Source organism: Prunus avium, chromosome 6, assembly GCF_965620075.1.
Source record: "Prunus avium chromosome 6, drPruAviu1.hap1.1, whole genome shotgun sequence".
Lineage (NCBI taxonomy): Eukaryota > Viridiplantae > Streptophyta > Magnoliopsida > Rosales > Rosaceae > Prunus > Prunus avium.
In genome coordinates this window covers 37,795,187-37,909,077 of record NC_142289.1, presented here as the reverse complement: position 1 = coordinate 37,909,077, position 113,891 = coordinate 37,795,187, and the positions used below count along the sequence as shown (strand labels likewise).

The 113,891-nt window shown below is 36.6% G+C and overlaps 11 protein-coding genes, 1 long non-coding RNA gene and 3 pseudogenes across 15 annotated transcripts; 2 read left to right on the top strand and 13 right to left on the bottom strand.

The window, feature by feature from the left end:
- Positions 1-2,204: 2,204 nt before the first annotated feature.
- LOC110765553 (beta-glucosidase 12-like) lies at positions 2,205-6,918 on the bottom strand. Of its 2 annotated transcripts, XM_088254981.1 has the most exons (13): positions 6,731-6,918; positions 6,569-6,638; positions 5,048-5,106; positions 4,859-4,934; positions 4,568-4,645; positions 4,346-4,433; positions 3,999-4,254; positions 3,723-3,838; positions 3,406-3,623; positions 3,287-3,318; positions 3,076-3,178; positions 2,652-2,760; positions 2,205-2,535 (listed from the first exon to the last, which is right to left on the bottom strand). In XM_088254981.1, exons 1-13 carry the CDS (start codon positions 6,896-6,898, stop codon positions 2,364-2,366), a joined length of 1,545 nt encoding a protein of 514 aa, XP_088111107.1. In that variant the 5' UTR covers positions 6,899-6,918; the 3' UTR covers positions 2,205-2,363. The 2 variants fall into 2 exon arrangements, with proteins under 2 accessions (XP_088111107.1, XP_088111106.1); XM_088254980.1 differs by lacking the exons at positions 6,569-6,638; positions 6,731-6,918 and adding an exon at positions 5,192-5,351.
- A 2,537-nt stretch (positions 6,919-9,455) lies between these two features.
- On the bottom strand, positions 9,456-13,066 carry LOC148294160 (beta-glucosidase 12-like). The gene is made up of 13 exons (XM_088255257.1): positions 12,887-13,066; positions 12,657-12,726; positions 12,060-12,118; positions 11,865-11,940; positions 11,619-11,696; positions 11,426-11,513; positions 11,078-11,333; positions 10,819-10,934; positions 10,472-10,689; positions 10,351-10,382; positions 10,142-10,244; positions 9,949-10,057; positions 9,456-9,835 (listed from the first exon to the last, which is right to left on the bottom strand). The coding sequence occupies exons 1-13, from the start codon at positions 13,049-13,051 to the stop codon at positions 9,673-9,675; spliced, it is 1,533 nt and encodes a 510-aa protein (XP_088111383.1). The 5' UTR covers positions 13,052-13,066; the 3' UTR covers positions 9,456-9,672.
- A 7,838-nt stretch (positions 13,067-20,904) lies between these two features.
- LOC110771116 (beta-glucosidase 12-like) lies at positions 20,905-24,193 on the bottom strand. Its single transcript, XM_088254849.1, has 13 exons — positions 24,000-24,193; positions 23,778-23,847; positions 23,464-23,522; positions 23,280-23,355; positions 23,060-23,137; positions 22,863-22,950; positions 22,515-22,770; positions 22,200-22,315; positions 21,897-22,114; positions 21,770-21,801; positions 21,546-21,648; positions 21,355-21,463; positions 20,905-21,246 (listed from the first exon to the last, which is right to left on the bottom strand). The coding sequence occupies exons 1-13, from the start codon at positions 24,162-24,164 to the stop codon at positions 21,078-21,080; spliced, it is 1,539 nt and encodes a 512-aa protein (XP_088110975.1). The 5' UTR covers positions 24,165-24,193; the 3' UTR covers positions 20,905-21,077.
- Positions 24,194-27,122: 2,929 nt separating this feature from the next.
- LOC148294159 (beta-glucosidase 12-like) lies at positions 27,123-30,995 on the bottom strand (annotated as a pseudogene).
- Positions 30,996-32,644: 1,649 nt separating this feature from the next.
- Positions 32,645-36,045, bottom strand: LOC110771120 (uncharacterized). The gene is made up of 6 exons (XR_002528838.2): positions 35,840-36,045; positions 35,077-35,187; positions 34,538-34,965; positions 33,793-34,109; positions 33,054-33,169; positions 32,645-32,936 (listed from the first exon to the last, which is right to left on the bottom strand). It is a non-coding gene; the product is annotated as an uncharacterized LOC110771120 (long non-coding RNA).
- Positions 36,046-44,998: 8,953 nt separating this feature from the next.
- Positions 44,999-49,054, bottom strand: LOC110764648 (beta-glucosidase 12-like). Its single transcript, XM_021967656.2, has 13 exons — positions 48,860-49,054; positions 48,631-48,700; positions 47,946-48,004; positions 47,742-47,817; positions 47,529-47,606; positions 47,332-47,419; positions 46,978-47,233; positions 46,697-46,812; positions 46,350-46,573; positions 46,231-46,262; positions 46,005-46,107; positions 45,721-45,829; positions 44,999-45,603 (listed from the first exon to the last, which is right to left on the bottom strand). The coding sequence occupies exons 1-13, from the start codon at positions 49,037-49,039 to the stop codon at positions 45,360-45,362; spliced, it is 1,635 nt and encodes a 544-aa protein (XP_021823348.2). The 5' UTR covers positions 49,040-49,054; the 3' UTR covers positions 44,999-45,359.
- A 2,284-nt stretch (positions 49,055-51,338) lies between these two features.
- On the bottom strand, positions 51,339-69,466 carry LOC148294158 (cyanogenic beta-glucosidase-like; annotated as a pseudogene).
- A 4,762-nt stretch (positions 69,467-74,228) lies between these two features.
- Positions 74,229-76,652, bottom strand: LOC110771119 (uncharacterized). Its single transcript, XM_021975366.2, has 2 exons — positions 76,285-76,652; positions 74,229-74,917 (listed from the first exon to the last, which is right to left on the bottom strand). Exon 2 carries the CDS (start codon positions 74,870-74,872, stop codon positions 74,459-74,461), a length of 414 nt encoding a protein of 137 aa, XP_021831058.1. The 5' UTR covers positions 74,873-74,917; positions 76,285-76,652; the 3' UTR covers positions 74,229-74,458.
- Positions 76,653-79,080: 2,428 nt separating this feature from the next.
- Positions 79,081-81,791, bottom strand: LOC110771115 (pentatricopeptide repeat-containing protein At5g59600 pseudogene; annotated as a pseudogene). The gene is made up of 2 exons (XR_015836556.1): positions 79,710-81,791; positions 79,081-79,431 (listed from the first exon to the last, which is right to left on the bottom strand). The product of XR_015836556.1 is annotated as a pentatricopeptide repeat-containing protein At5g59600 pseudogene (transcript).
- A 125-nt stretch (positions 81,792-81,916) lies between these two features.
- On the bottom strand, positions 81,917-89,457 carry LOC110771114 (G-type lectin S-receptor-like serine/threonine-protein kinase LECRK3). Its single transcript, XM_088254932.1, has 2 exons — positions 89,296-89,457; positions 81,917-84,357 (listed from the first exon to the last, which is right to left on the bottom strand). Exons 1-2 carry the CDS (start codon positions 89,402-89,404, stop codon positions 82,070-82,072), a joined length of 2,397 nt encoding a protein of 798 aa, XP_088111058.1. The 5' UTR covers positions 89,405-89,457; the 3' UTR covers positions 81,917-82,069.
- A 1,304-nt stretch (positions 89,458-90,761) lies between these two features.
- On the bottom strand, positions 90,762-93,564 carry LOC110747570 (G-type lectin S-receptor-like serine/threonine-protein kinase LECRK3). The gene has a single exon (XM_021947721.2). The coding sequence runs from the start codon at positions 93,368-93,370 to the stop codon at positions 90,983-90,985; it is 2,388 nt and encodes a 795-aa protein (XP_021803413.2). The 5' UTR covers positions 93,371-93,564; the 3' UTR covers positions 90,762-90,982.
- A 6,466-nt stretch (positions 93,565-100,030) lies between these two features.
- Positions 100,031-100,666, bottom strand: LOC148294157 (G-type lectin S-receptor-like serine/threonine-protein kinase LECRK1). The gene has a single exon (XM_088254741.1). The coding sequence runs from the start codon at positions 100,664-100,666 to the stop codon at positions 100,031-100,033; it is 636 nt and encodes a 211-aa protein (XP_088110867.1).
- A 1,219-nt stretch (positions 100,667-101,885) lies between these two features.
- On the top strand, positions 101,886-104,510 carry LOC110767932 (G-type lectin S-receptor-like serine/threonine-protein kinase LECRK3). Its single transcript, XM_088254295.1, has one exon. It carries the CDS (start codon positions 101,893-101,895, stop codon positions 104,293-104,295), a length of 2,403 nt encoding a protein of 800 aa, XP_088110421.1. The 5' UTR covers positions 101,886-101,892; the 3' UTR covers positions 104,296-104,510.
- Positions 104,511-106,446: 1,936 nt separating this feature from the next.
- LOC110747165 (G-type lectin S-receptor-like serine/threonine-protein kinase LECRK3) lies at positions 106,447-112,714 on the bottom strand. The gene is made up of 2 exons (XM_088255476.1): positions 110,661-112,714; positions 106,447-106,887 (listed from the first exon to the last, which is right to left on the bottom strand). Exons 1-2 carry the CDS (start codon positions 112,391-112,393, stop codon positions 106,521-106,523), a joined length of 2,100 nt encoding a protein of 699 aa, XP_088111602.1. The 5' UTR covers positions 112,394-112,714; the 3' UTR covers positions 106,447-106,520.
- LOC148294156 (uncharacterized) lies at positions 106,882-112,929 on the top strand. Of its 2 annotated transcripts, none has more exons than XM_088255475.1 (2): positions 106,882-108,674; positions 109,670-112,929. In XM_088255475.1, exons 1-2 carry the CDS (start codon positions 107,337-107,339, stop codon positions 110,246-110,248), a joined length of 1,917 nt encoding a protein of 638 aa, XP_088111601.1. In that variant the 5' UTR covers positions 106,882-107,336; the 3' UTR covers positions 110,249-112,929. The 2 variants fall into 2 exon arrangements, with proteins under 2 accessions (XP_088111601.1, XP_088111600.1); XM_088255474.1 differs by having other exon boundaries at positions 109,658-112,929.
- Positions 112,930-113,891: the final 962 nt, after the last annotated feature.

Here is a 113,891-nt window from a genome sequence, read left to right as displayed (position 1 = left end):
CCCACTTTTACCAGAAAGGCTGGGGCTGGTCTGGACTCACCAACTCTCTCATTTTACATTTTTCATATGGGTTTTTATAGAGAGAGAGGGAGAGAGAGGGTTTTTATAGAGAGAGAGAGAGAGAGAGAGAGAGAGAGAGAGAGAGAGAGTTCTAGTGGGAGAGTGCGTAAATTAGGTTTTGCCTTTTGGGAGAAGAGTTCATGGTTTCTTGAATTCCTTTGGGGCTTTCATAGAAATTTAATTTCCCAAACTTATGCTTAGTGATACAAAGTTTTCATCTCTCATCACTTTCATTTTCACAATTTTGGAAAACTTGGTTTTCTCTTTGGTTTGTATGAGAGTGTTCATGGCATAGAAATGAGTTTTCAAGATTTCATTTTGAAAGCTACTTCTTTTTCAGAATATCTGACCATAGCTTTGCATATCAAAGTTTTAATCTCTCATCTTTTTCATTTACACAATTTTGAAAAACTTGGTTTTCTCTTTAGTTTGTTTGAGATTGTTCATGGCTTTTGAAATGAGGTTTTCAAATCTGATTCTATCTTTGAAACCAAATTCACCCATTCAGAAGTTTTGAGAGTAAAACTTCTACTTTGTATTCTCTATTTGGTGAGGTCTGAGTTTTCATTATGAGATTTTGAAAATTATTCTTTGAAATTTGCTGTGTTTTTTATAATCTGCATATGGGTTTAGTCATGACTATTCATCTTCTTCAGTATGCATCTAGGTTCATTATGACAAGTCTAGATTAGATTAGATTAGATTCTTGGTTGATTTCTTTAGGAGGATGGTTTCTTGAAGGAATTGACCCATTTTCATCTCAGAATCTACATTTCATGGTTCTGTTCGATCCAGAGCTTTTTTGCTGTGCCATGGGGTGAAGAAATTGATGGACTAGCTACCATTTCCATGAAGAACAAGCTACTAGCTCAACTAAGTTTGGAGAAGAAGGTTGCACATTGAGGTAGTGTTTATTTCCTAAATAGACCTAGGATTGTTTGAGCGCTCGTGATTTCTTTTCTGTAAGAATCTTCTTGACTTAGTGGATTCCTTAGTCAGAAGATGACTCCCAGTTTTTTCCAATGGTGGGTTTCTGAGTGAACAATTTTATGATGTTTGGTTGTGTATGTTTGACTAGTCGTACTGTGTTTGATATACTTTTGATTTATCAATGACTGTTCACACACTGTGCACCTTGGTTGTTGCTAGCACAGGTAATGCCTAGATTGACGGGTCCTTCTAAGTGCTTAGGTTGTTACTTAGTCATCTTATAGGTTTGCAGGGTCTTGGGAATTAATTGATGAATGGATGTGTATTTTGCCTGTTATTAGGTTTATGACTAGTTGTTAACTAGTCATATTTCTGCTAGGTTCATTTGATCATTGTCATTGTCAGATTTGTTTGATTAGGGGATTTGAATTTGTGTATCTGGTGTCTGTTCGTAGGTCTTTGACTAGTCAACTAGTCATATTGTTACTAGGAACAATTAATCATTGTTGCCTTACATCTATCTATTGGGGTTTTAATTTGCCCCATTCACCTAAGTACCAATTTTATACTAGTCTTTTGACGTGAGACTTATATAAGCAATGTCTTTTTATACTTATATAAATAAATGTCAGGTAACCTAAGAAGTCAAGATATACATGTACGCTCTACATGCAACAGTTATATCGTTTCAAATTAATAGCCTTCCCTCTCTAGTGTTGACTCAACACCTTGCTCACTTGAGACGTCCATTGCTTCTAACAGGTTACAATTCTTATTAGGTGACTTTGGAGTAGGCGGTATTGTTATATCCGCCATGTGGATAACCTAATTCTTTTACCATGTTAGAACGTGAGTATCCAACTCAAAACTAATTAGTAATGTGGGAAGAACAAAAATATTTTAAGTTCTTTATGTTAAATTTCCATATGCAATGTGAGATACTCTTAACATGCCCTTTAATGTGTGCATTCTTTGCCTATAATGCGTGGACAATTCTTATGGGATCGTTGCACTTACCACATGGATAACTTGGATCTAATACCATATTAGAATGAGAGCATCCAACCCAAAATTATTAATTGGCAGTGAATGAAGAGGTGCAAGATATTTTAAACTCTTTATGTTAGCTAGACTTCCATCTCTAGTGTGAGGCAATTGACCAAAAAAGACATGTGGGACAAAAGTCCGAATCTAAATATTTACGTACATATAAGTTCATCCAATTGATTATGTATATATTCATAAGGAACGATCTGGGTTACAACTGGAATTTATTTTTGTTGATGTGCACAAATAACATTCACATTATTGAAGTAATACAAATATGGAATGAGTTATCATCTGTTACGTACAATAACTATAATTTGATTTGTTCAATATTTTTTTAGGAAACTTTTGAACCAATGTGCTGAAACTTTCGGGTATCTTTTCTGTCCATCATTGTAATCCACATAGTTGATACCAAACCGAACAGTGTATCCAGAACTCCACTCAAAGTTGTCTAGTAATGACCATACAAAATATCCCTTCACATTGACACCATCCCTACACCAAAGGATAGGAAATTTCAAATGCACTTAATTCAATGTAATGATTAATTAACTTAAATGTAAGAAGGGTAGAACATATAACTAACATATTATTTGTTAATAAGAACTTACTTGATTGCTCTTTGAAGGTACGAGAGGTGACTGTAGTAGTACTCCACTCTCTGGGTATCATTAAGGGCTTCCTCAAGTGATAATTTGGGATCATTATACTCATCAATGCCTACAAGGTGAAATTTGGTATCATTTAGTTTTACCAGTCCTGATCTCTTGGACTATAGGGGTCCAAGAGATTTGTGGTCACTCACTGTTTGATATAAATTCAACGGTTCATTCACTATTGCACTCCTTTTAAGAAACTTTTTTGAACCATTGGATTAATATCCAACGGTGGGTGACCACAATCTCTTGGACTCATGTGGCCCAAGAGATCGGGACTGTTAGTTTTACATGTACACTTTAGAGCATTTAATTGTATTTTACAACTATACATGGGAAACATGGATGAAGAAATTACCGAAGGCTTAAAAATAATTACCATTCTCAGTAACGTAAATTAGTGGATCATCATACTTTTTCTTTGTATATAGTAAAAGATCTTGAATTCCTCTTGGATAAACATATAGCCAGTCTGAAGCAGCCTGCAACTCGATTTGAAGATAATTGAGATTTTCATGAGTTAAATTTGTATGTCGAAAACAATTAATCAACCAAATGCTAGTACCTTAAGCTATTAATTTGAGAAGTACCTTTGGACCAATTGGGACTCCGTTACGCTCAACTGCCACAATATATATGAATATCAAAATCTAATTAATATAAGAAACTTACATTGCTCAAAATGTTTAATTTTTCAATTTGTACTCACATGATGGATTAGCACGAGCATCTGTCAAGTAGCTTGCGTTTACAGAATTATGTTGGGGTGCATAGGTTGCATAATAAGCAGTGTAGTAATTTAATCCAAGAAAATCAAATGACCCCATTACCGCCTTGGATTGTTCTTTTGTAAACTTTGGTAATCTGTTTCCAACAAGAGATCGCATGCTGTGCGGGTAGTCACCACTTGTCAATGGCTCCATAAACCTAGAAATTAAGACATAGAAATTCCAAACGAACTTAAGATTACTTAAAGTATTTTTAGCCAAAAAGTGTTATATTCAGTAACTGAGTTTATATACTTGCCATCCGAGCGTAAAATCCAAAGATCGTAATGCAGCATTTTTATGGTGCTTTGCCTTAGAAATCGGCACAAACCAATGTGACACTAGTGTTATCCCTATCACGCCTTTTTGAGATGCCTGCACATTTTTAACATTGATTTGGTTGATTGGACCACGCAAAAGGTACTATATTTGTTTATCCCATTGTACAACTTAATATTAGTGAATTAAACACATTTAATCTTAATTAGGGCTGAATCTTGTCACCAAAAAAAAAAAAAAAAGAGTTAAAGAGGACCTGATATTTATCTTTGTACACTTTTACAGCAGCTGCATGAGAAAGTAAGGAGTGGTGTGCCACCAAATATGGTTCAGTAGCCGAATCTCCACCAGTGCAGTTTAAGTTCTGCCAATCAGAACATCGTCCTGGTGCGAAACCTGCTCCTGCATAACCACCAATACTATAGGTCCATGGCTCATTTAATGTGATCCAGTGCTTTACCCGATCTCCGAATTCCTTATAACAAAGTTCTGCATAGTCTTGAAAATGATTGCTGGAGGAAAAATTAAAATTCAATATTGCATGTGGATTTGAATTTCATACATCGTAGTAGTGTACACTGAACTTGATGGTCGTTCACTTACATAATATGAGGGCTTAAGAAACCACCATATTTGTCTTCTAAAGCTTGAGGAAGATCCCAGTGAAAGAGTGTCACAAACGGCTTTAAACCTATATACATACATGATCAATATAAAAGCAAATTAAGGTTTTGATCAAATGTGTCTTATGAGTGCACATAACTCTTATTATATATTTGCTGTAATTAGGGTGAGATGATATACGAGATTAGGCAGTTGTATTACCATTACGTAGGAGTTCATTGATGAGATTGTTGTAGTATTTGATTCCTTCTTTGTTAACGCCCCCAGTTAGTTTTCCATCTAATAATTAGAAAAAAACAAGCAAATAAGGAAAACCTGTCTACAATAGAAATTGAAGTAAAACAGGGTTAAACTATATTATTGGTTTCACAATAGAGCCACATTACTTCAACCAAAACATAAGGAGACTAGTGTATTGTAGAAAGCAAAAAAGAATTAAGTTCAAATTTGAGAATTGGTTCCAAATTTGCAACCAAATATGAATCAACTTACTCGGTAACAATCTGGACCATGAGATAGAGAACCTATAAGCATCCAATCCCATATTCTTCATAATCCCCACATCTTCCTATATATAATAACACAAGATATTTTAAGAAAGAAGTTAAAAGTTATGGATCTCATATTTTCAATGTCATGTGTTTTCTTAAGTCCCATAAAGTTCGTGTGATCTTTGAACACCTTATAGCGGTGATATTCATCATTCGCCACATCTCCATTGCTGCCATCCTTTATTTTTTCTGCAAATATAACCACATAAAGTTTTAATTATAGATATTTGTGTTTGTGTTATGAAGAAAAGTAAGAGGCTTCATTCTAACTAACCCGACTAAGAAGTGGTATTAGAATCGGTCAAAGAAAATTCTTTGATCCTAGACTTGGTGTAGTGGACTCAATAAAACTGTGGCTGGATTCAATTCGCACACCAAATCATTCTGAGATGAAACTCCATATATTCTGCCTCTTTAGCTAGTCATATAAAATAAATATGTTTTTATAAGTAAGTCCATTTTAGCATGATATATTATATAAAAATTCATATAGAGTCTATTTGGAGAAAAAAAACTCAAAATTAACAACTTATCATTTTCTAATTGAAAAAATGATATATCATGTTAGAATAAACCTATTTGTGAAAAGCCTTAAAATAAAATCGAAAAACGAATGAAAACCTTAATGATACAAACACTCATTTTCACAATACCATTTAATTAAAAAATTATAACGGAAAAAAAAGACAGTATTAGACGATTTTGGATAATACAAATCACATTCCATTTTTTTATAAGCGAAAAAAATATTTATTTGATATATAAGTATTAGAAGATTGGTGCACCAAACTGAGAAAACTATTTTAGGGCCTTGACTTGGGGTGCTGAAAAATATTTTTAGGGAATTTTGTCATATAATATAATGAATAACAAAAGAAAAGAAAAACAGATTTAAGAACAAATATTTTAAAGAGGGTATGATTATTATAAAATATAATGTTATTATTTTTTAATAAAACTTCCACTTGGTTTCTGGTTTCATTCACATGTATTCCCCTTTGATACCTATTAATTATTTTTTCCCCCTACTATAATTTTTTATTATAGCCGGGAAAGACCAGTATTATGAAGGTCTTGAAACTAATTAACAAATTAATACTTTACTTAATTGCATCCTGTTGTAATGAAGTCAAAAATACGTAATTTCCATGAAGTAAGGCCACCACTTTGGCTTGTTTAGACATTGGAAAACGTATATATAATTTTTTTTTGTGGTGAAAACCAAGGTATCCCCCGCGCGATTGCGGGGACTAACCCTCGAGGTACTGTCGGGCGCAAAGCGGGGACCTCTCCCAACAAAGTCTGCTCTATTCGCAAGCGCCTGGGATCGAACCCAGGACCTCTTGTTTAAAGGATCCAAGCCCCTTCCACTTGGACCAACTCCTGTTGGTACGTATATATAATTAATTATATGTAGTCTCGGAAAAGGTTATGTTGACTTAATTATGAAAGCAAAACGCAAAAAGACCGCAGTTGAATCCATAAACTAAAGTTTAACAGAAACCAATAGAGGGAAAGCATTGCCAGATATAAAAAGAAAACGTGAATTTTTATTTTTTTTTATTTTTTTTAAAAGAAAGTGATGCAAAAGAAAACGTTAATTAAAAAAGAAAGAACGAATTAGCTAGTTATTATTTTATTAAACATGCACCTGGATATTTGTGGGTGTAGGTGTCCCATATGCTTGGTCCTCTCCCATCTTCTTTTGCAGCACCTTCATACTGAAATTAATCCACACATAATGATGATGTCAGTGTTCATGCATGGATGCTTAACTGGTTTAACATTGAAATATAGACCCAGAAGCACTAACCTGGTAAGATGAAGAAGCTGTGCCAAATATGAAACCAGCTGGAAAACTGCTTCTGTTGAGGAAAGCAGTGTCATAGTGACTTGGTACAAAAGCAGCTTTACTACTTGTCAATGCAAAGCCAGTTAGAAGCAGCACACCTAACACTAAAGACCCAAATTGCATTGCCATAACTGGGAGTTTTGGTGATTTAGATAGTTTGGCTCTGCCTGGCATGGTGTTTATATATAGAGGATGAAAAATTAGAGGATTTATCAAAAATAGCCAAAACTTGATCCTTAATTTCAAAAATGTCATTTTTTGTAAAATATTTCAAATATAACAAAAAACTCACCTAAATAGACACAAATTCCCTCAAATTTAAAACCCGTATAAACCTAAAAAATAAACCTTATTAAATAAAAATTTGGAATATTTTTAACCCACGTTTGTATAGAAGAACAGAAGTTGAAATATATCATCCTATTTATTGATATTAGTCAATTTAAACTTAGTCCCAATCCAAGCATCACCAAACACCGGATGAGTGTTATTCAACTTAAGCCAATTCAAGCCAAGACAATTTCTGAGCATAGTTCATGCCAAGACAATCTTCCGAAACAAACGAGGTTGAAAGGACCAACTTGGCAAATGACTGAAAGACTCGTTGCCGGATCAATTGCGCAAGTCTGTCCGAATGACACCATTATTTTGTCTTCTCTGATGGACCAATCCGCCGAGTGTTCCCCACACGTATAAACGCTGCACTGGCTTCTCAAAGAAGTAAGTTTCAAAATTAGCAGCCCATCCCACACGTCACGTTGCCTTTTAAAAGACACACAAACATATTTGTTCAATTTGAGTGACAAAGTCAAAAGAATTTTCCATAGAAAAGAATTGATTTGTAGGCCAAAGAAAAATCTGAGTGACAAAGTCAAAAGAACTTTCCACATCTTGATTTGAAATGGTCTTGATGAGCCCCTTGAAATTTCAAAGAAATTAACAACAACGTAAAAAAAGCTTTGAGAATTTTCTGTAGATTGACCCCAAAAAAATAAAAAATTAATCACTACATGTTTATCTTATATTTGTTGTGGAAGGCATATGATTACTAGCGTCAGACCAATTTTTGAAAATTTTGGTGCGGTCACCCTTCTAGAACAATTATTGCAGGAAACAAAAAAAAAACAAAAAAAAATCTTGAAAACAATTGGGTCAGAGAATTAAAAAAGGAGATTTACTATTACACCCAATATAAGAGCCCAAATTATATAAAAACCCTATATAAAATAGACTTTAGAAACACACCCAAAGCCCATTTACAACATAACAAAGAGGCTTCTAATTTTTTATAAACTACAAAACTGCCATCGATTTCTTAAAACAAGCTCAACCCCAAAACCTCATTAAAAAAAACCTAAAACACTCAATAGGGCATCAAAGTAATTTAATAATCAAAATAAAATTCATTAGGGCCAGCGGCTATTTTTTGGGTTTTTTGTTGTTGTTTATTTTTAGATATTAAATGGTGTAGAGTTGATATATATCATTTGTGCTAAGAATAGGTATATGACTAAATATCTCAATTAAAAATGTTTGTGCCAGCAGATAAGCTTCGTATCTACGTAATTTGGATTTGGGATCTGTGTCTCTTCATATAAAATCACCACTAGATTTTGAAAATTCGAAACTTTGAATCTTCACAACCTCAAATTTAAAAACTTCCACAACTTAGACAAAATTAAAAAAAAAAATTAAAATATAACCATGCCACGTCATGATACTTGGAAATATGATAAACAACTAAAAAAAAATGTAAGATGTATTAAGATTAAAAATTGTCCCTGTGAAGTTTTTCTCGAAGCTAGAGATTATTATAAGATCATTAAGGAGGAGGTTTGATTTGCAAGAAAACGCGTTTCTTTCCCATACTTGGTAAGTTCAAGATTGGAACGATTTCATGCCCTCTAGAAAAATGAGGGGAAAAAAAATAAAACCCTCTATCAAGTTTGGGTTTCCTTTTGATTTTCCTCGCAATAATTAATTGCATTTTTTTTTGGTACTGTATTCCCCCATTAACAATTATAAAATGCGATGGGAAATCTAACCAAGCATAATTTAGGGTGTAATTGGAAATGAAGTAGAATGATAGTTTCTAGTTACTTTCCCTGCATTACCGAATATGAGAAAGAGAAATGAAAATTGATTTTAACATGAATCCTCTGTGTGATCCAAACACCTCCTGAGGGTAAACACACAGTCAATAAAACAATCAATTTCATTTTTATAATTTTAAGAGTAACTTGTGTGTCTAGTTGTTCTTAATTTTCCAGTAATTATGAGTTAATAAAATATATAATGGGACAAATAATCTTTGAATTTTCCTGACCTCAATTGCACGGAGAAAATGTTTATAAAATCTGAATTCGTGGCCGTTGAATAAATAAATAAAAATATATATAACAAGACCTGTACATGTCCGTTTGAAGTTGATAAGCTATATACCGACAAATAGAATCTTTTTTCTTTTTGAGATGGACAAACAAATTAAAACGTATTTAATTATTTGTTGTATGTTCATTTTTATTTACTATAATGATCCACTTGTCGTCATGTTTGTCTTGGTAGGCAGACTTGTATAGTCCACACGCGTTTTGCTGAGTAAAGTGGTTCCATGAGAGAGAGAGAGAGAGAGAGAAGAGGAGAAGAGGAGAAGAATTGAAAACCAAGGCGAGGAAATCAAAGTTTTCAAGCCAATATTATTGAATGATTTTGCTTCATCGGAAATAAGCTGCTTATACAATGAACTTATGTTCGATAAAATTTATTATAATTTTGGGATTCAAATTTTGTATAAACAAATTTGACATCCCTCACATTATTGTCCATAATAGCATCTGCATTATTGAAGGAAATACAAATATATAACCAAGAGCAACAATAACTCTAATCCGATTTCTTCACTTCTAGAGCCAACCTTTGAACCATAGTGCCGACTTTTTTGGGTACCTTTTTAGTCCATCGTTATAATCAACATAATAGAGGCCGAATCGAACAGTGAATCCAGAATTCCATTCAAAATTGTCTAGCAATGACCACGCAAAGTATCCCTTCACATTAGTACCCTCTCTGTAGACAAAGTTCCAAAGACAAATAAAACCAAATGTGTTAATGTCAATGGAAGGATTGACATAACCCGAACATAGTCTTCATTAAAATAAATTTTTAATAAAAAAACTTACTTGATTGCTGCTTGAACATAACAGAGGTGGTCATGGTAGTAGTCAATTCTAACGGTATCATTAAGGGCTTGCTCAAGTGATAGTGTGGGATCATTCAACTCATCAACGCCTAGAATATAATATGTTTTAAGTAGTCTTAAAATGTGTTTTGAAACATTGATGATGTAATAAATAAAGGCTAAAAAATAATTACCATTCTCTGTAATGTAAATGAGTGGACTGTCATACTTTTTCCTTATGTAGAGTAAAAGTTTGTAAATTCCTTTAGGATAAATATATAACCAGTCTGAACCAGCCTACAGCGCCATTTGAAGAAAAGTAAGATTTTTAGAAGTTACATTTGCATGTGGAAAATCGTAATTTCCATATTATGCTACCTAAAAAATTTAATTTGATACGTACTTGTGGACCAATTGGAACCCCATTAAGCTCCGCTGCCACACCAAATATATGAATATCATAATCTAATTTTTTAAGAAACTTAAATTGTTTAAAGTAATTACGTTTTTCAATTTGTACTCACGTGATTGATTAACGCGAGCATCTGTTAAGTAGCTTGCGTTTACAGAATTGTTGTGACCTGCATAACTTGCATAGTAAGTAGTATAATAATTTAGTCCAAGAAAATCAAATGACCCAGCTAGCAACTTGGATTGTTCTTCCGTAAATCTTGGTAATCGACGACCAACAAGAACTTGCATGCTGTGCGGATAGTGGCCACTTGTAATTGGGTCCATGAACCTTAAAAAACATGGAATTGCCAACCATTAACAAACTATTATACAAGTTATACTAGCTAGTAAATTTTATATTCATAAATAAGCATTTAAATACATGAGTTGGTATATAAATTAATATTAATATACTTGCCATCCAAACATAAAATCCAAAGCTCGTGATTGCGCATTTGTATTGTGCGTTGCATTAGAAGTTGGCACAAACCAATGTGACACTAGTGTTATCCCTATCACGCCACTTTGAAGTTCCTACACGGGAATTCGAACATTAGCTTTTAGTTGATTTAGAGCCAAAAATATAAGGTATAATATTTGTATATCTCAATATACAAAGTATTAATTTCCTTAGTTAAGACCCAATATTCTAACCAAAATGTAATATTTAACCGGACCTGATATGTAGTCTTGTACAAGTCTACAGCAGTTGCATGAGCAAGGAGAAGGTTGTGTGTCACCAAATATGGTTCAATAGCGGAATTTCCGCCAGTGCAATTTAATTGCTGCCAATCAGAGCATCGTCCTGGTGCGAAGGTTCCGATTGCATAACCCATGTTACTATAGGCATATGGCTCATTCAATGTAATCCAGTGCTTTACTCGATCACCAAATCTCTCAAAACAAAGGTTTGCGTATTCCTTAAAATGCTCGCTGTATATACACATTTCAAAATGTATATGTTATGGTAATATTTATTTAATGAAATAATGAATATTATACTGATAATAGAATTTTTCACTTACACAATTCGAAAACTTAAGAAACCACCGTATTCTTCTTCCAAAGCTTGTGGAAGATCCCAATGGAAGATGGTCACAAATGGCTTTAGACCTATATATGTATATGTATACAAAATCAATCAAAGCAAATTAAATTGATTAAATGATATTTTACGAGGCATATCAATCATTGTTCCTTTAAGGATAGATGATTCACCTTTGTCTAGGGTATCATTGATGAGTTTGTTGTAATATTCAATTCCAGCCTCGTTCACGCCCCCACTTAGTGTACCATCTAATAATTAGAAATAAAAGACAATAATAAAAAAACAACTCGATCTACCAGTAGAAATTAAAGTTAAAAAAATAGCCCTTGAAATTTGACTATAATATATATAATTTGGTTCAATTCTTTTAATTAATTCTTTTCATAATGTTGGTTACATTGTACTGAAAAACTTACTTGGTAACACTCTGGACCATGAGATAGAGAACCTATAAGCATCCAATCCCGTATCATTCAGGATCTCTACATCTTCCTATACATAATAATAACACACAAGATATATATAACTATGAGAAAGAAAATAATAATTGAGGATCTCATCTTTGATCCCCTATGTTTTCTTAAGGCTCACAAATTATGTGATTTTGAAACCTTATAGCGGTGATATTGATCAACTGTGACATCCGCATTGCTCCCATCCTTAATTCTCTCTGCAATTAACCATAGAAAATTTTGACTATTTAGAACGGGGAAATCATATCATGCACTCTATTATGGGCATCACCTCTATATTAAAAGCTTGCCGTGTGTGGGTTGTCCATGGTAAATTATTATTATAATAAATACATGAAGTAATATTATGATACGAGAGAAAAATAATATAAGAATTAAAATTGGTTTCCTTCGAGATTTACTCATTAAAACTTTCTATAAACTTGTAATCCGTGCATCCAAATCATTAAGGCATCTAGTGTTCCATTGGTGTTCATCAGGAAGGGTTAAGCATCCAGGCCGAACCCGGTTTAGGGAATTTTGTATCCTCATGTTGTGTTTCCTTCATCTGAATTCTGAACCTAGCTAGCTAGCTAGGAATGGTGATGAATTTTTCTATTATATACATATCCACAGTGTTTCTGTCTTAATGATTTGGATGCCCCAAAGCAAACAGAAAAAAGAATGACGCCTGCAGATTGAGTTAGTTCAATTTTCATATTTTAACTCTAATGGATTGTTTGATGAGGGACATACCTGGATATTGGTGGGTGTAGTTATCCCATATGCTTGGTCCTCTACCATCTTCTTGGACAGCACCTTCATACTGAAACGTACACACAAATATACGTAAGAGTATGTACACAGTAAAGATGTCAAAATATTCATGCATGGATGCTAATTGTTCTGGCATTGGAAGAAAATTAAACTTACTTAATCATACGAACCGCAAAGTAAATGGTAATTAAGCTCTTTAAGAAACTGACCTGGTAAGATGCTGAAGCCGCGCCGAATATGAACCCTGTTTCAAAATTGGTCCTGTTGATAGTGTCACAAACAACTGGTGGATCTGTAGCAGCTTCGCTACTTTGCAATGAAAAGCCAATTACTAGCACCAGACCGAAGAGCAAAGACCCTAATTGCATTGCCATAACTAATTAAGGGGCTTTTGGATAAGTTGGCTCTTCCTTGCATATTGCATGTCCTTTATATACAGGAAGCTATGCGTACTGCACCCGGGAATATATAATAAACATTTCAATAATGTATTTGTAAACACAACTAGAATTCAAAAGGGTGTGCTGATCAGGTCCTTCCAAATCTAAGAAATTCTTCTGTGATGGTTATTAAGACTCGTGATAAACAAGTAATATTGATTATTAAGATTCGTGATAAGATGCCTCTGCAATATATTTTTATTTTGTTAGATGTACGATAAAATGATCATTTAAAGCTAAAAAAGTGACTTGAATCGGACTCTCTTGTTAGTCCATGACATGTGTGATACTCTTTTCTCCTTTGGGGTTTGTCCCATGAGGTTGTCCTAGGAATGTTTTAATGTGGACACTATATCGTGTCGCTCTTTGTATATCTTTGGTTCTACGAATGAATTCTCTTTCTTAAAATAAAAAGCTAAAACGTTTGTCATCTAAGCAAATTGCTAAAGATAATTTTCTTTTAGTAAGATCGTATGAGATATTATTTTGTTGAAACACAGCCATCGAACCAGAATGGGGTCAATGAGGAGGGACAAAACTTTGTTATCAACAACGGGAAAAGGGGTGCAGAATATGTGAAGGTCCATTAGTTTGTGACGCCATAAAGTATTTGATCTCATCTTCATTTGAAGCAGTCGTGAGCTCCTTCATTTTTCAAAGAATAGAAAATGGCTATCAGAATTGTCTCTGGCGTTGAAAACAAAAAGTCAAAACTCCATGCTTATCATGCGTATATATATTTATTACTGTTTATTATGGAAGCCATAACTTTGAGCTAAATTTATACGCTAGCTATTGTAGACTTGTTCAAGCAGCAGTATCATCGATGTGAAAATTTTCACACAAGTCTTGTTGTTATCTGTTAGCGAGATATCCTATTCTATTAGGATATTATTTTATTTATTTCTTTTTGTATAAATATTATGTAATTAGGATTCCACTTATTTTCCTAGTTTAACCCTATTAGGGTTTGTAATCTTGTATTATAAATACCTCATTTTGGAGAATGAAAGATATCTGAAAATATTCTACCATATTGTTTGACTTGGTATCAGAGCCTAGTTTCTGGTGACCTGTGTGTGTTGTGCCCACCCTTGTTCTACTGTGTGCCCTAATTTCTTTTAGGGTTCTTGTGCCCGTGCCCGTGCCTGTGCTGTGTTTGTCGTATCTGCTTCGTGTTGTGTTTGTTTCCGCTGCTATCATGGGTGATGATTCCAAGGTTGTGATTGGTACTAGTGCGTCTACACGGAAGGAGGAACGTCCCTCGCATGATTACTCTACCCCGATTACTTCTGACAAATTGGATGGTTCCAATTATGCATCTTGGTCTCGTGGTGCGCGTATTACGATTACTAGTTGTCGTATGGCAAGTTGGATCAATGGGAAGAAGCTTGCTCCGTCTCTAGATTCCATTGCCTATGCCGAATGGGAAGAAGATAATTGCCTGGTGCAGTCATGGCTTCTCAATTCCATGACTAAACCAGTTCGTGCCTTGTTTGAACATGGTGATACTGCTTTTGATATATGGGAGGTTGCTCGGAAGACCTATATTGTGACTCAGAATAGTTCTCGTTTGTTTCAACTCCGACGGCAGTCCATACTTACAGGTCAGAATGGTGAATCTGTGAAAGTATTCTATGAAAAACTCCATGCTATTTGGCAAGAGATTGATTGTCTGCGTCCACATGAGTTTAGTTGTTCTACTGATGGGGCTCGTCGTCTGAAAGAAATTGAAGCCGATCGAGTTTATGATTTTCTTCGCGGACTTGATCCACCGTATGATGGTGTCCGTAGCCGTATTCTTGCTCTTAGTCCTGTTCCCCCCCTCTCGAAGCCTATGCCATGGTCATTGAGGAAGACACCCATCAGTCCGCTATGCTTGGAGGAGGATCGTTGGCTCTCAAAGTTGACCCACCTCGTCAACGACCGGTCGCCCAGCGCGACATGACCGGTCGCTCCCCGTCCAGAAAATTTGGATCTTCTGCTGGGTCTCGTCCTTCTGGCTCTACCCCTAGCTCTCTTGAAGGTCTGCCTAAATGTCGCCATTATAATGGGAATCATTATTCTGAGAAGTGTTTTAAGGAGCATTGTTATCCTGATTGGTTTGCTAACTACAAAGCTCGTATGTACGGCCCCAAGGCCACCTGCACTATGACTCAAGATGAGGCCCGTCCTCCGGCTCTGTCTGCAAATCTGTGTGCTTCTGATACTATGCCAGGTATTGGTTCTACTACTTGGTTAATTGACACTGGTGCTTCTGATCATATGACTTATAATGATAATATGTTTGATGAGTTGTCGCATAACCCTTGTAACCCCTATATTACTAGTGCTAATGGTTTACCTTCTCCAGTTACCGGTGAAGGTACCATCCACCTCACTCCTTCTTTACCTATGTCTCGTGCACTCTTGGTTCCCAATATTCATTGCAATTTGTTATCTGTTGGGCGTTTGCTTGATACACTTAACGTGTCTGCTACTTTCTATTCTACCCATTGTTTTTTTCAGGATCTCAGGACTCACGAGAAGATTGGGCATGGTAAACGGATAGGGGGGGTTGTATTACTTACAGTTGCCGGCTGCAGTAGTTCGTGGTTGTGACGCTAATAAAGTTCCGAGTGGCAGTGTCAAAGACAAGCAAAAACTTTGGCTATGGCATCGTTGCTTAGGGCATCCGTCATTTGGTTATCTTAGACATTTGTTTCCTTCATTATTTAGTTCGTGTGATGAGTCTAGCTTCAAATGTGAGACTTGTGTAATGGCCAAGAGCCACCGTATTGTTTTTCCTTTAAGTAATAATAAAGCTGCTTTGCCTTTTGAGTTAGTACACTCTGATGTATGGGGTCCTGCTCGTGTGACTTCTCATGATTTCCGTTGGTTTGTTACGTTTATTGATGACTGCACTCGCTTAACATGGGTGTATTTGATGAAGAATAAACATGATGTTGCCTCTATTCTCCCTGATTTTTGTGCCATGGTGTCTACTCAGTTTCATGCTCATGTTAAAGTATTTCGGACTGATAATGGCAGTGAATATGTGAATCATACCTTGGCCCCGTTCTTTCGTGATCATGGTATCATTCACCAAACTACCACTCCATTCACTCCTCAACAGAATGGCGTGTCTGAACGGAAGAATCGTTAGTTACTTGAAGTTGCCCGCTCTCTTATGTTGGATATGTCTGTTCCCCATCATTTTTGGGGACATGATGTCTTAGCCGCGGCCTACTCGATTAACTGTACTCCTAGTCCGGTTCTTGATTTCAAGACTCCGCTTGATGTGTTGTGTGCCCATACTCCTCCGGTTTCGGTCTCTAAGTTACCTCCGAAGGTGTTTGGGTATATTGCTTATGTTCATGTCTATTCCCATCAACGGAGTAAACTTGATCTTTGTGCTCTCCGTTGCGTCTTCATTGGTTATTCTACTACTCAGAAGGGTTATAAGTGCTATCACCCACCTACTCAGAAGGTACATGTTACTTTGGATGTCACCTTTCATGAAAAAGTTCCATATTATGTTTCCCCCTCCTCTTCAATTCAGGGGGAGAGAGGGAGTGAATTGAAGAGTTTCGGAGTGGAAAATGTGGAAAAGCTTGGACTTGAAGAAGGAATTTCTGGCGAACAGAAAGGGACCGGTCGCATGGAAGAAGCGACCGGTCACGAACGAACCTGCTTGAAAACGACCGGTCGCATAGAAGTGAGCGACTAGTCGCATGTCTCGATGAGCGACGACAATGACGATGCAAGTGAAGCGACCGGTCGCCCGGGGTGCCATGACCGGTCGCCGGGTGATAATTTGGAATTTTTGGAGTCTTCATCAGAAGGACGTAACCGTGATACTAGCAACTCTCGTACAGATGAAATTGATACAAGACCCCCCTCTGCCCTACCACTGCCCCAATCAACTCGTGATAATGAGGTACTTTCTAGTTATGTGTATACTTATTCTTTGCCTCCACGCACTACCCATGGGAAACCTAAAGTATAATATTCTCCTGATATACATGCCAAGTCCAAATATCCCATTAACCATTATATGTCAACTCATCGTTTGTCTAAGTCATATGCATCATATTTGTGTCAATTATCTAGTGTATGTGTGCCAACGAAGTTGCAGGATGCTCTATCTGATCCAAATTGGGTAGATGCAATGCATATTGAGATGGAAGCCTTGAACAAGAATGCCACTTGGGAGTTAGTTCCTTTACCAAAAGGAAAAAGCGGTTGGGTGCAGATGGGTGTTTACTTTGAAGCACAAGGCTGATGGGTCTATTGACCGTTACAAGGCAAGATTGGTAGCAAAAGGGTATACTCAGACCTATGGAGTAGATTACACGGAGACTTTTACTCCAGTAGCAAAGCTCAATACTGTGCGCGTACTCTTGTCCTTAGCTGCTAACCATGATTGGTCGCTGTTACAATTTGATGTCAAAAATGCATTCCTCCATGGTGACCTCAAGGAAGAAATATACATGGATCCTCCACCGGGTATTCCTATGACCTCTAAGGAGGGTGTGGTGTGCAAGCTACGGAAATCCTTGTATGGATTAAAGCAGTCTCCAAGAGCTTGGTTCGGGAGGTTTGCTGCATCTATGAGGAAGTCTGAGTATGTACAAAGCAACTCGGATCATACTTTGTTTCTGAAACGTCGCAGAGGTAAATTGACAGCTTTAATAATTTATGTTGATGATATGATTGTAATTGGAGATGATCAGGTAGAAATACAGAGTCTTCAGAAATATCTTGCGTCTAAGTTTGAGATGAAATCATTAGGTGACTTGAAATACTTTCTTTGAATTGAAGTTGCTAGATCTAAGCATGATATTTTTTTATCCCAAAGAAAGTATGTTTTGGACTTACTTGCAGAAACCGGAATGTTAGATTGTAAACCCATTGATACTCTTAGAGAACAGAATCATAAGTTGGGGTTGTATCCTGATCAAGCTCCTACTGATACGGAGCGCTATCAACGGCTTATGGGAAAATTAATTAATTTGGCTCATACACGTCCTGACATTGCATATGCAGTGGGTGTAGTGAGTCAGTTTATGCACTCACCTAGTGAAGACCATATGGGTGTCGTGACACGTATTTTGAGATACCTCAAAGGCACTCCTGGCAAGGGGTTAATGTTTTCCAAGTATGGTCATACAGATGTGGAAGGGTACACAGATGCTGATTGGGCAGGTTCAGCTACAGATAGGCGTTCGACATCTGGGTATTTTATGTTTGTTGGTGGCAATCTTGTTACGTGGAGGAGCAAGAAACAAAAGGTGGTGTCTCAATCTAGTGCTGAGGCCGAGTATCAGGGGATGGCCCATGGTGTATCTGAGTTACTATGGTTGAGGAGATTGTTGAGAGACCTTGGTTTTGGGCCTAAGAAACCCATGGATTTACATGGATTTATATTGTGACAATACGGCTGCGATTGCAATAGCTCATAACCCTGTACAACATGACCGTACAAAGCATGTGGAGGTTGATCGAAATTTCATTAAAGAAAAGTTGGATGCGGAGATTGTGTCATTCCCCTTCATCCGTTCTGAGTATCAGTTAGCTGATGTTCTTACGAAAGCTGTTTCTACAAGTATCTTTCTCAACTCGCTTGACAAGTTGGGCATGCGTGACGTCTTTGCTCCAACTTAAATGGGAGTGTTAGTGAGATATCTTATTCTATTAGGATATTATTTTATTTATTTCCTTTTGTATAGATATTACGTAATTAGGATTCCACTTATTTTCCTACTTTAACCCTACTAGGGTTTGTAACCTTGTATTATAAATACCTCCTTTCGGAGAATGAAAGATATCTGAAAATATTCTACCATATTGTTTGACTTTATCTAGCTAATATATTGAATTGAATCACTGCTATATAAAAATGCATATCTAGCTAACAAGTTAAGAAATTCTGTATATTTACATATTAAGCATTGGCTGTAGCCTGTATGAAGGTGTTATGTTATACAAAAGATCTTGGATTCTCGGGTTTAATTGGGTCCAGTAAATCATCCCGCATTGATACCTTGAAAAGACAAAGAAGGACTAATAACTCACAACTACTAAGACCTATAATGTCCTCAACTTAATCACCTGTATAGTTCGGCATGTGTGAGGTTTTATACAAAATATCTCGATGTTATTAGTAGTAGAACCAGTTATTATATTTGTATTTTATTTTTCCAAGTTCTTGATGTTGGAGTTTACATTCTTCAGCAGTTGATTATAGTATTGACTTATGTAAGCTTGATTAGATGATACGCAAAAATAAATTGATTATTATCTTCTAGGGAGTGGCTTGGAGAGAATTCAAGTATAGCTTACATCTGCATGTGAAATTTTTTTAAATGATAAATTAGAAGAGTTAATTATAGTACATTAAATATAAATCCCTTTCTCGAGAGCAGTTCTTTTTCAGATAAGGACTGCGAGGAAATTGAAATAATCTAAATTATTCAGCTCGATTTGCATTATTCAGCAGCAATGACAAAAAATAAATAATCTAAAATTACTCAGCTCGATTAAAGGGACAATTGTTTCCAATATCAAACAACATAAACAAACAAGTGTCATTCCAACTTTATAAAATAAAAAAAATAAAAAAAACTATTTTCCTCATATTCCAACTATTAAAAAAACTATTTTCCAGACATCGCACCATATGTGAAAATTACAAAAATTTAATATATATATATATATATGCAGAAGCACTATTATACATGAGATAACTGTCGTCAATTCTCCATGTTCTGAAAATTATTATTAATTCTCCATCGAAGCATTTAATGTCTGAATTTGTTTTTTCTCTTGCTGTTTTCTCCTAATCCTTTCGACTAGCTAACAAGATTAGAAATTATAAATATTATCATACAAAAAAATAAAATAAAAATTAAGCATTGGTTTGTGGAAACTAGATGTATGAAGATAAAATGCCATGAGGAGCGTGAGGAACGTATATACAATTGCAAAATATATTTGATGAAATATTATAAAAAAAAAACAACTGGGTTTGTACGTAGAGCCATGCACCTAAAAGTGAATCATTCCGGTAAACTTGGCCGTTTAAAAAAGAGTTGACATTTTTATAAGTGTTTTGGTTCACGACAGAGTCAGAAGTCCCATGCTATGTTTTCAGATACGATTCAAATTATGGCATGTTTACTAATCCGTAATTGAATTAGGGGGAATTGAATTAAGGATGAATTGAATTGAGGAGGAATTTGATTGAGGATAATTAGATTCCGGATTCCTATTGAAGTTGTTTACTAAACCATATGTATTGAGGGGAGTTAGATTCCATATTAATTCCTATTGAAGTTGTTTACTAAACCATATGGAATTGGGGTAGGAGTAGTACTAATTACTCAAAAGTCCTCGTTGTTGGGTTAAAGTAGATAACAAATTTGAAATTTTGAATATTGTGTGAGGATATAATGGGTGAAAAAAATGAATTCCTAATGGATTCATTCTTCAGGAATTAGAATAACACTTCCCACCAAGGAATTGAATTCCTTTAAAAACAGGAATTCAATTCCTTATTTTGTGTGGGTCCCACTTACTTTTCAATTCCTTGATGTGAAGTAAACGCAGGAATCCTCCTTATGCGGAATTCAATTCATGATGAGAATTCCAAATGCTTAAAAAAAGGGGAGAGAGAGAGAGAGAGAGAGAGAGAGAGAGAGAGAGAGAGAGAGAGGCCATCTCAAAATTTTGAGATTTTGTTTCAATCCAAAATATAAAAGATAAAAGAGATGCCTTGGGAAAAAAACTAACCAATTCAAGTGCTTTTTATTGCTGAATATTTCGGAGGTACATTCGCATTATTAAAGGAAATACAAAGATGGAACCAAGGGATTCAAATTTGACATCCCTCTCACATTATTGTACGGAGGTGCATTTGCATTATTGAAGGAAATACAAAGATGGAACCAAGACCAACAATAACTATAGCTTGATTTCTTCACTTCTTGAGCAAATTTTTGAACCACTGCGCCGAGCGTTTTTCATACCTTTTTAGCCCATCTTTAAAATCCACATAGTTGAGACCGAATCGAACAGTGTATCCAGAAGCCCATTCAAAATTGTCTAGCAATGACCATGCAAAGAATCCCTTCACTTTGACACCATCCCTATACACACAAAACAAAAAAACAAAAAAAATAAAATTCGTATGTAAGGATTCAAATTCAATATCCCAAACATAGTCTTAATTAAATAATTTGTTAATAAACACTTACTTTATTGCTGCTTGAACATAACAAATGTGGCGATGATAGTAGTAAATTCTATCGGTATCATTAAGGGCTTCCACAAGTGATAGATTGGGATCATCCAACTCATCAACGCCTACAATATAATGTGTTTTATGTAGTCTATAAATATATGTTGAAACATTGATGATGCAATTAAATAAGGCTGAAAAAATTACCATTCTCAGTAATGTAAATGATTGGATCATTATATTTTTCCTTTACGTACACTAAAAGATCGTGAATTCCTTTTGGATAGACATATAACCAATCTGAGCCGGCCTAAAACACCATTGGAAGATATGTGAGATTTTTAGGAGTCAGATTTGCATGTGGAAAATAATATTTAATCATTCGTACTATACTAATGGCTTAATTAGTTAACACTTGATTTGATGTGTACCTGTGGACCAATGAGGACCCCGTTAAGCTCCGCTGCCACACCATATATGAATGTCAGAATCTAATTTTTCTATGAAACTTACAATTTCTCCAACTCCAAGCAATTAAGTTTTTCATTTTGTACTCACGTGATTGATTAACGCGAGGATCTGTTACATAGCTTGCCTTTACAGAATTGTTGTGACCTGCATAGCTTGCATAGTAAGTAGTATAATAATTTAGTCCAAGAAAATCAAATGACCCGGCTAGCAACTTGGAGTCTTCTTCCTTGAATTTTGGTAATCGACGTCCAACAAGAAGTCGCATGCTGTGCGGATAATGGCCACTTGTAATTGGCTCCATGAACCTACAAAAACATGGAAGTGCCAACCATTAACAGAGCATCATACAAGTTATACTAGCTAGTAAATTTTATATTCATAAATACTTGCCATCCAAACATAAAATCCAAAGACCGTGTTGCTGCATTTCTATGGTGCGGTGCCTCAGAAATTGGCTCAAACCAATGCGACACTAGTGTTATCCCTATCAGGCCTTTTTGAGATGCCTGCACAACAACATTAGTGTTTGGTCAATTTAGAGCCAAAAATACATGGTACAATCTTTGTATATCTTGATGCACAAAGTATTAATTCTGTGAAGAAGAAAAAAAACAGTATTAATTCCATTTTGTATTGCTACTTTATACAACCGACTAACATAGAATTCTCAATTAGAGGGCCCAATATTAAAGATAATACTCGGACCTGATATGTACTCCTGTACACTTGGACAGCAGCTGCATGAGAAAGGAGGAGGTGGTGTGTTACCAAATATGGTTCACGTGCTGAATCTCCACCGGTGCAATTTAGTTGTTGCCAGCTAGAGCATCGTCCCGGTGCGAATGTCCCGATTGCATAACCCATGTTACTAACGGTATATGGCTCATTCAACGTAATCCAATGCTTTACTCTATCACCAAATTCACTAAAACAAAGGTCTGCATAGTCCCTAAAATAATTGCTGTATATACACATTTCAAAAAATATATGTTATGGTACTATTTATTTGATCAAATAATGAATTTTATACTCACGATAGAATTTGTCACTTACACAATCTGATGGCTTAACAAACCACCAAATTCTTCTTCTAATGCTTGGGGAAGATCCCAATGGAAGATTGTTGCAAATGGCTTTAAACCTATATATACATGTATACATCAGCAGTAAAAGCAAATTAAATTGATTATATGATGTTTTAAGAGTTTTACATATCGATCATTAATCTTTTAAGGTGAGATATGCTTTACCTTGGCGAATGGTTTCATTGATGAGCTTGTTGTAATATTCAATTCCAGCCTGGTTTACTCCCCCACTTAGTGTTCCATCTAATAATTAAAAACAAAACACAACAAATAAGGAAATAACTCGATCTAACTCGAGCAAGGAAAGTGTTTTCTAGCAAACAAAAAAGGAAAAAGAAAAACAAACAGAATTGCCATGTGTACATATTGAGGATTATCAACTTACTTGGTAACAATCTGGACCATGAGATAGAGAACCTATAAGCATCCAACCCTATATTCTTCGCAATTGCCAAATCTTCCTATATATAGTAAGGCACAAGTACATATAATCATAAGAAAGAAATAAAAATTGAGGAGCTCATCTTCGATGCCCCTATGTTTTCTTACAAATTATGAGATTTTTGAACCTTATAGCGGTGATATTGATTAATAGTAACATCTCCGTTGGTCCCATCCGCGATTTTTTCTGCAATTAACCATAGAAAATTTTGACTATATATTTATTAATAATAGATAAATTAAGTATTATTATATATCCATAGACCAGTGTTTCGGTCTTAATGATTTGGATGCCCCAAAACCTCTTACGAAGTCAAAAGGCATGGGATTTGGAGAAAACAATTCAGGGAAAGAATGACACCTGCAGAGATACTGAGATATAGAAAGCTTTAATTAAGAAACAAATTAAAAGATTAAGTGATTATTTTTTTTAGAGGCAGACCTGGATATTGGTGAGTGAAGTTATCCCATATGCTTGGTCCTCTACCATCTTCAAAGGCAGCACCTTCATACTGATATGTACACACACACATATACAAATATATGTAAGAGTACGTAGACAATGAATGCTTATTATTGGTCTGGAATTGAAAGTAAATTAAACCTAATTAATCATATGACCACAAAGTAAAGAGTAATTTAATTAGCCCCGCAATGGACTGACCTGGTAAGATGCTGAAGCCGCACCAAATACGAACCCTGTTTCGAAACTGCTCCTGTTGAGAAAGTCACAAACAACTGGTGGATCTGTAGCAGCTTCGCTACTTTGCAATGAAAAGCCAATGACTAGCACCAGACCCAACAGCAAAGACCCTAAATGCATTGCCATAGCTAACTTGAGGCTTTTGGTGATCTAGGTAAGTTGGCTCTTCCTTGCATATTGCATGTCCTTTATATAGAGGAAGGTGTACGTACTTCACCCGATAATAGATATAATAAACAATTCAATAATAATGTTTTTGTAAACACGATTGGAATTCAAAGGGTGTGCTGATCAGGTTCTGCCAAATCGTACGAAATTCTTTTTGTAAATGATTATTAAGTCTCGTGATATATATAAGATACATTTGCAAATTGCAATATGTTTTTGTTTCTTATTATAAGCAAGATAAAATGACCATTAAAACTAAGCATTGGTTTGGAAGAGTCTTGAGCTCCTTGATTTGTAAATACCTGTATATTTACAAAACTAAGCATTGGCTTTTGGGAAATATATATTTGAAGTTTTATTTATTTATTTGAAACCACATATACGAGGGTGTTGTTGATTGTATTCACTTCTATAGCTAGATTAGATGATATGCAAAAATAAATTGATTATCTTTTAGGGAGTGGGTTGGAGTGAGTTCATGTTATAGCTTCTACCTGCATCTGCATGCAGAATATATTTCTTTTGTGCATGGGAAAATCGATCTTTTAAATTTTAAATTAGAAGAGTTCCCGATAGGGTATCTTCTCGAGAAAAGAACTGGAAAAAAAATAATATTCTCAAACTATATTGCTCGCCTCATTTCCTGAAAGGATACTTCCCCTTCTTGCAAATCACGGTTTTGACATATGTGCAAAAATAATTCATTAAAAACACAAAAATAAAAACTTCTACACACATGTCAAACTGCTAGTGGCAAGAATGTAGGAGTTCCTATTTACCGGGGAATGAATGAAGTATTTTCCTAATAAAAAAATAAATAATTTGGTATAAGTCCAATTCTTATGATAGAATTTGGGTGCAATTCCACACACATATTGTTAGTAATCCAAGTCCTCTGACTTCAATGCCACATAGGATTACATTCCTTTTCTAATTTTATGATGTAATCATATATATTTTTTCTTTTAAAATTTATTTTCATGTTCCAATTATGCCCTTATGATTTAAATCGGGAAAGACTAATTTATATCAAAATAATTAGCTAATTAATGCAACTATTGATTCTGAATGCAATTCATAAAATATTTTCTATATTTGACCTTTTAGTTAATTATGATTTGAATTTATAAAATATTTTCTTGTCTATCCATTTTAATTTTGAAAATCCCATAAACATGTGTTGATACAAAAAAAATAAATATAATCTTTCTTCTTCCTTCTTTTTCTTCTTACAATCCTATGGACTAGGAATATACATGAATGTTAATTAGGTATGGATAGGTAAATTACCTATGGAGGAGGTATACATATGAATGCTATTTATCGAGGAGGTATACATATGAATGTTAATTAACTATGGAGGAGATATATGATATGAAATTACCTATGAAGGAGGTATACACAAACATGCAAAGCAGGTAAATCAAACCACCCAAAGACATATATACCTCACCATAAGGTATTCACTGGTTGAAAGCGTTTGATAAATTGAGATTAATTGTAAAAATATGATATTAATTTATTGATTGCAGTTATTATAAAATTTAGAGGAGTGACTGTACAATGGCAATATGCGTAAATGTTTTAAAAACAGTGGCCAAGGCTTTGCATACTTGGCTGGCCTGTTGAGTCGCTGGACCTAATTCTACGTCAAAAGAGAGGTGGACTGCATTCATAGTGCAAACTCAAAATTGGACCTATATCGAAAGATCCCATAAAATAAAAACCAAGTGTGATCAAATCTTAAACCATTTTATTGCAATCCAACTAAAAAAACTATTTTCCTGACATCACAGCTGGCAGTAGGGATCCTTTGAGCCTGGGTTTGGCTGGTTAATTAGCCATAGAATTGTGAGAATGTGAAGAAATATCACACATCTACTTCTTTCATTGTCAATTAATTTTAGGGTTAAACCTCGACTTCCTTCAAGAATACCCTTTGCATAAGGGCCAACATATAATCCAAGTGTATTATACATTACAGATTCGCTTGTTATCCATTCTCCATGTTCCAGCAGTACGTAGCATCTGAAAATTATTATGAATTTTTTTTCTTGCTGTTATATCTCCCAATGCTGACAAGATAAGAAATTCTCTACACATATTATATACATTAATTGAGCATTGGTTTGTGGGAACTATGTATTTGAAGGTGTTGATTATTATTAAATGGGCGATTTGAGTATCGCATGTGATTTTGGGAATTCTTTCAGAATCTCCTGTATGTATATAAAATTCCATGAGGAGCACGAGGAACATATATATAATTACAACATGTATATATGATAAAAACTTGCACAAGCAAGGTGTGTACGTACAGGTCAGCACCTACAGATTAACCATTCCGATAAACTTGGCCGGTTTCGAAAAGAGTTGAGATTTCAAAAGTTTTTTGGTTCAAGAAATATACTCATAGCACGTTACCTATGTTCAAGAAAGCTGTCCGCACTGTTTAAGAAATCAGAAGTACCGGATATATACTGTCAGATATGATTCAAATTGATGCTTTAGTTTTGTAAGAGTGGCTATATAGTATTCCCTTAAGCAGAGAAACTGTAATGAGGGTAGAGGTGTTCTTGATTATGATATATATGTGATATATTTGAAGGCAGTTGAGGTCCCTCTAAAACCAATTGGCAATAGGTGGAGTAATTCAACTTCTTATAAATCCAGGCTAAATTACTTAACTTTTCAATATGGGACAATTACTCTCAATAATATTTGCATATCGCATGTGATTTATTATAATATAGTTCATAGTCTTGGGATTCAAATTTGGTATATACAAATTTGACACCCCTCACTCACATTATTGTACACTAACAACTTCCACGTTATTGAAGGAAATACAAATATGGAAGCAATACGAACAATAACTATAATCAGATTTCTTCACTTCTTGAGCAACCTTTTGAACTAGTGTGCCGAAGATTTTAAGTACCTTTTAAGTCCATTGTTGTAATCCACATAGTTGATACCAAATCGAACAGTGTATCCAGAATTCCATTCAACGTTGTCTAGTAATGACCATGCAAAGTATCCCTTCACTTCGGTACCCTTTCTGCCCGCAGAAAAACAAAAGTAGAAAGAAAAAAAGAAACAATGCGTTGATGTCAATGTGCGGATGCAACACCCAGTCTTAATCAAATCATATGCTAATAAACACTTACTTGATTGCTGCTTTAACATAATAGATGTGGTTATGGTAGTAGTCAATTCTATTTGTATCGTTAAGGGATTGCGCAAGTGAAAGTAATGGATCATTCAACTCATCAACGTCTACAATTAATATATTGTATACTTTATGCATTCTAAAAATTTATTCTGAAACATTGTTGATGCAATTAATTAAGGCTATAAAATAATTACCATTCTCAGTAATGTAAATAAGTGGATTATTATACTTTTCCTTTATGTAGAGTAAAAGATCATGAATTCCTTTTGGATAACCAAGTGATTGATTAACGCGAGCACCTGTTAAGTAGCTTGCGTTTATGGAATTGTTGCGACCGGCATATAGCTTGCATAGAAAGTAGTATAATAATTTAGTCTAAAAAACATCAAATGATCCAGCGAGCAATTTGGATTGTTCTGTCGTGAATCTTGGTAATCGTCTTCCAACAAGAGCGCACATGCTACGCGCGGATAGTTGACACTAGTAATTGGGTCCATGAACCTTAAAAAAACATAGAAATTCCAACCATTAACTTGTACTAGATATTATATTTAGAACTAGCATTTAATTAATTGAGTTGGTATGCAATTTTACTTGCCATCCAAACATAAAATCCAAAGATTGTAATACAGCATTTTGATGGCGTGTTGCATTAGAAACTGGCACAAACCAATGTGACACTAGTGTTATTCCTATCACGCCTCTTTGTAATGCCTGCACAAGAACATTATTTTATGGTTGATGATTTGTAGCCAAAAGTAATAAGGGACAATCTTTATATATCTCCATATTCAAAGTATTAATTCCCGTTTCTATTGCAACTTAATACTACTAGTGACTAGTATAGAATTCTCAATAAGGACCATATATTCTGACCAAAAGTTAATAATTAAGCATGCCTGATATTTTTCCTTGTACAAGTTGACCGCAGCTGCATGAGAAAGGAGGAGGTGGTGTGTCACCACATATGGTTCAATGGAAGAATCTCCACCAGTACAGTTTAATTGTTGCCAACTAGAGCATTAGTCAGGTGCAAAGGTCCCAATTGCATAACCCATGTTACTAACAGAATATGGCTCATTCAACGTGATCCAATCCTTCACTTGATCACCAAATTCCTTAAAACAAAGGTCTACATAGTCTCTAAAATGCTTGCTTACACACATTTCAAATTGTATATGTTATGGTAATATGTATTTAATTATATACAATATTAGATGGACGCTAGAATTTGCTTACTTACACAATATAAGGGCTTAAGAAACCACCATATTCCTCTTCTAAAGCTTGGGGAAGATCCCAATGGAAGATTGTCACAAATGACTTTATTCCTTATATAAATACATAATCCGTAAAAGCAAATTAAAGTGATTAAATGATGTTTTAAGAGCTTTACATATCAATCATTGAACATGTACGGTGAGATGATTCACCGTTTCGAAGTTCATTGATGAGATTGTTGTAATATTTGATTCCAGCCTTGTTAACTCCCCCACTCAGCTTTCTATCTAATAATTAGAAAGAAAATACAACAAATATGGAAATAAGTTAATCTAAAAAAAGAAATTAAAGTGCAAAAAAATTGTTATATATTTTTGGCCTTGAAATTCTACTATGATTTAATTTTTTTCACTTCTTTCAATTTACTGTTTTAATTGAAAAAGAATATATGTTGGTTACAGTTGACAAACTTTTGCTTCAGTTAAAAATATAAATATTGTAGCAAGAACAAAAAAGGACTGTTATGTACAGTATTTAGGATGATTATCTTACTTGTTAATAGTCTGGTTGAAAATGGTACTTAGGTGACGAGGAGTAAATTTAACTAAACAAACAAGACACAACAACACAACAATCAAGAGAACACACATAGCATGCCACAAGGTACCTGCAGCCCTAGAAGATTACTAGTGACAACTTAGGCACTCAGAAGGACCCATCAATCTAGGCATCCCCTGTGCTAGCAACAACTATGGTGAAAGTGTGTGAAGTCATCAATATCAAGTAAACAGCAAACAGCAGATATAGATGACTAGTCAAACACCAAGAACATAAACCCAGAAAAATTTACAGATATGCAAAACAGATTTTGTTTACCCAGAAACCCACTATTGGGAAAAACTGGGAGTCATCAACCGACTAGGCAATCCACTAAGTAGAAAAAGATTCTTACAAAGGAATACAAGCAAGCTCAAGCAAAACCTAGATCTATTTAGGAAGATGAGCTATACCTCCTTTATGCAATCTTCTTCTCCAACTTAGCAAAGCTTGAAGCTAAGTTCTTCATGGCAATGGCAGCTCCTTCTTCAGCTCGTTCATCCCATGGCACTAGCTTACAAGCTCCAACTCAAACAGAAACCAAATTTGGATTCAAAGGAGAATGACCAATTTCTTCAAGAAACCATAGTCTTGAAGAAATCAATCTTGAATCTGACCTAGATATATATATGAGAGAGTGTTTGATCTAGCAAGATGAGGTTTTCATATTTCAAATGCAGTTTTCGAAAAATCAATTTGGAAAACTCAAAGATGAAAAATATGAAGGTTTGCTCTTGAGGAAGAAGCGATAGTTTCCAAGGAAACTTTCCAAAACTTGCCTACAAAAGTGACGGCAACCAAATGAAGAATTGTTTGGCTTTTACACACAAAAATTCCCTAGGTTAGAATCGTACAATGACAGCTGGGAATTTTGCAGAATAGGACAAAAACATTTGGGTAGGATCCAGCTGGAACAGTGAGCTGGAATTCCTACTGAGGCAGAGGTTGACTAGTCATAATCTTCAGAAGTTGGAAAATGCAATGCAAAATTTACCTTTGTCAATTTGCTTGAACCTCCATAGGATAGTTGATAGTTAAGAACACCTAGAGAAGCTATTCTTAATCTAAACTTGAGCTTGATAAAAACAATAAAAATCCTATTACAAAATTGTCAAGGGAAGCCAAAAGAAATTCTCAAAATTCATACATTAACACTGGGTCATGAGATAGAGAGCCTATAGAGAGCCTACATCCAATTCTTCATAATCCCCACATCTTCCTGCATATGGTAACAGACAAATATATATCATTGTAAGGAAGAAAATAAAAATTGGGGATCTCATCTTCAATATGCCCTCTGTTTTCTTGAGGCTCCCAAATTATGTCATTATTGAACCTTGTCACGGTGATATTGATCAATAGCGACATCTCCATTGCTCCTATCCTTTATTCTTTATGCATATAACCATAGAAAATATTGTAAGTAGAAAGATCGGGGAAATCATATGACGCAATATAACATGCATATACATTTTGGGTAATTGAAGTGTGGTACTGGAGTAATATATATATAATAAACAATTCAATAATGTAAGGGAGTAGCCATCACGTGGTGCACGTTTGGCTTCGTCCACCCCAAAACCAATTAATAATGAGTGGAGTAGCCCAACTCCTTATAAGTCCATGTAAATGGGGAGTACTAGCCCAACTCCTTCTATAAGCCTATGTAAGGTTCTTTTAACTTTCTAAGACATTTCTTCACATCCTCACAGTAATTAGAAACCTTTGCAATAGCCAATGGGATGTAGCACAATGAAAAAGGGCATTGACATACCAGCGATCTTATGTTCGAACATCCACGGCACCTTGACAATGTGTGTGAGAAACCACCCTTCCTTTTCTTAAATTTGGCAATGAAAGAAACCTTTGCAATATATTTTATATACTTTTAAGGAATTAAAAATGATCATTTAAAGCTAAAATTTTTGCCATCTATTAAAATTGTTAAAGATAATCTTCTTTTACTAAATTAGTTGAGATATAACTTCGTTGAACAGCCGCCTGAGCAAAATGGGTTCAAAGAGGGAGAAAAACTTTGTTCTTAACAAGGGGAAAAGGGGCGGAGAGTATGTGAAAGTCCATTAGTTGAGAGTCCATAAAAGATTTGACCGCATCTCCATTTGAACCAGTCTTGAGCTGCTTGATTTTTCAAAGCAAAGATTGCAAATAGATTTGTATGTGGATTCGCAAACAAAGTCATTAGTGCATGCTTATCATTCATATATTAATTTATTGTGGAAGGTATAACTTCGACGCCAAAGTATGTACAGTACTGTGGCAATTGGACAAGCAGTCATCGATCTGAAAAATCATCATTACTTCTGCACGTAATTTCTTGCTGTTATCTCCTAATGCGTGTGCAGCATATATACAATTTAATTAAGCATTATATATATATATATTTGAGGGACGACCTTTCGGGTAACTGTACGATTTTTTTTTTAATGATCCAAACCATCTATTTATTAGGTCTTCATTTATGGATCATCCTTACAAAAAATTGGAAACCATTTAGACATCTAATTGCATCCTACAAAATCAATGAATACGGTACTTCAAAAAAGTACTAAAATTTGAATAATTTAATTGAGTGGTCAAATGATATCAGATCCAAGTGTTTTTTTTTTTTTATAGATATAATCTTTGAATGAATATCTACAAAATAGACAATTTGGATTAATGAAATACAATACAGAGTAGGCCCTACAAGGGTATCCCTCAAAGCGTCTATTTTTCAAGTCTTTGGGGTTTGGATTATTTGAGGAACACACTTTAGGGTATCCTACGAATATTTTTTAACAATCCAAACCGTCTATTTTTCAAGTTTTCATTCACCCTAAACTAATAAAAGGTACCTACAAATTAACCATTCGGATAATTTTGGCCGGTTTCAAAAAGAGTTGACATTCTAAAAGTTTATTAAACTCGGTTTGGTGGTTGTTAGATTGTTAAGCTTCTGTTAAGGTAAGCAAAGCTATACACGAGAACAGATTAAGATTTTCTCTCTTGTCTGATTCTGCTTGTTCTAAACTGCTATCAGTATTGTGCATGTGAATAATGTTAAATGTTAAATTAGAAGATTTGGCAGTGTGTTTGGAGTGAATTCGAAGCTTTAGTTTTGACATGTATATATCTGCAGGCAATTGAATGAAGCTTTGATACAATTTTGTGAATGCATATGTTGATTATCTGGATGATGAATTTTTTTTTAAAAGCGTCCAATCTGGCGACTCCAACGAAACCTCTACCAACCAAAAAGTCGTTTGCTTGGATGCTCAAGAAACCAGTTATCATCCTCTTGTCTCAATTTCCCGTTCCTCATGAAAAGGCAGGTCTAGTAATTTGTATGTGCAAAACCATTCATCGTGAAATAATAATAGCTTAAACTAGTAATTTGATGTGTACCTTTAGACCAATGGGGATCCCATTATGCTCAGCTGCCACAATATAAATGAATGTCATAATCTAATTAGTCTAAATTTGGATTAAGTTTTCAGTAACTCACATGAAAGTGTAACGCGAGAGTCTGTTGTATAACTTGGATAACTACTCTTATGTGCATCGCTTGCATAGTAACTAGCATCGTAACTAGCATAGTAATTTATTCCAAAAAAATCCAAGGACCCAGCTAGCAACTTGGATTGAGCTCTAGTAAATTTCGATAACCGTCTACTGAGAATGGCTAGCATGCGGCGAGGATATTCACCACTTGTGAGTGGCTCCGCTGCTCCGCAAACCTAAAAAATGAAATTCCAAGTATGAAGTTATTACTAGTACAAGGCATTGCTAGTTAATAAATTATTCACAAAGAAAAAATTAAAATCAGTTGATATTGTAATTAACAGTATACTTACCATCCATACATAAAATCTAAAACCCGTAAGGCAGCTTCTTTATTTTTCTTTGACTCCGAAAGAGGCACAAACCAGTGTGTCACAATTGTTATCCCTATCATCCCTTTTTGAGATGTCTGCACAAAGACATGAATTTTGGTTTATTTAGAATGAAAACAGATGGTAAAACCTTTGTTTATTTCGGTATAGAAATAATATTATTGATTCGTATAGAATTCTCAATGAATACCCAATATTGCACAAAATAAAAGAGAAACAATTTAGCAAGACATGATATTTAGTCTTGTACAATTTTACAGTACTTGCATGAGCAAGTAGGAGGTGGTGTGTCACCAAATATGGTTCAGTATCCGAATTGCCGCCGGTGCGAAGGCCCCGGTTGCATAACCATTGTTACTATTGTTGTGTGAAAACACACTAAGACCTTGTCGTTGATGGACTATGTGACGGCACACACACATTGAAGAGAGAAAGTAAACACACTCAAGAACACAAAGATTTATAGAGGTTCGGTCTCGTGCCTACATCCCTCTTGGTAATCCACCCGAGAAATTCACTAGTATATAAAGAAAACTTTGGTTACAATCAAGAACCCCCTAGCAATGTGAGTCCCACCTTAGAATTCAAAGTAAACATGCCAGAATGTATAGCAAACATTCATAACAATAGAGTCAACTGAAGAAGTGAATAAGTAATTGTCCATTTGAATGAATTTTGAAACAAGACAGAACTACAATACCGCTGTACAGCTTTCTCATACGGTTCTTCATTTTTCCAATCAAAAGAAAGGAAAACTGAAATGTCAAGCTCAGCAACGTCAGATTTTGAAGAATCATCCCAAGGTTCAGTAGCTGCACCATCTTGCCCTGGCGTCTGGAAAAGCTGTTGAAACACTACTGCTACCAACAATGTCATCAACTTTTGACTCAGTATCACTATCAATCTCACGTAGTCTCTTGATCCACCGTCACCATCAGGTGCCTGCAGCAATCCAGTGTCCAAGGAGCTCGATATAGACTTAACACTCTAAGCACTTACTGCAGTCAGAAGACCTAACTGGGAGCGCAACGAAGAAAAATTCAGATCATGTATTGTAGAAGCCTCACCATCAGTAGCACAAGAGACTACATCTTCTACCTAGAGAAACTAGAAAAGTGGAGCCATCTTTGCATGCAACTGAGACATATAAGAACACCTATAATATTTACCTTCAGAAAGTAAGATGTCAGCAATTTCATATTAACTGATTCTGTACTATCATCTTCAAATATCAGCATCTATTTCTATCATTTGGAATAATGAGGTCATCAAATTTTGTTTGACCTGGGTGATCATTATAGTTTATAAATAAACTACCATTTTCTTATAGGTTAAACTACCTTTGCAATCCAGTGATCTATAACGAATATCCAAAAAGCAATTCATGCACAAGAACCAATTGATCATCATATGAATTCCCAGAGAAGAAAAAGCTTGTAACTCACAGGTTAAGTAGCTTAGATGGTGAGGACGTAATACAGTTAATGCCTCCTTCCACTGCCACTGGCGTTCAGATAACGGAAGAAGACGCTGCAAAATTGACAACTGCCATTCCCACTCGTCAATGAAATGTTTGGCAATTGACGCTCTCCACTCCAATGCTTGTCTTCCACCCCTACTTATGCCATCGCTTAGAGCATGATCTAGTTCAGTTATAAACTTATAGTTGAAGGAAGACAGTGATGTAATATATCAAGTAGTTCCTCGTGAAAGATACAACTAATTTGTTTCCCTCTTCACGTGTCAGATCAGTTTGCTCCGAAGCACATGTGTAATGTGATTCAGAATAGCTCCAAGGTGAGGCACAATGAGCCAAATTGAGAGAAAGATCATCCATATTTAAAAGCGAACTTATGACATTCACCATCATGATCTGCATCATTACAGAAGCATTATAAAATCATTACAATGAAGAACAGGAAAAAAGATGCAGCAAACTAATAAAACTGATGATATATATCGCAAACAAATTGAGAGCATTTACATTTCAAAGGAAAACATGAAACTTCACCAGTCATAGTCCTTCATCACTCCAACCGCAAGAACAGCTAAATCCAGAGCATACCACATGTGCATAAGTTCAATATGCTGCATCCTACCATATAATAAAATAGAACAGAGAAACGCGAAACCATCAACATGTGAAGAAAAGCATGTCAAATCCCAAACGGACAAAATATGAAATACATTGAGTGCAAAATTCATTTGCAGATGTAATTTAAGGGTTGGAGAAATCCATTTCTGGGATTGGGGCATAATTCTCCCTTGGATGCATAATGCATTGGCCTTCTTCCATTTCATTCCCCTCCACCTCCCCGCCCCCCGCACACGCACACACACAACAAAAAAGACTCCCACAAACTTGCGAGTTACAACACAATATGATAGTATTATTATATTAACGTATCAAAACTAACAGAAATATTATATTAGCTTCTCTTGGGGCGTGTTTGTTAAAGCATTTCAAGACTACTTTGGTGTAACTCATGTTGATTGGGCAAAGTTTTGGGCTGAATGTAATTTGATTTAATATGTCATGTCATGATTGTTGGTCTGATTTTGATGGTTTTCTACAAGATATCTTTGAATACGAAAAGAACAAAGAAACAGTTTTCCTTTCTCTGTTTTCTTTCTAGCTCGTCTTTGTAGGTTTTCTTCCTCTGTTTTGAATAAGATACAGTTTTCCATGTAAAAAGAACAAAAAAATAGACCAGAACAAGATTATTTTGAGGATTTTGAGGACTTACCCGAAGTGGACTTTGATTTCCAGTACGAAATTCTCAACAAAAGGGTCTAGCAGGTGATCTTCGCATGCTATTTGTTCTTTAGCAGACAACATCAACGATAATTTTCAATTCCATGCTTGACCAGAATTGACGCCGGCAACATAAGAGGCAAGATCAAGCCGATAAGATAAAGAATCACAAGGAAATTTTCGACAAATCGAGCTAGGCGGCCTGGGCGGCTCTGTGGAATATAAAATTAGTTTCTTTATGTTTTTTTATTTTCTTTTTTGTAATTAAACAATATCTTTGCTTTATTTTAATTAATTTTATTAGTAAGTATGTTTTAATTATTATTTCTTTAGTGAACAATTAGTATTAAATATTTTAATTCAATTCATAAATTATATTACTTAATAAATAGTAATTATTATGTTTTAATATTTTTCGGACTTTAATTTTCATAGGGATAATTTTTTTTTTTTTGGAATAGCTAATTAATTAATATTTTAATTGAAAAATATCTTAGTCTTATTTAATCAATATAATTACTAATTAGCTTTTAGTTATTATTCGTTTCATAAATTACTTATCAAATAGTAATTAATTTTTATGAATTATTTTGTGCTCTTAAAAACCAAGAAAGTGGTTGCAACATAGTAAGTATATATCACAAAAGAACCAATACATACATATAGTATACTTGATTTGCTAATGAACTTAGTTCTTGATTGACTGGTTTGTAGTGGTTACATGTCCTTAGAATACGCAATTGATGGGTTCTACTCGATAAAATCCGATGTCTATAGTTTTGGTGGGTTGGTGGTAGAGATAGTGAGCGGGAAGAGAAACATAGGATTTACTAATTGCTTTTTTTTGTTTTTGTTTTTTTTTTGGTTTCTTCTTTTAAGTAAGCACAATGATTTTGAACTTTTGATAAATTCTTTTAGGCATGGATGCTATACACAGAAGGCTGGTCCATTGAAGTGCTTGATACATCAATAGGGGACTTAGGTGATATCCTCAAGAAGTTGTGAGATTATTTCATGCATGTAGGTCTTTTTTGTGTGCAGCGTAACCCGGGAGATAGGCTGAGCATGCAAGTTACAGTTCTAATGCTAAGTGGTGAAGGGTCATTGCCTCAACCTCAAAAACCTTGTTCTTATAGTGAAATGGATCTCAATGAATCAACGTCAGTCATTCTTTTAAAGCATTTTCAACAAATGAATGCAAGTGCTTCAAATTTGGGGCAAAGATTCATGAAGTTCCAAATTGTGTGAGGATGGATCTCCTAAAATGCCACTACAATGTGCACGTGTTATAAGGTATGCAATTACAGTCACTTCAATCATATGCACTTTCCGAGTTAGTAATATGGGAAACCAGTCTAGAATTTTCATATTCGTTAGAGAGCATGTGTTTTTTGTCGTTTTTTACCATTGTCTGATATTTACCATGTGTAGTCTAAGATGGCTATTTCGACTTTAAAGACTATTTTGAATCTCTATGTGATGCTGTGGACTGTAGTAAAGACTTCTATTTGCTTTGAAAGCTATTTAGAGGCTCAGGTAATTATTTCTTTTTACTTGGCGGTCCCAACCCAAAGCATATATATACAGTTTGAGTTTGGTGTTGTATAACTTACTGAGAAGACTTGGGGAACTGAACCATGCATATTCCCTTCTAATGGCTAGCTCACCCTTACCCTAACCCTTATCCACAGACTAGTAGTAACATTTTACATATTGAATAAATGGCCAATAAGCTCTCCAATAACATATTTGTTCTAGCTAAGCAGCTGTGGCAATGAGAGGGTACTAAAGAGACAGATACTACTACTTGTATATATATATATATATATGGAAGTGGATCTGCGGCACCATATTTTTGACAAAAGTTTTGATGCAAGTTCTTGACGCCCAATCAAAATGGTATAGCCGCCCGGCTATACCATTTTTTATAATAAAATAACCGTAGCATAGCCGTGCGGCTATACTATTTATTAAAAAAAATAAATTAAAAAAAGACCCTTCTATTTGCATTAGTTTATACTTTATAGATATTAATTTTCTAGTTTCGATATATATACTTTATAGATTTAAATTTTTCAATATATATTATTTTTATTCAAAATTTTGTAAAAAATCAAGTGTATTAGACATGAAAACTACATACGTACGTGTAAAATACGAGTATTAAATATGAAAATGCTAAATTTTTTATACGGCTAATAACTCTAAAAAAGTAAAAACTCAGAAGGGTACAATACAGGCTCGTGTGAAGGCCTAATAGTAATGGAAAATGCTCTAAACTATCGATTAACAAAAATTGGGGAAAAAAGATAATAGTATACATGTAAAGAGTATAGCGCGGCTATACGATTTATAAAAAAAAATTAAAAAAAAGACCCAAGTATAGCCGCACGTCTATATGTTTTATTTTTATAAAAAAATCCCTATTATATCCGCTCGGCTATACTATTTTCAGTAGAAGAGTTCAAATTTGGCTCAAAACTAAGCACCACAAGATGCTAGAGGAAAAGACCATGAGGTTCTAGAGGTACATATCATCTTAATGATAAAATAGGATGCTTATTTATATTTGAAGTATCAGTGTGACCTCAAATGACATTGTTTTAGACTATTAGTTAACAATATCTTCACATAAAACATAAAACAAAGAATCTGAACTCCATAAGTATGCCAGGAAACTTAGTAAAGGCTTTTACTGTCACTTAACATCAACTGTAGGAGACTTAATGGAGCCAAAAGGATACATATCTCCAAGGACACCCAGACTGCTGCTGCCCATTGTATTCATACTCACAGCAGATATTGCCGGGTTAGGGAAAACTTTGAAAGGGTGCTATAGTGTCACTTAACCTCAACTGTAGGAGTATCCTTGAAGTCAGAAGGATCTACATATCTCCAAAAGAGTGCCAGACTGCTTCCCATTATATTCATAATCATAGCAGACAATGTTGCGGGTAATGCAACCATTGGCGAGGTGAAATGAAAAGTGGCCAAAACCACACCTAAAGAAGAATTTTGCATACCAACCTGCTAGTGTCAAACATGTAAATGAAGGATTAGTGTTGCATCCCCACCAAAATTTATGAAAGTTTCGACATTTCAATCTGAGCATAAAACAATGAAGATCTTCTATGGACTTACAATAAAGTTTAAGAAGAGAATTTTTATATCTTTATTACCAATTTGACCAAAGCCAAAACAAAATTGGAACACAAGGATTCACAGAAAGCCAGATCATGTCTTAAGGTTTACATTCTATTTGATTAATACCTGGATTGATATTGCTCGTCTTTGTGCTTCTCTAAACCCGCAAACAGCTGCTGATATATACCTGCAAATTAAGACTCTCCTTGATAAAAAAAGGACTCCTCAAGTTGCACATTTGCACCGCAAAAACTCCCAAACAAACTAAACAAACAGGCCAGCACCACAACCTTAAAGAATATTTGTATGAGTGCAAACTCTACCAACAATGCTCGTATACAAAACTAGCTTCTATCTTCATATGTCAAATTAAAATCCACATAGACAAAGAAGATTGAATATATACTTTCTTACTACAATAGCTTTTATGGCTATGAACTCATAATGATAGCAAACTATAGTTTCTCAACTGTTGCTTACAAATTATGAGTACTTTGTTTTTTCAAAGTATAGTTAACTTCACTCTATGATTTATATATCAAACTTGACAGAAGCTAAATCAAACAGCAATAATACACTAATACAAGGCTACAACGTAATTTTTTTAGAATTTTTGAGCTAAAATTAGAGTGAATCTTTACATACTGAAAAAAATGTATACATTACCTTGAGCTTTTTCCACAACAACACACTTAACAATTAAAGTCACCAACAGTGAAAGTAGCATTAGATAATGACGTTTTGGAAAACCCACAAAATTACCAAAATTCCAAAGGAATTATTCACTATGAAAATTAATGGAAATTCACACCAATAATTTATACCACAATATCAATTTACAATTAGAATTCAATGCATGTACACTACAAAAATTTTCACAATAAAAAAATTGTGTTTATCTTGTTCCATAACTTCATCGCTCTACATAATGGTCACAAAACTTGCTCACTCATGCCTAACTTCATCCATCTGCTCGTGTGTTGGCAAACTTGCTCCCAACAAGCCTTCAAGGATTTTAGGACTCAAGCTGCTTGAGAATAGATAGGTTGTAGCAGAAGAGAAAACCATTAATGGATTATTAGAATAGATATATATTATGAAGCCAATGAGTGGCTGGCAGCTGGGGGAATTTAGAGTAGATTTCTTTTTGGGTAAAAAGGGAGGCTACAACACTGTAGCCGTCACTTTGACAGAAAGAGAGAATTTTGTGAGCCTTTCTTCGCTGCTTTTCTTCCTTCTCAGTGAAGTATGGGTTTTCATTATGAGATTTTGAAAAAATGGTTTTTAAAATCTGTTTTGATATTTGAAATCATCTTCACTCATTCATTCATCATTTTTGAGAGAGAGAGAGAGAGAGAGAGAGAAAGGGAGTCATCTTCTTCTTCTCCTTTGCAAATGATGAGATGAGTGAGATATGAGGTTTCCAAAATGAGATTTTCAAATTGTTTTTGAAATCTGCTTTGTTATTCAAAATCTGCATCCAGGATAGTTAAACATATTCTCATTCATATCTAGATCAAATTCTTGGATTATTTTCTTCCATAATGGTTTCTTGAAGAAATCGATCTTTTATTCATTGAATCTACATATTCATCGATCTATCAATCTGGAGCTGAGTTGCAGTGCCATGGGGTGAAGGAGCTGATGGACTAGCTGCTATTTCTATGAAGGACAAGCTACTAGCTCAACTAAGTTTGGAGAAGAAGGTTGCACATGGAGGTAGTGCTCATTTTCCTAAATAGACTTAGGATTGCTTGAGCTTGTGATTACTTTTTTTGTAAGAACCTTCTTAACTTAGTGGATTACCTGGTCAGAGTGATGACCCCCAGTTTTCCCAATGGTGGGTTTCTGCGTAAACATTTCTGGTGTGATTCTCTAATATATATGCTTAGTTATATTGTTTGTGTTATATCTGAAATGTTGATGAATGTTCACACACCTATCATTCTAATTGTTGCTAGCACAGGAGATGCCTAGATTGATGGGTCCTTCTGAGTGCATAGATTGTCACGTAGTTATCTTCTAGGCTTGCAGGGATTTGAATATTTGATATGTTGTGCATCTGTGTTATTCGTATATGTTTATAGTGTCATTTCCCGGATCGCCGTAGCACGATATTGTCCGCTTTGGGCCCCCCTGCCCTCACAGTTTTGTTTCTGGGAACTCACGAGCAACCTTCCAGTGGGTCACCCATCCTGGGATTGCTCTAGCCCAAACTCGCTTAACTTCGGAGTTCCCATGGAATCCGAACTCCGAAGCCAGTGAGCTCCCAAAAAGCCTCGTGCTAGATGGAGGTGGGCATTTACATATAAGGCACATCACCCCCTCTCCGTTGGTCGATGTGAGATGTTACTGTCAAACAAAGTAGGGTAAATATTTAGTTATGCTCATATTCGCTCATATTATTATTCTTCTCCAATATGGAGGTATTTATACAAGTACAAAGATGTGTTAACCCTAAATAAAATAGGAAATATATCTAAATTACAATAGGAAGTAAATCTCTATTACAATAGGACTAAATAATAATTGGTAAGTAACCAAAATTCTAATGAAATAAGGAACTAAAATCCTAACTAAGTAAGGACTCGCCAACACTCCCCCTCAAGTTGGGCAAAGATATTTCGCATGCCCAACTTGACAAGCGAGTCACAGAACACCATACTTGAGAAGCACCAATTGTAGAGAAGGTCTTTTGGTCAACCACAAGTGAAATAAGTGACAAACTAAAGTACAGTTCGCAGCGGAAACACAAGAGCAAACCCTAAAAAATAGGGCACATAGCAGAACACAGAAACCCTATGAGCACGACAGCAGATAAGGCAGAACACAGAAGCCCTGTGAGCACGACAATAGATAAGGCAGAACACAGAAGCCCTGTGAGCACGGCAGAAGATAAGGCAGATAGCAAAACACAGAAACCCTGTGAGCACGGTAGTAGATAAGGCAGAACACAGAAGCCCTGTGAGCACGGCAGTAGATAAGGCAGAACACAGAAGCCCTATGAGCACGGCAGTAGATAAAGCAGCAGCAACAATAGCAAGGTAGGCAGCGACGACGGTAGCAAGGTAGGCGGCGGCGGCGGCGAACTAGGATTATAGGCTAAATGTATAGTTCAGCGGAAATAGGTAGTGTCTAGGGTTAGGGTAGAGACAGATCAAATCACAGTAACATCATCAGCAATGACCATAGCACATCATCGGCAATGACTATAACAACGGCAACATCAATGGCAATAATAGCGGCAACGGTAACATCAACGACAATAGTAGAGGTAACGGCAACGACAACAGCAACAACAACAGTTCTTCCATATCAACTTTAGCTAATTCACACAGACAACTTCTCTTCACTCCTTCTCTCCCCCTGAAGAGAAGAGGTCGTCGGAGTTAAGAAATAAGCAACATCTTCATGGGAATATGTCAAGCTAATGGGGATACGTCAATAAACATATCCTTTTCACTCCCCCTCCCCCCCTTCAAGAGGAGGGGAGGAGAGCACTTAAATTGCAAGGAGAACGCAACCACAGGTCACAAGAAAACCTAGGCTCTTATACCATGTCAAACAAAGTAGGGTAAATATTTAGTTATGCTCAGATTCGCTCATATTATTATTCTTCTCCAATATGGAGGTATTTATACAAGTACAAAGATGTGTTAACCCTAAATAAAATAGGAAATATATCTAAATTACAATAGGAAGTAAATCTCTATTACAATAGGACTAAATAATAATTGGTAAGTAACCAAAATTCTAATGAAATAAGGAACTAAAATCCTAACTAAGTAAGGACTCGCCAACAGTTACACATAGGTTTATGACTAGTTATTGACTAGTCATATTGTCTCCATGTTTATTTGATCATTATTGTCATACATCTGTCCATTGGGGTTTTAATTTACACCCTTCTCCTAAGTACCAATGTGAGAGAGAGAGAGACTGATGGAGACAAGACAGACAAAGAGCTCGAGTGGTTGGCATGTGTGTTTTTAAAATTTTGTCGAGCATAACTTGCATGTTGGCATGCCCAAGCCCGACAAAAGCCAAAAGTTTTTATTTATTTTTAATTATTTGCACAATATATTTACATATTATTTTTTTAATACCACCGGTCCTGTTTGGTTAACAAGTGGTTTTGAATATTGCAAACCGTACACCGAACCATATACCCAAAATCCCAAAATCTATAGAAATATAAAAAATAAGACTGTCCACGCTGCAAACAATTGTCATCAGAAGTCCAAAATTGCAGTCATCAGGAATAGCCATGAACACAGGCCAACAGTTCCTTTGTCCCAAGGCCCAAGCAGTTTGGTTTGGTTCACCTCTAAATCATAAAGTGGTGTCCAAAGATTTACCACAATTGCGGACTGGTTGTCTAGTTTAATGGTTATGCTCAGTGTGGTGAAGAAGTTGGGAAAGGCTCGTTGCTCCTTTGTGTTCAATGGTTATGTGATTGATCCCCCACCGTGTAATCCAAAATGGGGTGTCAGCTGCTATGAATTATACCCAGGCTAATTCTCCTATAAGTGATCGGGAAGCGGTGGCTTTGGTTGATGAGGGAGAGGCTTCTTCTTGGTGCGATGATAAGAAATGAGATGGGCATTCTATGCGGTTAGGTGAGTGCTCCTGCATCTGCAAGCTCTGCCCTCATTACGGAACCTGAAGCTACAATTTGTGGTTTGCAACTTGCTAGTCAGCTCTATACATAGGTGTCGATCCAAGGGTGACACTAGGAGCTTTAACAGGGTAGTTTAACATGGGTCATGATGCATGAGGTGAGTCCCTCTAGAATATAACAAGAACAAAATCGATTGAACAATTTTGACGTTTGAATGCTGGTTGGTATAAAACTTAACTATTAATTCATATGTCTACAAGAGGAAATTGGGATTTGGTGCAAGTGAGATCAAATTGGATGGTATTGTGCAGGAAGAAATATTGTAGAGGTAAATATAATTACAGAGAAAAAAAGTCTCTCATGGTGGGCGATCACAATGGCTGGATTTCTTTTGGAAAAATAAATTATCATCTCGTTTAGAAAGAAAGCTAAAGTTTATGTGACGTAAGGAGCTAAAGCTAGTGGAGCTAAAGTTTATCTGCTATAATATCATAATTCAGTGGGCCACTCACTGTTTGTTCTGGATATACACATCAAATGTATATAAGAATTTCTTATTAAAAATTTGACAAGTTTATTAGTTAGGTGTGCTCCTACTCAGCACAATGTCCTTAACGTTAGGAGAGGACAAAAGAAAAGGTGATGGGTACCAAACAAACAAAAGCCTTAGTGATATTTGTTTCAGAGTTTCACTCAACTGATAGGACCAAGGCCATAAGAGTTGGAACTTCTTTTTCTTGGGAGAGAGACAGAATGAGTAATTTTGCATGTGAAATCCTTAACTCCTCCTTGTCCTGGGCTTTCCTTCGTGCAACCCCTATCTTTTGTGAAAGCGAAACGTGCCATGAAAATGAACATCCAACACTCTCTCTCACAAAAACTAAAAACTAAAAACTAAAAACCGAAAACCTTCTTGATTCGTCTAAAAGGAAAATGTTGACGTAATGGTTTGTTTTTTGAATTAACATGGGCCTTTAAAAAGTGGGGGCTATTTCCATTTCCATTTCCATTACAAACTAGTGGAGCTTCCTCAGCAGTATAATACAATTTCGATTTCGATTACTAAGATGATAATTTATTGAAATTAAAACATATATAAGCTAAAGTATATGTATAATAATTTGTACACATGAAATTAATTATGCAAACTACATTAGTTTTCTTTTGAAGAAAAGTATTGTCTTTTTAGCCGACTCGACATTTTCTCAAATAAGCACGTGATCAAGCATTTTCTTTTGAATTTTTAATAGATCCATAATGAATTTATAGACTAGTATCTTGTTCTAAGTTCATTTCAACTTAAAACAAACTAGATGTCCTAAGTAGCAAATATTTCGGTCAAGGCTCAACATCCATTTATTTTAGTTTTTATTTTTATTTATAACGTTTTTATTTAGAAGAAATTACATTCATAATTTAGCCGTAAAGGGCACTAGCCACAAGGACTAATACAAACACATGAAGGATACATCAACAACATCTAGACAATAAGGTATTCCTCCAACCACATCAGCAAACGGCCAAAGCACCCCCATCGCATAAAGCCAACAAACTTGGATAAACAAGGCACATCAACAACATAAAGTAAAATTAAAACTAAACACTCACAAGGAAAGGCAACTAACTCATAATGAGTAGTTGCGACTTATTCCGACTCAGAAAGAGTCAAACAAAAAGTTAAAACATGAAAAACAACTCGCACAACGACTATGGAGGAGCCATTGTGTACTTTATCCATCCTTGGGATTCAAATTTGATACACAAATTTGGTAGCCCTACCATTATTGTCCCCACATCTTCGGATTTTCTTCTTACTAATTGAGGATCTCTTGAGAAAACTTTTGAACCAGTGCGTCGAGAGTTTTGAGTGTCTTTCCAGTCCATTGTCGTAATCAATATAGTTGATACCAAATCGAACAGTATATCCTTCGCTCCATTCAAAGTTGTCTAGCAAAGACCATGCAAAGTATCCCTGCACATTAGCACCCTCCCTACAAACACCGGAAAAAAAAAAAGAACATAATTGGTTCAATGTAGTGATTAAATAACCAAAATGTAAGAAGGCCAAAACATATATAGCCTTAATTATTTTGTTGACAAAAACTTACTTAATTGCTGCTTGGAGGTAACAAAGGTGGCGATAGTAGTAGTCAATTCTATTAGCATCATCAAGGGCTTGCTCAAGTGATAATTTGGGATTATTGAACTCATCCATGCCTGCAATATAATGTAGTATCACATTCATACATTTTTCTTTATCCAAAGAAAAAATGAGCTCTTAATTTTAAATTAGAGTTTACAACACATAACAATTTTTTACACTGTTATACTATTGGACATATATGTGAAACATTGATGATGCATTTCATTAATGTTTAAAAGTATTAATTACCATTCTCAGTAATGTACATAATTGGATCATTATACTTTTCCTTTGTGTAGAGTACAAGATCGTAAAGTCCTTTTGGGTAAACATATAACCAGTCTGAAGCAGCCTGCAATCCCATTTGAAGATTAGTGAGACGTTTATGACTTTATATGTATATGGAAAACAAAATATATGCATAGGTATTAATATTCAAAATGCCAATAACTTAAGCTAATAATTTGTTGCGTACCCGTGGACCAATAGGGACCCCATTAAGATCAGCTGCCATAACATATATGAATATGAATATTAGGATCTAATTATTGTAATAACTTCATTAATTACTTGAAATATTCAATTTTTACTCACTTGAAACATTAACATAAACATCTGTCGCGTAGCTAGGAGGTGTAGATACAGAATAACCCTTAGGATAAGCGCTTGCATATCTCGCAGAATAGTAGTTTACTCCAATGTAGTCATATGACCCACTCAGTGACTTGGATTGTTCTTCTGTGAAATTCGGTAATCGTGTGCCAACTAAAGATCGCATGGTTTGCGGGTAGTCACCTCTTGTCAATGGGTCCATAAACCTATGTAAATTCCAAGCATGAACTTATAATATTATATAAAGTACTACTAGCTAGCTAGCGGAAGATAAAATTCATAAATAAAGGATTTAAATGAGTTGATATATAAATTAATAATATACTTACCATCCATACATAAAATCCAAAGCTCGAAATGCAGCGTCTTTATCTTCTTGTGACTCCGAAGCGGGCTCAAACCAATGTGATACAATTGTTATTCCTATGAAACCATTTTGACTTGCCTGCTCCAAAATGATCAATATTTTTTTGTTGATTTAGAGCTAACAATAAATAAAATTACAACCATTGTTTATCTCAATATAAAGTATTCCCACTTATGGTGTTACATAATACTAGTTACTCGTAGGACGCCAATGTTAAGAAACTAATAATAATAATTAAAGTACCTGATATTTTTCTCGGTACAATTGTACAGCAGCTGCATGACACAGGAGTAAGTGGTGTGTCACCAAATATGGTTCAGTACCCGAATCTCCACCAAGGCATTTTGGGTTATACCAATCAGAGCATCGTCCAGGTGCGTGGATCCCGATTGTGTAACCATGGTTACTAACGGTATATGGCTCATTAAGTGTGGTCCAATGCTTTACTCGATCACCAAATTCCTTGTAACAAAGGTTTGCGTATGCTTTAAAGTCATCGCTGTGTGTGTACAAATTTAAAATGCATTTATTTTATATAGTATTCTTTATATACTTAAGTGATCAATATTATACAAGGGATGGAATTTGTTCACTTACACAATGCGAGGGCTTAACAAACCACCATATTCGTCTACTAAGGCTTGGGGAACATCCCAATGGAAGAGTGTCACTAATGGCTCTATACCTATATATAGCATGACCAGTACAAGAAAATTAAAAGTTCGATGGTTAAATAACTGCATGCATTGTTATTATATATTAGGAGGATTTTATGAGATTGGTAGCTGTATCACCATTGCGTAGGAGTTCATTGGTGAGATTATTGTAGTATTCGATTCCTTTCTTGTTAATTCCACCACTTAGTGTGCCATCTATAATTAAAACAAAACAAGAAAAATATAAGCCAATACCTATCTTGAAATAGAAATTAAATTGAATAAAAGATGTTAAATGATAAAGCGATTGGTCGCAATAATAATATATGTCGATGCGGATGATCAACTTACTTGGTAACAATCTGGACCATGAGATGGAGAACCTATAAGCATCCAACCCCATATCCTTCATAATTGCCACATCTTCCTATAATGACACAAAAGATGTACATAATTATAAAAAAGAAGCTAAAAATTAAGGATATCATCTTTAATGTCGTGTGTTCAAATTCAAATATAGAAGGTCTACATAATACAATTATGTGATTTTCAAACCTTATAACGGTGATATTGATCAATAGCAACATCTCCATTGCTACCATCAGTTATCTTTTCTGCAATTAATCAAATGTAATTTTAGTTATAAATAAAGATACATAGTAACTTAGCTATCTAGATATTTAAATAAAGGAATTCTAGCAACCTTCACCCTAACCATCTTGCTTGGAACTTCTCACTTCTTCTCATGCGATGTATTATTTCCTCTTACATTTTTGAATGATACATTAATACATTAAAAAATTTGAGTTTTATTTTCCATGATTACCCTTATTAAATGTCATAGCCTTATTCAATTTTTTACAACTTTCTAACTATCTTCTTTGATTTAGGGGAGTTGTCAGATCTTTGCTGGGTAAGGTCATAGTTTCTACGCAGTTCCCACTGAGCACTTTGTAAGTGAAGAATAACTAATTTCCATGAAGCATTGGCTTGTTTATACATTGGCAAACGTATATTTGATTGCCGTAATCCTCTTAAGAAGAGGCATTTCAGCAGAGTTGGAGAAAAAAAAACTACGTAGCGGGGTAGAGAATGACACCGGAGATACTGACGTAGAAAGCTTTAATTAAAAAAGGCAACGAATGAAGATTAGCTTTTGAAATGAAGTAACTGATCATCAATTTAGTCACCTAAAAAAATAGAAGATTTGTTAACTAATTGATTGTTTGATTCAACAGACCTGGATGCTCATGGGTGAAGTTGTCCCATACGCTTGGTCCTCTCCCGTCTATGTTTGCAGCACCTTCTAACTGAAATGTACATACAGATATAAAACACGATATACATAATGAAGATGCCAATATTCATGCAAGATATGGGACATGCTAGATGAATCTGACGTTCAAATCAAATTCAAGATTAAAACAAATTCAAGAGTAATATTAATGAAGTCCCTAGAAGACGCTGACTTGGTAAGCTGCTGTAGCTGCGCCAAATGTGAACCCTGGAAAAAGAGTATCGAAATGGGTCCTGTTGAGAGTTGCACAAACAACGGGTGGATCTGTCCTGGCAGCATTGGTATTTGCCAATGCAAAGCCAAAGAGAAGCAGCACCACACACAAGAGCAAAGAGCGGAATTGCAAGGCCATAACTGAGTGGAGGGTTTTTGATGATCGGGCTAGGTGTGCTCTTCCTGCTATATTGCATGGGGTTTATATAGAGGGAGTACGTAACTTCTACACGTGAAAATAATAAATCAAAAACATTTTTATTTCTACTTTGCTTTCTTTTTCGTAAAGCCAAGCTGGCTTTAAAGCTAAAGTATGGGGACAGACAGAGAAAAGTTGGGTCCTGCGCATTGCATGCATTTAGTTAAAAATGTTGGTGGGTTGTTTGGGAAATATATCCAGGAATAGGATTGTCCTAGGAAAAGCAGATAAAAAAGGAATTGGGCAGATCACGATATTATTAGATATGTATATGGGACCTTCTTTTTTTTCCTTCTTTATATACTGCTGTGCAGAAAAGCAATCCAAAGATTCCATTGGGACCACCTTCAGAGTCTGGTTTTGCTCCCGTGCCCTAACCCTGGTTTTGGAAAGATGATCTAATTACACCCTTCTCCATTAATGTTTTCTCTCCTATCTCCATCAATTGGCGTTAATTGATAATAACAAATTTCTCTCTCATGGAAACTTTTGCTCATTTTTAGAGCATCCACAATGGTGAGGGTCATCTCAAGTTTATTTCAATAAATTAAACTTTTGATTTGAAGATATCAGTATTTCATTTCAAGAATTAATACTTCATCGTCAATAAAATGAATTCTGAAATGAAATTCATTTCAATAAGCTGATGCACCATTATAACTCTACATGGAGAACATTACTTTTACTTTTTAATTTTTAATTTTTCCATTAAATTTAATTTAAACTAGCCGTTAAGTTTTTTTATGGCTTTCAACACCAAGATCTAGAGAGGGGGTTTAAAAAAAAAATTCTTTCTCAAAAGTCCATTTATGCTGCACAATCTTTATCTACTCAGTATTTTCTTTTATACCGATGATTTGACAAATTGAAAAAACTAGTATGTTGAAGAAAGCGTTTAACGCTCATGTTTACATGTACTTCAAATATTTAGGTCTGTAAGAGTGGCTATAGATGAGAAAAGAAAAGAAAAGGGATTACTTTTCAGATACATTATAAAGATGAAGATAGAATTAAAACATGTACTAATTTTAATTAATTGCGGAATGCCATGGCGAGAGACTTTTTGCATAATTTTTTGCATATGATAAAGTTTTTTTTTTCTTTCTGTAGATATTGTAATATATATTATTTTATACAGAAATAATTATACAGATAAAGTCACCTTCTAATTGAGTCATGTGCAGGTAATAGAAATAAGATTTAGCATCTTATCACCGCCAGCCACAGCCACAGCCACAGCAACACCTCCTCTCATATGCACCCTAACTAACCGCCCTGCTATCCAGCCGCACACCCACACGTCTTCTCACGGGTACCCCCAAAGTCATCACACGACCCAAAAAAGTTGTGTTTTGCTCTGTGATGCCAGCTTTGGGGGAGGGGGTTTAAAGGGAAAAAGAGGGTAGGTTCAGATTCGTTTCATGGCTTTCGAACCCAACATCAAGAGAGGGGGTTAAAAAACATTTTCTAAAGTTCATTTATGCTGCACCAATCACCAAGGGTCAAGAACTTTCACATGAAAACTGATTAGGTGTCAATCACCAAGAACTTTCAAGAGATGGGGTTAATGAAAACTGATTACTTTCTAGATATCTTGAAGTTTATTAGAATTCGGAGCTTATATCATATCTTGGTGCTATATCTATATAGCATGTCATTCTATCTCACCTTGTCCATATTGCTTGTTGTTGGCACTGGGGACTTCTAACTTGATGGATCCTTCCGAGTGTCTAGGTTGTCATTTAGCTCTCTTCTAGGTGTGCATGTTGTTTAGATTTTTTGATTGTGAATTTGGATGTTGATTGTGTGTTCATATGTTTGTGACTAGTTGTTGACTAATCATATTGTACTAGGTTCATTTAATCATTACTTCCATAGACATGTTGAGTTTGTTTTAAATTTACCCCTCCCACCTAAATATCAATTTCACCAGGTCAACCTCAACACATAAACCCCTTAAATAAAATTTATACTGTACCTGAATAGCATAAAGGACTAATACAAATATAGGAGGGATACATCAACCTCTACTGCATAAAGCCATCAAGCTTGGATAAACCAAGTATCAACAAACATAAAGCAAAATTAAAACTAAAATCTCACAAGGAGAAACAACAAACTCGTAATGAGTTGTTGCAACTTATTCTGACTCAGAACCGAACATAAAAACTGAAGACTTTGAAAACAACTTGCACAACAACTACGGAGTAGCCGTTGTACTTTATTCATCATATGGGATTTAAATTTCACCTCTAACTTTGGTGTCCCTAGCATTATCGTCCACATATACTCGAATTTCTTTCTTAGTATACTTGAGTACTTCTTGAGGAAACTTTTCAACCAGTGCGACGAGAGTTTTAAGTGCCGTTTCAATCCATTCTCTGTAATGTAAATAAGTGGATTATTATACTTTTCCTTTATGTAGAGTAAAAGCTTGTAGATTCCTTTTGGGTAAACATATAACCAGTCTGAAGCAGCTTGCAATACCATTTGAAGATTAGTGAGATTTTTTGGAGTTATATTTGTATGAGTAAAACAATATATATATATAGGAGTCATATTTGTAAGTATGTGTATAAAATATAAATATATATATATATATATATATATATATATATATATGTATTAATTGTCCAAACGCAAATAGCTTAAACTAATAATTTGATGTGTACTTGTGAACCAATGGGCACCCCATTAAGCTCAGCTGCCACAACGTAGATAAATATGAATATTAGAATCTAATTATTCTTAGAACTTAATTAATTAGAAGGATTAAGTTTTCAATTTTTCCTCACTTGTAATATTAACGCGATGATCTGCTACGTAGCTTGGAAGTGCAATATAATCCTTAGAGACATCACTTGCATATCTAGCTGAATAATAATTTAATCCAAGAAAATCAAATGACCCACTTAGCAGCTTGGATTGTTCTTCCGTGAATACCGGTAATCGTTCTCCAACAAGTTACCTCATGTTCTGCGGATAGTCACCACTTGTCAATGGGTCTATAAACCTACAAAAATATGGAAATTCCAAGCATGAGCGTATAGTATTATATAAAGTATTGCTAGCCAATATTACAATTCAGAAATAAACATTTATTAATTGAGTTTATATATAAATTAATACTATACTTACCATCCAAACATAAAATCCAAATATCGAGATGCAGAATCGATATCTTCCTTTGACCCAAGCGGGCTCAATCCAGTGTGACACTACTGTTATTCTTGTCACACCATTTTGAGATGCCTACACACGAAAATTCAATAATAATAATATTTGTTAATTTAAAGCAAAAAAAACAGTCAACTTTTATTTATCTCAATAATAAAATAAAAAAAGTATTCCCTATTTTATTGTTATTAAATACTCTAGACTATTTTGGAATTCTTAATTATGACCTCAATATGCAAAAAGAAAAAAATAATTAAAATGACTTGATATTTATCCTTGTATACTTTTACAGCAACTGCATGAGCAAGGAGTTGGTTGTGTGTCACCAAATATGGTTCAGTAGCCGATTCTCCACCGAGGCAGCTTGGAGTTTGCCAATCAGAGCATCGTCCAGGTGCGTGGATCCCGACTGCATAACCATGGTGACTAACGGCGTATGGCTCATTCAATGTGATCCAATGCTTTATTCGATCATCAAATTCCTTAAAACAAAGTTATGTATATTCTTTGAAGTGATCACTGTGTGACACATTTTCAAAACATATTATTATATACATTAGTATTTATTTCAGTAAATCATGAATATTATACAAAGGGTAAAATTTATCACTTCCATAATATGAGGGCTTAAGAAACCAACATATTCATCTACTAAGGCTTGGGGAACATCCCAATGGAAGACTGTCACAAATGGCGTTATGCCTGTATATATATAGCATGAAAGAAAATTAAAAGTTTGATTAAATGATGAGTGCATATAACTCTTATTAGATGTTGATGTATAATGGGATGATATATGAGATTAGACCCATGTATCACCATTGCGTAGGAGTTCATTGGTTAGATTGTTGTAGTATTCAATTCCTTCCTTGTTAACGCCCCCGCTTAGCTTTCCATCTATAATAATTAGAACAAAACAATCAAGTAAGCAAATACGTACCTATCTACAAATAGAAATTAAATTAAGTCAAACCTATAGATGCGGATCATGAACTTACTTGGTAACAATCTGGACCATGAGATAGACAACCTATAAGCATCCAACCCCATATTCTTCATAATCCCCACATCTTCCTATAATGACACAAAATATATACATAATTATAAGAATGAAGCTAACAATTAAGCATTTCATCTTCAATGTATAATGTTTTCTTAAGGATCTACAATTGAGTTATGCACAAATTGTGCCCTTCAACTTCAAGCACTAAAGGTCTAGAGAATAAAATTATGTGATTTTAGTACCTTATAACGATCATATCATGTACACTAGTGTGTGCGTGTGTCTGTAAACCAAATATACATATTACATGACTATTGGTAATTAAAAGCACAAAGTAATTTAGCTATTTAGATATTAAATTGGAGAATGCAAGTAACATTTTCTCAAACTTTCTCGGAAACTTTTCACCTCATTATGTGCCACTGATGTCAGAGCGAATTAGTATTTAGTTATGTTATCTTGTAGTGGTATTAGTGTAGAATTGTATCCTTGTAAGAATGCCTTGGTTAGACATTGAAAACCATATGTTTAATTACTGTAGTCCACATTAGAAAAAGCAATGTATGTTGACTTAATTGTGAGAGCAAAGGGCACTGACTAGTTGAAACCTTAATTGTGCGAGCAAAGGGCACTGACTAGCTAAAGTATTCAGGACAGACAGAGATAGAAGTTGTCTCTAGGAATCTAGGAATAGTACTACAAATATCCGACTCCTAGGTGTAGAGAAATTATAGAATGGTACCGTAGCACCACGTCAGCTGGTGATACTTCCATTCAAAATTTGCCATGTGTCAATTTTTAATAAAAACAAATATATTTTTCTTTACAGCTGGATTTAAAACCTATTTTTCACATTCAGAATAAAACTAAACCCTAGAGAAATTAAAAGAGCAAAAAGGACAGAGAAGACCCCAGAAGCCACCCACCAAACCCAACCCCTTACCCCGTTGCCTCCCTTTACTCTCTCTCTCTCTCTCTCTCTCTCTCTCTCTAAAATTGAAAGGTCTCTTGAACCCACAGAAGCACATGCAAAATATCTTAAGCATTGAAATTCAATTATCATTAACACCCACCTCTCCCCTCAAGCTTTTACAGATTTGATGACAATCTGAAAATTAGTAGTAAACAAATGAGTGAGACCTTCAAAAGGAGAAATATAACTGGGTCTTGGGGTAGCCATCGAAAGGGTGAGAATGAAGGATTCATATATGATTAAGTTGTTGAAGTGCGTCAGAAGGAGGAGAGAGTGTGGAGGGGGGCGGTGACCAAGGGGGGCAGTGCGAGTAGGAGACTGGGTCGGGTGGGCGGTTCTATCTTTTTTATGATATATTAATTTTATTTCAAAGGGTTATAATTGGGTTTTATGTCCAGCTGTAAAATAAAGTTTTAATTGTTTTTAAAAATGACACATGGTAAATTTTGAATGGAAGTATCATTGGCTGATGTGGTGATACGGTATCATTCTATAATTTCTCCTGGGTGTAGCCGTCACTTTACCTCTACAATTGGGTTGGGACCACCTTACAGTGGCATAGTAGATTCTGGTTTTGCTGCTGAACCCTAGGTGTAGCGTCACTTTGCCTCTATGCCATGTGTTAAAATAAAAATAAATAAATAAATAAAAGTACGAAGTCACTTTTGATCTTTGTAATTTTCTAGGTTTACAACTTTGGTTCCGTAGTTTGAATTTTGTCACTTTTATAGTTATATTTTTGAATTCATAGCAATTCAAGTACACGTTTTAATTTCTATCAAATTCCTCCAAATTCTGTGACGTTTTGACTATGTGACACTCCCACTCAAGTCAAATTCCTCCCGGTTTAAACTTAGAGTGCAAATCTTTTTCAAAACCCTAAGCCCCAAAATCATACCTAATAAAATTGATAAATGAGAAGACCTCTAGCTTGTGTTTTACTGTTGGATGGCTCGGGTAGACTGAAATACCCCTCCACATGAGAGGCACATAATCAAAAGTTAATGAAATTGAGAAGAATTTGAAGGAAATTGAAATGTATCCTTAAATTCATCCAAATTGAAAATTACAAGGATCAAATTACCAAAATTGAAACTATGGGAATCAAAGTTGTAAAATCGACAAACTATAAAAGCATCCACAATCATGCTCCTTATTTTTTAGTTAAAATTTAGCAAATTTAGCTAATTAAAAACACTAGAAAGCTATTTTAGGAGCTCCTTATAAAATTTCAACTTCAATCATGCTCTCTAGTTTAGGGAATCATAAATGATTTATTTCTATTTTTAGTTTAGCATAAATGTTCCCTCTTCCTATAAAATAATAATAATAATTAGTTAGCATTAAATAAATACTTAAAATATTATTAAAGTAAAGCAACATTTAATTATAGGGATTCATTAGCAGTCCTTTCTCTCTCCTCATATTTAGGAGCTCCTAGAGATCTCCATATTTTAGGAGTTGGAAAGGGAGCATTGTCGGAGGTGGGTTTTCTCACTTCCTCCCTAAATTTTATCTAAGAGGAGTCCATTGTGGATGCTCTAAGACCACAAGTAACATTTGTTGAAATATAAGTATATTTAGCTGAAATATAAGTATATTTAGCTGAAATATTCGTTTAGATCCATTAAGCTTGTTTAAGCTGTGTACTTAATTGTGAGCCATTGGATTATAGTCCAATGGACGGCTAAGACATTAGTTTGTAATGTGAGTGTTTGTTGTTGCCATGTGTCTCTATCTCATAGGATAGAAGTTTGGATGGCTAGATTGAGCTGATGTAAGAGAGGAATATTCTCTCCTAAAGGTATTATTTGTACTGCACAACTTGTGCGTGAATTGGTAATGAGTTAACAGACCCATTCTTCGTTTTCATCTTCTCCAAGCTCTCTGAGCATTTTCTGGTGTGTTCATTTTCTCTTAGCTATTGAGCTTCATAACCAACAATCCAAATTACTCAGATAATAGTCTGTGAATTCTAACATGGTATCAGAGCCAGGTTTGGTTGTTTAGCTGGGCGATTGAATCTGTGAAGAGCTGCGATTTGAAGAACTCATTCTCTTGAAAGATCTGTGTCTACCATGGCAGGGTCTGGAGGTGGTGAGTTGAGAGCGCCGATCTTTGGCGGAGAGAACTATGAATTCTGGAGCATAAGAATGAAAACCATTTTCAAATCTCATGGGCTTTGGGAATTGGTTGAGAAGGGAATCGAATGCTCAGATTCGAAGGGAGCTGACGAATCTGAAGCAAAGAAGAAAGAAAATGAAGAATCTAGTGGTGCTGGGAAGATGACGGTCTCTGAGCTACTCATGAAGGACGCCAAAGCTCTGGGTCTGATTCAAGGAGCTGTGTCTGAAGAGATCTTCCCTCGAATCTCTCATGAAGAAACCTCTAAGGGTGCTTGGGATATCTTGATGAAGGAATTCCATGGTGATAAACAGGTTAGAAGTGTTAAATTGCAAGGTTTACGAAGAGAATTTGAATATATGAGAATGAGGGATGATGAGTCCTTTTCTGTTTATATTACCAAATTATTTGATCTGATAAACCAAATGAGGAGCTATGGAGAGGATTTGGCTAGAGCACGAATTGTTCAAAAACTACTAATCAGTTTGCCATCAGCCTATGATGCAATCTGTTCTGTTATTGAGCATTCTAAGGATTTGGATAAAATTGAGGTTCAAGAAGTGGTAGCTTCTTTGAAGAGTTTTGAATTAAGACTAGATAGGCATTCTGGAGATAAGACTGAGAAAGCCTTTGCTAGCCTTAGTGTGAATCCCAAATCTGAAAAATATAGTGGAAGTCAGAGTGGTTCTAAAGATCAAAAGAATTGGAAAACAAAAGGCAAAAAGTGGGATAATAAACCCACTGATGGAGCTAGAAACCCCTGCAAACATTGTGGCAAGCTACATTTTGGTGAATGTCGGTTTAAGGGAAAACCAAAATGTTACAATTGTGATAAATTTGGCCATATTGCAAAGGATTGCTACAGCAAGAAATCACCTCAACAGCTCAACTATGCTACTCAGACCGAATCCACACCAACCATGTTTTATGTTAGTAATCAAAGTACTACTAATGTAAAAGGATGTGATGATGTATGGTATTTGGATAGCGGATGCAGCAATCATATGACTGGTAGAGAAGATATGCTAGTTGATGTTGATAGGAATGTAACTGCAAAAGTGGCAATGGGCACAGGACAATTGATTGATGTTGTTGGAAAAGGAAATCTGGTTGTTAACACTAAGATGGGAAGAAGGTATGTCAAAGAGGTACTGTTAGTTGCTGGTCTCAAGGAAAACCTGCTCAGTGTTGGCCAAATGATGGAGCATGGATATCTTCTGATTTTTGGTGCCAATAAGGCTGAGATTTATGATGATAGTTCCCTATCAAATCTGGTTGCAAGTGTGCAAATGAGAGGCAATAGAAGCTTTCCTTTAAAACTTCACTCAACCCTGCAGGTTGCACTAAGAGCAACTGTAGAGTCATCCTTAGTTTGGCATAGGAGAATGGGGCATTTGAATTTCACCAGTTTGAAGCTGTTGCAAAATCAAGGAATGGTACTTGGATTACCAGAAATTGAGCTTGTACATGAAGTATGTGAGGGGTGTGCTTTTGGAAAACATTGCAGAGATTCTTTTCCAAAGGAAACAACAAGCAGAGCCAAAAGTCCACTCGAGTTGGTACACACAGATGTCTGTGGACCTATGCAGACTGTTACCAAGGCTGGAAATAGGTATTTTCTTACCTTCATAGACGATTGCACTCGTATGTGTTGGATATATTTCTTGAGATACAAATCTGAAGTTCTTTATGTCTTTAAGAAATTTAAAGCCACTGTTGAGCTGCAAAGTGGATATAAGTTGAAGAGAATAAGAAGTGATAGAGGGGGAGAATATACTTCCAATGAATTCAACAAATTCTGTGAAGACATGGGATTGGAAAGGCAGCTGACTGTGGCATATTCACCACAGCAAAACGGAGTGGCAGAACGGAAAAATAGAACGATTATGGAGATGGCTAAATGCATGATGGTTGAGAAGAAAATACCTCTAGAATTTTGGGCTGAGGCAGTAAACACTGCTGTGTATGTTCAGAACCGATGTCCAACCAAGGCCTTAGACAAGAAAACTCCATTTGAGGCTTATAGTGGCAGAAAGCCAGGAGTTAAACACTTAAGAGTGTTTGGATCTTTGTGCTATGCACATGTTCCAAATCAACAAAGGCAGAAGCTCGATGTGGCTAGTACAAGATGTATATTTCTGGGGTATGGCAGCTGTGAAAAGGGCTATAGGTTATACAATATTACATCTGGAAAACTGATTGTTTCCAGGGATGTGATATTCAATGAGGCTGCTGCTTGGGATTGGAATGCACATAAAGAAAGTGATATCTCTATACCTCTTAATGAGTCACTCACCAAGAGAGAAGAGGAATCTAGTGACTCTAGCCTGAGTCAAGAAGAAATTTCAGAAGAAGGGCAGGTTGACTCTGACTCAGGATCACCGGATGTTGACCACACACCTTTGAAATACAAGAGTATTGCTGAAGTGTATGCAAGATGTAACTTGTGTATTATCGAGCCTGAGACTTTTGAAGAGGCTATGAAGGATGGAGCATGGCAAAAGGCAATGGAAAACGAGATAGAAATGATAGAAAAGAACAAGACTTGGGAGTTGGTTGATAGACCGACTGATAAACCAGTAATTGGTGTCAAATGGATTTACAAAACCAAGCTGAACTTGGATGGCACAGTTCAGAAAAACAAGGCTCGACTAGTGGCTAAGGGCTACTCTCAAAAACCAGGGATTGACTTCAATGAAACGTTTGCACCTGTTGCTAGGTTGGATACCATTCGAACTTTGGTGGCTTTGGCTGCACAAAAGGGGTGGAAATTGTTTCAGTTAGATGTGAAGTCGGCATTCTTGAATGGAGTGTTGCATGAAGAGGTTTATGTGGATCAGCCTCCTGGTTTTATGATTAAGAACAAAGAGGACAAAGTGTATAGACTCAAGAAGGCATTATATGGACTTAAGCAAGCTCCAAGAGCTTGGTATGAGGAAATCAATTCCTACTTCACCAGGGCAGGTTTTCAGAGAAGTCCTAGTGAGGCAACCCTATATGTTAAAGCTGCAGAAAGTGGTATTATCATTGTTTCATTATATGTAGATGATATTATCTACACTGGAAGTTCAAAAGCTTTGATAATGGAGTTCAAAACTGAAATGATGAGGCAATATGAAATGACTGATCTCGGTTTGCTTCACCATTTCTTGGGGTTAGGAGTGATTCAAACGGAGTCTTATATTTTCTTGCACCAGAAGAAATATGCTAAGACATTGCTAGATAAGTTTGGTTTCAAGGACTGTAAAGCAGTGGCTACTCCCCTTGCAATAAATGAAAAGCTATCCAAGGAAGATGGAAGTGAACAAGCTGATGAAGGAGTCTATAGGCAGATTGTTGGCAGCCTGTTGTACTTGACTGCAACAAGGCCTGACATTATGTTTGCAGCAAGTCTCTTGGCCAGATTTATGCATGGACCTACTAGAAAACACATGGGAACTGCAAAAAGGGTACTGAGGTACATTCAGGGCACATTTGACTATGGCATTACATATGAGAAAGGAAAAGAAGCTAGACTCATTGGCTACTGTGACAGTGACTGGTCAGGAAGTGAGGATGACATGAGAAGCACCTCTGGATATGCATTTAATCTTGGATCAGGTGTGTTTTCTTGGGCTTCAGTCAAGCAAAGTAGTGTAGCTCTGTCTACTGCTGAGGCAGAATACGTTAGTGCAGCAGAAGCTACTGCACAAGCAATCTGGTTGCGTTTTGTTCTCTCAGATTTTGGTGAAGAACAAGTAAGTGCTACTACAATCCTATGTGATAATACCTCTGCTATTGCCATAACCAAGAACCCTGTGCATCATCATAAGACAAGGCATATCAACAGGAGATTTCATTTTATCCGAGATGCCTTGCAAAATGGAGAAATCGATCTATTGTACTGCAAAACAGAAGAGCAAACTGCTGATATTTTTACCAAGGCATTGGCTAGAGATCGTTTTGAGTATTTGAGAAGAAAGCTTGGGGTTATTTCAGCTAAACACTTAGAAGGGAGTGTTGAAATATAAGTATATTTAGCTGAAATATTCGTTTAGATCCATTAAGCTTGTTTAAGCTGTGTACTTAATTGTGAGCCATTGGATTATAGTCCAATGGACGGCTAAGACATTAGTTTGTAATGTGAGTGTTTGTTGTTGCCATGTGTCTCTATCTCATAGGATAGAAGTTTGGATGGCTAGATTGAGCTGATGTAAGAGAGGAATATTCTCTCCTAAAGGTATTATTTGTACTGCACAACTTGTGCGTGAATTGGTAATGAGTTAACAGACCCATTCTTCGTTTTCATCTTCTCCAAGCTCTCTGAGCATTTTCTGGTGTGTTCATTTTCTCTTAGCTATTGAGCTTCATAACCAACAATCCAAATTACTCAGATAATAGTCTGTGAATTCTAACATTGCCAAAAAAATCATAATTAATAATAATTTTTTGGAAAAATAAGTTGATGACTTTTTCCTTGTTTGGAAAAAAAAAAACTAATCCAAAATATCCAATCGGGACCATCTTTAAGTGGCATAGTAGAATCTGGTTTTGCTGTTGCCGCCCTAAACCCTAATGTAGCGTCACTTCCCCCTATAATTAGTAATTATTTTTTGGAAACTCCATTAGCGTTCAATACTCAAAACATATTTCTCAATCATGGAAACTCTCTTGCTCTTCGGATCATGGGCGAACAGTTGCTCCTTGGTTTGAGAATATATTTATCTCTCGGCGTTAATTGCTCTTTGATACAAACGAAATCCAAGGGATTGAAATGTATGTGAATGTAAGATGCATTTGCTGCCTGCCAACAGCTAGGTAGCTAGCTATTTGTGTGTGTCTTTCTATTCTTGGTTATTGTTGAAGTTCAATGAATTACTTGGGCAATAAATTTTCCCCGCCTGCAAACGGGGTCTAGTCCAGTAGAAAATGATTTTGACTTGCAAATCAGTGGTAGACCTAGCAAACTGGTCGTGTTAACAGGTGACAAATATTAGACCCAAACACGACCCCTTACAATTCGCGAATATTCGACCCGTTAAAAATAAACTAGGAAAAAAAAACTATTACCGAGCCTAACCAGCAACTCCTTATCTTTGTCCTTTCTCCCCCAATTTCAATGTCATAATCACCATAACCACCACTCAAAACCCCAACCCCACATGGGCGGACAGTGAAGAAGTTTCACTGGTTCTCAATTTTCACATACAAAGAAAAGAAATTTGGATTCTAAATAAAGAGAGAAGGAAATATACTTATGAGAAAGAAATATACTTATGAGAAGGAAATAAAAAATAAAAAATAAAAAATAAAAAAAGATACTTCCCCACCCAATTTATTATTAATAGGGACATATCCACCACTGCCAGTAATATAAATCAACAATTAGCAGGAGGTCACCCATAAAGATGAGTAGGGGCAGGTATTTTCGACACCAATTAATTCATTCGCTTATTAGAGAAACCTATAATTGGTGGACATTGAAGATTACTTAAGCACTATTGAATGAAAAAAAAAATTTGCTAACTACTTAAGTCTTCCATAGGCAATTTCCTTATTGGATTTATTAAGAAAATTATAAATTTTTGTTTGGGCTTTTTATAAATAAACTCATTCTAACATGACATTTTTTTCTCTTGAAAGTACAACGTGGAGTTTTTCTAAAGTATTGGACTTGAACAATTTTTTTTTATAGAATGTCATGTTGAAATTAGTTTATTTGTGAAAAGCTATTTTTGTTATTTTTGTGTAACAAAAACAAAAAGTGAATACTAATATGTAGGTACATGAGTCTGCTACCAATATATATATATATATATATATATATATATATATATATATATACACACATATATACAATCCCCTTCTACTGAGGGATCCCTTAAATAATATTTGAGGGACACCCTTTGAGCCACTATAAATTTTTTTCAATAATTCAAACAATCTAAACTTTCAAGTCTACATTCATAGATCATTTTTGGAAAAAAAAAAAATAGATAAATCGGAAACCGTTTTGACATCTAGTTGTGTCCAATAAATTCGATGAACACGGTGCTTCAAGAAAGCACTAAAATTACAATCATTTGATTGAGTGGTCAAATAATATTGGATTGGAGTGATTTTTTACAGAGATGATCTTTGAATGAATATTTATAAAACAGACTATTCAAATTAGTGAAATACAATACGAAGTGAAGACAAACCATGAATCAATTCAAGATCAAAACATTTTTTATGAGCGGAAGTTAGAAATGAGTCTGAAAAAGTAAAAAGAGATGCAAAGAAAGAAATACATGCAGAAAATTATAATTCGTAATTAATCATGTAAAAAGTGCAAAATTGCGTAAAATAAGGGAGGTAAGTTAGATGGAGAATTTCCAGAGTACATGAGAGAGACAGAAATATTTTTTGAGCATGCAATTAACGATGCTAATTAGTTTCGTAATTAGTAGAGAAGAAACATATTTAATAGGTATAATTAATTGGTGGACACACCTCACCCCCGCACTCACCTACCCCACCAGGCGGGGGCCCCAATTTTAAAGAGAGTGCGTTGTTAAAGGGGAAAAGACAGATTCGATCTATGACCGTCGACGACACCAAAACCAAAAGAGGGGGTGAAAATTCAAAAGTCCATTTACGCTAACAGTGGTAAAATAATAAAATATAAGAAAAAGTTTGACTCCTTCAAATTTAGGAGTTCATACTAAAAAAACAAATGGGATTTTGACACTTGTCTGATTCCTTTAACGTTTTTCTCTTTTGAATTTCTCTTACATTTTTTCTTTTAGAATTTGATCGTTACTTGTGAAGAACGAGCTCGCCCTTAATTTTAAGGAAAATACTAAGCTTACCATATTTTTATACCACATTGTGTACTACCTCTCTAATAAAAGTAGGCCCTATTGTATTGGTGGGCTCTATCTCTATTAGAGAGGTGGTACATAATGTGGTATAAAAATGTGGTAAGCTTAGCATTACTCTAATTTTAAAAGAGCATTTTTACTCACCATTTTAATCTAAGAGTTTTTCTATTTAAACCCCGCACGTACCTTTGTTCACCCCATATTCTAAGTTCACACCAACTTCTAATTCAAATTTTCACAATTTCTAAAAAAACTCTACTATCTTCCCAAGCTACCCCTAAATATACACCCAGCAGAAAATAAATAAATAAAAACTTATCAACCTCACACCCCACACCCCACACCCCAAACCAACACCCACTTCAATCTCACATTACTTAAAGGGATAAAAACATTGTTGTCAAATGTGTAGTAGCATTACTTTTTTATTATTTCTTTCCTAGATAAAAACACATTTACCAAACTCTCTTTGCATTTATAGAGCTGTACTAGATACAGATGAGAGTTGGGGAAGAGGAGCCAACTTTGCTATCAGATGCAAGATGGTCCCCCTGGATTCCAGTAGTGTAGAAGCAATTAATTTACCACACACAATGTAGAAAAGATTTTCATGCTGAAATTCACTGGCAAAAGGGAGTAATAAATATTGGTCTTTGTTGAGGCTAAACCATATTAGATCAAGAAAATATTATACGAGTGTTCTTATAATAATTTCGATTATCCCATTATTAGTGGCTATCTTGAGGATAATTCAATATGTAGGCAATGCATCTATACATTTTCTCCTGTTAATGTATGTAGCCAATGCATCTCATTTACTGTACAAAGTTAGGAACTCAAAGAGACGCTACAAAGCTTCTTTTTTGGTATAGTTCTCACCTTGTTTAACCAAAATATTGTGGAATGAAAAATGTTATGCAGGCAGTCCAATTCTCATCTTCTTTTACTAATTATTTCGACACATCACATGGTTAGTTGTGATGTGCCAATAAGAAGAGTGGTGGGGTGTGTGGGTTAAGTATGAAGTTGGATGACATTTTTTGTTTTTTTACACAATAATAAAATTTAAGTGTTAGGGTGAACAAAGAAAATGTAAGGTTTAAATAGAAAAACTCTTAATCTAATGTATACCCTCACCACATCAATGCAATCATAATTAACTTTTTGTTTTTGTTTTTTCTTAATTATTAAAGAAAAACCAAAAGCCAACAACCCCACCCACCCATCTCATTTCTCTCTATCTCTTCCACGTGTAAAGAAAGAAAGAAAACCTAAAAAAAATTTAATATTGTCATCCTTATCAAGAAAGAAAGCAAGCTGGCAAATAATGCGTGGCTGTTCCGGATGCTGCTTCTCTGTCTTGATCATTTCTAATGATATCTTGGATGGATTTGGTGTCCACTGGATTGTCTACCATGGGCTCTAGACTTTATTTTAGACTAAAGATTAGTACTGCAATTCCACACACAAAAGCGAGAGAATATTCTGATATGAGATTGTGTGTGTTAACATTTTAGAAAGAGGAAAAATCAACCTTCCATCACGTCCTATCTCAATTGTTGTGGAGCCAAACAAAACAACATAATTAACTATCAAAGCAATAAAAACATGAACTATCTTGAAAGCGGTGATCTATGCAAATGCAGAGACATTGAATATATGATTCAAATCTTGAAAACGTTGGCCTCCAATTCTTAGTATTTTGCTACTTGTGTGTACGTAAAAGAGAAATTAGAGACTGTTTCGTTACAATAATGATTCTAATTAATGAGGCACCCAACAAAGTTTGTTATGTACAAGTTAATATTCTTGTAAATATCCCTTCACGTGAGGGACATGTGTGGTCAAAACTTAACGGAATTGGGAGAAATTGAAACGTGTCCTTAAATTGATCCGAATTTAAAAATACAAGGATAAATTACCAAAATTAAAACTACAAGGTCCAAAGTTGTAAAACCGGTGTTGTAAAGAAAGTGGTGGAGACCACATAAAGAAAAGAAGAAAATAATATTCAAAAGGTAAATAATGATGCTGGGCAATGAAGACTTTGGAGATGCATTGTCTGCCAATTCATTCACTATACATCCACGGGAAGCCATCCAATTTGCCTATAAATAGGCTTGCTCATTCAGTTGTAGAATACACCGATCCAAAGAGAAAACAGAGAGTCAGAAATTCGAGAGTGTGAGAGCTTTATTTTAGAAGAGTTTTATCAGAGGGAGAAAGTTCTGTCAGTGTAAAAATCACAAGAGCAAATACAATTGTACTCCCAATATTCAGTGGTATTTTTCATACTCTGATTATTATTTTTATAACATGTTATCAGCACGATAGTCTCTCCTATTTACTTCTAAATTTTCCCTGCTCAACACTATGTGGTTATTTCTCTGTCTCCCCTCTGTCATATGTCTCCTCTCACTTTACTACTACGACGACATGCACACTTTCTTTTTCGTATTCTCACAATTTTTATGTTGTTTCATCCATGTTTGTTTAATTTATTTTTTCGTACTGTAATTTGGAATGGTCCTGTTTTATACCCTATATTGTTATTTTATGGTGGTGTAATTTCATTGCCCATCATGTTGTAACACATATTATCGTAATAAAAATGATGGTGTGATCTTAAAACCCATCTTATTATATCTTGAATAGTGGCGCAGTTATATTACCCACAATATATAATATGTTATATACTTCATATACATTAGGTGGTGGTTTTATCCCCGCATTTACTGTATGGTTTAGGTTTATTATCCATACAGCAGTATTTATTTAAAAGTGTGGCGCGAGTTTATCGTTCACACAACTGCCTTTAACATTTACTTTATTTACTGTATGGTGTAGGTTTATTACCCATACAACAGTATTTATTTAAAGGTGTGGCGCGGGTTTATCGTCCACACAATGCCTTTACTTTTTATTTAAAAATATAGAGTAGAATTAGTGCAAATACCAGCACATTTACTTTATCACACATTTAATTTTATTTAAAGTATGGTGCGGGTTTATCATCAATACCAGCAAATTTATTTATAGCACTTTATTTTTATCATCAGTTAATATATATATATGAATAATGAGGGCCTAAAGTTCCTCAAACAATTAAAGGCCCTGAAGTTCCTATTAAGAAATGGCTTAATGTCCCAAATCCCGAACCTAAAGTTTCGGGTAAAATATGCAAGATATTTTTGTCCTGAAGTTCAAAAATATATTAAGTCTAAAGATTATTGAAAATTCTGATACATCTCAAATTTTTTTTTTTTTTAAGATGGTAAACTTGGCAAAACTGGAATTTGCTGCCTTGGACTATTGTACATTTATGGGAACAACTATCTATCATAGGTCCTGGGAACAACTATCTATCATGGGTCCTGGATGCCAAGATCCATCTGCATGCTAACAGCCTTGGAAAAATAATTGTAGATGGAAGTGATGCATCACCTGAAGAAAAGGCAAAGGCTATGATTTTTCTTCGCCGTCACATTCATGAAGTGCTGAAAAATGAATACGTGGCGGTTGATGACCCATTGGTTCAGTGGAAAGTCTTATGCAAAAGATACAATCACCAAAAGAAGGTGACCCTCCCAAGAGCCAGATATGAGTGGACACACTTGAGATTCCAAAATTTCAAGTCAGTGTCTGAGTACAACTCAGCAATGCACAGAATTACCTCCCTGATGAAATTATGTGGTGAAAATATCTTTTGAGAAGGATATGCTTGAAAAAACTCTGAGTACCTTTTATGCCTCAAATGTGCTCCTGCAACAACAATATAGGCATAGTGGTTTTACAAAGTACTCAGAACTGGTATCTTGCCTTTTGTTGGCTGAGCAGAACAATGAGCTTTTATTGAAAAATCACCAATCTCGCCCAACAGCCTCAGCACCACTTCCTGAAGTAAATGCTGCATCTCAGGAAGTGAATGTCATCTCATCCCGTGACAGTATCCACAGATATGGGCAAGGAGGCAAGCGTGGCCGCTGGCAAGGGAATAAAAAAGATCGTAGTGCCCATTCATATGGCTTGGGTCCAAGGAGCAATCTATCCACAAGCGGCAAAAATGCATCCCGAAACAAGGGGAAAGCACAAACAAGCCATGTGCCTAGAAATGTTGAATGCGCTTGTCACAGATGTGGCGCAAAGGGACATTGGGCGCGTACATGCCATATGCTGAAGCATTTGGCGGATCTTTATCAATCTTCACTTAAGAATAGGAAAATGGAGACAAATTACATTGATCATGTTATACCAGATCTGCCAGCCACAGATGGCTCATCGGAAATATCAACCAATTCAATATTCAACAGATTCATTCACCAAAATAAGTGATGACTAAGTTATAGATTCAAAGATTCAACATATTCAATATCCAAATCCTAATCAACCAAATCAATATATAGAGTTCTAAGGAAGCTGCTTGCTTGAGGATTATATATATATAGTAGCTAGCAGACATGGATGATGGTGTTGTCAGTTAGAATAGGTGAATCTTTGTCTACTTTCTGACTGGGGGGTTTTGAAGAGCGTTGAGGTTAGATCATTGGTCATGAATGTTATTTGGTTTAAAGAAGTGGGTTTTGGGTAGTTGGATTTTAAATGTTGTTGGTTGGATCTGATTTTGGGATTTGGAAAAGGTGAATGTTGTTAGGGTTTTCATGCAGATAAACAACAAGGGGAGAGATAGATAGATTTGGCTAGGTGGGTTTGGGTGAGGTTTTGGATTGTATCTGTTGGATTTGAGGATTGTTTTTTTTATTACTTATCAGGGAAATCTCAATCTAAGACACTACACTGCTCTACAGCAACAACAACCAAACAAAGAACAAGAAAGAGAGATGAAAACATTATACTTCAGGTATTCGGTACGGTACGGTACTGACCGGTACCAAATACCTGGTACCGCTACCATACCATACTCCCTTGATACAGTACGGTATCGTACCGAATATCTCCTCAATCCAAATGAAACGGTATGAAACCAGTTTGGTACGGTATGTTTAGTGTATGGTTTCAGTATTTTGGCTTTAGATGCCCAGTCCTAATGGACGCAATCACGTTCCGTTACTTAATAAGTTTGGCGGTTTCCATTACTACACGACATGTGTGAATTCGTCGTCTCATTTGGCCAATATTCTTACCAAAGCATTGGGAAAAGAAGAATTCAACAATCTTTTTCGCAAGTTGAGAGTTCTGATATCCACTCTCCAACTTGAGGGGGAGTGTTAGGATATCAATTTGTAAAATATCAATTAGTATCGTTCCTTTTGTAATTTGGATTTTACTTTCCTAGTTAGTCTCATAGGTTGCAAGATTAGTTTCCTTCTACATTAATATACTCTTGTATAAATCAATTGTACCTATCAATGAAAAGATCATTCTGGTGAATATCAAATTCACAAAAGGTCATGGAAGTCGTATGACGTAAACTTGTGTGTGTATTAAATATCATAGCCTTGAATTTTTTATAACGTTCTTTCTAACTATCTCCTTTGGTTTAGTGGAGTTGTCTCCACTCTTTTGGGATGTCTCAATTTTGATTCACACACGACAATGACATATTTTTAGAATAAGTTGAGTAGACTCAACGAAAAATCTATTGAATTTGATGCACTAATCTTTTTGAGGTAAAACTGCACGTATTAGAGATTGTATGGTTACAATAATTGGTCGAAAGAAGCTCTCACCAGAGTATCTTATTTACGAGTTAATATTCTTGAAATTCTTCAAAACCTGACATTAATTTATGGTTTCTTATACTAGTGCCAATGAAGATGTGTTGAATAAATGCTGATTGTTTGAATCAACAGACCTGGATGGATGGTTGTGGGTGAAGTTATCCCATATACTTGGTCCTCCACCATCTAGGTTTGTAGCACCTTCCAACTGAAATATTGTGCACAGTGCACACACACATATATATATACCAAATGAAGATGCCAATATTCCTGCATGGATTATGCTAACTGATCGGATTACATTAAACCTAAGTAACTATAGGAAACACAAAATAAAACAAATTTAAAGAGTACGTATGTAATTAAGCCCCAAATTAAGAGACTGACTAGATAAGATGCGGTAGCTGTGCCGAATGTGAACCCAGGTACAAGAGAATCGAAATCGGTCCGGTTGAGATTTGCACAAACAATGTGTCGATCTGTCTTGGAAGCACTGGTATTTGCCAATGCAAAGCAAAGGAGAAGCAGCAGCACACGCAAGAGCAAAGAGCGCAATTGCATTGCCATAACTAAGTCTAAGTGGAGGATTGGGTCTTCCTGCTATATGGCATGGGCTTTATATAGAGGGACTAGGTACCTACTACACGTGAAACTAGTAAATCAAAACGTACAACACTTAACGTCCATCTAAAAGATGAAGCAAATTTAGTGTAAATAAGGCAAGTGTAAATCAGTGGGTCATATACTTGATTTGGAAAGATTGATAAGGGCAAGTTGCTAAACAAGGCTAGCCTTCGGATAAGATTGTTTGGTGGTGGTTGTTCTGGGGAAATCTATCAGGGATGGGATTGTTCTGGAAAAGTTAAATAAATAAAAATATTATATAAAATAAAAAGAGTAGGGTAGCAACGCACATCATGATATTAGTCGATATCAGACTGTAAGTATATTTTCCGTCTAATACTTATGCACTTATGTTATTACAGACAGGCAGGGACCAGCCTTGTCTAGGTAGGGCTGAAGACCGACCCAGTTTTTTTGAAAGTTTCCCCTACCTATATATCCTAGCCAGCCCAGTCTTGAAATTTTTTTTTTTCAATTGCAGAGGCAGCTACAAGAAGATGATGCGAAGAAGATGGGTTCAGCTAACAAGAAGCAGTAAACACTAACACAGGTCCCACTAAACAATAACAACAAGACAGGTCCCACTAAACAGTGACATTGCTTGGGTCATATCAGGGGAGCCCCACACATTTTCTTTCATGCGTTAATTTTTATTTATTTTTATTGTTTTGTGGGAATCTATGTCGTATCGATCCCTCTTGTAACTTCAGCTTTAGTACTTCTATTTTCTTCAATTTATCTTTGTGTTGGGGGAAAACAAAGAGAATTGAGAGATTTCAGGATTTAACTAGTACACACCAGTACATATAATAGATCTAACTAATAGAACTAATGTGTTAATTCAATAATAATTCATATAAATTGTTTATACCATGTCTGACTAAACAACTAGAAGCAATTCTAAGCAAGGCAAAGAGTCCCACATTAGAATATTACAAGAAATAAAGACCCCCCTCACCTATAAAAGGAGACCACTCTTCACTTAAGACAGGATCCTTAGGTTGAGTTTGAACTTTAGTCATGTGCTTCTCTCTTCTTCCCTTTATATTTGGGCCCAACTCCTAATACAAATGTAAATACACATTATATCGTGCCCAAATCTTCACACACATGATTGAAAGTCCTCACCTTCACCCATCATCTATCACACCTCATCTCTAAGTTGGACTCAATCTTGACCATCCATTTTGAAGCATCAACATAAATTAATAAAATATATTATTTTAATTATCATATTATTTTCGTACCAGATAGGAAAAATTAACTTAAAAGTTAGCCCTAGTAATTTTTAAATTATGAGTCCGTACCTAATTACGGGCATTCTTCTCTATTATATTAGGTTATACTCTAACTCCATGACATATTTGTATCCCGGGACTTGGGAGACTTTTAATTGAGTCAGGTCCAATGAATGGAAATTAAGATTTAAAAATGAAAAAAGAAGTAGCTAAACCCCACGGCCAGCCATACCCACACACACGTACTCTCACAAGGAACCCCAATCCCCCACCTATCATCTCCCCATACCCACTCGTCCTCCTCTTACTGTGACCCCCCACCCCCAAAGTCATCAGACGACTAAGAAGCTGTATTTATGTTTGAATGAAGGCATTTGCATTTTAAACCCACTTAATTAAAACCCATATTGGATCAGTCTACGTTTCTCCATTTTTCTTAACCCAATGGGCTTGGATCAGGTTGGTTTACAAGTCCAGGTCACACTGACCCAACTCACAATTCTTACATTTCGTGAGTCATTCTATAGTTAGGGCCATAAATGTCATATCTCTTAATCATTGAATCAAACTAATCAATTTGATCCAACATTTAAGAGATAGAGCCTCATTCACTATAGAATTCTGACTCATTTCATCACTGGTGATAAATTTTGTATCCTCAAAGTCAAAGCACTTATGAAGGAGCGGGCTGCAATTGGTAAACAGTAAAACTAACTCTTCAAGGGTTCCAGTTTTGAAGGTGATTAAATGGACCTCCAATTGGCAAAAAATATTAAATAAGGGATTGGCTTAAATCATCAAACTAGTGGCTTAATTTTTTTTTTTTCCTGCACAATCTTTTGAGACATTGTGCATTTTATTAGAAAACCTTGATGGAAAATAGTTGAAACAGAGATATGTACCCAGCTTGAATAGGAATCTCAAATCTCACTCCAAAATCTCTTTTACATAGGCTAAAAGTATAAGACTGTCTAAACTATAAACAATTGTCATCAGACATCCGACATTGATTGCAGTCATCAGAAATAGCCATGTACACAGGCTAGCTTCAGAGCCCAGCCTTTTCAGATGGTGGTGGCTGAGGGTAAATTACACAGCAGAAACAACCTATTTTTCTTTTCCTCCTTTCCTGGGTTATAACATTATTCTTTACAAACAGTGCTTCAATTGAATGACAACTGATAAAATGAATCAGGATTATCACTAGAATCGGTACATCATCAGTTCAACATATAAATTTCACTTGTTAAATCGTATGTGTACCCTTGAGTGAAACAGTTACCTGCTCAAGTGCTGAGTAGCTATACAACACTACTTGAAACCAATGTGAGGTTCTATTCGACGTTTTCAAGCCAGTGCAAAACCTTTAACAAGGATTCCGAAAGTAATCCTTTGGTCTCCTAGTAAACAAATCAGGCTCTTATAACATGCATTGCACACCTTAAACTATTTGACATAAAAAATGAAGCATGCATCAATTGTGTGCCTCAGCATATCAGCTTTTAGAGTACAAAAGTCCACAATCATATCAGCCAAAACACCCCAGATCATTTTCACAAGTGCATGGGTTAGGCACCCCTAAGCATCTCAATTCTCATAAATCAAGTTATACTTGGTATTATTGCAACGTTATCGGCTTAGTTACTGATTTGTAAAATTTATATACTATAACGTTTCTACGTTTTGTTAACAAAACTTAAACACCAAGTACAGATCAAATTCCCCTGCTAACAAACAAACATATAATAGACACAGAAAAGTACTACTTTTAAAGCATGGTAGAAATTACCGAAGTTAAACTCCAAGTACTGATTAAGAGTTCCCAGCCAAAAATCTTTAACAGACTGGCCAAGCACAGGTCCAAACACAACCACGAATTATCTAGGCTAAAACAGTCTAAACAACGACCTTGACTTCAGTTGGTTATTCACTCAATCCTTTTCCATCCATTCTTAGTTGTTTATAGTTCTAAAAGTCTTTGGCTTTCAACACCATCAACATACAGACTATGTTCTTCTCAATTCGTTAAAACCGTTTCAAAGAAGATAAAGAGTAAATGTTACAAAATTCTGTCAATAATTTTAGATATCAATATAGAAATTATATGCCATGTATTAATCACCACTCTCTTATCTATAACCTCACCTCAAGGCTCGCAAAGAACAACATACCTCCAAATATATAGGGAAAGATCTGGCCCTAACTAGCCAGTGGAAACTCATAGCTAATCTTCCAATCTAAAAAATCTTGTGCATCTTAGTTTTGTTTATCTTTAATTATTTCTTTTCCATAATACGCTTCTGTTGAAATTTTTAAAAGTGAATATACTTTCCAGTAAAAAACCATTCAACCTCTTAAAGCTTCAGAATACCAATTTTTTTATTTTCTCAATTTTGATTTGTTAAAGGGGCCTCTCATAAATATTCTCCTGTAAAAATTGCTTTCTGACTTAAATAAGAGACTCACAGAACAAGGTAATATACGGCACTAAAATCTCCAACTATCTACACAAATAAAGAAAGTAAAGTTCACTAACTGAACAAACATATTTATATATATGGCATATTTAGAAAGTGTTTGAATTCTTAATTATTTACATAAATGAAGTTTACTTTAAATGAAAATAAACAAGTTTGTTTACATAACTAAGCATAAATCTTTCACAGACTAACTAAGAAGTCAAAGATCCAGTATAAACCTAGAAAAAGTGTGCTTAAGTACCCACACAAAATGTCGTGCATGCATGCATGCAGATACATGTTTGAGGTGTGAAGTCTGGAGACAGACAAAAAGTCATTGATGCAAAGCCCAACTATCGACCAGTGAAGGAAACAAAAGCTTAGCTAAGTATAAAGGATTGTAACATGCCACAAGTTTAAATGTTACTCTGAAATCCAAGTTATATAAGACACCAGAAGTAAATGAATTTCTTTGCAGAAGTAAGCTTAAAATCTTTTACAGACTAGCAAAGAAGGCATAGATCCAGTCTAAATCTAGAAAATGTGTGTCTAACCACGCACACAAGATCGCATGCATGTATGCATGCATGCCCAAGTTCGAGGTGTGAAGTCTGGAGACAGACAAAATGTGATTGATGCAAGCCCAACTTGTAACATGTCACAAGGTTAAATGGTAGTCTGACAATCCAAGAACAAGTTATGTATGACACCAGAAAATAATAATTTAAAACCAAAATAAATAAGGAGAAGATGAACTCTCTTTGAGTAATAGCTTGAAAAAAGTTCTAAAACAGAAGCAAGAATTTTATAATTAGGGGGAAGTGAAAAGGTAATCTGCTCAGAACTGTTACTCGTACAGAGCATAATACAAACCTTTTAGTTAAATTACCTAATATAAATCTAAATGTTATCTCATTAATTGCAAAAAAATACAGATAATACTGTGAAGATAGCAACTGGTTAAAGCCTTAAATACGTTCTGCAAATTATACAGTGCAAAGAAATAAATAGTCAAAATTTAAAATATCATAGCACCATGGAAAACTACATCCATCAGAATGCATTCCAAATTTCACAATTCAAATCAAAAAAGGAATTATGATACGAAATTACCGAAGAAAGAACAATTAACCAGAAAATCATGAAAAAACTAGAGATTTACTAGGTCTCACTTCCTGTCCCGAGATGTTTCTGGCGTTGTGGAAAGGAAGAAACCAGTGCAACAGGTTACCATACTCTCACTTGCATTCAACACCGGCTTCAGCAGCTCGACGAGGCTTGTTTTTCCGCCTGCTCCCATTATGCCGAAATCCATTAGACTTAGTTGAGTCATCGGTGCTTGATCGTGTCCCAATACCATTTTCCTCCTTAACCGAATCTGACTTCTCCTTCACCTGTGAGTACCGCTTCCTCTTCTTACCATTCTCTGCCACAGAGGGGCTTTTGATCTCCTTGCTTGCAATACCAGCCTTTCCATTCTCACTGTCATCTGCCTCTATTTTCTCAGTTTCTTCTTCATCAATCTCATCTTTTAAGGGTTTTTGAGGCCTTCCCCTTCTCTTTTGTGCAGGTATTTTTTCTTCCTCGCCACTTCCAGGATCGTCATGATTGGTGACAGTCAACCTCTTTCCCTTTCCTCTACCTCTACCCATAATCTCAAAACTCCACAGAAGAAAAGTTCATGCAATAAAAGTTTTCTGCTCCAGAAAGAACACATAAAAGATGTCATTTTCATGTATAGGTACTTATAGGTATAATTTAGAATTGACAAAGAAATTCAACCCCACTAATATCCAGTAAAACACAAGGATAATACAACTTAAAAGCAATCCTAAAAGTATAGATGTGGTGTCTTCTCAAAAGATATACGGATCCCATAATTGATTTTATGTAACATACAAACCAACTAAATAGCTAGACAGTGTACATAAGGGCGAACCAATAGCATATCAAATCAATGCTGATTCAAGTAAATATATTAAACAGCTACTAGGCAGCAACCACTTCTTCCCATAACCAATGAACTCCGAAATGTAAAGATAGCTCATAATTTAATTATCACATGAAAAAAAATTTAGGAGTTCACAATTGGAGTCTCTTTCTTCTCTCTCTCCCTCATCAATACAGAAACCCCAGTTTCACCATATTTTATCCCCATTAAAAAGCCAAATCTCCTACCCACGTTTGGGTTCCGTTTTCGGACATATATTTGATAAAGCATCTTATGATGAAACATCATATTAAGCATTCTTTTCATTGTCAAGTGAAAACAAAGAAGATCATCACTCTAGGTCCCATAACCCAATTGTTCTGACTCCAAACGATGGTATTCTCAACTTGATAAAGCTAAAGATAAGTAGCCTCAGTTGGGTAAAGATATAAATTTCCATAAGTCCCCCAACCAAGGAAACCTCTAAGATTCAGATCAGTCTTTTGTTTTTGTACAGCAAGAAAATTAGGCATTATGGTAAGTTACATGTCAAAAACCCCCGTAACAGAGCTTCTGTGATTTCAGCCAAATATTTGAAGTTTGTATCACTCTATATAGGGTCTTATATGCCTGGAGACCGATTTAAAAGATGAACAACTACTACAAAGATTCAGATTTTTCAGCCAACAAAATCGAAATTCTTATGGGTTTACTCACAACAGTGAAAACACATCAAAATTAACCATAACTTAAGAGAACTGGATGGAAAGCCGCATCTCCACAAAGACCCGAACTTTGGAATGAAAGTAAGAAACTTTACTATCTGGAAAATCACAGAACTAGAAATCCCAGAAGAGCAACAGAAGAACAGAAAAAAAAAAAATGTAACTTTCAAAAACCTAAACAAGCAAGATCCATCAGACAGCATGAATACCATGTATAATGAACTTGATAGAACTGAGCTGACCATCAAAATCATTTCTTTTATCTTATGGCCAGCATCAAAATAATTTCAAATAGCTTCAACCTCCAAATCCCAAATCCATCAAAAATAGAAAGTAATAAAACAGACAATGAAACGCTTATTCCAATCAGAAAATGTAAAGAAAGAGAGAAGAGAGATATGACACTGACCTGGTGTGAGAAAACTGTTAGGTGCATCTTCAACAAAAAACCATCACTTGCAATCTATTCAAGTACTCATATGAGACTCAGAAAAGACCAATAACGATATGGGTTTTCCTCAGTCAGTGGATTTGAAGTACAAGCCGTTCAAAAAATGAAGATTTTAATCGCAAAAACTATGATCTGAAAGAGAAATATTGGAAACCCAGATCAAGAAACTTTGAGATTCGAAGAGATTAAGGATTGGCATGTGAGGCACAGCAAGTGTGGCAACCCAAGAAACTGGCCAAACTGAAACACGAAGAGAGAGAGCTGAGAAGGGTGAAGAGATATTTGTTGATTGGCTCCGTAGTCCGCGACTCTGTATACCGTGATGAGTTGTATGTAAATATGTGTTAAGTGTATGTATGCGTAAGAAACTTAAGAAAACAAGGTCATTTTGGTAACTGTGATGAGTTGCTCCTTAAACTTGGGTTCAAAAGTCATATGCTTAACTTAACATCACACACTGTTTTTCCAAACCAAAAATATACACATGTCTTGTATTGTATGTCTGTCAAAGTGTGTGCTTCACAGTTCACGCTGTAAAAAATGTCAACAAAATTGTGCATATTTGATGGCTTTTTGTCTCCACCAGTGTAACCTACTAATTTACCATTTATTTTCTATCAGCAGAGGGGGGAAATAAAAATGAAACATAATCAACCCTTTATTTAGAAGATTATGAACTATTTATGGGATTAAGATTTTTTATTTTTTATTTTCCTTTTCATTTTTTGGCTAGGAAAGCAACGAATTTTTGATTGTTTGAAATGAAATTGTGATAGAATGAGTTGAAAATTAATCAAATATTCCTAAATTACATTGCTTCTCAGATATTAGCTAGCTTCGAGGATTGAGAGGTTTATAATTGTTGAGAAGATTTCAAATAAAAAAGATCAAGTAACCAAAAGATGAATGGTTAAAACATTGGATTTGAAGATGAATATTATTGTGGTTTAGTGAGCTAACATTTTGCTAGTATTTGTTCTTTTGTTTACGTTTTAGTAAGATCATAGAAAGAAAGAGAGGTGGTCTTCTAACCAACCTTATCTACTCAACTAAATTTGCTAAGCCATATCCCTAATTCTATGCCTTGAAGTTCAACTTTGTTTTCAACAGCCACTTTTTTTTTTTCAAAGCCTTTAGACTTCTATGATACGAGGATAGAACTATTTCGTTATTCCTAACAAATAACACTATGACACGTATGATAAATTTCCATATGACATAGCATTATTGGTCGGGACAGCAAAACAGTTCTATTCCGATTGCAACTAAGTATTTCTACAAAGAGTTAGAGCCAAAGAGAAGCCCGTAGAAAAAGGATAACAACGGCTCCCAATAGATAGGGACCATCTTTAAAGAGCACTACTTTACCATTTAAGGTATAGTACCCCCATATACTTCTTTTTGTGAAGCTTCTGTGAACTAAGATGATGACACTGAATTGGCCGACAAAATTGGATCAAAGCTGTGATGTATCTTTCCAAATGACTCAGAATAAAAGCAAATTTATATTCTTATTTGAAATTGCAATAATCTGTATATATGTATTTAATAGATTTTTTTTAAAAAAAATTTTGAATTTTTATTCGTATAAATTTTTGTTGGACATGAACTCTTACTTAGACTATTGCTTTACATATTTTTCATTTTAAAATGAACTAGTTTGTGTTTTGAAACTTTGTCTTAAATAAAGGCCATTTATTCCAAGAAGTGAAGAAGATCATACTTTTCTTGATTCTGAACCGAAATAACTTGTCCTGCATAAAGCCAACCAACAAAAAAGAAAATACCAAAATTGATGGGATATATTAATGGATGACAGCCAGCTGCATCTACGGCAGTCCTTTTAGTTCAATTTTGTCCAAAATCTGGATAAGAACCCACGCTTTACATTAAAATAAAGAAGATGGCAATAATAATCGTCCTTAATTATGTTTTTTCTCTAGTATTTTCTAAAGGGAGTTGAAGTTATATCTGTCTTTTGACTTTCTTGCTTAACCATTTGTTTTCTGCACCATATGGAAAGGGCTCAAGGTAAACTATATGCACAAAGCATGTGTCTTGAAATATACACATTGATTAAAATTACACAAACTCCCACCTTGAATGAAATTGGGGTGCTTCATTCTCAAAAACATGCAAAAGTTTCGAGTTTACTTGATACACGTAATTTGTAATTTAATAATTGCACGTATTTAGAATTTATCCGAGAGGGTCATAGAGGCTTTCCTTCCTTGCTACCCCAAAAATTGGGTACTTCATTGAAAGTTCGTAGTATCACATGCTTCCAAATTCTACACAAAAGGATTGACTTGCTAACAACAAAAATCCATAATATCATGCTTCCCACAAAATTTTGAACATTTGTTGCATGTGTGGGTCTTGGAAGAAAACAAATAAACGCGTGGGCAGATAAAGTGGTCCAAGAGAGAACCCCCTACCCCTCCAGTACACGGACAACAACAACCACAGTATGCAGCAGAGCATGGTTTCTTCCTTCTATTTCAAGCCTGTATGTCTTTCAAGCCATGCAATTATTGGAAGAGTGGGTGATTTTAGGACCTTTTTTGAAGTGTTAGTTATGACCCCTTTGAGTTTTCTTCAAAATATTTTGACTAAATAAATATATGAGGGTTTTCAGAATTCATAGTTAAGCAACCTTTCGTCTTTATTGAACAAAGTCATTCCTAAACACTTTAAGAAGAAATGTAACTCCCAAGCAACATATCTGAAGCAACAGTATAAGTGCAATTTCAGTTTCATGAGAAAGTACAATATTCAGAGACTTCAAAGACATTCTTGGGCCTAGCAATAACAGATAATCTGCTTATGTACAAGTTTACTAATTACTTATGCTACGCTTCCAGAGTGTTTATCTGGATTATATAATCAAATCTTGAGTAATTCTTTTGTCACTTGTCAGAAAATTGGATTAGTTATATGTTGTCCAACTTGTTTTGAAACATTGTGACTTCAACAGTTTGAAGGAAAGAAAGGAAGAATGTAGGGCCACAATGTGAAGTTGCAAACCTGCAACTCGTTCAACCACCAAATCCAATAGTGTTTTCATCTTTAGATTCACCATCATCTTCTCCATTTTGATCTTGTCTGCATACAAGGATGAAAGAGAACACAAGATCATGATGAGTAGATTATGAATCTCTATGTTACCACAGAGAGGATTTTATCCCCATTCTCGAAATCAGAAAACAAAAAGTATTTTTCTGAAGTTTGTTATCAGTGGTCACATATGCAAACTACATGCCACACTCATTTGAAAGCTGGATGGATCAATGATGTCAAATACGAAATTCAATTCAGTTGTACTGGAGATGCTTTTTGTGTAACAAAAAGAAGAGGAAAAAAAAAATCAAAATTTACTGAACTGATTATATCTTAGAAGAGGCAGCCCTTGGATACACACTTTGTTGACTTCTTTTCTACTTCTACTCCGGCAAAGCCATCCCTTTATTGAGCCAACTAAATCCAGGTTTCTTGAGGACCTTCCTCTGCTTCATCACTTTCCTTACTTTCTCAACCTCTTCCCATTCTCCATCAGCAGCATAGATATTTGAAAGTGTCACAAAACCTCCAGGTCTCTTTAACTCCATTTTTAGAATAGCTTCAGCCATCATCTTTGCAAGATCTCTTCTTCCATGGACTTTACACCCGTTGAAAAAGGCGCCAACAATGGATTCAGTGACCTCAACAGGCATTTCACTGACCAATTCGTAAGCTTCTACCATCTTCCCTGACCGGCACAAGAGATCAACAACACAAGCGTAATGTTCTTTACTTGCCTCAACTCCATGACTCCCTTTCATGGACCTGAAAATCTTTAAGCCTTTTTCCACATAACCACTATGGCTGCATGCAGAAAGTACACATGTCAAAGTTACTTCATTTGCCTGCACTCCTCCCTCTTGCATTCTTTCAAAAAGCTCTATGGAGGAATCAACCATACCATACTTGCCATAACATCCAATCAATGCGTTCCATGATGCAACGTGGTTTACAGGAATCCGGTCAAATACACTTCGAGCTTTTTTCACACTGCCACATTTCGAGTACATATCAATAAGAGCACTAGCAACAAAGACATTTATGTCAAATCCTATCCTATAGATCAATCCATGAATTTCTCTCCCTCTTTGAATTGAACCAATCAACCCACAAGCTGGGAGCAACCCTGTGATTGTCACGAGGTTCGGTTTAGTTCCAGACAGCAACATGACACGGAACAGTTTAAATGCTTCACCAGCATGCTGGCTTTGGGAAAAACCAGCAATTATTGCATTCCAAGTAACCAAATCTGGAACCAGTCCTTCTTCAGTCATTCTAGAGAGAAGTGCACATGCTCGCTTTGTATCTCCACACCGAGCAAACCCAGCTATCATTGCATTCCATGTGAAATAATTTGGTTCCAATCCATCCAACTTCATCCTCTCGAACAAAAGAAGGGCTTGATCAGTCTTTGCTACATTAAAATACCCGCATATCATTGATGTCCAAGAAGCAACATCTCTGTCGAGTATTCTGTCAAACACACGGTGAGCATGACATACACTTCCACATTTACAATACATATCTATCAAGGCATTTGCCAAAGAGACATCCTTGGCAAAACCAAGTTTATTTACCACAGCATGAACTTCTTTTCCCTTATTCAAATCCATCAAGCCAACACAGACTTTAAGCATGACTGGAAACGTGAACTTATTGCCAATAACTCCCAATTCTTGCATCAAATAAATGTACCCAATTGCTTCATCATAATGCCCATTAAAGGCAGAGGCCAACACCATCCAATTTAATGCAAAAACATTTGGCTTGGGAATTTTATCAAACACAAGCTTTGCAGAACCCATATCCCCACAACTAGCATACGTCCCAACAAGCTTTGAGCTCAAAGATAACAAGTTCATGTCAACCCGACTTGTTAACAACACTGCATGAACTTGCTTTCCTTGTCTCAGAGCCTTCGCTTTCAGGCATTTTTGCAAGCACAAAGCCAAATGGTCTGGAGACAACTTGAACAACGAAAAAGGTGCCATTTTCATGACTTGAAAATGTACTCCATAAATGGCATGGATGATTCAAACCCATAACTGTTTCATGGCCTCCCTCTGTATATGAAATTTTGAATCTTGAAAATTGACAGCAGGGATGGCCTATCCAGCTCAGGGGTACGGTATAACTTATGGAAAAGCAAGTTTCTGCATTTAAATAAGGGACCGGACCTCATTTTCATTCAACTTCACCTATCAGTCGCAGCAGCACAAGTGCTTGACCTTGGCAGACATGTCTCAACAGGTACTGCTATGTCTTCTCTCTCTCTCATTCTCTTTGGATTTCTTTGTTTTTCTTACCAAATTTACAAATTCCTACGTGGGTCTAGCCTTTTTTTTATCACATTTTTCTGTCGTGTTTCTTAAAGTTACATTCTTTCTTATGTAGAATTTCCCTGACTAAATTTCCAAGTTCCTTCATTTTTTTAAGTCTTGTACAAGGAAGGCTGGCCCTCTGTTTTAGCAGCCAATTAATGTGAGAGCTGGGTATGTAAAACATAAATTGATTAATTGATTTGTGAATATGCAATAATATTTGGTGCATGCTATATATGTCACAGAAAATGGTTACAATGCATTGAATGAACATATATTGGCTAAATAAAATTATTTCTTCTGTTTATAGAGACATAATAAATTTCTGATACCCAGAAAAGTGGAATTATAATTGCAAGCACTCAAAATACGGAACTTATAAAAGAGGAAGGATCAGGTGGAACTGAGACTTCAACAGTTCCTTCAAGCATCTGTGTGACTTTCTTCATTGTAGGTCTGAGTGATGGATCCTCCTGAATGCACCAAACTGCTATCATCACATACTTCTCCATCTTCTTGATGTCATGCATTGCCTCATCATCATTCTCCAACAGCAGATGCAGTTTCTTTTGCTTATAGCAATCATATGCCCAATCAGCGAGTACCATTTGATCTTCGTCCTCTATGTTTTCTTCGTATTTCTTCCTGCAACAAACAATCTCTAATAACATAATTCCATAGCTGTAAACATCCACCTTCATTGTGATTGGCAAGCTTTTGAACCATTCAGGGGCCACATACCCTTTGGTTCCCCTGATTCCAGTGGTAGTTCGAGTCTGGTCCGTTCTCAAAAGCTTTGCTAATCCGAAGTCAGAAATTCTGGCTGTGAAAGAGTCATCTAAAAGAATGTTTTGAGGCTTAATGTCACAATGAATGATTTGCATGCTACACTCCTCATGCAAATACAAGAGCCCTCTTGCAGTACCCAAGGCAATTTGCCTTCTTTGGTACCAGTTAGGCCTTGATTCTCCAAAGAGGAAGCTTGCTAGGGAACCTTTGCTCATCAACTCATACACAAGAATTCGGTGCTGCCCCTCGTTGCAGAATCCTAGCAGTTGGACTAAATTTCTGTGATTTGTTCTTCCAATTGCACTCATTTCGGCTTTGAATTCCAACTCATTTTCTCCAACAATAGTGTCCAATGTTTTGACAGCAACACATTTCCTGTTCTCAAATGCTAAAACTCCTTTAAAAACTGTTGCAAAAGCACCACGACCTAGTTCTTCCTTGAATCCGTTGGTAGCTTCATTTAGCTCCTCATAAGTGAAACATTTCACATTCATGCCTGGCATGACTGAGTAAGGTTGATTCACCCCTGCAATTTTATTATAAATGCGAGAAACAATCAAGTAGGTTGTTAATAGTAAAACCAAGTTCAGAAACCCCGAGCTACTGAGGAGCACTGATCCAACGAGGATCATAGTTGAGTTATCTTTCTTTTTTGCATTTGGACCTTCAGGTATCAAAGGATGGCTGTCTTTCCTTATTTTGATGAGAGCTTTTCCACCAATACTGGGGTTCATCCTCCCATTCGATAAAGGAATTCTCTTCTTCAAACACTCTCCATTGTTGAAAACAGCAACAGCACAAAAACAATCACCTAAGCAACTTTGTCTGCACCAATCCTCTTGTACTGATGTAAATTGCTCATAATCACCACCGTACCACTTTGTGTTTTGCATCTCCTGAAAATAAAAAAGATTTGTCTCTGATGAGGCCTCGTCGCAACTTTGTGAAACGAAGTTCTGTTTGCATCCTTTCAGCTTATCATTTAGATCAATGAAGGAGTAACCATTCGGGCACTGGCAAACTGGTCCTTTATCATTATAACTGCATAAGCTGTTGTACCCACATGCCCCACTGCCTATGTCTCCTCCGACTCTAAAGCAAATATCTGAAGGTTCAGAGGTCAAAGGGGACCAAGCCAGGGGGGTTCCAGTACTTGAGCCATTGCTTTTAGGGTGAACAGAGTGCCTCAAAATTCCATCATACTCCAGAGTAGCTTTCTGGTAGAAATTCTTCATTGAAACTGTGTTGGATGATACCATATTAAGTATGCTTCCGTTCTTGGCAGTAAGGTAAATAGACCCAGACTGGTTGAAGATGACCTGAAAGCCAGTGCCCATAGTCATGGTTGCATAATATGCAAAGTTGGGAGATTCCAGTGGGAATCTTGTTGTGTAAAGCAAGAGATTTCCATCAGATTGTAGTATAAACTGGAATCTTCCTTGTGAGTAGTTCGTTTCTGTATAGCGAGCAAAGAGTTTGCCGTTCTGATTTAGAGTCTGTGTGGGTAGGATTGTATCAGTTGGTACATCAAAACTCTCCCACAAATTGGTTGAGTTTGTGTTGGCCAGCACAAAATTCCCCGTGTCAAGCATGGCGGCATAGGCCACTTCTGTGCCAGCAGAATTAGCACTCCATACCTGTCCGCCTTCCGAGTTGCTAAGCACGAGCATTCCATCACTGGTAAGTTCAACTTTGGATCCTTCTTGCACTAGATCATTCCGATTGGCTGACCAGACTATGGTTCTATCTGGTATTTTGTTGAACCAGATGGCTAGCAGGAAGCCATCTTCTCCAATCTGTCGGAAACCAAAAGCAAACTCACCAGATGGCGATGGCCAGGACAAGTTATCATTAAGTGCAGTGAGGGATTGTTGAAAGTTAAACCAAGCCAAAGGAATCCAACTTTATCCATATTTTGTAAAAGCATGTAAGCATGCTGTCGGCTAGACTTGGCTTAGTTTATTAACTCAATAGGGTATTTTGTTTTACCCTATAGGCATGATGTCGGTTGATGTCCTCTAGGCAACTTTTCTCTTTTGACTAAAAGTTTGTCTCTCAAAGAGACGTTGGTCTCTTGTTTTGTAATGAGAGTGTTGTTGTAAAAACTATTATTATTGAATGTGAACTTATCAGACGGGTTAAGCCTTTCTTCCATATTCTCTCTGAGTTTTCCAGCAAGAGTCTTCTTCCTTCTATTCTCTTCCGTGTCTGTGAGTTTTTACTTGCTTGCTGTGTTATTTGGTTTGCTTGTCTTGAGTTAGCTGCCGTGAGTTTTTAGTTTATTCTACATCTGGTATCAGAGCTGAGGCTCAAGAAGGATGGCAAACAGAAATGACTTTGTGCAGTGCCCTGTTGGTAAATTTGATGGGAAGGGGAACTTCCAATATTGGCGTTCTCAGATGGAGCTTTTCTTCAAAGTGATGGAGTACACAGATGTTGTATTAACTGGATTTGCAGAACCAGGAGATCAAGTAACTCTCACACAGAACCAGAGAGAAGAGTTGATGAAAAATAGGAAGAAAGACAGCAGGGCCTTGATGTACATTTTTGGTGCAATTGATCCAGCAGTCTATGAGAAGATTGCACATGTCTCTACATCTAAGGAGGCATGGGATGTGTTGATCAACAGCTATATTGGAAGAGAGAAGGTGAAGAAGGTACGGTTGCAGACCATGAGAAGACAGTTTGAGCTACTGCATATGGAGAAAAAGGAAACCATCTCTGATTATTTCACACGCACCTTGTCCTTGGCTAACCAAATGAAAGCCAATGGTGAGGATATGAAAGAGCTCCAGATTGTGGAGAAAATACTTCGAACCTTGACAGACAGGTTTGAAGGCAAAGTTACAGCTATTGAGGAGACACGTGACCTTAGTACTTTGACAGTTGATGAGTTGCAAGGTTCACTGCAAGCTTATGAGCAAAGATTAAATGAGAAGTCAGAGATTGGGATTGAAGAAGCATTGAAGGCCCAAGTGAACGTGAAAAAGGAAAAGAATGACTCTAAGAATGAGGAGTCCTGCAATGAAGCAAGATCAAATGGCAAGAATCATAACTCAAATTACAGAAGGGGTCAGAATAGATTTGAAAACAGAAGAGGAAGAGGCAGAGGAAGAGGAAGAAGCAACAATTGGAGCCAAGCCCGTGATAGCAACAGCTGGAGTCAAGCTCGTGATAAATCTAATGTTCAGTGTTTTAACTGCCAGAAATATGGCCACTACAAAAATGAATGCAATTCTCAGAGGTTTGAAAATAAGGGGCATCATGCTAAGTTTGCAGAAAATGATAAAGGCAATGAAGAAACTTTGTTGCTGGCTTTTAATGCTGTAAATGATGATGAGAAAAACAAGTGGCTGTTGGATACTGGATGCAGTAATCATATGTGTGGGCATAAGGATTTGTTCAGTGATTTGAATGAGTCTGTGCAGTCTGTGATCACATTTGGTGATCAAACAAAGATTCCAGCCAAAGGAAAAGGGAGAATCTCTATCAGGCTAAAGGATGGCTCGTCCAATTCCATATCAGATGTTTACTATGTTCCTGGTTTGCGGCACAATTTGTTGAGTTTGGGACAGTTGTCAGAGAAAGGATATGACATCCAAATTGTCAATGGAGTTTGCACCATCCATGCTGCCAATCATAGACTAATAGCAAAGGTAAAAATGACACCAAACCGGCTGTTTCCATTGTATCTCAGTTACTGTGAATTACCTTGTTTCAGCTCAATGATGGTTGATGATAACTGGCTATGGCACATGCGATATGGACATTTAAATTTTAACTGTTTAAATCTCCTTGCTCAGAAAAATTTGGTATTTGGCTTGCCTCATATTTCTGTGCCTACTGATTTATGTGAGACCTGTGTTCTTGGTAAAAAGCATAGAGATAGTTTTCCTAAAGGACAAGCCTTTAGAGCTCAAAGGCCTCTTGAAGTGATACACTCTGATCTCTGTAGTGTTGAGACAACCTCACACGGTGGTGGAAAATATTTCATTACATTTATTGATGATTTCAGCAGGAAGACTTGGGTGTATATCTTAAAGAACAAATCTGATGCTTGTGACACTTTCAAGAAGTTCAAGGCCTATGTTGAGAAACAAAGTGGTGAAATGATAAAAGTACTGAGAACTGACAGAGGCCAAGAATACATAGTCTGTGATGAGTTTTTAGAGAAGAATGGGATAAAACATCAATTGACAGCCAGGTATACACCTCAGCAAAATGGTGTGGCTGAGAGAAAAAACAGAACAATTATGGATATGGTGAGATGTATGCTGAAATTGAAGAATCTGCCTAAGTATTTTTGGGCAGAAGCTGTTGCTTGTGCTGTGTATATTTTGAATAGGGCTCCTAGCAGAAGTGTGAATGGAAGAACTCCTTATGAAGTTTGGAGTGGCAGGAAGCCAAATATTCAGCATCTTCGTGTGTTTGGTTGCATTGCTTATTCCCATGTCCCAGATCATATTAGAAAGAAACTTGATGAGAAGGCAGAAAAGTGTATTTTTATTGGCTACAGCACAGTCACAAAAGGCTACAAGCTTTATAATCCAAAGACAGAGAAGGTTATAATCAGCAGGGATGTCACTTTTGATGAGCAAGGAACTTGGGATTGGTCCTTGAATGAAAGCAGACCTGCAACATTTTTTCCAGCAGCTGATAATTATCATTTTGGAGATGATCAACAAGTAAATGAACCAGAAATTCAACAGGAAGTTGAGCCAAGAAGGTCAACACGTGAGCATCGATTGCCATCTCGCTTCCAAGATTATCAAATGACAGGAAATGTTGCCTCAGATGAAGAAATTGTGAATTTTGCCTTGTATGCAGATTGTGATCCTCTATCATTTGAGGAGGCATGTGAACATGAGCACTGGATTAAAGCAATGGGTGAAGAGATTCATGCAATTGAAAAGAATGACACTTGGGAGCTTACTTCTCTTCCTGAAGGAAAGACACCTATTGGAGTTAAATGGGTATACAAGACAAAGTACAAGCAGAATGGAGATGTGGATCGTTTCAAGGCAAGGTTAGTAGCTAAAGGCTACAAGCAAAAACCAGGAATTGATTATTTTGAGGTTTTTGCTCCTGTTGCTAGGCTTGATACTGTTAGAATTGTTATTTCTCTTGCTGCCCATAATGCTTGGAAGATATTCCAAATGGATGTAAAATCTGCATTTTTGAATGGAACCTTGGAAGAAGAGGTTTATCTTGAGCAACCAGCAGGTTATGTAAAACAAGGGCAAGCTGACATGGTGTGTAAGCTGAAAAAGGCTTTGTATGGCCTTAAACAAGCTCCAAGAGCATGGTACACCAGAATTGATTCTTACTTCATGGAGCATAAGTTTCAAAGGTGTCCATATGAACATACTTTGTATGTAAAAAATAATCAGCAAGGGGATGTTGTTATTGTCTGTCTGTATGTGGATGATTTGATAATTACAGGAAATAATATGAGATTGATTGCAGAATTCAGGGAGGCTTTAGCATCTCAATTTGAGATGACTGATATGGGATTGATGTGTTATTTTCTTGGTATTGAGGTGAAACAAACTGAACAAGGGACTTTTATTTCTCAAAAGAAATATGCTGGTGACATCCTCAAACGTTTTAGAATGGAGTCATGCAAGCCAATTTCAACTCCAGTTCAAGAAAGATTGAAGCTACAGAGAGATGGAGCTGGAAATTTGGTTAATCCAACATTTTTCAAACAGTTGGTTGGTAGCTTGCGTTATTTGACTGCTACTAGGCCAGATATCACATTTGGTGTTGGGTTAATTAGTAGATTTATGGAAACTCCAAGACAGTTACATATGCAGGCAGCAAAAAGAATTCTGAGATATGTCAAAGGAACTCAAAGTGATGGTATTTTCTATTCAGCTAATTGTCCTGTGAAGCTTGAAGGATACACGGACAGTGATTGGGCTGGTGATGTTGAAACAGCAAAAAGTACTTCAGGCTATGCATTTCATATTGGTTCTGGAATGATTTCTTGGTCATCAAAGAAGCAGCAAGTTGTGGCCCTTTCATCTACTGAAGCAGAGTATATTGCAGCCACAAATTCTGCTACACAAGCAGTATGGTTGCGCCAATTACTTGGTGATCTTCATCATGAACAGAAGAGCCCCACAACAATTTATTGTGACAATAATTCAGCGATTGCATTGGCAAGGAATCCTGTTTTTCATGGGAGGACTAAACATATACCTGTGAAGTTCCACTACATTCGTGATTTGGTAAATGACAAGGTGGTTGAAGTCCAATATTGTCCAACTGGAGAACAGATTGCAGATATATTTACAAAGGGTCTCAGGATGGATGCGTTCATGAAGCTGAAGAAGATGATGGGAATGCAGAGTTATGATGAGCTTGGTTTAAGGGAGGCTGTTGAAAGTTAAACCAAGCCAAAGGAATCCAACTTTATCCATATTTTGTAAAAGCATGTAAGCATGCTGTCGGCTAGACTTGGCTTAGTTTATTAACTCAATAGGGTATTTTGTTTTACCCTATAGGCATGATGTCGGTTGATGTCCTCTAGGCAACTTTTCTCTTTTGACTAAAAGTTTGTCTCTCAAAGAGACGTTGGTCTCTTGTTTTGTAATGAGAGTGTTGTTGTAAAAACTATTATTATTGAATGTGAACTTATCAGACGGGTTAAGCCTTTCTTCCATATTCTCTCTGAGTTTTCCAGCAAGAGTCTTCTTCCTTCTATTCTCTTCCGTGTCTGTGAGTTTTTACTTGCTTGCTGTGTTATTTGGTTTGCTTGTCTTGAGTTAGCTGCCGTGAGTTTTTAGTTTATTCTACAGGGATGAACCTAAAGATATGTTTCTGGATGTTTGAGCAGGGGAGGTACATGGAAGCAATATAATAAGGAAGAAGCAGAAAAGACATAGCAATGCAGAAGCCATCATAAGATTACTTAATTACTTCACTGCTATCAAATTTATCAAACTGGACTGAGATCTTAAATAAAAAATACTAGATGAATGTTCTAATGACTTTAAAACATATTATTCAAGTCACAACCACACAATTTCCAGCGATTATTAGGGCAATAATGTCTGTCAGTTTGCGTATGTTTCGGGCACAAGTTACAGGACCTGAGTCTAAATGCACCAATGTAAGGTTTGAAATCATGCATTCTGCTACTTTTCAAGTCACAAGTAATGAGCTCGTCTTCACCAATGACTAAGTAAAAGTTCCATGGTAGAATTACAGTTGGTGCTTTAAATTTGCCTTTTCGGGTTATGGGTGCAATCACTTGGAAGCTGCCTTCTTTGAATCCTTCAAACACATACCTCTCAATCCTGCTTTATGTCTAGGAGTGAGATGTATTAAGTGTATAGTGAGATGCTTCTTTCCTGTCCTCCCTGGCCTAAAAGAAGCATTTTTTTTTCTAACCCCCTCATTGGGTTGCAGCCAATTTTCAACATTCAAAATTGAATGTGATCCTAGAGGGAAAAAGATGTTATTTTCATCATTTGTGCTCCATGAATGGCCATAGATCATTCAATCAAACCCATGAATTTTTTATGACCTCTCCTTATAGGAATTTTGAAAATGATACAGTATGAAGATGTGAAAAGAAAGAGTGATTGGCTCCGAGGGTGCTATATTCAGCTCAAGGGTACAAATTTAATCATGGAAAATCAATTAGAAGTGTGAGTGGCAAACAAGGTGGCAATGACCTGATGAAAAAAAAAAAAAAAAAAAGACTTTTTGGGCTTCCCTTTCGTGCAATGTGGGATCAATGTTTGCGTGGCCACGCTGATTTTCAATATGGAGATTTAAGTTTGGTGGAATTGGAAAGCATTTGGGCTGACTTTTAACTCCATAAAACTTTATTCAATCTTAGACTTTTCAAAGTCATGTACTTTTTATACAATTAGAAATCCAGCCTTTCCTATATTATATATGTTTGCAAGTCTTTTTCAATCTTGATATGCAGGGTAATCACTTGGAAGCTGCCTTCTTTGAATCCTTCAAACACATTCCTCTCAATCCTGCTTTATCTTTATGAGTGAGGTTTATTAAGTGTATATGAGATCAATTACCCTAATCTTTGAGTCTGCTCTGATTTCACTATCTTTATATTGTATATGCATAATTTTTCAAGTTCAAATAAACATATACGCCATAAAAAATTCATCGCAGTTTATATGTGGAGTACATGATCAAATACTGAAAATACCATCTTTTATTTATGTAACAGAAAATAAAAAATGAAAACCATTTTTTCATGCAATGTTGTTAACAAGTGGGGTTGACATGATATCTTTTACTGTCAAACGGAGATTTTGTGAAGCCAGTTTGCAGCACATTGGCCTTTTATTTATGCTCAAAGTTTTACATTGACAAGAAAGCAAGTTTTGAGTAGCTTAATGAAACCTTATTCACTAGGATGACAAGGAAAGTGATGAAAAAAGTAGAACAGAGACAAACGAAACGAAATGATACAACAACAATTATATATATTTATAGTATTGAATTTATGAAGGAGGAGGTGGAGCTGAGACTTCAACAGTTCCTTCAAGCATCAGCGTGACTTTCTTCATGGTGGGTCTGAGTGCTGGATCCTCCTGAATGCACCATATTGCAATCATCACATACTTCTCCATCTCGTTGATGTCATTGATTTCCTCATCATCATTCTCGAAGAGCCGGTGCAGCTTCTTTTGCGTATAGCAATCATATGCCCAATCAGCTAGTATCATTTCATCTTCATTGTCTGCCACTGCTTCAAAATGCTTCCTGCAGAAAATAATCTCTAACAACAAAATGCCATAGCTGTAAACATCAACCTTGACTGTGATAGGTAAGCTTCTGAACCATTCAGGGGCCACATACCCTCTGGTTCCCCTGATAGCAGTCATGCTTCGAGTCTGGTCCAATCTGAACAGCTTCGCTAATCCGAAGTCAGAAATTCTTGCTGTGAAATAGTCATCAAGAAGAATGTTTTGAGGCTTGATGTCACAATGAACAATTTGGCTGCTGCACTCCTCATGCAAATACAAAAGCCCTCTTGCAATTCCCAAGGCAATTTGCCTTCTCTTGTACCAGTTTGGCATTGATTCTCTAAAGAGGAAGCTTGCTAGAGAGCCGTTGCTCATAAACTCATATACAAGAATTCGGTGCTCCCACTCGTTACAAAATCCAAGTAGCTGGACTAAATTTCGGTGATTTGTTCTGCCGATAGCACTCACTTCAGCTTTGAATTCCAAATCATTTTCTCTGACCTTAGCGTCTAAACGTTTGACAGCAACACACCTTCCAGTATCAGACGCTAAAACTCCTTTAAAAACTGTTGCAGAAGCACCACGTCCTAGTTCTTCCTTGAATTCGTTCGTTGCTTTTTTTAGCTCCTCATAAGTGAAATCCTTCAAATTCATGCCTGACATGACTGAACGAGGTTGAATGACCTTTGCTTTTCTAGAATAGAAGCGAGAAACAACCAAATAGGTTATTAATGGTAAGAGGATGTTCAAGACCCCGAAGCTACTCAGGAGCACTGATCCAACAAGTATCAGAGTTGAATTATCTTTCTTTTTTGTGATTGCACTGCCACCGCGCCAAAAAGTAGAGTTGTCTTTCCCATATTTGATCAGAGCTTTTGCATCAAGACCAGGGTGAGTCACCCCATTCGAAAAAGGGAGTCTCTTCTTGAAACAGTCTCCGGTGGGGTGGAAAATTGCAGCAGCACAAAAACAATCATCTAGGCAATTCTGTCTGCACCATTTCTCAGTTACGGACATAAAATGCTCATAATCTGCAAGAGGAAAATTTGTGTGTTCCATGCCTTGAATATCAAAAAGATGCTCTGGTGAGGCCTGGTCACAACTTTGTGGAACAAATTTTGGTTTACATCCTTGGCGAACATCATTTGGATCAATAAAGGTGTAACCAGGAGGGCACTCGCAAATTGGTCCTTCATCTCCAAGCCTACATAAGCTGTTGATTCCACATGCACCATGGCCCATTTTTTCCATCATTGACGAGCAGATATTTGGAGGTATGAAAGCTGGAGTAGACCAAGCCATGGGCCGACGTTCAGCAATTGATGAGCTAGCATTTTTAGGATAAACATAGTGCCTCAAAACTCCATCATAATCTAAAGTTGCTCTCTGGTAGTAATTTTGTATTGAAACTGCATGTGGTGATATGGTATTGAGTACGCTTCCATTCCTGGATGCAAGATAAATGAAGCCAGACTGGTTGAAGATAACCTGAAATCCAATATCTGTAGTTTGGGTTGACCAATAATCAAAATTGGGAAATGGTTGTGGGAAATGTGTAGTGTAAAGCACGAGATTTCCATCAGATTGTAGTGTAAACAGGAATCTTCCACTTGTGTAATTTGTAGCCGTGTAGCGAGCATAGAGGTTGCTGTTTAGATTTAGAGTCTGTGTTGGCAGGATTGTATCAGTTGGTTGATCAAAACTCTCCCACAAATTGGTTGAGTTTGTGTTGGCCAGCACAAAATTCCCCGTGTCAAGCATGGCGGCATAGGCCACTTCTGTGCGAGCAGAATCATTAGCACTCCATACCTGTTGGTCTTCTGCGTCGCTAAGCATGAGCCTGCCATCACTGGTAAGTTCAACTTTGGATCCTTCTTGCACTAGATCATTCCGATTGGCTGACCAGACTATGGTTCTATCTGGTATTTTGTTGAACCAGATGGCCAGTAAAAACCCATCTTTTCCAATCTGTTGAAAACCAAAAGCAAATTCACCAGATGGTGATGACCACGATGAGTTATCGTCATTTCGTGCAGTGAGGGATGAGCCTAAAGATATGTTTCTGGATGTTTGAGCTATGGTGGAATATGGGAGAATCATAAAAAGGAAGAAGCAGAGAAGATCGAGCACGGAAAAAACCATGGTAAGACGAGCGTTTTGCTACAGCCTGCTAGGAATGAGATGCTTCTTTCCTGTTGTTGTGAAATTATTGCAAGCGCACAATTCGCACAAGTAATATAGAAATAAGTAGAGTATCGTTCCCACGAAGACTGTAATTTCCTATTAATTACCAATTATGATTAATTCAAAAGTTTATCTGAACAATTGATTAAGAAGATTGATTGATTTAAGTAACCTAAAACAATTATGAAAAATAGCAATTTAATTAATGATAGAAAATTAAGATGATGAGACACTAGAGCATCCGATTTCACCATAACCAATTCCACTTAATTCTTATAGCCAATTAACCCTAATTACTATCCATATTGACAGTTGGTTTCTCCTAATTCATTCGATATCCCCTCTCGGGCTCAACCAAAAGTATTCTTAATTAACAACCCATTCTCTCTCGAGCAACGGATTTAGGAAATCAAGAACCCATTAAGTTCTATGAGAACCTGCAAGAAAACTGCATGAGTCATGTTAGTCCCTCTCGGGCACTCATTCAAGACATGGTATTTGTTACAAGAAGCAAACACCAAACATCTCCTCTCGGTCTCCGCTTGGATCATCAAATCAATTAAATATTGGCCAGATATTCAAAGCATTAAGAACAGTAACAAATACTCAACATGGAATAGTAATAAGAAATTAATATAACTATAAAAATTAAGTATTCATGGTTAGGCTACATCGTAGCCCTAGCAAGGATAATTAGTTCATGACAAAAGAAAAGATAAACAAGAGAATTGTTGTCATAAAACCGATTTGGCAGATGGACTTGATCTTCCGAGTCTCCACAGGAACACCTTCGAAAGCTCCTCAAGTAGTGCAGCAGCAAATCCTTGGCTCTCTCTGATGTTTCTTTGGGTGTATGAAAGTTGGTGGAAAAGTATGGTATATGGGAGGATCGTCTGAAGAGATCCTTAGGGTGATCTTATATAGTGTAAAACAACTAAACCCTACTCTTAAAAGGTCTGGAAAAACTCTCCTAAAGCAAAACACAATCCCAAACAATTAAGGAAACAAATTAGGAAAGAATCCTTCTTTGACTTGGAAACACGTCAGCCAACTTGCACGTACACTTTGGGGTCATTCCACTTCCTAGAAAATTCTGGAAAAATATGAGAAACGTAGCTTTATGTCTAAGCTTTCCAGGCATATATTACACGCCACTAGGAAAAATCGGAAAGGTCTTCAAATCTTCAATCTTCCACAGCAGTGCAGTTTTGACGGAATTTCAACTTAGGCTGTCTTGACTTGCAAGTCTGGAGCATTTGGCTTGGTAGAAAATTATGAAACTTTGATACAATGATCTTCAATGTCTTAGCTTTCTTCTCCAATTGGCCTTGCGCTAAAATTCATTTGAAAAGTCGATTTTCAGTCGAAATCCTTCCAAGAGTGCAGAATAGCTGAAAATAAGGAAAGTAAGGTAATAATGCTATTTTAAATTAACTTTCCCTACAAAAACCAAATAAAAGAGATATAAAAATATAGTAAATAATGCACTTATCACCTGTCCTCCCTGGCCTTAAAGAAGCATTCTTTTTCTAACCCCCTCATTGGGTTGCAGCCATTTTTCAACATTCAATGTGGTCCTAGAAGGGAAAGTAGTGGTCAAGACATTATGTGAACCATACTTGTTATTAACAGCAATGCATGAACTTGAACAAAGGAAAAAGTGCTAAAATATGAATACGGGGTTTTCAATATGTTCAGATATATTATTCTTCTCCATAATGAGGTATATATATGAGTTTACAGAGTGCTTTACAAGGAATGAGATTCAATCAGGAATTAGGAAAGTATCTCCTAATTATACACAGATTTGTCAACTAAATGGAATGAGAAAGTAAATCCCTTAATTAATCAAGGAAATAAATCTCCTTGATTAATTAGGAGACTCACGTCAACACTCCTCCTCAAGTTGGTGCATATACGTCACCAATGCCCAACTTGATGAGTGAGTCATAAAACACTCTGCTACAAACAGCTTTGGTTAAGATATCAGCTAATTGATCTTCTGATTTTACGAATGGTAGGCGGATGATCTTCTTCTCAATTTTTTCTTTGATAAAATGTCTATCCACCTCAACATGTTTGGTTCGATCATGTTGAACTGGATTATGGGCAATATCAATAGCTGACTTGTTGTCACAATGCAACTCCATTGGCTTTTCTGGCTTGAAACCCAATTCTGTCAAGAGTCTTCTGATCCATAGCAATTCACAAACTCCATGAGCCATTCCTCGATACTCTGCTTCTGCACTAGACCGAGAAACCACATTTTGTTTTTTACTCCGCCAAGTGACTAGATTACCTCCCACGAAGGTGAAGTAGCCTGAAGTAGAGCGTCTGTCAGTAATGGATCCAGCCCAATCAGCATCTGTATATCCCACAACTTCAAGATCTCTATTCTTTGAGAACATTAATCCTTTTCCAGGGGCTAACTTTAAATACCTTAAGATTCGATCGACTGCATTCCTATGAGACACACTGGGTGAATGCATAAACTGGCTAACCACACTCACAGCATATGCAATATCTGGTCTTGTGTGGCCTAAATATATTAACCTTCCAACAAGGCGTTGGTACTGTTCCTTATTGGTTGGTTCTTGATCCATACCTTCACACAATTTGTGATTCATCTCGATTGGTGTGTCAGCAGGCTTACATCCAAGCAATCCTGTTTCAGCAAGTAGATCCAATACATACTTCCTCTGTGACAGAAATATACCATTTGCGGACCTTGCTACTTCAATTCCAAGAAAGTACTTCAGATCACCTAAATCCTTCATCTCAAATTCCTGAGACAAATACTTCTGCAGTTTCAATTGCTCTCCTGTGTCGTTTCCAGTCACAACTATGTCATCCACATAAACAATCAGTGCGGTAAGCTTCTTTCCATCACGCTTCAAGAACAAAGTGTGATCCGAATTACTCTGTGTATATCCAAAAAACTTCATGGATTTAGTGAATCTACCAAACCATGCTCTGGGAGATTGCTTTAATCCATACAATGACTTTTTGAGCTTGCAAACTTGATTCCCCTTGTCACGAGTGAAGTTACATCCTGGTGGTAAATCCATATATACTTCTTCTTCCAGGTCTCCATGTAAGAATGCATTCTTTACATCAAACTGATGTAATGGCCAATCGAGATTTGCTGCTAGAGACAGGAGGACTCTGATAGTTTTGATCTTGGCTACTGGGGCAAAGGTTTCTTGGTAGTCTATCCCATATCTCTGTGTGTATCCCTTTGCCACCAATCTAGCTTTATATCTTTCAATAGATCCATCTGCCTTGAGTTTCACAGTATAGATCCACCTGCATCCCACTGTCTTCTTTCCATGAGGTAATGGCACGAGTTCCCATGTGCCATTCTTCTGGAGAGCTCTCATTTCTTCATTCATGGCTTCTTTCCATTTTGGGTCTTCTAGTGCTTCAGTTACACTGTTGGGAACAGGTATGTCGGCTAACTGCTTCACAAAGTGTACCCGTGACTCAGATAATCTGGTGAGGGATACATAATTGTTGATGGGATATTTCCCCTTCGCATGAAGATCTGCTTCGTAGTGAACTGGGGGTTTACCACGATTCTTCCTTTTCGGAATCTGATATGTAGGCTCTGCGCCTTCTGAAATGCAATCAGTTATTTCATTAATGTTATCAGTTTCAGGTAGAGAAGTTACCTGAATGACATCCTCAGCAGATGTTTGGTGTGGTACTGGAGTTGAAGAATTCTCCGGAGCAGGCACAAACTCTTCAATTCTCCCCTCCTGAGTGTGATGGCTGGGATTGGACTGAAGCGGAACAATTTCAGAAAAAACTGGGGGGAGTGACCGGTCGTGAGGGTCAGGCGACCGGTCGCTTTCAGGCAGAGTCGTGGACGTGCGTTGCAACGTGCGTGGCGACCGGTCGTGAGAGGCATGCGACCGGTCACTTTCAGGCAGAGTCGTTTGCGACATGTCGTTTGCATCTGGCGACCGGTCGTTTTCGTCGGGCGACCGGTCGCTAGAGGTCTGCGACCGGTCGTTCTGAGTCTGGAACGAATCTGGAAAAACTGCTGAAGTAAAAAATTCAGAAATTGGAGAATGATCCTCCTGTGCATCCGAAAAATAGCTCTCTTGTTCCCGGAATGCAACATCCATAGAAGTATACACTTTCCGACTTGGAGGATGATAACACCGGTAACCTTTCTAATGAGGTGCATACCCAATGAATACACAGTTGTCGGCACGGGGATCTAATTTGCTGCGTTGGTGATCATGTAAGTGGACAAAGACCACACAACCAAATATGCGGGGTTCCAGGTTTTGGGTGGGAGGTATTTGGCTATGGTGTTGGAGTGTTTGAAGGGGGGTTCGAAAGTGGAGGATACTAGAGGGAATTCGATTGATAAGATAAGCCGTAGAGAGTACGGCTTCGCCCCAAAAAGACCGAGGCATATTTGCACCAAAGAGGGATGCACGAACGACTTCCAGTAAGTGTCTATTCTTTCGTTCAGCCACACCATTCTGTTGAGGAGTGGAAGGGCATGAGCGTTGATGGATGATACCGTGAGCTTGGAAGAACTCATTAAGATCATGGTTAAGAAATTCCCCACCATTGTCAGACCGAAGAACCTGAATTAGAGTATGAAATTGTGTCTCCACCATGTGATAAAACTGTTGAAACTTGGAACTGACTTCCCCTTTAGTTTGGAGAAGGGAAACCCAGGTCATGCGTGTGCAATCATCAATAAACGTGACAAACCATCTAGCTCCCCCGGGAGTGGTAATTTTCGAAGGGCCCCAAACATCAGAATGAACAAGGGAAAAAGGGACTAAACTTTTGTTGGAACTTAAGGGAAAGGGAACACGATGGCTCTTGGCCAGTTCACAAATGTCACACTTAAAACTAGAACTCTCTAAATCTGAAAATAATGAAGGAAATAGCTTCTGTAAATATCCAAACGAAGCATGTCCAAGACGGCGATGCCATAACCATACTTCGGAAGTTTTCTTCTCAACACTCGTCCCCCCAATTTTGTAAGCTTGACTGAGGCTGGCTTCACTGTCAGATGCCATGTCCAAATAATAGAGTTTGCCCCTCCTAGTACCACAACCAATCGTCTTGCTGCTGAGAATGTCCTGAAAAACACAATGAGTAGGCCAAACGGTTACGGTGCAATTCAAAGCCGTAGTAATTTGGGCAACAGACAAGAGATTATGATGTAAGGATGGAACAATCAACACAGAATCCAAAGTGAGGGAGTCAGAGAGAGAGAGGAAACTATTGGGGAGGGGGTACCATTGGCATTAGACACCACCGATTGACAAGGCGGTGTATGAGAGATAATTTGTCCCGGATCAAAGGTCATGTGATCAGTGGCTCCGGTGTCAATGACCCATGTGTGTTTCTTCGAGGAACTATGCAAAACATAACCGTGGGTACCTGATGTGGCTACAGAGGCTTTGGAAACAATATCCATGGCAGCGAGGATTGAAGAATACGAGGGAAAAAAAAACTGTTTAGGGTTTCGGATATGTGTTTAGGGTTTCGGGATTCAGGATACGAGGATACGGGTTCGTGTTTCAAGGAATTCGATACGAGGGATTCGGATTTCAGGATACGAGGATACGGGTTTGTGTTTCAAGGAATTCGATACGAGGGATTCGGGTTTCAAGAAATTCGATACGAGGATTTAGAGACAACCTAGGATCGATTGCTCTGATACCATGCTAAAATATGAATACGGGTTTTCAATATGTTCAGATATATTATTCTTCTCCATAATGAGGTATATATATGAGTTTACAGAGTGCTTTACAAGGAATGAGATTCAATCAGGAATTTGGAAAGTATCTCCTAATTATACACAGATTTGTCAACTAAATGGAATGAGAAAGTAAATCCCTTAATTAATCAAGGAAATAAATCTCCTTGATTAATTAGGAGACTCACGTCAACAAAAAGATGTTATTTTCATCATTTGTACTCCATGAATGGCCATAGATCATTCAATCAAACCCATGAATTTTTAATGACCTCTCTCCTTATATGAATTTTGAAAATGATACAGTATGAAGACGTGAAAAGAAAGAGTGATTGGCTCCGAGGGTACAAATTTAATAATGGAAAATCAATTAGAAGTACATTTGAGTCTTTATTTGGTAGAAATTTGGAGACAAACAACAACAAAAGTGTGAGTGGCAAACAAGGTGGCAACCTGATGAAAAAAAAAAAAAAAAAACACTTTTTGGGCTTCCCTTTCGTGCATTGTGGGAGCAATGTTTGCATGGCTACGCTGATTTTCAATATGGAGATTTAAGTTTGGTGGAATTGGAAAGCATTTGGGCTGACTTTTAACTCCATAAAACTTTATTCAATCTAGACTTTTCAAAGTCATGTACTTTTTATACAATTAGAAATCTAGCCTTTCCTATATTATATATGGTAAACTGCCGAATATATCCCTGAACTATATCGACTGTCGAAATCTACACCTAAAATTATTTTTTCAGCCAATTTAGCCCTCAGATTATTTTAAATGGTCAATTTAGCCCCTATCGTTAGTTTTCATGCAATTTCATCTAATTTTCTGTCTAAATGTCACATGTTAGGCATGTAATTCACTATTCAATTAAAATTTTAAAACTACAAAACTAAAAAAAAAAAAGCAGAATTGGCAGTGTCTTGTGGGAAATTTGTAGTGTAAAGCACGAGATTTCCATCAGATTGTAGTGCAAACAGGAATCTACCACTTGAGTAATTTGTAGCCGTGTAGCGAGCATAGAGGTTGCTGTTTTGATTTGGAGTCTGTTTTGGCAGGATTGTATCAGTTGGTTCATCAAAACTCTGCCACAACGTGCTTGAATTTCGGTTGGCCAGCACGAAATTTCCAGTGTCTAGCATGGCTGCATAGAAAACTCCAGTACCAGCAGATCCAGCATGCCATATTCTCTCGCCAGTTTTATCTTTGAGCATAAACTGGCCATCACTTGTAAGTTCAACTTGGGATCCTTGTGGCACAAGATTATTCCCATTGGCTGACCAGACAATAGTTCTCTCTGGTATCTTATTGAACCAGATGGCCAGTAAGAACCCATCTTTTCCAATCTGTTGAAAACCAAAAGCAAATTCACCAGATGGTGATGCCCACGATGAGTTATCGTCATTTCTTGCAGTGAGGGATGAGCCTAAAGATATGTTTCTGGATGTTTGAGCTATGGTGGAATATGGGAGAGTCATGAAAAGGAAGAAGCAGAGAAGATCGAGCACGGAAAAAACCATGGTAAGACGAGCGTTTTGCTACAGCCTGCTAGGAGTGAGATGCTTCTTTCCTGTCCTCCCTGGCCTAAAAGAAGCATTCTTTTTCTAACCCCCTCATTGGGTTGTAGCCAATTTTCAACATTCAAAATTGAATGTGGTCCTAGAGGGAAAAATATGTTATTTTCATCATTTGTACTCCATGAATGGCCATAGATCATTCAATCAAACCCATGAATTTTTTACGACCACACAATTTCCAGCAATTATTGGGGCAATAATGTCTGTCAGTTTGCTTATGTTTCGGGCACAAGTTACAGGACCTGAGTCTAAATGCACCAATGTAAGGTTTGGAATCATGCATTCTGGTACTTTTCAAGTCACAAGTAATGGGTGCAATCACTTGGAAGCTGCCTTCTTTTAATCCTTCAAACACATTCCCTCAATCCTGCTTTTTGTCTAGGACTAGGAGAGTGAGATGTTTATTAAGTGTATAATGAGATACATTACCCTAATCTTGGAGTTTGCTTTGATTTCAAGTCTTTCCTGTCCTCCCTGGCCTAAAAGAAGCATTCTTTTTCTAACCCCCTCATTGGGTTGCAGCCATTTTTCAACATTCAATGTGGTCCTAGAAGGGAAAGTAGTGGTCAAGACATTATGTGAACCATACTTGTTATTAACAGCAATGCATGAACTTGAACAAAGGAAAAAGATGTTATTTTCATTATTTGTACTCCATGAATTTTTTAAGGCCTCTCCTCTCCTTATTTATATGAATTTTGAAAATGATATAGTATAAAGATATGAAAAGAAGGAGTGATTGGCTCCGAGGGTGCTATATGTGGACAAAGATCTTAGACTTTTAAACACGCTATTAAAGTCATATGGAATTTTGTGGCAAACTCAATTAGAAATTCAGCCTTTCTCTTAAAATTTTCCAAGCTTTCTCACTCACTGCACAACTTCTCCAGCCTTGATGAATTAAACCACAACTATAGGCCACCTACCATGGTCTTCAATATGCATTTTCTTGGTTAAAAGGGTCAAAGAAAATAGTGCTTAAAAGAGTCAAAAAGCAGCATGAACAGAAAATAATGCTCAAAGGAGTCAAAGAAAGCAGCTTGCCAGTATTTTTCCCTCTATATAAAGACTGATGAGGAATTACTTAAAATACTCACCATGACTACCTAATTATTGAAAATTCTAGTTTTGTTTGATCAATTTGGAGACAAATACTCACCTCAATTACCATGACTTTTGATGTGTTATTTCTTCTCTATTTCATCCTTTTCATGTTTGTACCTTCTTCTACCACAGCTCAAACTTACAGAAACATATCTTTAGGCTCATCCCTCACTGCACTGAATGATGATAACTCATCATGGCAATCACCATCTGGTGAATTTGCTTTCGGTTTTCGACAGATTGGAAAGGATGGCTTCCTACTAGCCATCTGGTTCAACAAGATAACCGAGAAAACCATTGTATGGTCAGCCAATGGGGATAATCTTGTCCCACAAGGATCCAAAGTTGAACTCACTGCAGATGGCCACTTTTTGCTCAATGATATTTCAACAGGCAAAGACAGATCAATAGCTTCTTCTGCTGCTACTGGCGTTGCCTATGCAGCAATGCTAGACACTGGACATTTTGTCCTGGCCAACCAAAATTCAACCATTCTGTGGGGGAGTTTTGATCAACCAACTGATACAATCCTACCCGCACAGACTCTTAATAACGGAAGCAGACTCTTTGCTCGCTATACAGCAACAAATTACTCAAGAGGTAGATTCCTGTTTACACTACAATCTAGTGGAAATCTCATGCTTTACACAACAAATTTCCCACAAGATTATCCCTATTTCAATTATTGGAAGACCGATACTAATGGTAGTGGCTTTCAAGTCATATTCAACCAGTCTGGCTCTATTTACCTTGCTGCAAGGAATGGAACCATACTTAATGTAATATCCTCCAATACATTATCAAAGCAAGATTTATACCAGAGAGCAACTCTTGACTATGACGGAGTTTTGAGGCACTATGTCTACCGTAAAGGCACTCGCTCAAATGCCGGAGTTTGGTCCACACTGTCCTTCATACCTTCAAATATCTGTATGAGTATCTCGCAACCGAAAGGTGGTGGTGCATGTGGGTTCAACAGCCTATGTCAACATGACCAAGGACAGCCAATCTGCAAGTGTCCATCTGGTTATACCTTGATGGATCCACATGATGTGTTGAAGGGCTGCAAACAGAACTTTGCTCCACAAAGCTGTGATGAGGCCTCAGCAGAGACCGATCTTTTCTATCTTCAAGAGATGAACAATGTGTATTGGCAGGGATCTGAATATGACAAGTTTCAGGGCGTAACTGAGGATTGGTGCAGGCAGACTTGCCTAGCTGATTGTTTCTGCACCACTGCCGGTTTCATAAATGGGAATTGTTGGTTGAAGGGAGCCCCACTTCTCAATGGGAGGATAGACAACAGTTTTATGGGAAAAAATTTGATCAAAATAAGGAAAGGCGACTCTACTTCGAAATCAGCTGGAAGTGCAAATACAAAAAGGAAAGATGGGTCAACTTTGATTGTTGTTGGATCAGTGCTCCTCAGTAGCTTGGGGTTTCTCAACTTCCTCTTACCATTGATAACCTATTTGATTGTTTCTCGCATCTATTCTAGAAAAGTTAAGCTGATTCAGCCTTGTCCAGTCATGCAGGGCATGAATTTGAAGTGTTTCACTTATGAGGAGTTAAAAGAAGCCACAAACGAATTCAAGGAAGAACTAGGACGTGGCGCATCGGCAACAGTTTTTAAAGGAAAGTTTTCGTCTGATAATGGCAAGTGTGTTGCTGTTAAAATTTTAGATGCTAAGGTTAGAGATAACGAGTTGGAATTCAATGCTGAAGTGAGTGCAATTGGCAGAATACATCACAGGAATTTAGTCCAATTACTTGGATTTTGTAACGAGGGACATCACCGAATTCTTGTGTATGAGTTTATGAGCAATGGCTCTCTAGCAAGCTTCCTCTTTAGAGAGTCAATGCCAAACTGGTATCAAAGAAGGAAAATTGCCTTGGGAATTGCAAGAGGGCTTTTGTATTTGCACGAGGAGTGCAGCAGCCAAATTGTACACTGTGACATTAAGCCTCAAAACATTCTTCTTGATGACTATTTCACAGCAAGAATTTCTGACTTCGGATTAGCCAAGCTTTTGAAAATGGACCAGACTCGAACTAGGACTGCAATCAGGGGAACGAAAGGGTATGTGGCTCCTGAATGGTTCAAAAACTTGCCTATCACAGCGAAGGTGGATGTTTACAGCTTTGGCATTTTGCTATTGGAGATTATTTGCTGCAGGAAGAAATTTGAAGAAGAGGCTGAGGAGGAAAATCAAATGATATTAGCTGATTGGGCATATGATTGCTATAAGCAAAAGAAAATGCATCTTCTGTTGCAGAATGATGGTGAGGCAATGGAAGACATCAAGGAGATGGAGAAGTATGTGATGATTGCAATATTGTGTATCAAGGAGGATCCATTACTAAGACCCACCATGAAGAAAGTTACATTGATGCTTGAAGGTACTGCTGAAGTCTCAGTTCCACCTGATCCATCCTCATTCATAAATTCAGGATCGTCTTGCTTGTAAAATTCCGTACTTTTGTATGTTTGATCATCAAGGACTCCAGTTCAAACTGTCAGCTTGGAACCCGAACTAAAAGTAGGGTAATGAGTGTATAATAATTATAAGTACCAATTGAGATGTCTCAATATATAAAATGAAGTATAATTTCTTCTTTGTGGTTCACTCAAGTAAAAAATTTCTGTTACAAAGTTTCTTCTTTGAAAAAGTTGCATATTTGAGGCCAGGCCTTTTTAGTCCGCTATGCAAGGCGTATTATATCATTTGATTTTAATAAAAAAAAATTATAAATAAAACCATACAGATAAATTATACTACTAATTCTTATTGAGCCAGAATATTCTATCAAAAATACAAGTACTAAATATCATTCAAGCATAATAATCAATTTCAAAACATAAAATACTTATTCAACATCAAAAGAAAAACTCAATTCATGCATCCCAGTCCTCATCACGAAACATAAAGTGCTATGATTTTTGGCATTTATGTGTGAATTATGTTTAGTGGGTTTTGTGAATATTGTGTTGTTTGGAAAAAAAAACAAAACAAAACATATATATACATATATATGAATCTAGTACAAAGAGAATTGCATACTGAAGGAGAGAGACGCTTCAATTTATGTAGAGAATTAAAATTGATGGAGATTGTCGCATTAGGAATATACATATAGGTCCATTAATGTATTTATTTTAGAAGGAAAAAAGAGGGAAGTATCCCTTGTTTCAGTGGGGGGCTTAAAAGGCATGATGTTTGTTTTATTAAAAAATAAAAAATAAAAAAACCGAAACGTGCGTTTATAAAAAGTAACTAGATGAAACGACGTTTCATTAAAACAAACACTAACAAAAAAAATTTAAGCCAGGTCGTCTTCTTCCTCGCGCTCGCTTGCAGACAGAGGCGCTTCTTTGCTCCTTCTATGCCTTGAAACACACGCCTTGCCACGCCTCGCCATGCCTCTCCACGCGAATCGTGCAACAAGCTAAACAGCAGTACGCCTAAAGCGATTTCCCTCCGCCTCGCTCCGATGCGCCCTCCTACGCGCGCTTAGGCACTGAAATATCTACTGCCACTCATCCTAGTCTTATGAGGTAGAACTGAGTTCTTGAGAACATTTGTTTGGCTATATAATCAAATAGTAAAAATACCATCTTCTTTTCTGTTCAAGTTGTCTCCAGACAATTTGGCTTTCTGCTTGCAAAAATGCCTGAAAGCAAAGGCTCTGAGACGACGAACGGAGATTTTGTGAACCAGAGATGAATCTTTTACTGACTTTAAAACATTTGATTGATTGTAAGTTGAATTTTCTGGGGTTGCAGAAAAATAACCAAGGACTTGACATATATGAATTCAACAACTAAGTACTAACTAATGACTCTCAGCCTCTGAACTGACTGAAGATTTTAATTTCATCCTCTGGAAGCATGAAAGAAAAAGATTATAACTTCCGTCACAACCACACGATTTCCAGTGATTATCAGGGAAATGTCTATGTCACTTTGCGTATGCTTTGCGCACAAGTTACAGGACCCGAGTCTAAATGCACTGCCGTAAGGTTCGGAATCATGCATTCTGCTACTTTTCAATTCAAAGGTAATGAGCTCGTCTTCACGAATGTCTAAGTAAACGTTTTTTTTCTATGACTTTTTTTTTTCTTTCGTGCAATATGGGAGCAACGTTTATACGGCTACGCTGATTTCAATGTGGAGTTAAAGTTTAGTGGGATTGGAAAGAAGTAAACTTTCTAGACTTTTAAAAACCCTGTTAAAGTCAACTATATTCCTTACTGATTTTCCACTCTTGATGGCATTCGCTCTTTCTTTTCACATCTTTATACTTTATATATGGAGTACATGATCAAATACTGAAAATACCATCTTTTATGTAAAAGAAAATTAAAAAGAAAATACCATTTTTTTGCTGGTCAACTTCCCAGACCATTTCGCATTACGCTTTCAGAAATGCCAGAAAGCAAAGGCTTTGAGACAAGGCAAGTAAGTTCATGCAATGTTAACAAGTGGGGTTGACATGAAATCTTTTCCTGTCAAACGGAGATTTTGTGAAGCGAGCGTGCAGCACATTGGCCTTTGATTTATACACAAAGTTGCACATTGACAAGAAAGAAAGTTTGAAGTAGCTTTCACCAGAACAGAGAAAAAGAAACCCATACAACAAAGAAAAATAAAATGAAGGACCAGTTCTGTTACCATCAATACAACAACAAATACTTAAAGTATTGAACTTATGAAAGAGGATGGATCAGGTGGAGCTGAGACTTCAACATTTCCTTCAAGCATCAGTGTGACTTTCTTCATGGTGGGTCTGAGTGACGGATCCTCCTGAATGCACCATATTGCAATCATCACATACTTCTCCATCTTCTTGATGTCATTGATTTCTTCATCATCATTTTTGAATAGCCGGTGCAGCTTCTTTTGCTTATAGCAATCATATGCCCAATCAGCTAATATCATTTGATCTTCATCCACTGCGACTGCTTGAAAATGCTTCCTGCAGAAAATAATCTCTAACAACAAAATGCCATAGCTGTAAACATCAACCTTGACTGTGATAGGTAAGCTTCTGAACCATTCATGTTGAAAGTTAAACCAAGCCAAAGGAATCCAACTTTATCCATATTTTGTAAAAGCATGTAAGCATGCTGTCGGCTAGACTTGGCTTAGTTTATTAACTCAATAGGGTATTTTGTTTTACCCTATAGGCATGATGTCGGTTGATGTCCTCTAGGCAACTTTTCTCTTTTGACTAAAAGTTTGTCTCTCAAAGAGACGTTGGTCTCTTGTTTTGTAATGAGAGTGTTGTTGTAAAAACTATTATTATTGAATGTGAACTTATCAGACGGGTTAAGCCTTTCTTCCATATTCTCTCTGAGTTTTCCAGCAAGAGTCTTCTTCCTTCTATTCTCTTCCGTGTCTGTGAGTTTTTACTTGCTTGCTGTGTTATTTGGTTTGCTTGTCTTGAGTTAGCTGCCGTGAGTTTTTAGTTTATTCTACATCTGGTATCAGAGCTGAGGCTCAAGAAGGATGGCAAACAGAAATGACTTTGTGCAGTGCCCTGTTGGTAAATTTGATGGGAAGGGGAACTTCCAATATTGGCGTTCTCAGATGGAGCTTTTCTTCAAAGTGATGGAGTACACAGATGTTGTATTAACTGGATTTGCAGAACCAGGAGATCAAGTAACTCTCACACAGAACCAGAGAGAAGAGTTGATGAAAAATAGGAAGAAAGACAGCAGGGCCTTGATGTACATTTTTGGTGCAATTGATCCAGCAGTCTATGAGAAGATTGCACATGTCTCTACATCTAAGGAGGCATGGGATGTGTTGATCAACAGCTATATTGGAAGAGAGAAGGTGAAGAAGGTACGGTTGCAGACCATGAGAAGACAGTTTGAGCTACTGCATATGGAGAAAAAGGAAACCATCTCTGATTATTTCACACGCACCTTGTCCTTGGCTAACCAAATGAAAGCCAATGGTGAGGATATGAAAGAGCTCCAGATTGTGGAGAAAATACTTCGAACCTTGACAGACAGGTTTGAAGGCAAAGTTACAGCTATTGAGGAGACACGTGACCTTAGTACTTTGACAGTTGATGAGTTGCAAGGTTCACTGCAAGCTTATGAGCAAAGATTAAATGAGAAGTCAGAGATTGGGATTGAAGAAGCATTGAAGGCCCAAGTGAACGTGAAAAAGGAAAAGAATGACTCTAAGAATGAGGAGTCCTGCAATGAAGCAAGATCAAATGGCAAGAATCATAACTCAAATTACAGAAGGGGTCAGAATAGATTTGAAAACAGAAGAGGAAGAGGCAGAGGAAGAGGAAGAAGCAACAATTGGAGCCAAGCCCGTGATAGCAACAGCTGGAGTCAAGCTCGTGATAAATCTAATGTTCAGTGTTTTAACTGCCAGAAATATGGCCACTACAAAAATGAATGCAATTCTCAGAGGTTTGAAAATAAGGGGCATCATGCTAAGTTTGCAGAAAATGATAAAGGCAATGAAGAAACTTTGTTGCTGGCTTTTAATGCTGTAAATGATGATGAGAAAAACAAGTGGCTGTTGGATACTGGATGCAGTAATCATATGTGTGGGCATAAGGATTTGTTCAGTGATTTGAATGAGTCTGTGCAGTCTGTGATCACATTTGGTGATCAAACAAAGATTCCAGCCAAAGGAAAAGGGAGAATCTCTATCAGGCTAAAGGATGGCTCGTCCAATTCCATATCAGATGTTTACTATGTTCCTGGTTTGCGGCACAATTTGTTGAGTTTGGGACAGTTGTCAGAGAAAGGATATGACATCCAAATTGTCAATGGAGTTTGCACCATCCATGCTGCCAATCATAGACTAATAGCAAAGGTAAAAATGACACCAAACCGGCTGTTTCCATTGTATCTCAGTTACTGTGAATTACCTTGTTTCAGCTCAATGATGGTTGATGATAACTGGCTATGGCACATGCGATATGGACATTTAAATTTTAACTGTTTAAATCTCCTTGCTCAGAAAAATTTGGTATTTGGCTTGCCTCATATTTCTGTGCCTACTGATTTATGTGAGTTTTTACTTGCTTGCTGTGTTATTTGGTTTGCTTGTCTTGAGTTAGCTGCCGTGAGTTTTTAGTTTATTCTACATCTGGTCCAAACTTCATAAGGAGTTCTTCCATTCACACTTCTGCTAGGAGCCCTATTCAAAATATACACAGCACAAGCAACAGCTTCTGCCCAAAAATACTTAGGCAGATTCTTCAATTTCAGCATACATCTCACCATATCCATAATTGTTCTGTTTTTTCTCTCAGCCACACCATTTTGCTGAGGTGTATACCTGGCTGTCAATTGATGTTTTATCCCATTCTTCTCTAAAAACTCATCACAGACTATGTATTCTTGGCCTCTGTCAGTTCTCAGTACTTTTATCATTTCACCACTTTGTTTCTCAACATAGGCCTTGAACTTCTTGAAAGTGTCACAAGCATCAGATTTGTTCTTTAAGATATACACCCAAGTCTTCCTGCTGAAATCATCAATAAATGTAATGAAATATTTTCCACCACCGTGTGAGGTTGTCTCAACACTACAGAGATCAGAGTGTATCACTTCAAGAGGCCTTTGAGCTCTAAAGGCTTGTCCTTTAGGAAAACTATCTCTATGCTTTTTACCAAGAACACAGGTCTCACATAAATCAGTAGGCACAGAAATATGAGGCAAGCCAAATACCAAATTTTTCTGAGCAAGGAGATTTAAACAGTTAAAATTTAAATGTCCATATCGCATGTGCCATAGCCAGTTATCACATTTGGTGTTGGGTTAATTAGTAGATTTATGGAAACTCCAAGACAGTTACATATGCAGGCAGCAAAAAGAATTCTGAGATATGTCAAAGGAACTCAAAGTGATGGTATTTTCTATTCAGCTAATTGTCCTGTGAAGCTTGAAGGATACACGGACAGTGATTGGGCTGGTGATGTTGAAACAGCAAAAAGTACTTCAGGCTATGCATTTCATATTGGTTCTGGAATGATTTCTTGGTCATCAAAGAAGCAGCAAGTTGTGGCCCTTTCATCTACTGAAGCAGAGTATATTGCAGCCACAAATTCTGCTACACAAGCAGTATGGTTGCGCCAATTACTTGGTGATCTTCATCATGAACAGAAGAGCCCCACAACAATTTATTGTGACAATAATTCAGCGATTGCATTGGCAAGGAATCCTGTTTTTCATGGGAGGACTAAACATATACCTGTGAAGTTCCACTACATTCGTGATTTGGTAAATGACAAGGTGGTTGAAGTCCAATATTGTCCAACTGGAGAACAGATTGCAGATATATTTACAAAGGGTCTCAGGATGGATGCGTTCATGAAGCTGAAGAAGATGATGGGAATGCAGAGTTATGATGAGCTTGGTTTAAGGGAGGCTGTTGAAAGTTAAACCAAGCCAAAGGAATCCAACTTTATCCATATTTTGTAAAAGCATGTAAGCATGCTGTCGGCTAGACTTGGCTTAGTTTATTAACTCAATAGGGTATTTTGTTTTACCCTATAGGCATGATGTCGGTTGATGTCCTCTAGGCAACTTTTCTCTTTTGACTAAAAGTTTGTCTCTCAAAGAGACGTTGGTCTCTTGTTTTGTAATGAGAGTGTTGTTGTAAAAACTATTATTATTGAATGTGAACTTATCAGACGGGTTAAGCCTTTCTTCCATATTCTCTCTGAGTTTTCCAGCAAGAGTCTTCTTCCTTCTATTCTCTTCCGTGTCTGTGAGTTTTTACTTGCTTGCTGTGTTATTTGGTTTGCTTGTCTTGAGTTAGCTGCCGTGAGTTTTTAGTTTATTCTACAATTCAGGGGCCACATACCCTTTTGTTCCCCTGATAGCAGTCATGGTTCGAGTCTGGTCCATTCTCAAAAGCTTCGCTAATCCGAAGTCAGAAATTCTTGCTGTGAAATAGTCATCAAGAAGAATGTTTTGAGGCTTAATGTCACAATGTACAATTTGGCTGCTGCACTCCTCGTGCAAATACAAAAGCCCTCTTGCAATTCCCAAGGCAATTTGCCTTCTCTGGTACCAGTTTGGCATTGGATCTCCAAAGAGGAAGCTTGCTAGAGAGCCGTTGCTCATAAACTCATATACAAGAATTCGGTGCTCCCCCTCGTTACAAAATCCAAGTAGCTGGACTAAATTTCGGTGATTTGTTCTGCCGATAGCACTCACTTCAGCTTTGAATTCCAAATCATTTTCTCTGACCTTAGCATCTAAATGTTTGATAGCAACACACCTTCCAGTATCAGACGCTAAAACTCCTTTAAAAACTGTTGCAGAGGCACCACGTCCTAGTTCTTCCTTGAATTCGTTCGTAGCTTTTTTTAGCTCCTCATAAGTGAAATCCTTCAAATTCATGCCTGACATGACTGGATGAGGTTGAATGACCTTTGCTTTTCTAGAATAGACGCGAGAAACAACCAAATAGGTTATTAATGGTAAGAGGATGTTCAGGACCCCCGAGCTACTCAGGAGCACTGATCCAACAAGTATCAGAGTTGAATTATCTTTCTTTTTTGTGATTGCACCTCCACCTGACCTAAAAGTAGAATTGTCTTTTCCAAATTTGATCAGAGTTTTCGCAATAACACTAGAGTCAATCATCCCGTTCGAAAAAGGGAGTCTCTTCTTGAAACAGTCTCCGGCATGGTTGAAAATTGCAACAGCACAAAAACAATCATCCAGGCAATTCTGTCTGCACCAATCCTCAGTTACCCCCTGAAAATGCTCATAATCCCCACCAGGAAAATTCGTGTTTTGCATCTCTTGAAAATCAAAAAGATCCGTCTCTGGTGAGGCTTGGTCACAACTTTGCGGAACAAAGTTTTGTTTGCATCCTCTGAGCGCATCATTTGGATCAATAGAGTTGTAACCATAAGGGCACTCGCAAATTGGTCCTTCATCTCCAAGCCTACATAAGCTGTTGAATCCACATGCACCACCACCCACACCTTCCACAATTGACAAGCAGATATTCGGAGGTACGAAACTGGAAGTAGACCAAGCCATGGGCCACCGCCCGGCACTTGAGCTAGTACTTTTAGGATAAACATAGTGTCTCAAAACTCCATCATACTCTAAAGCTGCTCTCTGGTAGAAATCTTGTATTGAAACTGCATTTGGTGATATGGTATTGAGTACACTTCCATTCCTGGATGCAAGGTAAATGAGGCCAGACTGGTTGAAGATTACCTGAAATCCAATATCTGTAGTTTTGGCCGACCAATAAGCAAAATTGGCGGAGTCTTGTGGGAAATTTGTAGTGTAAAGCACGAGATTTCCATCAGATTGTAGTGCAAACAGGAATCTACCTCTTGAGTAATTTGTAGCCGTGTAGCGAGCATAGAGGTTGCTGTTTTGATTTAGAGTCTGTGTTGGCAGGATTGTATCAGTTGGTTGATCAAAACTCTGCCACAACGTGCTTGAATTTTGGTTGGCCAGCACGAAATTTCCAGTGTCTAGCATGGCTGCATAGGCAACTCCAGTACCAGCAGATTCAGCATACCATATTCTCTTGCCAGTTGCATCATTGAGCATAAACTGGCCATCACTTGTAAGTTCAACTTGGGATCCTTGTGGCACAAGATTATTCCCATTGGCTGACCAGACAATAGTTCTCTCTGGTATCTTATTGAACCAGATGGCCAGTAAGAACCCATCTTTTCCAGTCTGTTGAAAACCAAAAGCAAATTCACCAGATGGTGATGCCCACGATTAGTTATCATCATTTCGTGCAGTGAGGGATGAGCCTAAAGATATGTTTCTGGATGTTTGAGCTATGGTGGAATATGGGATAATCATGAAAAGGAAGAAGCAGAGAAGATCGAGCATGGAAAAAACCATGGTAAGATGAGCGTTTTGCTACAGCCTACTACAAATTGATCAAACTTTACTGAAAAAAATCCATATATAGATATAGCATCGATTAAAATATATTATCTTTGTCAATGCCCTTTATTTTAATGGCTCTCAGCTTGACTTTGTATTAAATTAGATAGGATTTAAAGCACAACTAGGGCAACAATGATGAGCTCATGTTCATCAATCTTTAGAGAAAGGGCATTACTTGGAAATTGTCTTCTTTGACTCATTCTAGCATTGGTTCCTGTGTAATATGCTGCAGGCTGCATGCTCCAAGTCTATGGGTGAGTCTTTTTTAAATGAGTTTATTATAAGATTAATTTCCCTAATTTCCATGATTAAGACACTAATAGAAGCGATAATGTTCTTTTGGATCTTCCAAATTGAAAAGTAATGGTTGTTTGTTTGGATAACTAGGTGTACAATTGTGAGCTTTTAGATCAGTTGACGCTATTGTCACCCTTCATCTTATCTACCCCATCCGTCATACAAATTTGAGAAAATTAAAAAATCACAACACTCATTAAACCTTATAATATGGCACAGATGTTGAATTCTGTCACAATGGAAAAGTTGGTAATTGTTTATTTTGCTGATTTCTTTGACTGATTTATATTGAACAGGTCGTTGCAATATTCAATACGAAAATTTGAATGATTTCCCAAATGTCCAAATCATGTTTTGACATTTGTTATCACACTACAACACATAGCCAGCTTGCTTGAAAGGAACTCGGAGGAGGACGGCTAAAAGATTCTATCTTTCGCAATCTCACCTTTTTAGTTTGGCATGAGAAATGTTACTTTTCAATTTTCTTGTATCAATGGTTGACCTTTTCTTGTGATTTTTGAAAAACAAACTTCTGTTAATGCCTAGGAAGTTCAATGTGGTGGGTGGGGCTGGGATGTTAGAATAGACAGTATTATCAGATTAAGAAAATGAAGGAGAAGAGGCAGAGAAAGAATATGCAAAAATCGCTCAGCTCAGCTCTCTAAGTCAGAGAGAGGCTTTTTGTATATATTAGTATATTGAACACGCAACAAGCACTGTGCTCTTAACCGTTAGGCCTTAGCTGTACACTCACACACAACATCTCAGCCTTACACTTGTCATCTTCTAGGACAACTGATTACATCCAATTAAAACATGGCTTACTTATTCTAACTACCAATTA

What these genes read in the sequence shown, in the direction of transcription:
- LOC110765553 (XM_088254981.1), bottom strand. Translation starts at nt 6,898, where the DNA reads ATGGCAATGCAATTTGGGTCTTTAGTGTTAGGTGTGCTGCTTCTAACT. An exon ending in CAGCTTCTTCATCTTACCAG is followed by an intron (nt 6,639 to 6,730) that starts GTTAGTGCTTCT and finishes GATTAATTTCAG; the next exon opens with TATGAAGGTGCTGCAAAAGA. An exon ending in ATGAATATCACCGCTATAAG is followed by an intron (nt 4,935 to 5,047) that starts GTGTTCAAAGAT and finishes TATTATATATAG; the next exon opens with GAAGATGTGGGGATTATGAA.
- LOC148294160 (XM_088255257.1), bottom strand. Translation starts at nt 13,051, where the DNA reads ATGGCAATGCAATTAGGGTCTTTGCTCTTCGGTCTGGTGCTAGTAATT. An exon ending in TGCTCGCGTTAATCAATCAC is followed by an intron (nt 10,383 to 10,471) that starts GTGAGTACAAAT and finishes TTGGTGTGGCAG; the next exon opens with CGGAGCTTAATGGGGTTCCA. An exon ending in TATGTTCAAGCAGCAATCAA is followed by an intron (nt 9,836 to 9,948) that starts GTAAGTTTTTTT and finishes CTTTGTCTACAG; the next exon opens with AGAGGGTACTAATGTGAAGG.
- LOC110771116 (XM_088254849.1), bottom strand. Translation starts at nt 24,164, where the DNA reads ATGGCAATGCATTTAGGGTCTTTGCTGTTGGGTCTGGTGCTAGTCATT. An exon ending in ATCAATATCACCGCTATAAG is followed by an intron (nt 23,356 to 23,463) that starts GTTCAAAAATCT and finishes TACTATATATAG; the next exon opens with GAAGATTTGGCAATTGCGAA. An exon ending in GGGTCCTCATTGGTCCACAG is followed by an intron (nt 21,649 to 21,769) that starts GTACACATCAAA and finishes ATGGTGTTTTAG; the next exon opens with GCCGGCTCAGATTGGTTATA.
- LOC110764648 (XM_021967656.2), bottom strand. Translation starts at nt 49,039, where the DNA reads ATGGCCTTGCAATTCCGCTCTTTGCTCTTGTGTGTGGTGCTGCTTCTC. An exon ending in TGTACCGAGAAAAATATCAG is followed by an intron (nt 46,813 to 46,977) that starts GTACTTTAATTA and finishes ATTTTGGAGCAG; the next exon opens with GCAAGTCAAAATGGTTTCAT. An exon ending in TACCTCCAAGCAGCAATTAA is followed by an intron (nt 45,604 to 45,720) that starts GTAAGTTTTTGT and finishes CGGTGTTTGTAG; the next exon opens with GGAGGGTGCTAATGTGCAGG.
- LOC110771119 (XM_021975366.2), bottom strand. Translation starts at nt 74,872, where the DNA reads ATGGGTAGAGGTAGAGGAAAGGGAAAGAGGTTGACTGTCACCAATCAT.
- LOC110771114 (XM_088254932.1), bottom strand. Translation starts at nt 89,404, where the DNA reads ATGATGGCTTCTGCATTGCTATGTCTTTTCTGCTTCTTCCTTATTATA. An exon ending in ATCTTTAGGTTCATCCCTGT is followed by an intron (nt 84,358 to 89,295) that starts AGAATAAACTAA and finishes AACAATCCCTCA; the next exon opens with CTGCACTTAATGATAACTTG.
- LOC110747570 (XM_021947721.2), bottom strand. Translation starts at nt 93,370, where the DNA reads ATGGTTTTTTCCGTGCTCGATCTTCTCTGCTTCTTCCTTTTTATGATT.
- LOC148294157 (XM_088254741.1), bottom strand. Translation starts at nt 100,666, where the DNA reads ATGGTTTTTTCCGTGCTCGATCTTCTCTGCTTCTTCCTTTTCATGACT.
- LOC110767932 (XM_088254295.1), top strand. Translation starts at nt 101,893, where the DNA reads ATGACTTTTGATGTGTTATTTCTTCTCTATTTCATCCTTTTCATGTTT.
- LOC148294156 (XM_088255474.1), top strand. Translation starts at nt 107,337, where the DNA reads ATGGCAAACAGAAATGACTTTGTGCAGTGCCCTGTTGGTAAATTTGAT. An exon ending in ATCATAGACTAATAGCAAAG is followed by an intron (nt 108,675 to 109,657) that starts GTAAAAATGACA and finishes ACTCCAAGACAG; the next exon opens with TTACATATGCAGGCAGCAAA.
- LOC110747165 (XM_088255476.1), bottom strand. Translation starts at nt 112,393, where the DNA reads ATGCTCAATGATGCAACTGGCAAGAGAATATGGTATGCTGAATCTGCT. An exon ending in ACAAAAGGGTATGTGGCCCC is followed by an intron (nt 106,888 to 110,660) that starts TGAATTGTAGAA and finishes TAACTTTCAACA; the next exon opens with TGAATGGTTCAGAAGCTTAC.